We start from the raw sequence: 144,179 nt of genomic DNA, 5'->3' as shown, positions 1-144,179 counted from the left end.
TTAAAATGCACTACACATGCGCTATGAAAAAGCAACCTTTGTGCAATAACATTCTCCTATGAGTTGTAAAGAGACTAGTTAACCATAAAATTTACAGTGATTACTTGTTTACTTTTCCAAATGACAGGATTATTCTGTGATTGTGTACATCAGTGTTGTGTAGATGCATGCAAGTGCCGTCAGGGTTGTGCCTTGGCTGTGTGTCTGCAAGGCACTTCCAGAGGTTACGTTGTGCTAAGCTAATTAAGAGCTTGCCTTGCCGCTAGCCCAGAGCTAGCATAACGCCCGGATCAAGCGTGTGCTTGCCAGCGACTTCAAGTGATGAGTGTACAGGCCACGGCCGAAGTTATGTAGAGCTTTTCAGAGTTGGATTGAGATGTCAACCGTCAGACAATGAAAATAACAGACGCACAGTTGAACCACATTCTCTCCATTGATCCATTTTCTACAAGAGTAAACAAATCACCAAAGCGAAGATCCGTGCCACAAGGTGGGTGGTGTAGCCGTGGCAGATTTGCGCACGTCTGAGATTTAAAGTGTAACAGGCCAATGTGGATGTTTGTATCCATGCATTTGTGTGTTTCCCTGTGCGGACCTGTGTGTGTGACAGCAAGCGCGTCTTCGCCGTATAAGGGGGAGGGCGGCATTCTGCACCCTTTCTCACACTATCCCCAGTGGTGCGTGGCTCTGTGAGGCTGCGCTTAGTCAAGCAAGCCGCCCATGCTCACTGGCATTTCCTAAATGCGGCCCAGCTGGAGGCCGACTCTCTCGCCCGCCTGAGTGGCACACACACACTCTCTTAGCAGGAGAGGGAGGGACGGCAGAGAAGGAGGGAGACGTGTGGCGGCTGATGGAGTTCTGCCCCTCGTTCGCCATCACCGGTACCGCTACGGCTATTAGCCACTGCAGCGACGCATTTGATGCGCATTTCCTGTCACAGTGGTCTAGCTCCATTTCGAATGCGCACGAGGCGCTTAATTTTCATCATCCGACTGCGTGATGCCCTTTCTTTTAAGTAATGTCAGTGTCTTTTTTTTAATGGTATTTCTGTCAAAAGTCTCTTAAGGTAATAAATGAAGCTTACGGGGGTGGATAGCTAGTGGGCGGGAGGGGCAGAGAGAGATAATTGACTTTCCAGAAAGCTTCTGAAATTATCTCCCGACTTCAATCATTAACATGAACGAGCATCTGTCAGGGAGGGGTTGCACATGCATATTATGCACACAAAATGCAGCCAAACATCAAACGATCTGGGATTTTTTGGGCCACATATCCTGAATTTGTTACAGTGACCACAACAGGTTCATTCAATAACGATAAGCTTTACTTCGTTGCAAGTTCAATTTCATTCTCCGCAGATCATATTTTAAGATAGTTTACTATGGCTTTATTTGTAGCTTTATTTTTCGCATTTGCACCTTCATACAGGATCTCAAATTTGCGCTTTCGTATCTCACAATTATGACTTAATTTATCATAATTGCGACTTGATATCTCACAGTTGTGACCATGCAGTATATCAGGTTTCTCACATTTGTGATTTTAATTCATGCGATAGTGACTTTATATCTCACAATTGCAACTTCATATCTCGTATCACAGTTATAACTTTTGAAATCTCAATTACAACTATCTCAAATTTGTGATTTCATTGCTCACAATTACTACTCCATATTTCTCAGTTGAGACTTAAAAAAAGTAACATTTGTATGTCTAATTTCTCACATTTGCGACTAGTTCTCGTAATTGTGACTTTATATCTCACAAATTTGACTTCATATCTCACAATTGTGACTATATCTCAAATTAGCATTTTCATACAGTTTTTTATTATATGCACAACAATATACCTGTCTGAAATGCATTACCGAAACTGTTAATTGATCAAGCCTATTTATGACCTCAAAATAGTCATTCTTATGACTTTTCCAAGTGATTCACTTATTCAGGCGTTAATAGCAACAGCAACACTGCCTCGGTTCTGCATAATATTCATATACGCTATTGGTTATAATAGAGCTGTCTAGATAATTATTAGTCATCATTAAACTGTCTCTCAAAGGTTTATTCTCAGCTCATATTCATTTCATTCTTGAAGGCATAATCACGGCTCAAAGAATAAAGCGGTTTAACAATTCTGTGTAAATACTTAAAGACACAGGTTTTTTTTTACTGCAATAATACAGCCGTACGCTAGTTAAGAACACAAAAACTTCTGTGAAACAGGCTTTGTTATCTAAATTGTGAAATTATGTTTTGTCATCTACTTTAATCACTCATTGTTCTCCTTCTAACAATGGAACCGCAAACGGAATCACATAAATTGGTGGGAAATTACAGTCGACTCAAAACATTCCATTCGATTTAAATCCATTGTTGTGCCAGCCGAAACAAAAGAAAAGAAAAATGTTGAACCCCCCCAACACGCATTCCGCATTTTGCATAAACTCTTTTAGTAATTCTCCCGGTGGACTGCATTGTCTCCGACGTGCGTTTGAATTATCCAGCTCTAATGTGTTTTTCATTAACACGGCTCTTAAAGACCCTGCGCACTGGTGGGTGTTGTGTTGACCATGTCAGATCCAAGTAGGGAAAGAGAGAGACGAGCAACTAAAAAAAAACTTTCTAGTGCCATTTTGTTTTGTGTGCACTGTAATTAACTTGCCAGCAGTAGCACATTAGCATTGCATTAAGCTCTCAAGAGCGGAGCTCAGCCGCTAGGTAAACAACAGGAGATTGTGTTGGCCATGACTTATGTTGCTTCGGAGACTCGGTGACCCCCATTAGAGCGCTGCCCTCCTCCTGGTGCCCACAAAAGCGGGCACGGCTTTAACTGTCACCCTAGCACCAGCGTGTAATGCCCACCATTCTGGCTTGGTTAATTATTACTCATCTCTGATGAGATTGCTTACCGATGTGGCTCATTATATTGGACTTTTGAAACTCTGTCACATTCTGTATAATGCATTAACATTTTGAAATGTTCCCCTTTTAAATCTTCGCCTTTTTACTGTACATGATGATTACTTATGATTTATGATTGATTAGATGTTATTGGCCTCAGATTCAAAAGGATTGGATGTTGATTTAAGTCCATTGAAAGGAAAATTGTCTCAAGTGTTGTAAGTCATACCAATTTTTGCACAAATATGTTTCAGCAGTGCTTTTTTTCTCCAACACTTCAAAACAAAGTTGTTGCATGTTTTATACAAATTTTGTATAGAATTTATAGGTTAGCCAAAACAATGTTTTGCTATTTTAACTAGCTAATAAATGATTTTGTGTTTGGTAATTGGTTTTTGTTTTCATGTTCCCTGTGGTTTTGTATGTCGATTTCAAACATTTTGTTCAGCGCATTTTGGGAAAAGTTGTCACGCAACCCCCTTTAATTTACATTTTAAACAATGTTTTGCTGTTGTTTTCTTTTAGAATGAACATTTTAGCTAGTTCGTTAATAATTTTGTGTTTCTTAATTGTTTTAATTTGTTTTCAGTGGTTTTGTATGTTGATTCTAAACACTTTGTTCAGCTCTTTGTGAGTTTTTATCGGGGCAAGTTGTCACATTTTTGTACATGATTTCTGTTAGCCAAAACATTTATGTTGGCCTTTTCATTTTAGCTTGTTCGTTAATTGTTTTATGTTTCATAACAGTGTGGGGGAATAAGCCTGTAATAGGCTCCTTCCATTGTGACTTCTATTTTTTTAAGTTGAATTTTGATCAAACACTGATTTGCGGACTCAATTAAGTCTCAAAGAGCAACATTTGAGCAATTTGTTTTAAAGTAGCTTTTAAAATGTAGGTTGATAAAGCCTTTAGCTATTGGAATGGAATAGTATAATAATGCAATAACTGTTTCATACATGTCTATTGAAATTTCATATTTTTACACAATTTCCGATAGCCAATTTCTGTCACACATTCCATTTTAGCTTGTTACTGAGTTTCTTAATTGTTTTTATTGTTTCAATTTAGTTGAAAAACTCTTTAAAGGAGAACTCCGGTCAATTTTAACATTGAGCTCATTTTTTTGTACATTTGGAGTGCTGTCAGTACAGAGAACAACGACAAAAATCGGTGTTTCCTACACCGAGTTATCCTCTTTTTAAAATTTGCACCCTGTTGACTTCAATGGGGCAATGTTTAAACCTGCTTTTAGCCTCTTAACATCCTTGATGTGTCATTACAAGTGCACAGGTCATGATGTGAGTGATTCCTTCAGAGTGAACACGAGTGAATCTGACTGCAGTAGATGTGAAAGAAATATATAAAAAATGATGTTTATTCAGCCAGCGCACATACCTGTATTTACATCCTGTTTTCGGTCGAAGTCCACAGTAATCGATTGTCGAGTTCACGCGCATAGGTTTAATACCTATGATCACGCGCGTGAACTCGACAATCGACTACTGTGGACTTCGACCGAAAACAGGATGTAAATACAGGTATGTGCGCTGGCTGAATAAACATCATTTTTTATATATTACACATCAAGGATGTTAAGAGCCCAAAAGCAGGTTTAAAACTTGCCCCATTGAAGTCAACAGGGTGCACATTTTAAAAAGAGGATAACTCGGTGTAGGCAACACCGATTTTTGTCGTTGTTCTCTGTACTGACAGCACTCCAAATGTACAAAAAAATGAGCTCAATGTTAAAATTGACCGGTGTTCTCCTTTAATAGGTAGAGTGTTTGAGTGTGAATGTGAATGCGTCCCAGTGCTCTCAGTGCTGGGTTGTGACAGGAAGAGCATCCGACGTAAAACCTGTGCCAAATCATGTGTGTGTGTGAAGCGGACCATGCAAATGAGCGGGAATAACGCAGAGAAAGAGCGAGAAAAACTCTTTATAGACTTTTCCATAGTGACATCTTGCCCCACATAATGCATTAACCTTTTTCGTACATTTAGATGTTGAATATTGTTCAAATTGATAACTTTTTTTTTTTTGTAAAAAATTAAGAACTACAACTTCTAAGACCACCTTCTATGGCATTGTAGTGATTTTAGCGAGGTTTGGTGAACATTTCTGCAGCTGTGACATTTCAAACCTCTGAAAATCGCCTTGAAGCATTTGGACACCTTCCATTCGTCCATTTTTCTCAATATGCACTCATCCATCCATTCTTTGTGTCCATTGCGTGCGGTGGCTCCTTGAGCGAAGCTCTCGTTCGCACCACACTTGTCACCCCTGATGCGCAGTGGTTACAGGAACCCAGCAGCCCCGGCTCTGCGTGTCCTGTCAGGTTGCCGTATGACTTGTGTCAGGAACAATCTGTTGCCGATTTGTCCGTCTCTGGTGGTGTCCAGCCATGCGGCAGGTCCGCGGCCTCTCTGACCTCAGGTGATGGGACACTGCCCTGTCACATGATATTTGCAGATAGACTTGCGCACCGTGTACGTGTTCGCGAAAGTGTGTGTTTGTGTGTGAGTGTTTAAACCCTGTTGGCTGTTTGTACAGTAATTAGCTACAGTAGGGAGGAGGTGGCAAAAGTAATTCGAACAGACAAGAGTTTTTACACTTGAAAGAGAGATCACACACACACACAGATTTTGAAGTGTGTGTATGTGGGAGAGACTGAGAAACCGACTTACACCTCAAAGAAATGGATTTTTTGTCGATTTTTTAGGATTGTAATTCCAGTTATGTCCACAATATGCAAGGCCTATAAACTTTTAGTCATGTGGCTTATTATCCTAAATCTTTGCTCAGAATTATGGATAGAAATAAAATACAGTGTATAATGTGCAACTCACACTTTGTGCATTCAAGTTGAACATTTTAAAAGGTTGTGAAACAGAATTCATTTAATTGTTTTTAATAAATAATTAAGTATTTTGTGTTTTATTTAAATAATGTATTTTATTAAATGTTTTATGCAAATTAAAAATGTAAAATATAAATATTTAAATTAAAATTGAAATGATTGATTTAAAATATTTACTTTATATATATATATGTATATATAAATAATAAATATTTATATATATATATAATACAATATAAATAATAAATAAGTATATATATATATATATATATATATATATATATACACACACAATATAAATAATATTGTATTTAAAATAAAAATATTAAATATATACATTTTGAAGTATTTAATAAATATAAAGTATTTAAGTATATAGATATAAAAAAATTAATTTAAATAAAATATTTGTTTAAATAAAATATATGAAGTTAAAAAATTTCACTGAAAAAGGAAAATTTATATTTCTGCGTAGCGTGAGAACATAAGATAAAAAAAATATATGGCCTCTTAAATTGAAAAAGCTTGCTTTAATACTAATACTTTTTTTTTTTTTTTTTTTTTACTTTACTTTAAAGTTGAAATTGACAGAAACAAAATTTAGAGAATGTGTCTTAAAATCTACAGAACTGCAACTCTGTAGACAAGGCTAGCTCACAAGTTTGTAACATTAAAATGTAGCAAAAGAGAACATAAACTAAAAACATTAAATCATGCATTTTCATGATGTATTTGCGGGTCACGTTAGGCCTTTGTTCTCGACTGAACACAGACACGAGACAGATCTCCTCAGTCTATCTCAAAGCATCGTATAGGATACGTCACCATGTCCCAACAGGAAAGGCAGGCGTGCCCGCAGTGACACGACCTTGTGTTTCTGCATGTGTGTGTGTGTGTGTGGACATGGTCACTGTGGGGCATCGACAGCAGCTGGGACCGTCCACTCAGGGGTGTGTGTCCTGGGGTGTGATGGCCACTGACGGTCAGCAGAAGGTGGTTTGGCCACAGCCTGGCAAAGTCGTCTGTTTGCTGAGGAGGTGACCAGGAACCCTGGGGGAAATGAAGAGGACACATACACACTTACACAAACACACGTGCATGCCTCATTTGAAGAGTCAAGCCGAGACACAATACTGGACATAACTGGCAAAAAACACCACGTGATGTTTGCAGTATCTTCCACTCCAATAGTTGAAAACTACATCCACTTTAAAACTACTCAGTTTTATTGCTCAAATGTTGCTCTTTGAGTCGCAAGTTGTATTTATTTGAGGTATCAACTTTGGCTTTTTGCTTTTTAAGTTGTACAGTATATAAAGCAGACATTAAATGAGATATTTGTTTACATTGAATGAGATATGAAAGCTATAAAATGTCAATTTTATTTATCAAAGCTCAGATCATTTATTTTTGGAATAATTTGATGAGAAATGTGTTGTTATATTTTAAAAATCTGAAAAGTTTAAGACTTCAGGGCCATTTTTAAGATTTTTTTATTTTTATTTTTAAACACTTTAATCATGCAATCAAAAAATCTTTTTGTTATTCACATTTTAATTAAAAATTAAAGTTTTCATGCTAATTTTTTCCCCATTATAAATACATTTTCTTAATTCTCTTAAATGTTCATAGGACAATTTGTGAAAAATATTACTTTGACATATTCTGTTGACATATCTTCTTCAGGGCATTTTTATTATTTTATTTTTTAAGATTTTATCTCTGAAAAATGTTTTTAAAAAAACGTTTAAAACTTTAAAAATGTATTTTAATCATTAAAAAAACAATAAAAATCATAAAATGCAATATTAAATGTTTTATTAAGTCTTAACATTTATGTTTTTTTTATTTTAAATAAATTTTAAATAATATCACAATGCTAGTAGTAATAAAGATAATAAATATTCTGTTTATTCTGAATATTTCAGCTAGGGGTGTGTAAACTTATGAGCACAACTGTTCATATACGTGTGTGTGTGTGTGTGTTTACATCCAGACCGACCGTGTCTTTGATGCTGCAGGTGAGCCGGCCCCAGAATCAGTCTCCTCCTTTGCATAAGCACTAATGACAGCAGCCAGCGCATGTAAATGAAGACGCTTCGCTCTGATTGAGAGAAAGCAATGTGTCTGAGTAGCCACACACTAATCATCCCAGCGGGAGCTCCATCTGATTCAGTCCCATCATTCCGCATGTGTTCAACATCGGCCCATTTAAATGTCAGGCCTTGATGGGCCACCCCAACTGCAGACGGGGGAGGGGGGTGCGGGGGGTGCGGTTGTGATCTGATGAGACGAAATTACCTTTTAATTAGTCCAATCTTTAGACTTTCATAATTGTTTTGGTCTTACAACAAATGTGAGGCCTGTAATTTTAAAAGCTATTTTCCAGGCAGTATGAGAGAGTTTGAGAGGTTGAAAATTAAAGCGACAACAGTGTTTGTGTTTATGTGACTGGTTTATGTTCACGACTGGTTTGAATCATACTTTTTAATGTTCAAAGAAGGGTCCTTTAATAGTGAGCCTGATCCCAGGCTAGGTTCTGTGACAGGGACCTTTAACCTCAGCTCTGCTTGTCATGTCATGTCGGCTTTATGGGCGTCCACTTTACTTTCAGCTCTCTGAATTATTGATTCTCTTTTGAATGAAATATTAAGATCTTCCATGTGCATCTACCTTATTGTGATTTACTCCTGTGTATCTTTTGTTGCAACATAAACAGAGCACTATTGATATTATAAAGAAAGCTTAAGAGACAATGAGTTTATGTGGTTGTTTTTATGGCACTAGAATGTAAAGGCACGTTACCCTCAGGACACACACTCACACACTAACACTCATATTTGCCGGAAGACACAAATGACATTTATATTTCAATGGTCTGATTCTCTGTTCTGAATGTGTATGTGTGGAGGGTAAATTGATGTGGGGTTTTTTATTTATGGAAATGTAAAAATGCAGAAAGTTGTCTATATGAGGGTTGTGTTTAGGCTTGGAGGATAGAATATAATGTTTGTACAGTATATAAATCATTATTTCTATGGAAAATCCCCATAAAACATGGAAACCCAACGTGTGTGTGTAATACAATTAAGTATTGTCATGTGATGTTTTTTTTTTTAAATATGAAAATTAAATAAATATACATATATTGCATATGTATGTATAAAATGAAAAAGAAAGAAAGAAATGGTCTTGATAGTTTTTATATTGAATGTAACATTGTGTAGATCATGGAGTTCTGTTTCCCCCTAGTGGTCAAAATAAATACAACTGCATCTTAAATGATTTCTGTACTTTTTAAACACATACTTTCTACATTGAACAGTGGAAACCCATTATACATGGATGTCCTATTTTTTCATAATTTTAAAGAAAAAAATGGATAATTGTTGAAAGAATGGGTTTAACATATTTTATATTTGTATTATTATTAGAAATGTGTTATCTTTTGTGTTCCAGTTTTTTAAGGCTCTACGTTTGTCACTTGCAGGATTTGTGCGCAATGACCTCCATGGTCAACAGGGGGTGTCAGAATCCTAAAAATCCCCAGTTTACCAGTGTGATATGATTCTTCATATCATACAGCCATGTAAGCACAAAATTCATGTTTTATCCTACCGTACTAATACTAATAAATTATTTCATTAATTATTAAGAAATTATATCTAGTAATGATGTACTTCTGAAATATTCCTAGTATTGGTGCATGCACTTACTATTTTTTAAATATCATTTTGCATGTATTGGATTAGCATTTTTTTCCCAGAGGATGCATAAATAAATTAAATGTTGTTTGTTTGTGTTTGTTTGATCTTGGAAAATGCATTGGCCTACATGGGCGTTCAAGTTGGAATTCGTTCTCGACTAATGAGTGCCGACTTCTGAACTACTTGAAATAATAGAGGCACAATGTTTTTTTTCTGTTAACAGAAGCAAAGAGTGAAACATATTCATCCCAACTCCTGGTAGGTTGAATATGAACTGTGAATACAAGCAGACTGATAACATTACTCCACTCAAATAGAAACCACTCACATATAAATGTCAAAGACATACAATTAAACATACAATCAATAAAATGATTACGTCAGAAACGTAGTAGAGAAAACACAAGAGATGATTCTTAATATATGAAGAATATATTCATAGAATCATTTAATAATCGTAAAAGTTTCAGCCTCAGGCCAAATTCATTTCTAACCACAGTTTTCTTTGGCCACAAGATGGAGCCAAAACCCTGAAGACTGAGATTTGTCAAGAACATACACATCATGTGGTGTGGTCTATCAAAACTATATTATTAATAATTTCACATATATTTAAACAGAGGAAAGTATGGAAGCTTGTTACTATGGAAGCTTGTTTCCGCCAATGAATAATAAATAAATAATAATAATTACTTTTTATTTCACAATTCTGACTTTTTTTCTCACAATTGCGATATATCAAGTCAGAATGGTGAAAAATAAAGTCGCAATTCTGAGAAATAAAGTCAGAATTGCGTGTTATAAAGTCGCAATTCTGGGAAATAAAGTCGCAATTGCGTGATATAAAGCCACAATTCTGAGAAATAAAGTCGAAATTGGGAGATATAGGCCTAAAGTCAGAATTGCACGATATAAACAATTCTGAGGTAAAAAAAAAAGTCCGTCTCACAATTCTGAGAAAAGATGTCAGAATTGCGAGATATAAAGTCGCAATTGCGTGTTATAAAGTCAGAATTGCGTGATATAAAGTCGCAATTGCGAGAAAAAAAGTCAGAATTCTGACTTTATAACACGCAATTCTGACTTTATATCTCGCAATTCTGACTTTATAACACGCAATTGCGACTTTATTTCACGCAATTCTGACTTTATATCTCGCAATTCTGAGAAATAAAGTCAGAATTGCGAGATGTAAACTCGCAATTGTGAGATAAAAAGTCGCAATTATCTTTTAAAATGTTTTATTTTGTGGCGGAAACAAGCTTCCATGGCCAGAGAGGCCGTTACGTCAAATATAGTAGTAAACAGCAAATTTAAACAATACAGTAAGTCTCTGTATGTGGTGTTAGACATCACAGAAAATTCCCATGATGCAATGGGAATCACAGTTATTTACTGTAAAGAGAAATAGCAGTATAATACTGGGGGATTTAAAGTAAATAACTGTAGAAATTACAGAAAAGTCTAACAGTGTATACCTAAATAATGTAATATAGCTACATCTCAAGCATATTATAATGAATTGAGCAGCAATAATTGGTTTCTAAGATTAGAGAAGGATAGGATTAGGATTTGTTTCAGGGTCAAGTACAGGTTAAGCATAGGATTAGTATATATATTAAGATTAAGAAAGGACACAAAGGAATTGGGGACATCTTGAAGCACAAGGTGAGATAGGACTGACTGACTAGTGTTGACGTGTGATGTTAACTACTCATCATCCCTAACATTGGCATTGACTGTACATTATCCCATTTATTACACGCCTTCTCACCAAATAAATAAATATGTGGAAAATATTTTATATCTGTATATTATCTTAAAGGGATGGTTCACCCAAAAGTGAACATTCTGACATTAATTACTCACCCTCATGTCGTTCCAAACCTCTAAGACTTTTGTTCATCTTCGGAAAACAAATGAAGATATTTTAATGAAATGTGAGAGCTTTCTGTTCCTCCATTGGCAGCTTACGCAACTACCACTTTGACGCTTCAAAAAGTTCATAAAGAGATGTTTAATGGAGTGATGTGACCATAAGAGAAACTTTTTGGACCCATGGATCAGCGGTATGTCTAGAGCAAAAAAAGGCAAAGCTTATGAGCAGAAGAACACCATCTCCATGGTCAAACATGAAAGTGGTCCAGTATGGTGGTGCTTTGCTGTTGCAAGAAGTGGACATTTTGACTGAAGGACATCATGAATTCTTTGAAGTATTAAGCCATTTTGGTAAAGATGGTGATGTTTTCGGTGCAGAGACTGAAGCTTGATGATCAATGGACTTTCCTGCATGACAGCCATCCCAAAGTAAAGCTTAGTTCAGGGAAACTATGGTAATACAAACAGTAATCAATCACAAAACCATGGTTAATTTTCCCAAGGGGAGGTGAACAGTCTTACAAAAGCAAGAGCTTAACAAAAGCTACAGTAAACACTATATCAACACTAATGTTGGCTAGCAGGTGAGTGGGCGCTAACAGCTTTTCCCTTTGTTTACATCGTAGCAACAACATACAACTTATAATTGGAACTGTTAATAGAAAACACAACTACAAATAATAAGACATACTTACAAGTTGTGATCCACAAACAACAGATTGTCCTGACAAAGTGGGAACTGCTCCATTTCAGGAGAAGCTTTTGTGCGTAGTAGCCTGCATTGTGGTTCTGGAAGCAGTTCTCCGCAAAATGTGCAGCACACAGATAAACGCTGAACAGTGTTTAAAATAAATTTTAACTCTTAAGTTCATTAGCCTTAGGAAGGTCAAACAAATGAGTTTTGTAAACGGGGTGGACAAAAGAGTGTCACATAGCAGCAGCTCAACCAGACCATGCACCTTTTTCATATATTCCGTGGGCGGGTATTATTTAAATGAGTAACATTGTGACTTCGTAAAGCCCGGAAAAAAACGTGTTGTAGAGCCGTTCTTTGTAGTTCTTGGAAAGTGTATTCTGTTAAATAAATGTTGGTTGAAACTGTAAAGCGTCGTTTTATTTAAAATCTTTGTGGCTGCTATCAGTGGGAGCACACGCGGGGTCAGAGTTGGCATCAGCCCTGACATCCATCAGACGAGCTCGCCAAGGCTGCGCTGACAAATATGCACGATCAATAGCATCTGACAGGACAACATGAGGTTATGGCCATCCCTGTCGACGCTATCTATTCTCTTTCAAGTCTGACAGATGTGGGGTAATTAATGGACTTCATTAATCAATCAAAGCCGTTGCTAAACTCCGAATTGAATGTGCGAACACATCGTTATTTAGGCTACTCTGTGGGAAAGAAATAAAGCTCTTAAAGGGATAGTTCACCCAAAAATTAAAACGTTGTCCTCTTTTATCCACTCTCACCTGTATGACTTTATTTCTTCAGCAATATAAAAAGGAGATATTTGTACAGGTCGAACAAGCTGCACTTTTCCACATAGTGAGCGAATGGTGACAATTAAGCCATGTTTTCAGTGGATATTATTTCAGTTTGTCAAAGGGGTGGTTGATTATGATTTCACTTTTTTAACTTTAGTTAGTGTGTAATGTTGCTGTTAGAGCATAAACACCATCTGCAAAGTTACAACGCTCAAAGTTCAAAGCAAAGGAAGATAATTGCTTTTAAAGAAATCGCTTTTTCACTACATCAAAGGGCTAGTAGGGACAACACGACATTACTCCAGGGTTAGTGACATCACCAACCCTAAAATTTACATAAACCCCGCCCCCGGAACATTTATAGATTATCAAGACAGAATATGCTAATCAATGACTAGAAGATAACTACACATAAGCTACATAAATTCATCAACTAACCATTCAGAAATGTCCTGCTGCATTCTACACGTTGTCACCTCTTCTTGAGTCTCTCCATCATTGTCTGACTACGGTTTGAACATAAAAGGCTAAAAGTTTTTGAAATTTTCAGTGCATGTCTGTGTGAGTGCAAGCTGTTGAAGCTCCACCCCCTGTACCGGGAGCAGCAGCTCATTTGCATTTTAAGGAACAGACACAAAACAGTGCGTTTTTGCTCACCCTCAAAAATTGACAATTTTAACATGCTATATAAAAATATCTGTGGGGTATTTTCACCTAAAACTTCACATACACACTCTGGGGACAACAGAGACTTATTTTACATCTTGTGAAAGGGCATTATACCACCCCTTTAAACACAAAGCTTTCAATTGGCTTCATTTGACCCATATACATGTCTTTGCTATTATTTAATTTATTGGTATTGGTTTTTGGCATTTGACAGTCCCACTTTCACTCTGTGGGAAAAAAAAAGCAGCTCAGGCATTCTTTTGTGCGCCACAGAAAAACTCAAGTCAAGTTAGGCTTGGAATGACATATGGGTCAATGGGTGTATAAATAATAACATTTCTTTTGATAGAGTTTAAAAAGAAAAATGACAGACATCCGTTAAAAACCTTGTTTTATTTGCATATAAACTTGGCTAAAAGTCACAATGGATAAAAAAAGTCACAAAACATAAAGTAAGCATTTACAATATCAGAAATGACATAAATTCCGTTTTTGTGTGTGTGTGTGTGTGTGTGTTCACAAGATTGCAGATCCACAGTGAAATATACAACGCATATATTACAACTAATAATGGAGATGGAAATGAAATGGCTTAATGTTACGTCGTATACAGTTTTGAAACAAATGCGATGGTATTGCAAATCTATACGATAAACAATTGTTTGAAACTTTACAGACATTTACCGAATGTATCTTTGTATATCTCCTGAGGCAGTCACATAGTAAACTCTCATCCACTTTTAAAACATGGTATCTTTATGATCTCGAAAATTTGCAACATCAGTCTAGTCTAAACTGTAATTGTAGGACAAAACACCACAGCGATAATGCAACGAATTAAATTCACAACACCCCGTTTAAAAACGCTTTCATCTTTTGACACATACTGTGCCACTCTTTATGTTGAGAGTACAAAATGCTCAGTTTAATGAGTTTAATGACCTGGTAGATAAAGATGTCTTCTTGATTAGAAAAGAGCAAAGTCTGATTGCAGCAATAAATATCAGACCCAATGGACCCTTTGACATGAGTGAAGTATGAACTTACCCATTTAATCCAAAATTGATATACAACACACAATAAGTTCATGACTTTAAATAACTTTATAATAATTTTACAAAGCACAATTAAATCAGACATGGTCAAGTATTGCTGACGCTTTTAGGAGTACCTTTATAATGCACTTTTTAAGATCCTGACCAATAAAAAAAGGGAAAACAGAAGACAACTGATGCAAACAAATTACAAATATGAATTCACAAGTTCATCTTCGCCGACAATAGTCATTTAAATGGTGTCGGATTCAATCCGACTTTAAAAAATATTTCATTTCCATGCATTTTTAAATACAAGCAGTACAAAAAGACCATTAATTTTAAGTAAGGAAGAGTTATGTAGAAAAAAGGAGGTGGGGCTTTAATGAGTCTCAGGAATTTCCTGGGTTGGGGAGATCAAATATGATTGGTGGATTGGTGGGCTGGAAGCTGACTGTACATGTGGAGGAGTTGATAAATGTTGTGTAGCCATCTGTCATTGTTCCATACCCTGAGAACGAGAAAACATTTTTATGAATTTATGTTATGTGCATTTTATTTAAAATGTTTAAATACTTGTTTACCCATTTAAACAATATTTTAATAAATTTAGATTCATATTTTCAATGTTTTTAAATATGTATTTAAATAGTAAAATAATAAAAAAGATTCATATATATAAACATACATGCACAAACACACAAATATATATAAAATATATATTTAAAGAGAGTTAAGCCCTTACCTTCATGGATTCCTCCATATGCGTGGAGTTTGGGTCGGACCCTCTTTTGTACAGTGTTGAGTAGTTCCACACAGCCGACTCTCTGAAGTTCTTTGGGGACCCAATCTCTGAACCCTGGACAAAGTCCAACATCACATCCTTAGTTGCGTATCGTCACATTTATGATGACTTTAAAATACAACAATCCATCAGCAGACACAAACTGATGTAAACATGCTCTACAGTTACATTCACATTTCCTCAATGCTTACCTAGAGGAGGCCCATGTGTCATAAGAATATCTACGTCTTCAGGGATCTGGTTCCACTTATCGAGGAGAGACTGGCCACGAGGTAAGTTAAAACCCCATCCATTAAACCACGGGGTCCTGTGGGAGCAGACAAACGCATTTTACACACTTCATAAATGTCAAAATCATCATACACATGCCTGCATGCTGTTCTCACACACATACGCCAAAAGTCGACAGTATTTCAAAATAGACTAGTGGTTAGGTAGCATGAATCTGCAGCCATTAAAAAAAAAAAAAAAAATCTATCTGTCTATCTATCTATCTATCTATCTATCTATCTATCTATCTATCTATCTATCTATCTATCTATCTATCTATCTATCTATCTATACAGGGATAAAAAACAAAAACATGTGTAAAATGAAATACTCTGCTGTATCTTTAATGTTGTGGGCCTAATTTTCTGCCAGAGGTCCTGGACATCTTGTTCAGATACATGGCATCATGGATTTGATCAAATACCAACAGATAAAAAAAAAAATCAAAACCTGACAGCCTGTGCTAGAAATCTTATAACGGGCCACGTTTGTATCTTCCAACAGGACAGTGATCCGAAAACAAACATCAAAATCAAAACAAAAATGGGTAACTGAGCACAAAGCCAAGCATCTGAAATGGCCATCCCAGTCCCTGACCTGAACCCTATAGAAAATGAGTGGGCTGAACTGAAGAGAAGAAGCGCCAACATGGATCTGGGAATCTGAAGGATCTGGAGAGATTCTGTATGGAGGAATGGTCTCTGATCTCTTGTCAGGTGTTCTCCAAACTCATCAGGCATTATAGGAGAAAACTCAGAGATGTTATCTTGGCAAAAGGAGGTTGCAAAATCTAATAAAAGGGGGCAAATATTTGTTCCCAATGTGTTTTGGAGAAAAACATTTATTACATATTGTGATTTTCCCCCCACTTTCAATTCTTTTACTTCAATAAAAGGTTAGATTTTTGCATAAAAAAAATATAAAATATATAAAAAGGATAAACAATGCAGATTTAATTTTTACAGCCATATTTGATCATATTTACCAAAGGGGCAAATAATTCTGACCAGCTATAAATATATAGTATTTATTTATTTATTGTGTGTGTGATAAGTTTACATTTAAATTTAGACTAAATTACCTCACTCATTGTGAGACAACTGATGGGCAACTAGATGACACATTTTTGACCATCACAATCTAACCCAAACAGTATACGGATGACTTTTTCTTTAAAAGAAAAAACAAACATGAAAAATGGCTCAAGAGTATTGCAGCATTAGATTTGAGGCCATGGCACAACTCAAGCTATTCATTTGAGCCTCCATCAGGGCGTCCAGCGGTTCGGAGCGGAGCAGAGGTCATCTGCAGAGGAGGCAGATTGATCAAGCTGTCAGCACCAATGAGCAGAAGCATGTTAATAAGAGTTTTATTTCCCCTCTGGGATGGGCCTGCTGACAGCCTGCGGTAACCCGGGCCAGACCTTTATTTACCACTCTCAGACCCAGTCTGATAAGGGCCAAGTGTCTGGGCCCAGCTAGACAAGGCTGTGCAAGGCCAGGGCTAAATGTAGGCCTTGGTAGAGAGGGCAGGAACTGACCCCGTGCTGATAAGCAGAGCTGGGTGATGGATGGAGACTGAGCAGACAAATGAGAGTTGGAAGCACTGCGGAGAGCAACGTCTGCAACTGCTCAACGCCACTTCAGAAGCTGCACTACAGTGCAGGATTTCAACATTTCTTGAGAATGTTCTTAGATTTTTTTTTTTCTTAAGACTGTGCTTTAAAAAAAACTAATTTTAAGAAGAATTTGAAATCCTAAAATAATTTACTTTTAAATAATCTTAGCCTATTACACGGCTCTGTGGAATACTTGTTTCTGATTGGTCAATAGCGCCATCCAACGATAAGTTATTCCCAGATAACAACCGCTCAAAACAGAACATTTTTTCTTCGTGGAAGTTTTGCATTTGGTGAGCTAAAAGGATATTAAAACTTAGTCAAATCAATATTTTGTATACAGTTATTTAATCATACCATCCAGTAGGCTAGTTATCATGGACTCGCTCTCTCCTTTCATTTAAACACAGCTGCCGCCATTTTGTGACTTTTGTACACTGCTGGATTATAAGATACAAACAGGTACGATTTTAATCGTACGATTTTAAACATTTAATCTATTAGCAAACACCATCGCACACCTGCAGGTGATAGATGCGTGGGGAAAAAAAGACCAAATAAGAACTCCCGCACTCTAAATAAGTATCAAAATTTTATTAGCAACGTTTCGGTCTCACAACCTTCATCATGCAAAAACAAAAACAGTTTAATTTGAAATCAATATTTATTATCTCCATAATTATTTATGTGGCGAAACGCTGTGTAATAAGTGGTATGACTGTATACCGTATCTCTTGAATATCCGTCTAGTTTGAACTTGCCGCGCTGCAACGGCTCTCTCCGCGGAAGCTTTGCGTTTTAAGAGCTGAAAAAATATTTTAACTCAGATCAATATTCCGTGACTAATTATTTACTTAAATATGTGTTGGGAACTTTTACGGCCTCACGCAAAAATTCCGATCGTACAGATGTCTATTGGAATGACTGGATTTCCCCCATGAAATTTCGCTGAGCAGCAGTAAATGTAAAAACACCTTAACAATAGATAGCCTACATATAATATATAGGCCTACTACTATTACTAGGGATGTGCACTAGTACTCTGAAGTGACACCAAGTCAGATAGGGACTGATTACTAATTAATTTCTAATTATATAATTATACAAGGCTCTTTTTAACACACTACGCATTTAAAAATGTCATGTAAAAATGTGCTGAACTCAAAAATAGTGTGTGCGCGTTTATTATGATCATTACGATAATCTGCAAAAAGTGCAAAGAGCGTCTTTGGCAAGAGCATGACTTATGAACTTTATCTTAAGAAATTTCTTAACTTCTTTCATAAGTTTAGTAAATCCGGCTATGATATGACCTGATTGATGAATCTGATGATTATAAAAACAGAAACATTAGGAAGGATGAGATTACAAATATTAAAGTCCCTGTAAAGTCAAAATTAAGTATGTGTTCTGAGTTTGTCATACCACCGAAAAATGTGTTATTAGCCACCCAGCCCAATTTCAATGATTAAAAAAGCCGCCAAGTAAATAAAATAAGCTATCAAAATCTCGAAAAAATGAGCAGTAGTCTCAGCTCTCAAACGCTGGGGGCGTGTCCGCTGGCTGCGCTGAAACCACGCCCACTCGCGGGAAATATGACTCGCGCACAGCTCGTGCATGTCGGCGCGACGGGAGGATGAAGGCCGAAGCGGACAGCGGGAGATAGTCGGTTCGGCCCCATAATTCACCAGTAACAGCGGATTATCAGTGAATTCCAGTTGTCTCCAACGAAAGTAAACTATCCTGATCTCTACAGAGGCGGGTGTGGTGGTGATCATCAGCTCTCCATCAAGGTAACGTTAGCTCTTCACAAGATAAATCCACCTCTTCTTGATATGATCATTTTTCGGAAATTTAAATAAGGACACCGATCTGTTTTCTAAGTGATTGCATCCAGGGAATACGCATTTACATGACGAAGGCATAGCCAGAGCCGTGGGCATAGTAGCTAGCAAACTGTAGGCTGTCTGATAGTAACTCGCGATTGAGCGATAGGCTTAGTGACTCCGTGCGTCATCAAGTAGGGGCCCAATCAAGCTCAGGGGGTCGCAGTGCGTCATCGAGCCCCCGTTTTAGCCCCGCCCAAAAAATCCGGCTCACAGCAAGGGTGAAAAACTGTTAAACGGTCTAACTCCACAATTTAGTACTTCACAGTTCTCAGTCTTTGTAACATGTTTTAGCAATACATTTCTAGCACTTATAATGTGTTTAGAATTTTTTTGTAGAATTGCCTTTACAGGGACTTTAAGTAGCTAAGTTGTAGCAGCTAATAGCATTAATGAGTCTTAAAGAGCTTGATACTGCCTTACTCACAGGCATGCATATATGTATGAGCACACATGCCCAGTTGTCCAGAGGTCATTTTACAACGAGCACTTGACAAAGTCGGAGCCTCTGAGAGGCAGGAGGTTAAGACTAGAGGGGGAAAAAGGTTTTCACAGCATGTTCCCTGAGACCTGGATCTTTTTTCATTCACTGAATAATGTTGAAATAGACGAGGAACTAGGGCCCAGTCCTTTGTACCACCTCAAAATAACAAGAGAGAGAGAGAGAGAGAGCCCTGGAGCAGTGTATTGAAAACCAATTACAGAGAGAACGAAAAAGGATTTAGAGGAAAAAAATTGAAACGCATGGAGTCTGTCGCTTTAAAATAACTGCCAATTAAACTTTGAGACCCAGTTAAACCTTGCAAGGGAACAGGGTCTGTCAAATAACAAAGTTTTCCTTACCAGATGCATGTTCCAGCATCTACTCCACAAAAAAAAAACACACACACACAATTATGAAATGTATAAGTGCCGAAATTACAATAATTTAAAATGTTTTACAAATTAAATATTTGGTTATATATATATAAATTATTACACAATGTGGCAATTAATTAATCTAAGAAAATTGCTGAGAAATTACCCCCAAAAGATCATTTAAAGTATTTATTGTGTTAAATGAGAAAAGCATAAAATACATATTACAAAAATTATTTCTATTGGATTGAAGAATTATATAAATTATATTTAATTCAGCATAGAATTTATTACACAAATTTTTATTAGAGTGAGTAAATGTTGATGACAGAATATAAATTTTTCCCAGTATACTTTTAATGGGTTTTTTATTATAATTTGTATTAGGCCTACACAAAGTAATGCTATAGAAATAGAATCCAAGTCAGCAATCAACAAAATGTCAATCATTGCTGTTGGTCAGGACAAAAAATGTTCATGAAACAAATATAGCTTGTATTGCTTATTTTATTGTGTTATTTTGATATTATTTATATGCCACTATATTATTTATTAGCTTTTATTTTTTATTTTCATTAAAGTTTAACTTATGTGCTTTTGCCATAGGCCTAGTCTTTGATTTGCACAGTTAACAGTGATTATCCATTCTTTTGTGTTTTAAGACAAAGATGTAAGCAAATATTCAAATACAAGCTCTCACTTTACTACTATTCCCCTTAACCAAACTTAAGAGCGCAGTCATTTATGGATTTGACACTACACGTCCATCATCACAGGCTGGGCTCATAGACTCGGCAGTATCCACTGTTTGTCTATCCATTAACGCTTCTTCATAGATTGGAGAGAATGGAGTTGATAGTGGATGAAATAGAGGCTGAACACAGGAAATGGCTGCTGAGGTCTCAGTGTAAGTGTGTGTATGTAGACTTGTCCATGGATGATTGATGGAGAGGCAAATAAAGGCGAGTGGTTGCTTTCGAACCAGGCCTGTATACCCTTGGGTACAATCTCTCAAACCTGTAAGTTTTCCTGCAAACATACTCAGGCTCGTCTGCTTTAACTCGCACATCAACGTCAGAGTCCGAGTCGAGCTTTCATCCGCACATCAAGCTAGTCATAAATGTGATGTCATTACATCCCCACATAAATCAAACAAATAAAGGAAGGCAGGATAAAAGAAATGTATTATTACAGCCAGGGCTCTCTGGAATACTCGATTGCTAGTTTCATGCCTCTCATATCAATTTTGCAGTCTCTTTTTTTCTTAGTATAAATATCTCAATCAATATTTCATGTCCTTTCATTATTAAGTAGCTGTGTAATAAGTGAGATAATGTTCAGTCTGCTGGTAATTATCACAAAATAAATCACCTCTGCTTAACATTAATATAATACATTTAAAGATCATAAAATAAATGTTTAAATTTTTTACTAAATGTTAATGTAAAATTAACCCATATATATATATATATATATATATATTATTAGAATTAAACATTATTATATTTTTTTTAACTCCAATAATCTTGAATATAAATACCAAGAAAAGGGAGAGAGAAAACAGAGAGAGAGAAAGAAAGTTTTCACTGTCAGAAACTGTTCAGTACTGGGACACAAGTGTATATTTGTGTCTGCGGGTGTGTGTTTGTTTTGGCTGCGTCAGCACTTTGTTTTGATGAACTCTCAGTGACCTGGACACACTCACACTGGCACACAAGAGCAGCCGGCTGAGCCTCAGTAACTAACACACACACACACACACACACACACACACGCACACGCACACACACACGCACACACACACGCACACACACACACACGCACACACACACACACACGCGCACGCGCACACACACACACACGCACACACGCGCACACACACACGCACACGCACACACAGTGCTTGCTTTGGAATCAGTGTGCCACTCTAATGCACAGGCCAGTCTTTCAAACACCTCACATGCAGAAAGGATTACTGAAATATTTATCTGCCCCTGACAGCAGGACAGCGAAATAAGAGGGGGATCAGAGAAAGATGTGTGATTGCCAAAGTAATGTTGGAGATGGTTACCAATGGTCAGGAGAGAAAAAGCAGAGGTGAACACGGGACAAAAGAGAAACTAGAGAGTTAGAGAGGAAATGAGACGGGATTTCCTGTCTAGTGTGATTTTGTGATGGTACCAAACAGCACACATCCCAAAGCAAGATTGGCAGCAAATATATTAAAACTTTTTGTAACGAAAAAAACAAGTGGCCCACTACAATCTTGAAGCATGTGAAGAGATTTGTTTTGAGAAACTTATATGTGGTCAACATATTTCCATACAGCCTGCTTACTATAACAGCATCAGACTCCTATTCTAGTTGGTCCATCTATTCCTCTCTCTCTCTTTTCACTGTGCCCACACTATGCCCTCCCATCCGCCACCAGCAGGCCCAGCAGAGGAGATGTCAGCTGTTTATTATCACTGGCAAATGACCAGGGGTCAGCTTACAACCAGTGACGTGAGCAGGTAGCCAGAGAAAACTGTTACTTCTATAGAGGCTTCTGTTGATAGCTGAGAGGACCGGATGGACGAGGTAATTTACGAACAGCATGCAAGTTCTGCGTTTCCTCCATCAAGGTCAATAACGAATTAAAAAAAATGTGCAAGCTAAAGTATAACAAGCATAATATGCTTCTGTAACTCAATGGGAAGAGTGTGGCACTAGCAAGTAGCAACATTAAGGCCATGGGATTGATTCACAGGGAACATGTGGAAGCCATCATACTGTGGATAGATGAATGTGAAAATCAGAAGAGAGATGAGACGCATCAGACTGTTATAGATTCTTTTCAACATCTCAATTCAGTCAATTCAATTCAGATGAGTCAATTAATATTCATTAGCAGGCCTTCAAGAGTCTAACACTACCCAGGTGCAGCACGTTAACGCGCATTAAGCTCTCAAGATGTTATTAACAAGCCTGTCAAATCTTACATCTTTACTAAAGCCAGTGTATTACATGATTTAACGCTTCATAAAATGTTTATATTTCTCATCCTTGCCAGTGTGGAAATGGAATCTTTTAGAAAGGAGGCCAATTTACATGAGAAACCCAGTATGGTGCCTTGACAGTTTAGAGCAAAGCAACCAACACAGCCATTTGTAAAACATACCTGCTTAATCCCAAATTCAGTTCTCTTTCATGTCTTATTGTGCTTGAATGGTCGAATACACACACAATTATGTCAAAATGCCCATCGTGTGGAGTACTCATGTAAACAGTTGGGTGTATTAGTATAATGAATCCATGCATTCGGCCTAAAATGCATGCTGCTCTCTGTGACATTAATGTTAATCAAACAAAAGAGAAAATAACTTACTGCTCTTGAATGAATAACTTTTGTATCTTTAATAACAATACATTTATAATTAATTCATACAGTGAATACTATGCAGTATTTTATTTTTTCATATGATTATTCAATTTCTGTACTATTTTAGTAACTAGATGATAAATAAATCTATTGTACCTGAAAAACATAATTAAACGCATACCTCGGGTCTTTGGTGATCCAGGACGTCATTCACTACCCTCCTTATTAACTTTTTAAAGTTAGACACTAACCTTCTTATTATTCCTCAATCAATTCATTATAAACAATATAACAAGAAAAGCCTGTTTTCCCATTCATTTTTTTTTTTATAAAAAATGTAAAGGCATCCCAAGGTGTGTGTGTAACAGTGTAAGCATATTTGAATTTTTGATAACTGAATAAGTGCAATTCACCTTTACTCCACAAGGTGGCAATGTCTGATACGCAATGATGAAGTGACGTTTCACTCATAGTTACCGCAGGTAGAAAACAAAAGAATAGTAAGTATCATCAGCAAAACTTGAAAAGGTTCAGCGATTTACTGCAGAGAAAGTACTGAACGCAATAAAATATTAATGTAACTTAGGGGATCCAGTAAAGAAACTGTTAGTGATCAAAATATTGATTTTGAAGATGTTGAAAATGATAGTTTGAATGTACTGGGAAATGAGCTCTAACGAGGTCAGTGATGATAGTATAAAACAACTGAACCCTTTCAAGCTCCAAAAGGTAACAAAATATGCCTCATTTTATTCTTCTATAAATAATTGTTACTCTAATTTCAGGAGTGTTTTATTTTATCGCAAAAGGTAGAGATACATAGATATAGATGGTAGATATAGATCTGGTCGCTAAAGAGCATTTGTGGATCAAAAGTATATATGTTTTGTTTGTTTTTTTGAAAATGACCGATCGTTTGGCTAGATAAGTCCCTTATTCCTCGGCTGGGATCGTGAAGAGCCCTTTGAAGCTGCATTGAAACTGCTTTTTGGACTTTCAACATGTTGATAACCGTTGAAGTCCACTATATGGAGAAAAATCCTGCAATGTTTTCCTCAAAAACCTTAACTTCTTTTTGACTGAAGAAAGACAGACATGAATATCTTGAATGACAAATTATCAGGAAATTTTAATTCTGAAGTGAACTAATCCATAACAAAAAGAACTATACCGTGGTATATATATCATTATCATGTAAAATTTCTTATATCCTGAAATAAGATTTTGGTCATATCGCCCACCCCTACTTTATGTTATTCACATGTAAATTGTACATACGTTCGATTTTAATATTAAATGTCCAACAGTTTTCACATAATTTACAGCTAACACAACAATTTGTTATGCTTCTGAGAAAGATTTGCATACATGATCAAAATTGAAACATTTCCATGTTTTATATGTAAAACTAAATCTTAAATAAATCCTATTCAGTCTGACTGAAAAGGGAAAAATAAATGATTTAATACAAAGGTTTGGGGTTGACATTAAAATGTCCAAACATTAAAAATAAATTCCAGCACTCATTGTAACAGAATGAAAACTCTATACCAATGCTTCCTCTGCATTACACATATCACAAGCCATTTCATAAAATGGTGGGGACACAATCAGCCTAAGCAAAAATTGGTGGGGACACTTCCCAACCGTCCTCACCTTAAATGACACCTATGCTACTAATACTTCCTACCAAGTAATTAGCGCTATCAGTTTCACAATGATCTGACCGCACACAGGGGGAGGAAACCTCACACTTCATATCTAGTATCCGTACAAATGCAGATAAACAGCTTTGCTGTGTTTACCCTAAAAAAAACCACAAATTACTATTATATCATCCCTGATCATTCATTCACAAGCACACCATAATCAAAACACATTAGCACCAAGGATGAAGCCGTGATACGGTTTCTATGGCAGCAGGAAAGACGCACCCCCACGATCTATCGTAGCCTAGCCTTGCAAACACTCACCCAAGATGAACTCAGGTCACATGACTTACGTCTGCCTTTCCTAAGAGGATTAGAGAGCCTTTGATTTTCAAAAGCCAAACCACCATCTAGCACAACAAGCTTACTTGTAATCAAACCAATCAAAGCTGCAAGCTGGAATATATGCGACACATATCGGAGTGGATATCAGGCGTAACGTAAGTAGGATTACCAAACGCGCCGTTATCAGGATAGCGGTTGCCAAGCTATGCAAGATAGCCCTGCCTCTATTGGATGATCTGGTTAGGCATACGAAGGTAATATCGGATATTTGTCTGGTACGACACAGAGAGTAATCAAGCCAAGGTCAATGTAGCGACGGGAACACTGCCATGAAAGGGAATACTGATAAATAAACTGACATAAAACAGGCTCGTCTTCTACCTTGGGCCAGACGGGAGTCAAGCCTGAGCGAGCACTTTGTAGGGAAGAAGAATGAAGCCGTGTAAATGACCTCCTTGATGGCTGAGGCCCGGGGTCAGGCAGGTCAGAGCGGCTCACTGTGAGCATGCACTTGGAGGGGCGCACCGGGGTCGGCCTCACGTTTTGATCCTGGCTCCCAACAAAGCACCAGGATGTGTTGGAACAAAAAGCACTTCCTGCAGGAGAGGCTGGGAAAAGTATGACCAAAGAGCACCCCCACCAAGACCACCCATCACAGATGTCTGGTTTCCCCACTTCTAACCAAAATTAGCATTCTAATTCTGCCTGGCTGAAGACGGCAAGATATTTTGGATAGACATACTAAATATAGTTTTATGTTTGGTGTTTATGCTCTACGAGAGACTTAAATCACCACGTGGTGGTTTAAATAGTGGGTTTGATTCACTAATGGTCTATGTATTTTTGTATAACGTTTGTGAAACCACACACACAAAAAAAAAATGGTTAAGCCAATAAAAAAAAAACAATATGTATATTAACTGGAATATATGCGGCGTGCACACAGACAGACAGACTTGTGTGTGTGTGTGTGTGTGTATGTATATATATATATATATATATATAAAAAAAAAACAATCACACACAATAACATCATAATATGCTAATGAGGTTTAGAATATTTATAATATTGATTCCAAATTATCAGGGTTCATTAATTAAAAAATAATTTAAAATCATCAAACAAAATAACTAAATGACTACAAAAGTACTAACTAAACTTTTAATGTTAAAACAATAAATACAGTATTATATAGAATATATTCATATAATAAAATAAAAATATAATATATAAAACAATGCAGCCTGCATTGATTAAGCAAATGAGATTTCTAATAATATTTACTCAAAATAATATTCATTAACATTAGAATGAGGGGAAATTAGATTTTTTTTTGCATGTGAACTTTTTCTAAGCACTTCTTCCACAAACAGATCTGCAGAACCAGATACCAAGGACATATAGTGACCAAAAAATTTATGATTAAAAAATCCTCATTATATTAATACATATATTTTTAACAACAACAAAAAAAGAAGCGAGACAACCGTCATTCAATTTCAACTGACGCGTCAGCATCGTCTCCAGGTGATAAACTGCTTCTAGTAGCTGTCGACTATTGTGTCACACTGCCACAAAGCTCTCCATGCCAAACACTGCTAGGCATCCATTCACACCTGAAATCTAACACAGCCTTGTTGGTCTCCCGTCGGAGAGGGGGGCAGCCCACTGGGTGAGGGGTAAACTGAGATAATGGTCTGCTTATCAGACGCTGAGGTCTTTGCATTAAAGATGCCAATGTGTGATGACGGCTGTCTGTGTGTGGGTTAAGAGTAACAGAGGAAGAAAGATACAGTAGATGGAATGAAAGAGAGAGAGTGAATGTGCGTATGTGTGTAACACTATCTGTAGCGAGTGAGGACATGTCTCGTGTCCAGCGGAGCAGAGAATACAACGGTGTCTAGCATGACCCAGGTCTACAGAGGTCTCTCTGTAGACTATCAGTTGATCTTAAGGTATAAGCCATGAGAAATCATACAAGAGACATAAACATTATTTGATTCCAATGAATCAGACACAAACTTAATGTGGGTCAATCAGTCATCTGTTACTTAACTAACGGACTTCACATATGTTGCATATGTTTTGTACATACAGAGCACTGATTCTGATTTATGGAGCTTTATCAAAAAACTTAAAAGCAGCAACATTCTACATTAGCCTTAAAAAAAGAAAGAAACTGTCATCTTGGAAATATGTTTTACCAAAAATGATTTTCTAAATATTTTAGAAGTGGTTATTAATATTTTCAGACTGAATACCATATCTGATCAAATCAAAGTATCATTATTATTTAATATATACATTATTTAAAAAAATTGTTACATTAAAAATAGAAAAAAATTCCAGTCCCATGATGTACCATCTAGGAGTAACAGTTCAAGATCTACAGTCAACATGAAATAACATTTGAATCCCATTTTACTTCCATAACATTATGTTTTGATGAGTGAAACAGGATATTCAACAAGATATGTAGGTGTAACTTAAGTGGCCTTTGTGACATTAGCCAAATTATTAAATTTTGATGAACAAATAAAAAGACAAATCTTTTTTTCTTGGAATTTGTGTACAAATGAAGTGTTAAGAAAGGAAAAATCGTTGTACACAGTTATGGCTGAGAGAATTTAGAAGTCACTTTACATAAACTAAAGCCTGATTATGCTTTTGCTGAGGATATCTGATTCAAATGTTTGATACTTCACTAAATATTCTGCTCGACAGATGTAGCGAACAAAAAGTAACAAACAATTTGATGACAGTGATTTAGAAATGCTTACCACGGAGTCCCGTATATCCTGAATCCTTTAATGGTGACCTCAGAGTCCTGCAAGTACACACAGTTTGTAAGGAGGGACTGAACGTCGTCAAAATCCTCAGGCCTCAGCTTGGACACTGAGGGGAAACGGTAGTAATCCTGCTTTACGAGTTCCGCCATAAAGTCTTTATCGAAGGTAAGTTCGTGATTTCCCGCGATGACAACTTTGTATTCATAGGGAAGACTGCCTGTAAGAGGAGAGAGATAATGAGAATGACAGATTTTGGCAGAAAATGGACAACAATGTTTTGCAATATTGTGGCCATATGCTAAGTGACATGTTAGACCAGATTCTTTAGTGACAATCTTTTAAAAAAAAGAAAAAAGATTATCAAAAGGCTTTGACCAACCCGAAGTGAATTTACAGCTTACTGTGGCTGCCATTCGTAGGCGAAAGCATGACTTTGATTTCAACAAATAAACAATGGTTTTGACCTCTGTAACCCTAAAGAACCTTGATTTCATCTAAGTGAATTGCTGAACGAGACCAGACCGAAGGGCACCTATTAAAGCCAACAGATGGGCATTTTTCAATTTCCAATTTGACCTTCTTCACCTCCAGTAACAGCAAATGCCTTCCTACTCGTTAGAAATGCTGTGCACATAGCAACTTATTAAATTCAGTCAAAACTATGTAACAATACAAAATAATCAACACTTACGTGCATCAATCTTAAAACAGGGCACTGGCCAGATTTGCAATTTGCAGGGAGTTTTTTGCAGTTAAAACAAATCCTTAAAACAGCACAGCTTTTAAGTTCATAAATGAACCGTTTTTGTTTTAAATTCTGCCATTTCTGGTAGAAGTGACTTAAACGGTATCATTAATATTGACCTTTTGTTTGGGAGTTCGTGTTGTGACAGCAGGGGAAGTGCTTGTCAGCAAAGGTGGCAGGACTGGATTTGCGCACTTACCTAACCAGTCATTAAACTTCTTCACTTCAGACGGCAGGCCAAGCTCTGTAAAGTCACCCGTGTGAAGCAACACGTCACCAAAGGGCATCTGGATTCCATCGGTCCTCGAGTGCGTGTCTGAGACACAGACAAAACGCGTATGACCCACGGGCTTCGGCGCATCGTAGGGAAGTGGCTCTACCCTGTGGAAATTAAGAGTGTGTTTGTTTCTGAAAGAATGTTTATTTGTTATATGTACAGATAACTTATTAGCGAATTAAGAACAGATTAAAGATACCAAAGAAAATTCAACTTTTCCAAAAAAAAAAAAAAAAAAAAACACATTTTAAATGTCTATACATTGAAAGTCAATGGGGTCCAAAACAACTTTGGTCCCGACTGCCTTTCATTGTAAAGGCGAAAAAACATTTGTGTCAAAAATTCTTAAAAAGACATCCAGGTTTGCTTTTAAATTCAAGTGAGAATTGAAAGTGTAAGGAGGAACATCACATTTTTGAGATTCTTTTTTGTGAATCATGTCATAGTCTACTTGTTTTCCCAGCATTATTGCCATTTATTGCGCTGATAAATTGCTCTGTCCTGCACATCTGTACAAAAGTACATTGCATCGGGTTACATAATAGAATTTAACGACAAATGGATGTTTCTTCCACACTTAAGCTAAAAGCAATTCAATGGCACATGCATCCTGGTCGATCCCTTTTGCTTGCGCTGATCTGCCTTAATTGCATGGTACCATTAAAGCAGCAAAGGCTCGGCTAATCAGGCTGCTCCATTCTTTAGGATCTGCACCGGGTCTCATTATGCCATCATCAGCATCAGTCAATAATCAGGTTTTTTAGAGGTGAGCTCTGACCCTGAGGTCAAAGAGCTATTGTTAAAGAGCTAATCAACTCAACTAACCTTTGACCTTTCTCTGGTTAATAACAGTCTTACACTGTTTTAGCCCTAAGATCTCTATTACAATTACAAGAAATTTAGGTACAAATGCTAAAAAAAAAAAGTAAATGTATTGGTTTGATATATACACAACCTAAAATGTTTATATGTCTTGCGTTCAGTCTGAAAAAGACACGAATAATTAACAAATATCCAATTTGAAACTGGACTGGATTTATACAGTGCCATTATCTTGTTATGGACCCCTCAAAAATATCATTAAAACGCCTAATCTGCAACACTATTAAGTTAAAAAGGTCAATTTAATTCATTACAACAGAAGTGAAGCCACAGGAGCCTCTGATCACCTGGCGGGGTGAGATGAGACAAAAGCGGCCAGATGTCCTCTCTGTCAGCATTCTGTTCTGTCTTCAATCAATCAATTAAATAAATGTTTCAGTTACAGGAACACTGTACACAGACACTCACATGTGGACGTGAGGGGGCTGGAAGCGGCTCTGGTTGATGTTGTAGTGGGTGAAGGCCTGGGTCGGGTTGGAGCTGTACTCATCCACAGAGATGGTGACCTTCCCCTGCGAGGATATTCTGCGAGCCATGGCACTTCTGGTTGGGGCATGAGCAGGTCACAGTGGTACACTACAGATCCGGTGAGCAAGCATCCTTTAGTCCCAAGGCTTGGATCTGAGTCACCACATACAGGGACACCAAGATGCAAAACGTTAATGATGCAAATCCAAATCCAAATTAAACAAGAAGGTACGGAGTATCAACAAAATATTCAGTAATCTGTCCTCAATGCAAGTTTAATATATTACTTATATTACTTATCTGCTGCTACTGATATATTCTATGTTATATTGAAAAATAAAAATGTTATACTCAACAAAAAAAAAACAGAAAGCTCAGCAATACATTTTTCAAAGCCCTATAAGTGGACATGGTGATGAAAAAAAAAGTTTAATGAATCTGCATTCCACAAGAAATTTGTATTTGTGCGAGAACGCAAAATTTTTGTTGCACCGAGAAACTGATGATTGAAATAATGAGCTGGAAGGAAAAAAACAAAGTTTCACGAAGGAACGCAATACTTTTGCTGGAAAAGAAAAAAGATTCAAGTTTTGAAATCAAAACACAAGAACACTGACATATAATTTCCCTCCTATCTTATTTCTCTCCTTTTTTTCCATCATCTTATCCCTTTAGGGGCGTTGTATATTAAAAGTTCAGGAGTCCCAAAATTTACTTGGAATAATAAAGAACCAGTAAGAAATAAAGAGCTGAATAACAGACAACTTGAAATAGAGCAAAATCTTTTAAATTGTGCTAAATATGATCAATAGAAGAAGAAACATTGATTGCTGTGAGATTGCTGAAAACATTTTAAAATCTGTTGCGCTTGGCTTTGGGGTCCTAAACATCCTGTCAGGGTGTATTTTGTAATAATTCCCATCTAAATGTGTTTTATCCATTACATAACTTATTCTTCATCATTTTCCCTTGGTTGAGAACCTCAGCTCTGCTTCCTGTTGTTCTTGCAACATGGATTTCAAACTGTCAAATGCACCTTTCCCACAATGCTTTACTGCCTTCTCCCGATGACAACAAAGACAAAAGCTCAATTCATTGTTTAAAAATTTATAATTTTATCTATTTATCATTTTTAAGTCATGTTAATATGTTTTGTAGGTAATTAAAAGACATACACAAGATTGTTTTAGGGGGGTGGGAAACCTCCCTCATTGTTACCTGCATCCATTTATTTTGTTCAGCTGCACCGCCTCACTCACACACGGTCTCAGGCGGGCTAACCTTTTGCCATAAACTTGAACTTTGCTCACCCTCCCTGGAAGACTTGAGACCGGTCACATTAATAACACTTATGACCAACAGCTCGCGGTGAGCTGGAAGCCTCTGACTCCATAATTATCAGTCAACAAAAGCCAAGCTTCTAAACTGGCGTCAGACTGCACGAGGAAAGTCTATATTTCATTGTACTGTTAATGCAAAATCTGTTCTTCTTACTATGAGGCAACTGAATCAAAAACGTTCATTCAGATAGCATAAATAACCCGTATATAACATATAATTTGTGCGCAAAGCAAGGCACGAGTAATCCTGAGCACATAATAAATCAATAAACATAACCGTTTTCCACATAATTCCTCTATTCAGATGCAGAGCAATGAACGTGAAAGAAACTTGACGGCGCGAAAATGTTACAATGTATCACTGCGAAAATGTTATAATGTGTCCGCTGCGCTGGTTTAAAAATGTTCCAATGTATTTCGAGATAATTCTAAACGATTTCCCTCGAATATGACAACCAGCCACCTCTAACCCATTACCGCTTTGTGCCTCGCTATTTTTTCCCCTAGCGATCTTCTTCAAAAGCGACTTGTGTGTACCTTCTCTTTTGGCCCAGAACCGCTCGGGGGTTGTCCGCTGATGTGTCAAAGACGACGGTCATCGGGTATTTCGGAAGCCGTGAGGGGTTGAGGTCGCGGCGGGCAGGGCAGAACCTTCGACCCCCGGGGTCTCTCTCCACTAGCACTCTCACTGAAATGCGACAGACGAGGAAGGAGGGAGACAGACAGACGAGAGAGAACAGCCTCGACGTGGGAAGAGGGGGAGCCCGAGAGAGACGAGTGCAATGAACGACGCTGCCACTGGGGTCAGAGAGCATAGCAGAGGAGTCGAGAGGTAAAAAGACGGACAGCCATTGGGTTGCACCTTTCACCGGAAGCGCACGCGATAGGTCAGACAGCCAATGAATTTGGCAGCGTTATTTGCATAGATTTTATAATAAATGTGGACTGTCATTAAGGTAAAATCTTTATATTTTTATAAGTAAGAGTTGGTCCATATATCAGTTTGGCTGTATGGTCTAGCACAGATGTTTCCAAATATGTATATATTATAATAAAAAAGTTCAAATGTATTTGTAGAATTTTCTTTTTATAATTCTTACAACACCCGGTACATAAAAAATCATTAGTAACAGCCTTAAAGTCATCATGATATCAATATTCATTTTTATTTTATTTTTTTATGAAATATTGCAGCTTTCGTTATAAATGATTTATCCATGCACATCATTATTATTTTTTAATTTCTGTGCCCTCATAGTAAAAACAAAATCTTGCAAGGAAATCTCTTCTCTGATGATGTGTTTACAGGCGCAAGGGCAGGACAACCTGTCACTCACATGACATCACAGCAACAGCAAAACACAACCATCCAATCAAATTCCAGATGGATCAAATCAAGCCCATAGTCCTACATTTTTTCTTGTTCGAGAAGCCGTTTAAAGGGGTGGTTGATTATGATTTCACTTTTTTAACTTTAGTTAGTGTGTAATGTTGCTGTTAGAGCATAAACACCATCTGCAAAGTTACAACGCTCAAAGTTCAAAGCAAAGGAGATATTTGCTTTTAAAGAAATCGCTTTTTAAGGACTACAACAAATGGCTGGTAGGGACTACACGACATTCCTCCAGGGTTAGTGACATCACCAACCCTAAAATTTACATAAACCCCGCCCCCGGAACGTTTATAGATTATCAAGACAGAATATGCTAATCAATGACTAGAAGATAACTACACATAAGCTACATAAATTCATCAACTAACCATTCAGAAATGTCCTGTTGCATTCTACATGTTGTCACCTCTTCTTGAGTCTCTCCATCATTGTCTGACTACGGTTTGAACATAAAAGGCTAAAAGTTTTTGAAATTTTCAGTGCATGTCTGTTTGAGTGCAAGCTGTTGAAGCTCCGACCCCTGTGCCGGGAGCAGCAGCTCATTTGCATTTAAAGGAACAGACACAAAACGGTTTTAACATGCTATATAAAAATATCTGTTGGGAATTTTGAGCTAAAACTTCTCATACACACTCTGGGGACAACAGAGACTTATTTTACATCTTGTGAAAAGGGCATTATACCACCCCTTTAACTCAGGTATACGTCACAATAGGAAAGAAAAGACTATCGCAACTTCTGTTTCATGCCGATTTTAAAAATGGAAAACTTTTTTCATCTTTGCAGCTAATTGTTATCACTAATAAATCTGTATCAGTTTACAGAGTTCAGAAAAGCAGGGCTGACATCTGGTTGATAAGGACAGCGGCTGTGTCAATATTATAAAGCTTTAGGCAACTCATTTTTCATTACCAGCAGGGTGGACTTCTGCAACAGACTCCTTCCTGGAGTACCCTCTTATGAACCAGTTATTTTATTTCATTTTTATGTTGTCAATTTCCTTTTTATGTTGTTAAAAAATGTATAAACTTGACTTGACTATGATACAGATGAGATGCTCTTTGAAATACTATACTATAGAAATAACTCTACAGATTGAATACTGTTTATTTAATTGTTTAATTAATGCAGTGACACTGCTGAGTAAAAGAGATCCAACCTACATGCTCGCATGCACATCCTAAAACCTTTATTTTGTTCTTGCATGGGCACGGTTGTCATTATTGTGTATGCATGTGTGTGAGAGAAGAGACATTCTTTGAAGAACAGTGGGTGAGGGAGGCAGGGAAAGCAAGCTGAAAGAGAATTTCAATTCCATGGCAACCAGGCTGTTCAGGCTTCCATGCCTTCTGTCATCCAGCTCTATACTGACAGAGCCTGGCATCACCAGCACTGCTCTCTTGTCTGTTCAGCACAGGAGAGCGAGCGTCAGATCATTACTGCTGTTTTCCATTCAGAGCAGAGTTGTATTGGTGTATGTGGGATGGTGGATGTGCTGGTGGGTGAGTGGGTGTTTTGGTTGGTTCTGTAGCAATGTTAGGTGCCTTTGTTGTGCATATTCATTGCTAAGCCTTTTTTTGGTGATAAAATATAATGAATGCTCTCAAAGGATGGATCAAGATCAAATCCTCTCATGTCAGAATGATTCTCCCTCGGGAGATGTACATATACCGCATACAGTGTTTGTGATGTTGTGCTGCTCAGATTCTCTGTTGTATGTTCAAAAGAGCTTCAAAGAGAATGTAAAATATAGCCTATATATGATATATAGTATATATATTTACTACATGTGTGTATGTATATATATATATACTGTATAAATAAAGATATTTCAATTGGCCTTGAAACTAATATCAAAATATTTATATATTTAATATATTTGTTATTTAATAAATAATATAATATATGGCCACAGCAAAAATCCCCAATTTTCTTCTTCTTTTTTTTTTGTTGCAATTTTTATTTGCTCTTGATAATCAAAAAAAGAAATGTTAACACCTTTCACAATCCAATTATTTCCAGATGGATAAAAGAAAAGTTAAATAAATATACTTTATCACTCGGAAATGCGTCACTATATGGAGGTAAAATGGATTGCATATTGACTTTAAAGAAGTATTGATTAAAGTCTATATTTAAATACATTTTTCTAGCAGTCCAAACCACACACAAAGTACAGTACAGTAAAACTAATCCCTTTTTAAAAAGATGACCGTTAGCTGACCTCCAAAAGTAATGAATAAGGGAACAAATCCATAATCTAGAAAGGATGAATCAATACACACTAATTCCACATAATGCAGTGGGGTTTGGGGCCTTGGTAGTGGTCACTGGGCATTTGTTGTCCCCTGCAGAGTTCTCACAATTGCAGCAGCTTGCCAGGAATCATTATGAAATGAATTGACTCTAGGGAGGCTGGGGTAATTAGTGAAGGGGGCGCAGGTCCACACTTCTTTGGACCTTCTTCTCTGACAGTGACACATTCATTTCCATTATAAGACAGCAGCTGATTCAAACCATTCATTGTGAATATTTGGAATTTTGGGGGTTAAAACTACAAAAATAAAATAAAATCATTTATACAGGCTTTATAGATGTTGTAATATGAGAAAGAGTGATATATGTATGGTTAAATCACATTCAAAGCTTGTCTGTATTATTTGACCTCATACCACACTATCCTAATGCTGAATATGTTTGTCTGTCATTGACTGATGTAGAGTTTGATATTGATCGCGCCAGCTAACCCAGTTTATGCGTCTTTCATGAACATGAATATTTGTCAATATGTCAAAGGTGACATGGCACTGTCACTTCCTGGATCTTTGGAACTCCAGCACACAAACCCCCTTGGAGGAGGAAGGCCTGGTGCCCTTTGACCTTTTCAATAATTACAGGAGGACTGAGGAGTATAATAATGGGTTACTCAGCTATTCCAGTGAATAAGGAAAGAGGGGTTTTTCCTCCAGCGCAGCTGTCAGTCATTGCAAAAGACATATAGTCAATAGTAAATGTGCATTTTCAGCAAATATGTCAAAAAAACAGGATGTATACTGTATTATCAAGGGGTTATAAGAACTACAATGATCAAACTGTGGTGTACAGTTATTGATCAAGGACATACACGAATCACTGATCGAACTGGCTTGTACAGTGGGTGCTGTTTACATCGGCTGTGTAGCAAAGTAGGATTGCAAATTGATTTTTAAGTTAACTAATCATTAGAAGAGATTCCCTCAAGCTTTTCTCACATTACTGCATGTATTGATGCTGCTTTCAGATACAAGACACATCCCTTGTGCCACTTGCTTTGCAAAATGTTGACTATTATTGCTCATACTAAGGATTAGAAGTCCTCAAACTTACTACTGAATCGGAATGATACCCGAACACTACCCGAATAACATTGCACTGCCTTAGTAACCACCCAAAACATCATAGCAATGCCCTAGCAACCACTCATAACACCCTAGCAACCTCCATGCAACCTGCACTAAAACATTCTACAAACTTCTCATAACACCTAGCGCTGGCTTTTGCTATGACAGGATTCACTCACAATTTCTTTAAAAAAGTGTACTGCAACCACATAACAACACCCTAACAACTACTCAGAACACCCTAGCATCTGCATAACAACACATTAGCAACCACGCACAACAACCTAGCATAGTGTCGGCTTTTGCACTGATCAGCACCACTTACCCTTTCTTCAGAAAGTGTACAGCAACCACCTACAGTAGCAATGCCCTGGCAACAACCCAAAACATTCAAGCATCCACCTAGAAACACCCTAGCAACCGCTCTCAACAACCTTGCATAGTGTAGGCTTTTGCACTGACAAGCACCATTAACAATTTCTTCAAAAAGTGTAAAGCAACCACCTAGCAACACCCTAAGAACTACCCAGAACACCCATGTAACCTCTTAGAAACGCCCTAGCAATCAACCAGAACATATTAGCAACCACTCACAACAACCTAGCATAGTGTCGGTTTTTGCACTGATAAGCACTGTCACCGTCCCACTAGCGGGACGCCTATGTTTACTTCACTATGTTACAATTAAATCCTAATCTAATCATGACAAACTATTTATCGTTGGAAAGGTCTAAAACTCCTGAATAGATATTTTAGCACTTTTTTTTGTTACAAATTATGTAGGAACAGTAATAGATGAATTTATGACAAGAGTGCACCTTAAAAAATCTACATCATAACAGGAGTTCTGACCTATGTCACAAAAAGTCAACGCACACACTTTTAATAATTTAAACTTTGGTTTTCATGCTAAAAGTTCATAATAAAACATATGATCTAGTATTCGTCAATAAAAAATTATAAAATAATATTATCCTCTAAAAAGCATAATAAATATATTATCCTCTAAAATATAATATTATCTTTTTTTATCGCCTTTTTATTACATCACATATTTTAGTAGTTATCATAAAATAGGTATCATTTGAAAGCTTACGAACTTAGAATTCATCTTGTGAAAACCGTTTTAAAATTGGACGTTGCGTTACCATAGAAAAGGTACTCTAAATAATTTTTTTGGGCATCATCATGTTTCATAATTTATGATCAAAACCTTTTCTAATCTTGACAAAACATATTGTCAAAAAGGTCTGAGTCTCAAGGTTCCATATTTTGTGTCAGAAGTGATATTTGGACAGAAATTTATTAATTTGTTACGGCAGAATGCATACAATTAAATTCAATGGAATGTATGTCACCCGGTGGCAATTTTTGGTATTACGCCTCATGGGAACTAACAATTTTGTGATATCAACTTCAAATTTGGAACACAACTTGGTTAGATATATGGTTTTGATTTTATAGTAATTTAGAGTAAAACATATTTTGTAATATATATATTTTATATAAAAGAAAAATATATATTTTTATATATATATACTGTATATTTTTATTTACTGTAAATTTAAACTTCCATAACTTTTTCATACTTTAAATTTTTGAAGTGCTTTCAGCAATAATCTGCTGAGTGTTTTCTTTAAAACAAGACCAAACTTAGGTCTATATTCCAAAGCATTCTTGAATTACAACCATTTAAGTTTGAATAGAGCATTTTACTGTCCATTCTCAAAAAGGGGGTGACAGTTAAGGGGTTAAAAAAGTGTAAAGCAACCAAGTAACATCCTAGCAACAAACTAGAACACCCAAGACACCACATAGAAACTCTCTATAGCAGCCAAAGATCCACAGCTGCCATAAAGCAACACCCTAGCAACCAGCTAGAACCCCTTAGCAAACGCATAGCAACACCCTAGCATAGTGCTGGCTTTGCACTGACAAGAAGAACGTGTAAAGCAACACTCTAGCAACCATTACGTCCTGGCAACCACCTGAAAATTACCACTCACATTTTCTTCAGCAAAAAATAAATAAATAAATAAAATAAACAAACACATCCGCCTTAAACTCTGTAGCTACCGCAGTTCAGAAAAATCGTCTCCTGAGGATGAGACTAATGGGTTACATTAAGCAGGATACTTATCAGAGGCTTGTTTTGGCTCTTTTCCCCTTTCTCAATTAAATCAAGTAATTAGCGAAACAACTTTTATGTGAATTGCATTAAATGTTCTTTCTCAAAAAAGATAGTGTTCGCAGAGATGTAAAAACAGAGTTTAAGCTTATGCAGGGCCTGACCTCACAAATGTGCCTTGACTTATAATGGGCCTGTGCCCTCTCTGACATTTATCAGGTCTTGGGAAAATTAAAAGGAGTTTTTCACCAATTCCGATTTGCACCTTTTTTTCACAACAACTGATATGGCAACGGAAAGTAAATCTTGCCCAGCAAATGAAGTATTGATTTGTGTCTCTCTGGCCTTGCTATCACCTTGTCCTCAACGCTGTTATACACTGACTTGTTTCTATGGGCTAGAGAGAGAGGGCAAAAAAGCTACAGAAAGAATGTCATGTGTCTCGGCTTATTTAGACCTCAACCTCGTTCCTACCCTTCCTGTCATCTCAGGACCTCTGTCTCTCTCAATCTCTGATTCAATTAATTCTCCTGCTGTCAGTCACTGATGTTGCCAAAGCAGGTTTATCAAAGGTTACAGTTCTTGCAGTCTTCCACAAAGGACAGCTGTACTTATTACTTGTTCAGATTAAAGAATTGAATTCTATTAAACACCATCAGTCTATCACATCCCATGTCACACGTACCTCCAGATCACATGGGTTTAGGACCACCGAGAACCTTCATGAATTTTAATGCCTCACTTCTAATATGTGTTTCAAGTAGGGGAGCTTGCAAAGCAGCAGAGATTACTGCAATGATATGCATCTTTTTGTGTCATAAATTTCCGGGCGCCGCTGACAACTGTCGGGTTATTATGTGCTTGCATTGGCGAAGCAGCGAATGAACTGCCTCGTCGAGACTCGCTGACAGCACAGACAGGAGCTTTGTTTGAGGAATTATGGTATTCAATTTCACATCAGTGACAAACTCTCTTCCTGTGTCAAAAAAACAACGATAACAGGACAGATTTTATGGCCGGCCTCCTTCGCTCAAAGTGGCCTTGTGAATTTCAATGGAATGAAACAAAAGAAATGGCGCATTTGTGTTCCAGCTGCGAAATAAGAAGTTTGGTGGCGGTCATTTAGAGTTTTTCCTCAAGCAATAACAGACAATCTATAGCTTCTATTCCACATTTATATGACAAATCCAGTTCTTGAATCTCCAATAGCGCTAATGTGTATTCCAGCAGCACTGTACCTATCGCTGCGCTTGTCTGTGTTTGCGTGTTACATCGGTATGCCAGGTGGCACCATGTGACTGTCATTAATTTGTTCATTCAAACAATTATCATGTGACCAGCATCAGTTCTGTCACTTCACTGGCATTCCCAATGGCCTCATGGGATAGTGAATATAGTTAAACACTATCAAACGCAGCCAATGATTCATTCAAGAATGAAATGACGTCAGAACCCGAGCGACTGTCTGGGTGAGTGAGTCATTGAATCATTCGCTCAACCAATTCGTTCAAAACAAAGATTAATTTGGGAACTAAACATGTATGAATGCAAAATTTGAGATCTTAAAGCTACACTGTGTAGGATTTTCTCCCATCTAGCGGTGAAATTGTTTATGACTACCAACTGAATATTACTTTCTAGCCCCTCCCATTCCGAGGGCGTTTTAACTCCTACGGTGGCCGTATTATTTCAAATCTACCGGCAGTCGCGAGTAATCTCCCTTTCGCATTCGTCACGGTGCCACTAAGTGTAAAAACGCGAAAGGCGAAGCTTGAATGTCCAGGTATGTCCCTCTTTGGCTAATGTATTTTCAAGATGGAGGCGCAACATGGCTGCCGCCATTCGAGCGACTCACTCGTATGTATTCTAAATGGCAGATTCTACGCTTACGGAGTACTTGATTAGTTGGTACAAGTAATTACACATTAATGAGCACATATCATTTTGAAAGAACAAAGTGTTTTTTGCTAAGAATCAGCTTAAAAGAATTACACAGTGTAGCTTTAATGATTCACTCAAATCGTTTATTATAATCATAAAATCATTTATTGTCTTTTTTTATAATCATTTATTTACTGAAATAGCTTATCATTCAGACAAATGACTCTGGAGGAACAAAACACTGTTGGACGCAACGGTTTATTTTGCTTTGTTTACAAATTTTTGCTTTGGCAGAGCAAAAATTGAAAAAGTAACTGCAATATTGTAACTTATATCTGTAAATTCTTTGTTTATTCAACGGTTCCATAGAAGCAATATCACATCACTGGGCAAATCAGTATAAATTAACATAAAATAGATTCAAACGATAACATCTGGTCAAGGTTATGCACGTACAGTAGCCTATACATTTACTTTAGATGCTTGGTGTTGGGCACAAATGCCATAACCTATCTCTTTCAATCCCTGATATTGTTTTCCTCAACATTTCCATAATTCTACAGTATTAGACTGCAGGTGGGAAATCGAGTCGGATGGGCAGTCCATCAGAGACTAACTGAACTGTCATGTCTTGTGAGTGAGCATGTAGATTTGCATACAAATTAGTATATATATTTTTTTCTTGGTGCTTTACTTTTGGCTAAAGGGAGTGAATCAGTCTCATATCCTGCTGTCTCAAACTGTTAACAGCAATGCAGCTAGCAAAACACACCATAAAATTCTGATGCCAAATATAACTTTTGAATTCTGCATTTTCACTATAGAGTTTGAATGTTTATAGGTGTTTTAGGGGTGTTTTAAGTATTACTTTTATACAGGGCTTAAGATGGGAGTATATTTATAACATATAATGTTGGAATAAAACAGACAAACTGAGTCAAAAACAGCAATGAAACCTTTAGAGCCTCATGCTCTTTTCATGTATTTCTGAATAAAATAATTTAATTGAATAATTCAATTAAATAAATGATCTGTATGTGGTCTGAAAACATACATAATTATGAATATTTATTGTTAAATAAAGTTAAGGATGATGATGATTTAAGGTTTCAAAATTCATAACCCCATTATCATAAAATCCTTTAGGCTTGGAAGTTATTATGAGGGATTTTAGGCCATCTGATCACACAGTCAGACTAATTCTGTAGAATTCAGGCAGATTTGAATAGAGGAGTCATGTTCAAGATCACAGATGATGGATCTTCAGAAAGCCACAAGTAAACATGACACCTCCTCTCTGTCTTCATACGGTAATCCACAAATTAAACCCTTAATCAGAGTGACGATGACCCAAATCCCATTACCAGCCCTCAAAGCGGCTGTTGCTGAGCTTAATTAAAAAAAATAAAGTTTACTCTTATTTGTGGCTTTAAATGAGATAACAGTAGGCTATGTGATCACGTTAGATAGATTTGTGTCAAGTAACAAAATTAATTTATCTTTAATTTTTCATGATTTTTTTATTTTTATTATTTATATAAGTTATTGTTTTGTTCCATACATTTTGTCGACTCGAGTCAACTTTGTGTGTGTGTGTGTGTGTGTGTGTGTCTGTTTTCTCCGACGTAGGCGTTCTAGATTGCATTATGTCTATTTTAGCTCTCTGGCGCCTCTTGCTGTTATATCATGAATACAACACAATAATACCAGAAAATATATAGGCTATTCTTAATGGAGATATAGGCATATCAGGGCGTTGAGTCAAATTAAAATGTTGAGTTCAAACTAATAAAGAAAAACATATTTATTTAGTTGGGTAAAAAGTTAAATTTTATAGAAGAATTCTATGATGAAGGTAACTAAGCCAAAAGTGTTCTCAGTCAGGTCAATGTTATATTATTTCAGATCAGGTGTTCACCTGCATTTTAAATATAGGCTAGCTAAATTTAACAGTTTACTCTCATCAAAATGTCTGTCGGACAAAATAATAGTTTTATATTTTTGTATGTTTTATTTTTTTTTTTTTTTTTTTTTGCTGGAATGTTTTGTTTCACAGTTGTGTGTGAGAGAGCAAAAACGGTGGGAAAGTTTGAAAAAAAATTTTTTTCTAGTCAGTACAAAATCTCCCCTGAGAAATATTCACTGAAATAAAAAGTGTGAGTAAAACCAGCCTCGATCTCCTTGTGTGTCAATCTGGATTGGCTCCTCTAGATGGCGTACAAATTCTTCACTAACAAAGTTCCCATGGCAACGATAAACGCTGCTGATAGACGGGGTGGGGTGGGGTTGGTGAGTGTGTGTGCGCGCGTGTGTGTGTGTGTGTGTGTGTGTTCTTTTGGTCTGACCATGACGTCATAACCAACACCGCTACTTTTCCAGCCGGTTCCGCGTTCAGTAGCCTACCCAAAAGAAGAGTTGCACCGTTTTTGTAAACCAAATGGACTATCATACTGCGGTAATTTACTTTCCACATCTACTTTTTCTAGTTTTCTGTTATAAAATTGCTGCCTGAGTTAAGATATTGCAAAGGAATGTAAAATCTAAAACTGAGACAGTGTTGCAAAGTGTATTTAGGTGCAAACGATTTGTTCGAAGTTATTTAGTGAATTACTGCACTCAGTGAATTTAATGCAAATGAACTAGTGTATTTCTACTCAACTGCACTGAAATTCTAAATGTAAATGTTTCTTTAAAGTGTGTCAAAAATCATCCTTCATGTTCAAAAGTTGTTGCCATCAGAGATGTTAATTTGTACAGACCAGTTTCTGACACTTTTACCTTTACTTTTCTCTCTCTTTTCCTTACTCAAGACACACACACACACACACACACACACACACACACACACACACACACACACACATCTCAATCCATGCGTGACTCTAGGTGGCAGAGGATCTCCAATATGACAGCTCTATGGCTAATATGAAATGTGACTTGAGATGCTCACTCGTGCATTGCTGGAGAAAAACGAACCTTCTAGGACTGAGCCACTCTCAGTCCCCCAGCAAGTTACATTACTCCTCATTTGGGATCATGAACCAAAGATCAGTGTCTGCAGATCCTCCAACTCTTGTTGTGCTGGATCAATCCATTGAGCAGCGGAGCAGCCAAATGAAGGTTAGCAAAGCCCCTCGTTTGATTGTAGCTTTAATGACTAAATTTAATGTCTGATAAGGGGGATCAAGGAACATCTTGATCGAGGAAGGATCTCGGAATATCTCGCACGTTTCGGAGCGTAGATTTGGTTGGGAGCCCCGGGGTTTCCGATATAATGGAGGTAGGTTCAGAGACATGCCAACACCTCTGTCCACATCACCAGCAACAGCAGCTTCAACAGAAGAGGAAGACTGTCACCCATGCTCTCGAAGACCAGAAAAAAGTAAGTTGAGCATATTTAATTCAAATTATCGAAAAATTCATAGCTTGTATTTGCTGTAAAAACCTCTCTGAAATCTCCTTGCCTATTTTGCTCGCAAGGTGAACGTTTGGTAAAGTAGGTTGTTTCTTTTAGACCAAGCGTTCTCTCTCCCACGTTTGTCTCATTCAAGAATGCTTGAAGATAGAACAAGAACTTTTTAAATTAAGACATTTTAAAGTGAAATAAAAATTCTGCCTTATTTTACCCAATCCCATGACTTTTCCTCTCTTTCTTCAGTAGAACACAAAAGTAAAACTATTCCATCCATATAATTAAAGTAAATGGTGTCCAAAGCACATTTTTCCACAGATTCGTTTTTTTTTTTTTTTGAACAACATGAGGGTAATGAGTAAATGATGACAGAACTGTTATTTTTTGGGTGAACTATACATTTCATAAACAAATACATCAAATACTTAGTAGTTTCCACATGGATGGCAATTCCCGAGCCTTCATTCACTAAATATTCCAAAACATGTGCTTAGAATAATTTAAAGTGAATGCTCAAGCAGCACGAGATCCATATGGTCTATGGAGGGTTTCTATTGACACTGGTACCCCAGATGCCTATATTCGAACAGCTGGGGCACCATCCCTGCTCGTGCTTTGAAGAAGCCACATTCCATGTTCACTGTCAAATCCATTAGTTAATTTGCCATGATAAGTGAGGGTGATTAGATCTAATGATTTGCTGGGTGTTAGACGAACCTAGAGGCCCTCGTAGGAACTTAAACATCATAAAGAATCAGACTCAAATCTCTCCTGACGTATGCCAGGCTAATTGTCTGGATGAACTAGGTTTATGATAAGTCAAAGTATGTGTTACTTCACACACACACACACACACACAAACATATATATATATATATGTATATGTGGACAAAAAATTACCTTGAGACCATTTAATTAAAAATCATGCTCAAACGTGATGTCAAATTCTAATATTATTAAGCATAGCTTACATGTCAGAATACTTTTTAGGGTCACCTCATACTGGCATGTTCTATTGCTTGTAGAATGGATGAAACATTCATCTTCAGATTTTCCCCTCCTTCTGTGGTCAATAAAGAATGAGTGTTTGCTCAGTTCACCTGCAGTGCAGCTGCACATTCATTATGACGATAAGGGTGTCACGGCTTGACAGTTCAACAAAGAACAGGTTGTTCTCACCAACCCTTGGCATACCCCATTTCTCTGAATTAAAAAGAGATGTTGATTTTATAGCAACCATTTATATCTGTGTGGTTTTCCAGCAAAATTTCCACTGAGGTCTGCAACATAAATCCAGATTAAATTGTTGAAGCCCTCCCAATCACCCCCCTCTGAATGCTTTTCTTTCACGACTGAGCTTAGCTCGGCCTGTGGACTTGTGTGTTAATTCACTGTTAGCCCTGTCATCGCCATTAACTGGTTCCACTGACACGGAATCTAATCACTTTATAGGGGCCATGAGGAACGAAGAATTGTCCAAAGTCCTCCTTCTCAATGAAGACGAGCTTGCCAGTAGACATTAGGCTCTACTGGCCTGACTGACTAGCAAAGCTAAAGTTCTTTTTGCTAAACTTTGTTAGATGCACATGTGAGCTGTTCTGATTTAGCTTTCTATTCCAGGCACTCGCCCAATCAGGTTACACTGGGCTGAAGGTCAACATTTTGAAGTTTGTGGTTTGCTTTTATTTCTTTTAAGTTTTTCAATGCACAATTTTTCAGTTGTTCGAGTTGTTGGTTCACCTGTACTTAGAAAAAGACAAGGTGGTCCAGTGTATATATTCATATTAAACTCTGACATACAGTATTTTCACTATTATTCCATGCACTTTTATTCACATATAAACATTCATCAACTCACACATCAGTTGTGGTGAACGGAAGCTTAAGCAAGCATGTTTGCTTGATGTGCTAGAACCAATGAGGGTTATTCTCGTGTTAACCAGCACGTTTGAGCTTCTACAAGAACCAATGAGGTTCATTCTTGTGTTACGCACCACGTTTGAGCTTCCGCAGGAACCAATGAGGTTAATTCTCGTGTTACGTAGCGCGTTTGAGCTTCCGCAAGATCCATTGAGGTTCATTCTCATGTTACGCAGCGCGTTTGAGCTTCCACAAGAACCAATGAGGTTCATTCTCATGTTACGCAGCACGTTTAAGCTTCTGCAAGAACCAATGAGGTTCATTCTTGTGTTACGCACCACGTTTGAGCTTCCGCAAGAACCAATGAGGTTCATTCTCATGTTACACAGCACGTTTGAGCTTCCGCAAGAACCAATGAGGTTCATTCTCGTGTTACACAGCACGTTTGAGCTTCTGCAAGAACCAATGAGGTTCATTCTCATGTTACGCAGCACGTTTGAGCTTCCGCAAGAACCAATGAGATTCATTCTTGTTACGCAGCACGTTTGAGCTTCCGCAAGAACCAATGAGGTTCATTCTCATGTTACACAGCACGTTTGAGCTTCCGCAAGAACCAATGAGGTTCATTCTCATGTTACGCAGCACGTTTGAGCTTCCGCAAGAACCAATGAGGTTCATTCTTGTGTTACGCACCACGTTTGAGCTTCCGCAAGAACCAATGAGGTTCATTCTCATGTTACACTGCACGTTTGAGCTTCCGCAAGAACCAATGAGGTTCATTCTCATGTTACGCAGCACGTTTGAGCTTCCGCAAGAACCAATGAGGTTCATTCTTGTGTTACGCACCACGTTTGAGCTTCCGCAAGAACCAATGAGGTTCATTCTCGTGTTACGCAGCACGTTTGAGCTTCTGCAAGAACCACTGAGGTTCATTCTCATGTTACGCAGCACGTTTGAGCTTCCGCAAGAACCACTGAGGTTCATTCTCATGTTACGCAGCACGTTTGAGCTTCCGCAAGAACCAATGAGGTTCATTCTCATGTTACACAGCACGTTAGAGCTTCCGCAAGAAGTTTGTTCTTATGTATCAAGCAGGTTTGGTTAAGCTTCTGTTTATGTTCGTTGATCAATGTTTATATGTGAATAAAATAATCTGTTCATCATATAAAGCGATCATGTCTCTTCTGAAAGAGCTTCTGCAAGAGACACGATCTAAATTCATATGGATTAGTTTTACAATCTCTTTATGAACTTTTTGAAGCATCAAAGTGGTAGTTGTGTAAACTGTCAGTTATGGGTTTGGAATGACATGAGGGTGAGTAATTAATGAAAGAATTGAAAATTCTGTTGTCATAATGTTCGTAATTCTGTCATCGTAATACTCACTCTAATGTTGTTTCGTATTTACTGCGAACAAAAGACACTAGTTCCTTTTTCTATGCATTTACAATTTAAGAGACACTGGAGCTTCAAATGCTTCAATGCAAGGATGCATTAATACCATAAAAGTGACAATGTTCATTTTTGGCTGAACTGTTTCTTTATGCTTAAACATCGTCTTCTCTTGCTGTGCCATTGGATAACATTCTCTATAGGACACTTTTGTGATCTCTTCATTTATCTTTTGTAATGCTAATTCACTTTTTTTTCTTTAGAGTACCATCAGATGCAGTTTGGGTTAAATTAGGTGAATGACTATCCACTATTGCATTGTGGAAATCTTTTGTTCATTTCATCTCAACAGTGTTTGAATTCAAATTGGTTTCACATCAGATGCAAAATATTACATTTTGGTTTTAAATTGAATTGCACTGATTGTACTCTTCACAATAATACAAAAAAATTCCCTGGAGTTTAAAAAAGCAGAATGAGATGCATACTACGCTATACTTATCAGTGCATCATTGCATCTTTACTTTTTTTTTTTTTTTTTTTTTTTGCATTATAATTTTTATGATAGACATGTTATGTCTGTCTGGAATCCATTGGAATTTAAGAGTCGTGAACATTTTATGATAAGGAAATTCCAAGTCTTTCTTAGCAGATCCTGTTCCCCTGCCTTTTTCTGTTCTATTTCTTTTTGTCCTTCCTTTGAGCTGTAAGCTCAGTGGCACAATGTACTGTAAATGGCCCCAGTGATGTGATGGGAGATGACTGGTGTTCTGATAGACTCAGGCAGCTGAGTTTTCTTTCCTTTTAACTCTGCCTTTGGCTTTGCTATTGTCTCTTAGCCCACTTATCTTTTATGCAATTGAAGCACACTGGATAAGATCAGATGCATGCAGATAAGTATAGGGTGAATTCAGGTGAATGTGGGTACTTTGGTTATATCAAAAGTGGCCTGATTTACCTGAATTCACCCTATGTAATAAAGAAATAAAGTAAGAATAAGTTTTCAAACTACCCAACTAATATAGACTACTGTTCAAACGTATCTATTTTAACCCTCTTTCATCCATTCGTCCTCCATCTTTCCTTGTCTAGAAACGAGAATGTGGCTTTTTAATAAGTAAGTGACTGGGACTGAGGGTGTGAAGACCACCTCATGACAGTGGTGTGTTTTCAAAGGGCAAACCTCCCCCATCCGTGCTTTGCTTCGCTAAATAATAGATGCAGTCTCAGAAACGCCTCACAATCAGAGTAAGGGGCTGCTGAACACAAGCCTCTCAAAGACCCCCAGATGGAATTCAATTGAATAGTTTCACTGTGAGTGATTAGTTCACTTACACCAATGCCTGATCACTGTGTAACATTTTACATTTTTTATTTTATATTTGCACCCTTTCATTTGAAGTGAAACAAAGCACTTGCAGTTCAAATCCAAAGTATATTCCCTTGCAAAAGTGACATTGATGTCTTTGTGAGAGCAGAAGAAAGTTGTGCTGTCTCATATGGTATTTGAACACTGTTTTTATAAGTATTTAAACAAAAGCATGTTACTGCCCTTTGCTGTGATGGGGTCAGTCTAACAGTAGGTGGCAGCACTGCTACAAATTGCACATTTACTGCCAAGGTAATGATTATTCTCTATGACTGGTTTTAAATACCACTTGACTCAAACTGAAAATGCCTTTAAGCTTACACTTAGGGTTTGGGTTCATATATTTAAAAAAAGTCAGGCTAACTTATTAGAATTAGACCATTGAAAATGACCACTTGATTGCGTTTCAAGAGAAGATAATATTTATAGCTTTCCAAAATTAAGTGTGCTTAGTAAGGTGGGTTTTGATTGATTTATTTTCTGATATTAAATGTGAATGACTTAATATTCTACAATTTCTAAATCTACAATTTCTGCCTGAATTTTAAAATGTTTAAATTTAAAAAAATATCCAGATGTTGAAGGAGGGACCCAGTCTATACCTATATTTATTGAATTATTATTATTATTATTATTATTATTATTATTTTCAAATATTAACTTTTTTTTTTTTTTTGCAATGTAAAAATCAAGTTACAGTTTTTACTTCTTGCTGAATATTCTGGAATCATTGCCACATTTATGCGATAATCCCACCGCTAACTCACTAAAAGTCTTGAAAAAGTACTTCCTAAAGTAGTTCCTGACTTAATTTGTCCCAGTGGTTGCATGTAGGCTGGTATATTCTGGTTCATTTTGCCATGAGCTCAGAAGTTTTTGGGGATGAGTGACATCACACAGGTTGATGTGTTTTTGGGTTTTTTGTGTGTTTCCTGCTATTAGCGTTAAGTTGGACTGCGGAGTCTAGAAGCGGGTGTGTGTTTAACCAGATATCAAAGCCATGAGGATCTGGCAGCAAAGAAGTCTACAATTGAACAGCCCCAAATATGACATTAATCGGATGGTTTGTTTTTATTTCTATCTGGCTCTGTAGGCAATTGATTTAACATGTGTTCTTCCTTTCCTCTAATTCAAACCTTTTCAAACCACCTAAATGAGACAATTTGGAGATTTTCTAAGTGGTGTATTCATTTCTAGAAGTTTCTGAGAATGCTTAAGCTTTCAGCATTGTTTCTTAAAGAAAGCAACTATTTATCTCAATGGGAGTGAGAAGAGCACAATCTCGGGTCCCTCAGACACCTCGTCTTATCAGAGGCATTGTTCCGTGTGTGTTCCTGTTTCACACGTTTGCTTCCTTCAGGCCAACTGTGTCTCATGTCGTGTGCCACTGTGATTCTCTTCTCTATCTCCTTCTATTTATACCTCCTTGCTTGTTCTCTCAGTTCAAGCAGCACTGCTCAAGGCTTTGACCTCCTAGCTTAGAAAGGAAGGCCATTCAGGGAGTGTAGAAGTGCCGTAAACCATAAAGATTGATTTCAGTTGAGTAACTGAAGTCTCTTTTAAGTGGCACAGTGTACATGTATTGATGAGTAATGTATACTGTATGTGAGTGGAACACACCCGGTTTGACCCCAATGTTTTCACAGATTCAACCTCTGCTAGCGTGGCTCGGGTGTACATGCTAACAGTCATTAGGCTAAGATGCTAATCTTGTGTGATATGTCACTAATGCCCTTATGCTATTAGCAGTTTGTGAGTGTTGCTTATCTCTGCTGACTGAAGACTGAGCTGGAGATGTGTGATTTTGGTAAGAGGATTCAGAAGCAGGTGGTGTTTGGTGTGACGACGTGACCTTCTGTGTTTGATTCTGAGTAAAACAACACATTCATTTACTTTGGAAATACCATGTTAAAGCTCAGATTCCTCCTTTGTCCCTTTTCTTCATCTCCGTTTGAACTGTTTTGTGGAAAAGAACATTTACGAAATTATAGTCAAATCATTTTGAGAGGCTCTTGCTGAATGTCAACCCAAAGTTAAAAATGTAATTTAAAAAGAGTAAATATAAAACATAAAAGGTAATTTACTCATTACTTGAAATATACCTTTAAATCGTATTTATTGCTTGAAAGGTTATTTACATGAACATTGTATGACCACTGTTGACGTTTGACATGAAGGGCAATGTATTTAGCTGTGATCCCCCAGAAGGTGTGATCTTCCTGTCTCTGAACCCAGCATATAAGCCAGTAACAAGATTGTTTGCTGACTGGGCATGCAAACTGTAATCTGATCATTGGCTTGGGAAAAGTGGAATAAACTGCCGTTCCAAGAGTCCGTCTGCTGCTTCTCACCAAGCTTGTGAAAGGAAATGCATGGGGTGGAATAGATCTCCATAATGACCCTGAATTTACTAGGTCAAAATCTATGTTTAACCCTCTTTTGCTGGTGAGCACTACATTGGGTAGTGGACACATCTTTAAAATTCATTATCAAGGCTGATTGATTGATTGATTGATGAAGAGCCAACAACCTTTAAAATATCTACTTCAGTAGAATAAAATATTCTTTTCAGTGGAATAAGATCTAAGGAACACTTTCAAAGTACACTACACTAAATATAGAATTTATAATATAACAACATTATTAGAGCATGTTGTTTTGTGAGTTCATAACAATTGTGTGCAGTTGCTAAAATATTATTTTTTAATAGTTTAAAAAGAGTATGCTCTTTGGTTCTCTACAAATTGGCAAGCATAGCAAAATGTGGCAAAACTATTAACGCTGGTAATTATTGTAATCTTTTCAAATAAAAGAAACATTATGTCTCTGAATAGGTTTTAAAAAGCAGTAGGGACCGCTTTTGGCATCAGCCATTCTCTGATAGTGTATCACTATCTCTGGGTCTGCATCCTGTTCAGCAGAAGCTTGCCACTGTCAATGTGCGGCTGACATTTGGCCATGCACTCGTTTAAAGTTGGACATATTGCAGAATATGCCTGAATACTGTTTTGTGTTGATCAGTTGTGGACAGCATATATACTGCATAGTGCAAAAATGTTGGAGAATTTGATATTTTTGTTCTGAATTATTAACAGGAATGGGAGTGTGTGTGTGTCCACGTGTGCATGAAGATATACCTCAAAGTGCCTGCATAGTTTTGGATCCGGACGTGATTGTGTTTCTGTCAGCAAGAGTGTAGCTGATAGTCCTGTGACTGTCCAGCACTGTGGAGATTTGCTGAAGTGGTGTGTCTGTTTCACATCCTGCACACACTTTTGTCTGATACGGTCCATTGATGTCCTCTGGTTCAAATTGGTCCAAAAGTGAGTCTTCACGAGTGATGCCGTAGAAGAACCAGTTTTGGTCGCCCAAAGAACCTTTTAGTGATCAGTTCTTAAAAGAACCATTTTGTCTTTTTAAATAATCTAAAGAACCTTTTTTCACTATAAGCAACCTTTTGTGCAATGGAAAGTTTTCATGGATGCTAAAGGTTGTTCATGAAACCATCGATGCTTGGGGTTAAACGGATCGTAGATGATTCGTGATCCGTGCAGTCCAGGCCCCATGGTTCGGCACGCATGTGATTCGCGGATTAATTGCAAAGTTTAACCATCATAGAGTGAAATTTTCTCATTAGCACGTGTTTTGTCTTGCCAGTTTACAAATTCAAGTGATTTTAAACCATTCCAGTGCAAGAAGAGAACTCAATTTGGTACTCTTGCGCTGTTATGTTCACACAGCCACAAAATTATGTTAAAATACCAATCTCAGCAAGTATTCTCGTAAGTTGGTTATGTCTTAAGTGATGGTAAACATAAATTGGATATGTATCATTATAATGGATCGGTGTATTAAGTCTTAAAGGGATACTCCACTTTTTTCGGAAATAAGCTCATTTTACATCTCCCCCAGAGTTAAACAGTTGAGTTTTACCGTTTTAGAATCCATTCAGCCGAACTCCGGGTCTGACGGTACAACTTTTAGCATAGCTTAGCACAGATCATTGATTCTGATGAGTCCAGTAGCATTTCTTTCAAAATGACCAAAGAGTTTCAATATTTTGCCTATTTAAAACTTGACTCTTCTGTAGTTAAACCGTGTACTAAGATCGACGGAAAATGAAAAGTTGCGATTTTCTAAGCCTATATGGCTAGGAACTACTCTCATTCCAGCGTAATAATCAAGGAACTATGTGGCTGTACCATGAGTGCAGCAGGCGTAATGATATGACGCAGCGCCTGAAAATAGTCCCCAGCTCGGTAACTTCTTCCAACGTGACCGGGACTAAGTTTGTCTAACCTATTAGACCTATTTTCAGGCGCTGCGTCATATCATTACGCCTGCTGCACTCATGGTACAGCCGCACAGTTCCTTGATTATTACGCTGGAATGAGAGTAGTTCCTAGCCATATAGGCTTAGAAAATCGCAACTTTTCATTTTCCGTCGATCTTAGTACACGGTTTAACTACAGAAGAGTCAAGTTTTAAATAGGAAAAATATTGAAACTCTTTGGTCATTTTGAAAGAAATGCTACTGGACTCATCAGAATCAATGATCTGTGCTAAGCTATGCTAAAAGTGGTACCGTCAGACCCGGAGTTCGGCTGAATGGATTCTAAAACGGTAAAACTCAACTGTTTAACTCTGGGGGAGATGTAAAATGAGCATATTTCCGAAAAAAGTGGAGTATCCCTTTAAAGTGACAGCAGCCTATAAATACCTGCTGCTGTCTATGTCATTAATCAAACAACAAAACACAGCTTTAGCAAAGATTTATCTATATTTAATTTATACAGTGAACACTATAGTGGTATTTTACATTTAAGCCTAATTATTACAGTTCTGTACCTGAATACTAACGTTAGACCTTACTTTATTTGTAACTGTTATATTGTGTTTATCTGTGCTTGTAGTTTGTGCGTTTGTCCTTATATTTTTCAAAAAATTATCCGACCCTTTACTCAAAAAGCGTAATATGATCCGAACCGTGAGTTTTGTGATCTGTTGAACCACTAATCGATGCCATTTAAATAACTTTTATTTTTAAGAGTGTAGCACGGTGATAGCTTACTACTTTCATAAAGTTGTACACTGTTACACTTTTAACAGGCTAGTACTAAACACAATAGGTTCAGCAGGTTCATCCCGAGACCAGCGTGATGTCAACCTGTCCTTACAGTTTAAGGTTACTGTGACCTAAGAAGTAACCTGGCACGCTCTGTCCGCAGAAACGTATTGAGTGTGAAGTGGGCAGATGTCCACTCACAACATGTGACCATATGGAATAAGCTGCTTCTCTTGGGCTCTGTTTAAAGGCTAACTTTAGTGAAGAGTTTGACAGTCAGCGTCAGATGACCACCCTGTGGTGTGCACGGACATTCTCTAGTCTTAAAGAGAAAATATGATAATTTGCTGTTCCACAACCTGCCCACAGAAGCAGCATTTTAAGTTATCGTAGCTGTCCAGAAGGTTTTATGATACCTAATTTTGGCCAGATTTTAAGCCAGTGTGTATATATCTTTCATAGAGATTGCATTGTGACGAGTAAAAAATCACACCAAGATAGTGGATAAAGTAAAAGAAATTTGATTACAATCAGTCTTGTTACTGCATTGTTTTGAATTTAGTTTAAATTGTATTATTTTTTAGCTTGTCCTTTCCATTTAGTTTCATTTTAGTTTTGTTTTTTCAGTGTTTTTTAATTAGTTTTAGTTTTTAATTTGAGTATTTATGTGCTGTGTACTGATATTTAAATAACATCATTAAATTTCCCAGGGCTGGTGCATCTAGTGGCATTTTTAATGAACATCCATCCATCCATTCATCCATCCACGTGTGCTCCCGAGAGTCTCTCTTCTGTTCAATGGCAGATGAAACGAATGTTTATATAGCCTACACCGTTCAATATAATGCCGAAAGAGCTATTCTGTACTGTAATGTCAATGTGTCATAATAAAAGAGGATTCATTCAAACTAGTCTCACATAGCCAGAGGCGTACTTCATAATCAAACTATCAACAGTGTAATTTTAATCTGTCGACATGATGCCAGTGAATCGCAGTGCTGTCGCGAATGATCAGATGCTTTCTTAACTGCTGCTTTCTCACTGCTGTCATTTTTGTTGTTCGTTTATTTTGTTGTTGAGAGGAAAAGCGCGCAGCACATATTTTCATCTAAGCGTCACTCTCAGCAGCGTGGACAGCATCGGGATGTTCGTTAAAATATATAGCTGCAAAGGTATTTCCAACTTTGTTTTACTTCTAAGCAAAATACTAAAGAGAACTTCACTGTGTGAGTATCTCACGGCATTGAATCATGTTCAGTCTCGAGCACAATAATTTGCTGGCTGCAGTTCACTTAACGGCCACCAGTGGTGCTAATAACACAGGTTTCTGAATTTTAAAAATGAAATGTGGGTGAAATAGATTGGGCATGTACTACTGCTGTAGATGTTGCCGTCCAAAAGCAGTTTGCCTTCAAGGAGTATTCTTGTTGCATGGGTCTGTAAAACTGATCCCATGCTGTGTGTTGTGATTGCACATGTGTGTTTACCAAAGCCTCAACCTAGCAACCTGCAACCTACCACCCACCATTCCTGCGGTAGGTTTATTACTGTGTCCTCTGCTTGATTCCCAGTGCTGTTTTAATGATCTGAAATTAGTATAATGAGAATCCAAGTCCAGCACGTCAACATTTGTGCAAAAAATATCTTTGCACAAATGGTTTGTTTAACCAATGGAAAATGAAGGGAGGGTTTGGTGGTGCAGTACTCATAAAATGTGGCTCTTTTGCACCTGTTGAGATTTGACATTGAGAATTGAAAATGGGTGACATCTCAAATTCATAAGAAAACATTGGCTGACACGTATCTGTTCGGTAGTAGTTGATATTTCAGTTTTCCAGATCCGTGCTGGACTGGCATCATCTTCAGTTTTGCACATTCAACATAGTTTTGTAGTCAGTGGACAGTGATTCTCTGAGGAAACAATGCATCAGTGCCAGGCTTCAGAGAGGCAGTGGGTTTCACTCGTCCCCACAGGGATTATTGGGTTCAATCTGTAGACACTCAAAACTGCTGCTCCAACAGAATTTCATCCTCCCAAAGCCTCGGCTCGGGCTGCGTGAATAACCAAACACTCCCTCTCTCAGCATGCTGTTAGAAACGCAACCGGGCATGGGAATTCAGCGACTGCCGAAAAACAGGGCGAATGAGACTTAACATTTCAATCATGGTAAAACCGCATACAAAATTTTAACTGCAAGTAAAAATACTAGGCTTTGAGGCAGTTTTGGTCATTTGCTGATTTTAATCATGCCTAATAGATGTTTTTGGCAGTGGGTAAATTGCTTTGTTGAGATGACAACAAGAACAAACAATTCTCCTTACCATTTTGCCTCAATTAGTTGTACTTGTAGTTGGTTATGATCAACCAGCCAGATTGTTAAAAAGTATTCATTTTGGATTTTCTTGGAACAGAATTAGACTGAGAGGGGTTTTCAAATTGGGGTTGCAAGAAAAGTTCAGAGAAAATGTATATAATAATAATTTGAATGATTAATCTATTAATAATTTATATATATACATACATACATACATATATATATATATATATATATATATATATATATATATATATATTTACACATACATTTTAAATATATAAACATTTTAATTATATATATATAGTAATAATTCAAAATTTTTTATATCATTTTTATTAATTATTTTATAATAGTTATAATTATTTTTAAAAATTACATTTTATTTAAATATTAGAAGAAAATAAATATGTATATAATATAATTATTATTTAATAATATAATAATGTTTTTTACACTTTAAAAATTATGTTTTGGAAATCATGACATTAATCACGATTATTTTAATGTGTTGATAGCCCTAGCTTTATTTCTCTTCAAGTTTATACATATAACAGTACTTTAATTGTGGGTAGAAAAAGATACATTGTCAAATCAATATTTTTCCAGATAATATTTTTTGTATTTTCCAAATTTATAATATTTTTTATTTCCCCACAGTACAAATGGGTCTTTATACTACTGTCTTTAATATTTTAGGGTTTGTGGCATCAAAAAGTTTTAAAAGCTATAAACCAAAGCAAGACTTTTCTTCTTTGCTTGCTAGTTGTACATTTCTCAGGTGCATTGGTGAGAAGGGAGATATTATGGCTGATTAGGCTGTCACCCAGGGGTGTTAACGTTGAGTTTTCCCATAAGACACATCTGCTGTCTTGCTAATGGCTTGTTAATCCTTCTCAAGCTTGAGACTCATGCCTTGCTGCCACTGCATCTGGGGGCTGGTTACATTTCCATGTACAAACTGTAGGTTTCTTCTGCTCTGACAACAAATTGCATCCTGCCTGCTTCCCACTTATCTGTGATTTCTGCCTGCCAGAGAGCTATATTGGGAGACTTCTCGCTGCTGTGGGACTAGTAGCAGGTGGCGGGCGGAGTCCAGATCCCAAGTCGAATATGGAGTAGAGCTTCATTGGACAAGAAGAACACTGAAGATACTGATGACGGGGAAGGATTTGGCTGATTGTCATGGGAAAATCACATTATTAGAAGGTTTAGCAAGACGTCTGTGTGCTGCCAAGCTTTCCAGTGCTGCATGAATGTGAGTTTGTGGACACACTTCCCACTGCATTGCTCCAGCTGTTAAGTCAGCGTGTGCGGTTGCTCCGAGCCTTGTGCCTCTGCAACCAGACAACTTTGTGCCAGCGTGTGCGTGGTTGAATGTAAAAGGATAAGAAGATGCCTGCTATTCTAGTCGCGTCCAAGATGAAGTCGGGATTGCCCAAACCTGTGCATGGTACCGCGCTACCCATTCCAGCTAGGGTAGCAACCCAACAGAATGGACCACTGAAGCCCACCCAGCCCAGCCTCATCCCCTTGAAGTCTCCCATCTACAGACAGCAAAGTCAAGGCACTGCAACTTCACAGAAAAAGTACCAGAATGCCAAAGAAACATCAGGAGACCCTCAGGTTGGAACACTGATGCTTAATTTGTATGTGGCTTTGTGGTTGCATTGATTCTTCCTTGTATGGATAGTTTGATTCAACACAGACAGTTTTATACTTTGATTAAATAAATACAAATTAATTAATAATTTGTGCATTGACCACTTGGTCAGTTATCTTTATAGTACTATTCATTGTCTTGCACCCTTTAAAAGACCTTCAAAAATATCAGGCTACAACAGGTTTTTATTTTGTAATTGTGCAAATTATTACTTTGTTTCTTGCAATGCAACTTGATATATCACAATTACGACTTTGTTTCTCGTAATGGAAACTTTATATCTCACAATTGCAACTTTGTGTTTCATATACAGTTGCGACTATATCTTGCAATGTGAAGTTAAGTAATTGCGACTATTTTTACAATATGACGTTATATCACAGTAACGACTTTGTAATGGCTACTTTATATGTTAAAAGTACAAATTTCTTGTAGCTTTTTATCTAACATTTGTTTTTTACACTTGCGACTATATCTTGCAGTGTGACTCTGCAAAGTCGTAATTGCAACTTTATATCTCACAATTAAAACGTTGTTTCTTGTAATTGTTACTGTATATCTCAAAACTACAACTTTCTAGTAACTTTTTATCTCATAATTGGGACTGTTTCTTACATTTGCAACTTTATATCTTGCAATGTGACTATATCTCACAATTGACACTATATCTCGCAACTACGACTTTGTTTCTCATAATTGAAACTTTATATCTCGCAATGTGACTTTATATCCCACAATTACAACTTGGTTTCTTGTCATTGCTCCTTTATATCTCAAAACTACAAATTTCTTGTAACTGTTTATCGCATAATGGGGACTGTTTCTCATATTTGCAACTTGACTTTGTCTCACAATTACGTCTTTGTTTCTTGTAATTGCTACTTCAGATCTGAATTTTGCGACTGTTTCTCATACTTGCGATTTTTATATCTAGTTATGACTTTATATCTCGCAACAAAATAAGTTTCTCATAATTGCAACTTTATGTCTTACAATTGTGACTTTAAAGGTCCCATATTGTACACCTTTCTGAAGTTTTATTTTAGGTTTTGATGAAATCAAATGTTTTGTATGTTGATTTAGGTTTTGATGAAATATATATTTGCGGAAGAAGTACCAAAAACCATCCCAATATATTTTTCTGCTAAGAACAGGTCGATTTTGTCCTTTCCAATGAATATTCATGAGCCTCTCTTCTGATTGGCCTGTTGTTTTCTGAGTGACGCACGACCAGGCCAACCACAGGTAACTAGGGTCATGTATGCTGTAGCCTGCTGTGGCTTGGTGATGCTCACAAGTAAGGTAAATAAAACACCTTTAATGATGGACATTGCTGAGGGAAATGTTATCCGGCCTTATATGTTCGAGCCGGACGACAATGTTCGAGGAGACAAACACCTCGTTATTGTTAGAGTATTATAATTACCATTACATCAATGCTGCACGCAGATTTAATGCTAATTTAAACTGTCTGTAAACAAACTCAGACTTTTTTTTTTGTCAAATTCGATTTAAATCTCCAAAATATGTACGTTAATAGCTAGTTATACACTGATTTTGTAACACTTAACTGCTTTATAATGTAACGTTAGCAAACAGACACCGAATACAGTAAGCTATGTAACTACTGCTTTCCTACTGATACAATAAGTTGACGTGTTACAATTTCTTTTACAATGTTACTTTTTCTGTAAAAGGTGTACTTGTGGTAAATGTGCAAAGATGCTCACAGAACGCGAGAACATATGCTGCAATTGACGCCCAAGGTAAACTTGTTTAACTATGAACTGTAGGGACTGCAGCATCTTTGAGGAGTAGCTTCTTTAAAAAAACGCCATTGAACTGTGCCTGATTGACGAAGCAGTCACTTGTGAAATATGCAGAACAGACGGTTAAGGTCGAACTAAATTGCTGTAGCGTTTCTGAATAAATAAACATTAGCCACTGTTCTCTTATATTAATGTTGTTCGGAAGCCTGTGCAATGATGTAGTTTCCTGACGGTGGGCAGTGCTCGGTGTGGTGACTGAAGGCGGTGACTGAGTACTTCTGACATCACATTTATACGGAAGTCACAATGGCTTGTGAAAAGGCACAGCTACTTTATGCAGGCTATGTGCATTTGTCTGTGGATTGACTGCTTTGAAACTTATATGGTAGTTTCATAGCCCCTAGACCCTTGCTAACATGAAAAAAGCCAGGACATTTTAGTTTTGATAATATGGGACCTTTAAATCTCCTCTCTCACAGTGTGACTATATCTCACAATGACAGGTTTTGTTTCTTGTAATTGTAACTTTATATCTCACAATATAAATGTAGAAAAAAATTACTCTATGATGGAAACAGGCTTGCTTGCAATATGTTAATTGTGTTTTGGGATTATTAATGAATAGAAAAAAAAAACACATTTATTTGTAACTGCAAAATGCTTTTGTTTGTCATGTTGAAGTTCAAACTTTGCAGAGTAAAGCCCATATTCCACCATGACTTGACCTACAACAGCTGTGTACATTGTATTCATGTCTTCGAAACAGTTTCTCTTTGGCCACATTACCACCATTGTAACTACTGTTTGTAGAGCTTCCCGCTGAAAGCTCATGTGTTTATACATTTACATGTTAAAAATATTATGCTTTGTAAGAATAGATCCTGCTGACCTGGTCAAAGCAAATTGCCTATGAAAAGTCGCAATGTTCTTCTTTTGGTCCACGGCAGCGGTGTGTACGTTTATGTCTATGTGTGTATCCGTACATGTGTTTATATAGCTTCATACGTTCAGTCGAGCTTTGAAGGCAGCGAAGAGCCAAGTTCTTCATGTGGCGGGGTAGAATGAAAAGCTCAGCCAGTTGGCCTGTAATTACAGCGCACACGCACACATAGACACGGTCATGGAGGTTTTACTACAGTGCTCCATTAGTGGCGGTGAGCCGCACTGCAGGTGGGCATTTGGCCATATGGATGGGATGCCACACACACCAATCCCAGAGGCCAATAGTGGGCACCCTTTAGCAGACACTGGTACTAATATGCTACTATGCCCTCACACTGCACTGCTGTCCCTCTTTGTTTTGGCCAGGAAGCTGGAAAATGCTACACATTAATGAAAATGGCACTAAATGTGTTTTGGGACAGCATTGGTGTGAGGATTAGTCATGGTTGGTTGCCTTGTAAAACAATGTGATGATTGCAGTTAGTTTGTTAAATATCTGCTTTTAGTCTTGTGTTTGGAAATGATGGAATTACCAAAAAAGACAAGGAATGGAAAGTCCATTACAAGTTTAGGGACCACTTTTTGCTCTCTAAATTGTCCTGCACAAATTGAATTGCTTGGGTTTTATTGAGCAGATCTTTAAAAACTCGATCTTGAACCTTAAATGGAGAAATACAATGTGGCATGTTTGCTCTGTTTTACAAAAAGTGCTTTGGCGGTACCATAGTTTGGTGATTTTGTCCAAATACCATAGTTTACCATACTTTGATTCGGTATTCATATTTAAATTCGGTACTCTAAGTCTGTGATACTTCAAATGGTATTAGCATGGTAAAAGTCCAACAAAACCATAGTAATAACATGGTGCTCCTTTTTTTTGGAGGTATCTTGTTTTTAGCAGCACTGTAAAAAAAAATTTTTATATTTTGTCAAATCAACTTTTTAGATAACATAATATTTTGAGTTCACTTTGTTTCTTGCAATGTAACTTTATATATCAAAATTACAACTTTGTTTCTCGTAATGGCAACTTTATATCTCACAATTGCACCTTTGTTTCTCATACTTCTGAGTTGCGAATATATCTTGCAATGTGAATTTTCAAGTAATTGCGACTATATTTTTACAATATGACATTATATCACAGTTATGACTTTGTAATGGCTACTTTATTACAAATTTCTTGTAACTTTTTACCTAACATTTGTTTTTTATACTTGCGACTATATCTTGCAGTGTGACTTGTTTCTCATAATTGCAACTTCATATCTCGCAATATGACTATGTCTCACAGTTACAACTTTGTTTCTTGTCATTGCTCCTTTATATCTCAAAACTACAATTTTCTTGTAACTGTTTATCTCATAATAGGGACTGTTTCTTATATTTGCAAGTTTAAGGCAACCAGGTAACTTACTTTTTTAAGTTAAACCAACTTTTTCTTTTTTACAGTGAGTGTTGTTATTGTAAACTATTAAAATTCAGTAATTGAAATAAAACTTAAATAATAAAATATAAATATTAGATGAAAATCTTCAACTTAAATGAAAATTGAAAATTAAAAATGTTGCCTTGGCTGAACTGATATAAGTTTCCTAAAACAAATACAATATATATTATATTTTAAATAAAATATTTAAAAAAAAAACTATAAAAAAATATTAAAACATCAATGTCGATTGACCATCAAAACACTATACCAGTTGATTAATCTTGAATCTCAACCCTCATTTTTTTGTTGAGATTGACTTGAGATTGATTCATGTAATGACGTTTTTTAACAGTTCTCAGAAAAATCATTAACCAATATGTTTGTTATTAAAATGAATCTGGGGTCTTTTAGACCCCAAACAGAACATGATGGCTAAACGCTGATGTGTTCAAATGTAATTGCGTACGTAATGCATCTTCATGTTAACATGGAACCTGGTTACTCATACCTCTTCCCCTATGTTTTTATTATTCAAGATTATTATTCCCACATGCTGTCCACCGCAGCCTAGAGGTTTTGTTTACAGTGAAGGGGTGGAACGGTTCTCCAGGCTCTGTGGGCAGAAATACAAACAACCCCCTGCAGAACTCACAAGGAGTCTCTGTATTAAAACCAGCAGTGGCTCCAGTTTTAAATGGTCCATGCTTAGCTCTGATCTGCATGATGGGCAGTCACACCAGTTCTTATGTCCCATTTAGACCCATTTAGACATGGCTAGACCAGCAACAAAACACCTGCAGCCCTTCATTTCTGACCTCTAGGGGCCTATTGAGACTCTGCTGCCTCCCAATGCTCACTTTTTGTAGTTGCGTGATGATTTTATAGAAGATAGAAAGGCATCAGGTATGTTTGGAATTGCATAGATAGTACCATAATACACATGCTAATTTTGCATTGTATAGCATACACAGTATTCAAATATAGCCTACTGTATGCATAAAATGTCAAATTCATTCTGTATTATATAACCAGAACACATGACATACTCTATCACACAATGCAATGTGCCTAAGTTGATCTACCATTTTTGAGAACGGTGAATGGTCTGGAAGCCATAACAACCAAACTTTTTTCAGACTGCTACTTTTTTCCATTTATAATTTTGTGTTTTTATTTAAATTATTTCCTTAAATATTTATTCACAAAACAACAACAAATATTATAATATTTGATCAGACTGACTTCATTTATAATTTGTGCAATATATTTAAAAGTATGTATTTTTTATATATTTTTTAAATATTTAACAATACAAATTTTCATCAGACCTCCATTGTTTATATAAAATGTTTTAAAACATTTAAAAATATTTATTCAAATAAATACATTATATTTTTATATTATTTACACATTTTTGCTATTTTTAATCCAAAAAATGAATTGATCATAAAATAATCAAATATGTTTCTAAAGATAGCATACTGTTTTTCTAAAGATAGCATACTACTTTTTTGTGTTAATGTTTCAAGTATAATTTTTTTTTTTTTTTTTAATTAGATGTACGACCTGATATTCCAGACCCTTTTGACAGCTTGCTTTTATTTATTTTCTTGGAAATTTCCCTGTCTACACTCTGATATTTAAATGGCAGCTGATCGGCCACAATGTGGCATTTGTCTTTCATCCATGTAAGCTTTAAACCCAGAGTTAGATGTTAAGTGCCTTTTCCTCATTCTGTCTCTCTCTATTTTTCTTTGGATGAATAGATTTATACAGATTGGGCCAACCACTACCTAGCCAAGTCCGGACACACACGCCTGATTAAAGACCTCCAACAGGATGTTGCCGATGGCGTTTTGTTGGCAGAAATCATTCAGGTTGTAGGTAAGATTAAAGATATAAAAAATCATTTTCCATACTTCAACAAACCCCTCTTCTTCCTTCAGAAAAAGTTAATACATAAAACCTACAATTTTGCTCCACCGTACCAGTAAATCTAACCATAATGAGTGGTTCGAGGAGGAGGGCTGGGAAAGAAATGGACACACATAAGTATCAAGAAAACTCACCACCTTTGTTATTTTTAATGTGTTCTGAAGCTGTTTTATGAGATCAGTTTCTGAAAAGGGCCAATTTGTGAAGGTTTATGAGGCTACAAAACTGAGTTGTGAACATTTTATTAAGCCAAAACGTAATAAACGTATGCAAGAGGAGGATACGCATTCCTATTCTCATTCCTATTACAAATACAAAAGCCTGAAGACCACTCCAAGTGGATGATGTGTTCATAAAACCAACTAGCAGGTATAAAATGGTGTTACTTTAATTCAGTGCCTCTGTTTTCTTTTTTCCATTCAGCAAATGAGAAGATTGCCGATATCAACGGATTCCCAGAGAGTCGCTCTCAAATGGTAAGACTCAAAATTTGTTTATGGTAATTTCTGACCGGCGTGATAGGGAAAGAAACAAACCACACACAATATGTCAAACTCTCAAACGAATGTCACTGTCACTTGGTGGTGGATCTGGTGAAGAAGTGATCAAAATATTGATTTTGAAGATATTGAAAATGATAGCTTTGAGAATATGGTAGACAGGCCTCGACATTTAAGCCTTGTCATGTGCTTGTCCTTCATACCGCTCATTCACTTTTTTGGTGGTGTAAATATAATTTATTCTAAAGCAATTTTCTCATCAGCTTTTACATACTTAAATCTGCATATTTTTTACATTTACCCCAGGGCGTTATTTACTTTTTTGAGGCCAAATTTTTTTTTTTACCTTATTAAATGTATGCATCATCTTTCATGTCAAATTCTTACAGTTGATCAGTAAATTCAGTTAGACACTACAGGGCTGTTACCAATCAAACTAAATAATTTACATAGCAAAATTACAACCGCAATAAATTATGTTATGAGATTAATAATGTACAGTAAATAAATGTTTGAATATACATATAAGAAAAAATGCAAGGATACTTTTAAACATGAAACTAAACCGCCAAAAGGTGGCGGCAAGTGACCGTCTTAATGAGCGAGTCATTGAGTCATTCATTCAAACGATTCGTTCGAAACACTGAATCATTTAGTAACAAAACAACGCGCTGAGTGTTGCTTTCCTTTGGAACCATTTTCGTCGTTGAAATAGAACAAAACAGTCTTTGTGTCTAAAATGTAAGTAGCTAAACTAATTTTAACTACTTATTGAACTATAAAATCAATGTAACATTTTCAATCGTGATAATATTCAGCAAAACAGCTCCCTTGGTCGTGTTATGTTACTTAACTATATCATATAAGTTATATAACTCAAAAATTTTACCTCAGTAACGTTATGTTTCTTCTGTGTGCTTTTATGCTCATTTGTTTTGATTTCTCCACGAAAGTCACAAGGCAGCGCGAGCCACTACAGCAGCGCGCCTTTTGTTATCAGAAATAACTTAACGTTACACTATTATCAATCGCTGTTTAAACTGAATGTAATAAAATCAGAATCATTCGATGCTTATTTTTTTGTCACTAAAATTTTAAGCTACCTAACTGGTCGGGCAAGTAAAATTCTCTTTCACTTGCCCTGGCTTCAATAAATCCAATTGACCCTTAAATTAATCCGGACGTTAAGGTTAGTTCATCCAAAAAGAAAATTATCCCATAATTCGTAGTATTTTCCTATTCGCTGAACATCTTCCATTTAAGTCAAATATACATGACTGCAAATGAGAGTGAGTAAGCCTATATCATGACAGAAAATCCATTTTTGGTTAAACTGTCCCTTTAAGAAACAACCTCAGGGATGACAATGGCAGGTCTTGTTGACCTTAAAATCCTGGTGTTAACCAGCATGCTGTAGTCCGTCTCTCGTCAGTGGTCAGGATATACATTGTAATGTCACAGGAACACCGCAGGATGGACCCACATGGTTGTAAACCACAAATCTTCCCTATTGAGCACCATCTGTTTGGTTATGTTTCCTGTACACCTGAGTAAGTGTGCAAACCGGCCGTGGTGAGGTCACATTTAACGTTACCGAGGGGGAAATTATTAGGCTTGATTTCCGACAGCAAGCTCTTGATGGATGTCCGTGTTTCTCTCTCAAACAGATTGAGAACATTGATGCCTGTCTGTGCTTCCTGGCTGCTAAAGGAGTGAACATTAAGGGACTTTGTGCCGAAGGTGAGCGGACTCTTAACTAATGCTCAATAATATTTGAAATAAGATGTCAACACCATTCTTTTCTTTTTCTGCCAAACCACAGAGATCCGCAACGGCAATCTGAAAGCCATTTTAGGCCTTTTCTTCATTCTGTCGCGCTTCAGGCAGCAGCAGCAGACTTTGAAACAGGCCTCCAGCAATGTTCAGATGCTCCAGAACAACCAGGCCCACCGATGCGCCAGTCCTGCCCTTCCTCCTCGCACTTCTCCCCGGAGCTCTCCCTGTCCTTCTCCTATCCAGCAACACTACACCTCCTCCCCATGTGCACAGAAAACACAGACAGACCTGCAGTCCAGGTATTGTTTTCAATTCATCTACTGGATAGCTTCTTCATAGACAGACAACATATCAGCTGGATTGAAAGATCAGAAATAAATTTTTAATCTTTAAATAATTTGGTTGGAGGAAATTGTATTATATATATATATACACATACACACACACACACATATATGTAAAAACTATATATACAATTTGTAGAATAAGATTCTTGTCGCATTGGACTTGCTGTGACCATGATGCCAGCATATTACATTTTCAGATGCTCTCATACTGCTCTTCTTTTTCTTCCTCCTTTCTTCTTCTTTATGTCCTTAACATTTCCAATGATTAACCTTTCATTTCCATTTCTAATTTACAAGTTCTCTGTTATTTCCAGTGTTATGTTAGTATTATTTATTTATATACTATAATAGTATTCATAATTTGAGTGAACTTTGATTTTTATTTGAGTTTTTTTTTTCATTTTAGTTTAAATAATTAAATAATTTAGTTTAAATAATAATATGTGCTATTGTCATTTTTATTATATTTTAATATTTCTGTTTAGCTTACATTTATTTTAGTTTCATTTTAATGTTAGTATGTTATTTTTTTTATTGTAGTAACTCATCTTAAACTTATTTTATTTTAGTTAGTTGCCAAGGCAACATTTCTTATTTAAGATTTGTAAGTAAAAATTGTTAATCTAATATGAAACATGGAAAAATATGTACTTAATACTTAAAAACACATTTTTAATCATTTTAGTTTTAGTTAACAATAACAACACTGGTTACACACAGTTCTCTAACTCTTCTATTCATCCCTTTTTCTTTCTCTTTTGTTTTTCTCTTGATCTTGAAGTCATCCATCAAAAGGCTCTGATCAGGAAAAAGCTGTGAGACTCTCAGTTGCTCAGAAAAAGAACTCTAGGTCAGCTTTCCAGATTTCTCTGTCCACTCTTGAAAACATCACAATGTGCCTGATCTACTTCTCCTCCTAGTAAATTACTTTAAATTATTTCACAACAGCACCATCTACTGGTGATACAAGCCTGTCTTGTTTCCTCAGGGCCAAAAAACATGTGAATCCCCTTCAATAGTCATTTTGTTCTCGATCATATGATCAGATGTGGACTTGAATATAAAAAGGTCACTGAGGTTTATTTATATAATTTGCACTCCAGTCTTGGGTCTTTGCAGCATAAATAGTTATTGTTTAAAGAGAAAGGTTGGGTTTGTTCTGACTGAACTCTTTGTCAGGCTTCAGAGCCCCTCTGTGAGGGCGGCTGGAACGGGCGGAGAGAGTAAACCTCGAACCTCAAACACCAACAGACGCAGCCAAAGCTTCAACCAATGTGACCGATTAAAGCCGTCAATCTCTGCCTGCGCTCATGAAAGAGGTGAGTTAATCACATTCATTTACACAATCTTGAGAATTTTCCATGTGTGTTATGTAAGCAGTCATTTAGTAAAAACTGTTATTGTTAAATCATCCTGAAAAAAACCCCAAGGTGTCTTGCTCAGTGCATAATGAATAACTCTTTGAGGTATTCGAACCTATAACCTTTCACCCAGATCTTTAACCACAAGGTCACACCACCCATGGAATCGGCAGGCTTTATTTCAGTATTATTTTTACTAGAATTACCTGTGAATTTTTTTTACAGCTTTATCTTACTTTTCCCTGCTCAAATTGGTATTGGTATTATTGGTCAAAAATCTTTTTTTTTTTTTTTCAAGAAAATAAAACTGTTATTTTTTTATTATATAAATATTTTATTAAAACACTATATTATTATTATTTTCAGAAACTAAATCTGGTATTTTTAATATGTAAATATATTTCTCAAAAGGTCTTTTTCCCCCCAGAAATTAAAATATAACCAAAAAAAGAAGCTACTTAGAAGAATGTACAAGCTGCTCTTTTCTTTTCAACAAATAGAAAAATTTTAATTCATTTTTGTCATCATTTACTCACCCTCATGTCGTTCCAAACCTGTAGGACTTCCGTTCATCTTCGAAACACAAATAAAGATATTTTTAATGAAATCTGAGTGATGTCTGTCCCTCCATTGACAGCCCACGCAACTACCACTTTGACGCTTCAAAAAAATCATAAAGAGATCGTAAAACTAATCCATATGAATTGAGCGGTTTAGTCCAAATTTTCTGAGGAGACTCGATCGCTTTATATGATGAACAGATTTCATTTGATGAATTAAATGTCCCGTTCTCCGTGATCCCATGTTTCAAACTTTAGTTAGTGTGTAATGTTGTTGTTAGAGTATAAATAATATCTGTAAAATTATAAAGCTCAAAGTTCAATGCCAAGCGAGATATTTTATTTAACAGAAGTCGCCTACATCGAACGGCTTGTTTGGACTACATCCCTCTACTTCCTTCTTTAATGACGTCACTAGAACAGTTTTTTGACTAACCTCCGCCCACAGGAATACACAAAAAAAGGGGGCGTGGTCTTGTTGCGCTCCCACGGAGAAGAGGAAGAGTTGCGTTTGTAGAGTGTGTTTGTCGCCATGTCGTCGAGACGCTGTTATTTTCATCCCGAGTCAAATCACCTTTGTTTGGCCTTCCCTGAGCGCATGCATCTTCAAGTTATGGTAAGAGGCGGGACCTTTCCGGGCAACGTGCGCTAAGCTGCTGTCGAATCACAACACAGGAACCGCTGGCACAATCAGAACTCGTTACGTATTTCTGAAGGAGGGACTTCATAGAACAAGGAAGTCATCAGCCCGTTCTTAGGACAGTGAAAACAGCGGTATACAGATAAGTAAATTGTGTGAAAAATACTTTTTTTTTACACGCGAAACATGAACACATGTTATATTGCACACTGTAAACACAATCAAAGCTTCAAAAACACAGGAAAAACGGGACCTTTAACATTCATCAGCGAACATAAACAGAAGCTCGACCGAACGTGCCTGACACGTGAGAACAAACCTCATTGGTTCTTGCGTAAGCTCAAACGTGCTGCGTAACACAAGAATGAATTAATTAATTAATTTGATCATCATATAAAGCGATTGTGTCTCTTCAATAAATTTGGACTAAACCGCTCAATTCATATGGATTAGTTTATGAAATTTTTGAAGCGACAAAGTGGAAGTTGCGTGGACTGTCAATGGAGGGACAGAAATAACTCTTTTAATTTCATTAAAAATAACTTCATTTGTGTTTTGAAGATGAATGAAAGTCTTACAGGTTTGTAACGACATAAGGGTGAATAAATGATGACAGAATTTCAATTGTATATGAACTAGCCTTTAAGCTCTGAACAAAATAATAATAATTAAGTGGATAATGAAGAGAATTTGGGTCTGTTCCTCATGCTAAGTTATCGTAATGCTTAAAAAGGCTGGGAAAAAAGCGCACAAGTGAATGGTACTTCATGGTACTTTTATGGTAATTTATGGGTCTTTTGACCATAAAGACAACTTTATAGTTGTATTAATTTTTTGAACCAGCTTTGAACCAAATTTTTCTTCAGTTTCATTTGAACATTTTTCTTCCTCACAATGAGTGATCCAAACCATCCTCCCGTGATTTGTTTAAACTCTGAGTTAGGTTGATTCATTTTTATGATTCTTTAATTGCATGTTGTTGACACATTTTTGGCACGCTGTTGTTACATTATGGCGGGCTTGGTTTACACACTTCAGCATTTAGTTATTTAGCGTGGATGTTTCCCCACTAACATGTCACATAGTTGAATATGTGGAATTTTTGTCTTTGACATATTCATAAAACCGTATAAAAAGTATTTTTTCCCATTTGCACATGCATGATGTACATGTCTGTGTGCATGCATGCATCTGTGTGTGTGTGTGTGTGTGGTCTGGTGGACTCTCAGCTGCACACTGCTGGATCTGGTGTGTTGATGATGAGGCGTTTGCTGCTCACTGATTCAGCTCTAATTAGTGTACTTGTGGCAAAACCAGCGCAAGAAGAGAGAGAAAACTCAATGATAATGACAGAGCTTTATATACAGTGAGATCAAACGGCTAGGAAGACATGCGAGGAATATGACTGTTATGTGAATTTTGCTCAGATTGCCTGTAAGGTAAGCACCGCTAAACTGAGTTTTTATGCAACAGGCTAGTAAATAATTGAATAATTAAATAATGCATACAAGGGCAAGCACCAGTTTAGCAGTGCAGGAAAATGAAATCAGGGAAATAGGGAAAGACGGTGACTGATCAGAACAGGTCAAATTAAACGTTTAATATTTTTACTTAGACTTTGCAAGAGTTTGGTTTCATTACATACTGAATTATATATGCTATTAAATATTATATTATGTATTGTATGTAATAATAATAATAAACAATATTCTGTCCGTTTTTATTTGTTTTTTACATTAGGATTATGACTGAAAGCACATAAAAAATGTGCCTTGGAAATGGTTTGTTTTTATATTTAACCAAATAATCAGTTTCTTCACTCATATCTCAAATGTCATGAAATGCTCCACAGTCACTCTCCTTTACTAACCGTCATAGAAAAACCCTGGATCTCAAAAATAAATATTAATACATTACTTCACATACTTTAAATATTTATCTTCATAGTTCATGCTTCGTTTTCTCAGCACTTCATCCAATACGCTCTCATATTTTCAAACTCCCACGGGTGTCACTCTTGCTAATGTCTGTGTGCTACAGCTTGACTGCACTTGCTAGTGTTTGAAAGATTTGACCCACTTTCTCTGTGCCAGATTGACCATTTGTCCTCCGTACTTGTCCAATTGCCTGTTACAGTAGTTGAGTGTACAAAAAGTGCAAATGGGTAAATATATATTTGTTTATTAATTTATAGTCTTAAAAAGTTTACTAAAGCAATTTTACTTTTTTACAATTTAATTATAAATTATATTATATTTTTTATATATTTTTGCAAACCTTAAAAAAAATGTTTAACGAATATCACATTACATACAAATATTCTTTATTCAGATTAAATTTAAATCTCACGAAATTAAAGAAATGGAAATTAGACAACCTTGCTTTTCACCATTGTGATATTTCAAAATATGGATGTGTACTTGAGCAAAAGTTTTGCGGTTGTGATGAAGAGCTTATATGTTATATTTCCTCGTGAATTTACAGAGAAAACAACCTCATCACCAATAATGGTTGATCATGGACCAATCAGCTCTTCCATTCCTCCACCCAGCTGCACCAGCACCACAACTTCCACCTCTAAACCCTGGAGAAGCAAGTCGCTCAGCGCTAAACACACTGCTACATCCTCCATGGTCACGGTTAAACAACCAGCTCCAGATTCTCTTGAGGTTCCTCCTAATGTGATTGCCCAGAAGTCCATGCTGGAAAAGCTCAAGCTCTTCAACAGCAAAACGGGTTCCAGAGCCTCCAAGGTTGTCAGTACAGACGATGTGAATGATGTTGAACCAGAAGGCGGCCAGATTTGCCCCATCCACCCTGGAAACCAACGGCCTGTCACCCCCAGCAGTTCTGGCAGCTCAAGTCCCAAGCTAGCGCTGAAAGGCTTTGCACAGTTGACGCTTGGAAAATCTTTGGCGCCGAAAACAACCTCGGCAAAAGCGTCTGAAAAACTTAAAGAGAAGTCAAAGCCTAAAGAGAAAGAAAAGCTCAAACAGCTTCCTGTTACAGAACCCGAACACCTTAAAGGAGACACAAAAACTGATGGACTTGTACTAGAGTCTAAGAAGGCTGTTCCCAAAGGAAACAAAGCAAAGAAAGACAATGCAAAATCAGCCATGAGTGGCATTCCCAAACCAAGCCAAGGAGGAAAGGGTTCATCGGCAAATAAGACTGTAGCGTCGCCCCCTTGTGGTGCGGAGGGAGAACGGTTACGGAGCACAAAGATAGGAGGTCTGTCTGTGCATAAAGGGCAGAAAGATAACAGAAACTACAGCTTTACCTCTAGCTTAGCATTTTCAGATGGGAAAAGTTGCCAAGATCTCACCCTTGGTGCGCAGACCCACTCAACAACCAGCAATATGGTCAGTGTGCAACTTCCACAGCTCCAGCAACAATACAGCCATCCCAACATGGCCACTGTCGCCCCATTCATGTACAGGTAACGGAACAACTTTGTGGTGCTGTAATGCGTTATCATACATACTCCATGAGAGACTATTTGGCTCTAAACTAGTATGTTGTCCTGTCACTATGTAGGTCTCAAACTGAAATTGATAAGACTGGGCTAGTGGCAGGAGTGGAGGAAAGGAGGGAACGAACAGGCCTGTGCAGCAAATCCATCCATACTTCTCTTGAGAACCTGACAGGTAAGCATTATGAGCATAATGAGAGTGAGTACAGAAAAATAAACTTGAGTTGCAAATAGCAGTGTTGGGGAAGCTACTTTGAAACTGTAATTGAAAATAATATACCTAGTCACAGCCACAAGTGAGTTGTTTAATCATTGTAGTGATTCACAGTGAATCATTTCAGTGATTCATGAATCGTTTTAGTGAATTGCACCATTATGCATTTTGCAGAATTATAGCAAATCATTTTAGTTACTTGTAGCATATCTTTTCAAATCATTTTAATGTTTCATAGTGAGTCATTTTAGTGTTTCATAGTGAATAATTTAACAATTCACTTAAATGAATCAGACATGGCAATTTAGACTAGCATGTTTGTTCAGCTTGCTCAGGAAACCATGTGAGGTAAAAACAATTCTGTTGTTTTACCATGTTACAAGGCTGAATGTTGGACATATTGCTTGTTACTGGGAAAAACTGTTTCAAAATAGTCTAATATCACTCTACTAAACATTTTAATAGTGTTGCCACTTTTGGATATTTACTCCCCAACTCTAATGCCTAGTTAGGACAAGGTCATTTACTGTGTCTTTGTATAAAACAACACTGATTATTTAAGAATAAGTGAGCAGTGTTTTCCGAACTTTGAGGCCAATGTCAGGCCAGTCTGAGAGTGAACAAGAAAACAAAACAGCACTCATCTGCATGTAAAAGGCTATGAATGTCAAGGAGTTGCCAAGGCCTACCAGCATGTGTGTGTGTGTGTGTCCTTTCTCAGTCTGTCAGAACTTTGTGTAGAGAGAAAAACTCTTCTCCACAGGGGAAGTTCCCTGGGCTGGTGTGGACATGAGAGCTGTATTCTAATTTCCCCTCTCTTTTCCATGGAGGAAAGGAAAAGGCAGGACCGCCGTCACAAGAGTTTCTTTCACAAATCAATCGGGACATTCTCTGGGAAAACAACTCCGAATGTGTCAGACAGACCTTTTATCCATCTTAATAGAAGCGTAGGAGAGTCAGGGACACGTTGCCACCAGAAAAAGCACAGGACATTAGTAGCTCTGTGAAGTCTTTTTCTGCAACCGAGACAAAGATCTGTACCACTGCAAGAAGACCTAAACGAATCTTCTTCTCAATGGACCAAGCAGAATGTCATTGTCCGTTGGCTTCTCCTCTCCGAACTGGAGGAACAAGAGATGGTTCTTATGAGGACATCTTAGACTTAGACGACTGCTTCAGTCTCAGGAGAAAGGACAGGTTCTGGGGTGTAGACAGTTCTGGTGGACCTCCAACATCATCTAAATGTTTGGCTGAACACACTCAACCATGTGTTTTGAATGAAAGGGAGCTCAACACGTTCAGCTCTGTATATCAGCTGCATTTGAGCCAACACTCTTGTGTGTGGGATGGAATTGCTCGGGTTAATGAGGAGATCCTTCTGACCATGTTGGGCATGTTTGAGAAGCATGAAAGTGAGTAGATGAGTGTTGGACGACTTGATCTGTTTTAAAAAGCTACCTAGGAGGCATTTAACACACCTGAAGTCTTTATTATCCATTTTTGTGGGCTTTTTCGTCACTTTTTATTGATAAAGACAGAAACGAGAGGAGAAATGGACCTGCGACTTTTATATTAGCATGTGGACTAACTGTTAAGACACATCTCTTTTTCTCTTGGAAGTCTGCCATTGTTGGCTTGAAAGAGAAAACTGACTGTACAAGAGGATGTTTTCGCATAGTGCCCCTTTTGGCAATTATAGTCATGTGCGTTAACTGCTTGGCTACAGCAAACCTGTTAAAATGCTTTTTTAGTTTTAGATAATGACCCTGCTTAGCAGAAATCTGCCATGACAGCAGGTGACTTGAAAAACTGAATATAGACGTTTACGCTAATGCACGCTAGCACCCCTTGCATTGAAAATCCAATTCATAGCCTACTTGCGTTGCGTTATAAACTTTCATCCCATCAGATATCTTTGCAAATAAAGCCAAACTAAATGCTGTTTTAAAATAAAATGTTCTATATTTGATGTAATTCGAGAGTAAGCTAGTTTTGTTTTACCCAAAAGGCGGGTAGAGAACAAAGATTAGCATTAGCCTCAGCGAGCAGTTCTGAAAGAGGTTGTTTGTGGTTTTTACAGCCTCTAGGAATGTACTTTTCCACGGCACTCATTCTTTTACACGTTTTACATCATGTGTGAGTGTTTGTGTGTGTGTGTGTGTGTGTGAGTCTACTCTGTACCTTCTGAGCCCCTTATGGACCTCTTATGATCAGTAAACAGCCGTTAATCCAAGCAGCCAAATCCCCTCTCACCTACGGCATACACTGCGTGTTTATTTTTAAGCAGCGGTTGGCTAACGTTTCGTACGTTAACATTGGTGCAAGAAAACAAAAAGCTCTTTTACGGAACGCTCTGCAGATTTAACTTCACGAGCAAAAGGGGCAGAGTTAGTGCTGTGACGCTAATACAGAGTTCGGGGTTGCTTCATTTACACTATTCCATGATTCTCCGGGTTTTAGCTGCATTTCTGAAGCATTTTAGGTGTGTGAATGTGTGTGTTCAGACATGCTTTAGAGTTATGGTAGCAGCTGTTTGCAGACTGTGGTGATGGTGATGAGTCTGGTTTCCTCAGGTGAGGACTCCGAAACCAAGAGGCTACGTACTGCGAAAAACATTGCTGATCTGAGGCAAAACCTTGAGGAAACCATGTCCAGTTTGAGGGGGACGACACATATCAGTCACAGGTAAAACCAGTGTGACGTGTTTTATTTTTTCTCATATTTTGTGTGTTTCAGCCTGATAGAAGTGACTAAAGTTAGTTTTATTCATCTAAAATATTACTTATCTTAAAGGAATGTTCTGGGACTTGTTCCTCATTTTCCTTAAAAAAAGCAAAGGATTACAGTGAAGCACTTACAATTGAAGCGAACGGGGCCAAGCCGTAAACGTTAAAATTTACTGAAGTTTTAACAGGAGATTTATTGTAAGTGCTTTTATAGCATTATAAGCTTCAAATGTTTGCTTTAAATCATTAATTTAAAAATAGGCCCCATTCACTTCAATTGTCTAAAAGTGTCGAAATTATTTTGATCAACCCAACGATGATCCGGCGAACTGGTGATCAGGGCTCCCGTTAGTGGTAGTTGCTTCTTACTGCACTTTCTCTGGTGTCAGTTCATGTTCAGACTCTAAATGACTTCTATTCATTAGGGTTGAAGTACAACATGACATTAATAATGACTGGGCACAGACATCACAGCACAGTTCAGAAAGCACCCCATTGTTCCCGGGTGTGTGAACCCTTTTATCTCTGGGGGTTTGCGAACGGTTAAACTCTAAATGGCTTTGAGGAAGACATTTTGATTGGCATTAGGAGCTCATTTGGGGGGTGCCGGGTTTTTGTCTTTGACGTGATCAGTTTGATACGCGTCTCGGCCTTCCAGGGTACAAAAGCTGGCCGTGAAATCGTCTGGAGGCCACATACTGCCTGCTAATACTAGATAAAAAGCTTTTAATATCCCAATGAAACCCTGTCCCGACAGGATGCATAATTTTGCCAGAAATTTGCTTGCTCCTTGCGCTCTTTCTTTCAAAAAGGTATATTTACCCAAAATAAACTTTCATAATTTCCTCACCTTCATGTCATTCCAAACCCATATTATTTACTTTTCTTTTGTAAAACAAAAAAGGATTATTCTTTTTATTTTTTGGAAGATATTTTGCAGAATGTCTATGCTGAAATATATTGTCAGATGTGGCTTGCATTGTTGTTAGTTAACTAAAACTACATGAATTAGTTGAAATCAAGCTGGAAAAAATTTAAGTAAAGAATATTTAAAAAAAAAAAATTGGCACTTACTAACTAAAATCAATATAAATTAAAGCTAAATGGATATATAAAAAACAACAAGAGTGACAAAAGCACATAACAAAATTACTAAAATGAAAACTGAAAACAGAAATAAAAGCCTATTTAAAATATATATATTTTTTATTTATGAAAAACAGTGGTGATGTAATACTTTATCCAATAATACATGGTTTGACTCTATTTTGTTTGAACATACAAAAACCTGCATTTGTCAGGTGCCTGAAAACCCTTTTTATCATGTAAACCTCTTCTTTGACACTTAAGATTAGATTTTTTAGGTTAAGAATAGGTGTTAAGCATTATGTACTAGGTCTAACAAGTGTGCAAACAAAATCAATAAATAATATAAATATACGTAATCATTTATTGATTATTCGCTGATCATTGGTGTGTGTTTTGAACATCTTAAATTCATTTGTCACATGGTGTTGTCAGTGATGTTACAACCCTTTTTTCAATATTGAAATCAAATCAAATAAAGAACAAAGTCAAGATGTTAACAAACCTATAGTTTATGGTTATGTCAGTAACTTCTCATGTTTTTTTTTTCTGTCTCACTGCCTGCCAGCACTCTTGAGACGACCTTTGACAGCACAGTAACCACAGAGGTCAATGAGAGGGCCTTGCTTACCCTCAGTTCCCGCCCTGCTTCTGCACTGCCCTGGCGGCTGGGCTCATCCAGCCCTCGTCTACAAGCTGGTGATGCCCCCTCTTCAGGAAACGCGTTCGTACACCACGGCAGTGGCTGTGAGCGGCACACACACAGACATCAGACCTGCACACACAACGGAGTCGTCTGCGGCCTTGAGCTCTCAGAGAAGGTGGAGGAGCTGGAGGGCGTCGCCATGGAAACGCCAGGGTACATGAGTGATGGAGACGTCCTGGGCAAGAGCATGAAGGTGGATGGTGTTTCCAGTGGGTGAGTTGATAGTGTGTTTGCAAAAGTTTTCAAATGTTTCATCTGCATAACTATTGATAGATCAGCTTTAAAGGTAGGGTAGGCAATTATTTAATAAAAATGTATATACTAAATGAATATAAAAAATGAATACTAAAACATGTACATATATCTTCTGTGGAAGTCTCAGGACCAAATTCATGCAAATCATTGCATTCGGTCCAATACGATGTCCTACCTGCCTGTCAATGTTTACATGTATATGTCTATATACACATAAACAAAATTAAGACATTTTACAGGTAACATACAGGTAAGAATGCATCTCTTTGCATCTGCCTCTGGGTGGCGCTCTTTAGTTAGTCTTTTTTGACTAGTTTATTTTGAGTGAGTTACTTTCAAACAAGAATATTATAATCAATCAATTTTCAATCAATCAATCTTTTTTGAATATGCAAAATTTTGATGACGGCTACAAAAATGTGCAATTCATCCTTTTAACAAGTTAAAATGTCCATTTAACGCTATATATCAAAAGATGCAGTGTTAGTGCAAGTGCGCAGTGGCTCGACGCGCCCTGCACTGAATTCTTACTGTGTCCCATGAGCGGTTAGCCACAGCTTTTTAGCATGTAATCATGTAACGCCGATCCAGCTTTCTTTATTCACTTCACTCTTTCATTGTGCCGTTCCCTAGGAGCTCTGCCAGTTTTTGCCTGCGTGCTCAAAGTCCCCGGTGCACTGGTGTGGTTTGTGGCAACATGCAAATTACAGTATGTTTAGATGGCGTTGTTTCTTGGCTCTTGGCTTTGGTTTGGATCATGCGATCACATCCCAAGCCCGCCTGCTTCTTTATGCAGCTTTAAGTAGCTACTGACATAAATGTGCATTACTGTACGATAACATTTTAGAAGCCTCAATAGCTCTCTCACGTTAGCAGTTATTTTGTTCATGTGTCTGTTATCAGCTGTTAATTTCGCAGTCCGTCAGTAGGACATGAAAACGCAACATGTAGCCTGTGGTAAGAGAACGGGAGTCAAGGGTCATGGGAAATATTCATGGTTGAATCCTGAGAGAGGATGACTGAATATATTAATATTTGGGGCACAAAGAGAAAGAGAGTACTTGAATTTACCTCACAGAGATGCATTTAGCTGACTTTTCATGGAAAAATGTGCAACCTTTTGACCCCATGGAAGAGATATGAGGTTGGATCCAAATTTGGAAATGCGACTAAATGCACAAGCGCACGCAGCAGATTCAGAAATGTCGTGCATAATCTTTCCCTAGTCCTGTTCAAACAGGAATCAGACAGACACCTTTTATTGGATTCTCATATTCCTTCTGCTCAGTGCTGAATTCCAGTAGAGTGATTCTGTCACCACAAGAAAATCTTTGTGAGACATTTGATCATAGTTGGAAAGCTTTTAAGCCCAATTACTGAGACCATATATGGATGGATTTTGAAACGCAGTCAACATTGGGTACTTACAGCAAATTCTGTTTCTAAAACCTGATGCTTTGGTTTGGATTAGTGTCTTTTTACTAGCTTATCTTAGTACCATCTTAGTTACATGTTCGAATAATCGGATAAGGATAACATAAAAGGCATTTAAACAATGTTTTGTGGGAGATTATGTAGGGAGAGTCTTGATTATATCCACTGAGATTTGACTGAATTGTGGATGCTGTGATTTATATATTTGTATTAAACTTTTATTTTAACATTTACAGAATATTTTGTTTGAATTTGTAGGACAAGTGCTGATTTTATCCATTGAGGTGTTTTTAATAACTTTTAACTGAGTAAAACTGAATATTTTTTAGAAAAACATAAAGGACTGATTTTATCAATTGGGATTTGATTGAAATGTAGATGCTATATTTTTTTACAAGTTTTTCTTGCCGATTTTTATTTGTCTTATTCAGCCTTGGTTATGTCAACAGACACTATAGAGAGAAAGTTATTACATAGATGAAAGATAATAGAAACAAACATTTTTGTTCTTTACAATGGGGGTTTTCAACCATAGCACCAGGCTATTATCTGATTATACATTGTCTATCTATCTACCTGTCAGTCTGTCGAGACTGCCGTTGAATGACTTGTAGCAGGTCACCAGGTCAGGGCAAATGAATAACTCCATGGGACGGAGTGTTTAACTAGTTTAAATAATCTTAACAAGCCTCTGTTGCTCAGTAACCAAAGTTAAACAGAAGCCGTTGATCCCAAATGTGCCCAGTATTGCACCTGTCAATGAGGTATATAATAGGAAATACTGTCCAGTTATAACATTTAAACAGACACCATTCACAATCATAGATAACCTCTTCAAAAAGTAGAATGCTAGTACAGTTCAGGGATGGTATCATATCGTGGTTCTTGTGATGTATACCATAGTAATGTTTATTTACCAAATTCATGTACCATGCCAACACAATTGCCGCAGGCTACGGAGTAGACATACTAAAATAAAATTACTTTTAATCAGTTTAATCAATGTTAAATGGTCACATAAATCTACTAAACTGGTTTCGTCACTGTTTTGCTGTTTAATACAAACAAGCCAATTTAATATTTTTGCTGTTTTAGTCGCTAAAATCTTTGCTAGATGCTTTGAAAATTATGATTGATCAACCACAGGATTGTGAAATTTATATTTGCTTCTGATCTGAATCACACCTGATGATTCATGTATTCTTTAATTGCCTGTCTGAACTGAAAAGCAAATCATTAGTGCGGCGCATGCTGTTTGGAAACGTCCCACCTGTCCAGCAGGTTAGTCAGCCGCCCAGATGATGAAACCATCACCTGACTCAGAGTGTGATTGCTTCACAGCAGGAAATGAGAGATCAAGCTAAAGGATGTGTGTCTTTTAGATGCTGTGCCATCTCCATCTGCAAACCTAGCAACCAAAACTAACTCACTCCCATTATAATAAGCAATCTGATAGTACCGTAAAAATGCTTATTTTTATATTATAAATCTGCATAGTTATCTATTATGTGTTAATGTTACTGTATGTAAACATTTATTAGATTATATGATAAAACCTTTACAGTAAGGTTCCGTTTTTTTTAACATTAGTTGCTTGTAATCGTTAACAAGAACTAACAATGAAAAATACCAATGCATTTTGTGAGCTTATATGTTAAATTCAACCTTTAATACATTATTAATATTATTTAATGAATCTGTGCCAACATGAACTAAAAATAAATATGTATTGCTCATTGTGAAATTAATCTTCGCATTAATGTTATTGTAATGTGAATTACTAATTATCAGGATGAAACATATAATTGTTCTGTTAAATCTAATAACAAATATTGTGAAATAGTTTATATACCACCACATAATTCACGGGTAAAATCTATATTATTTTTTTACCAGGAGAATTTATTTACTTTCAATAAAATAATGAATATTGAAGAATAACATTCATGATGGATAATATTTAATTATATATTAGTTAAATATTTATGTAATTACTGTAGTTATTGCATTTGTTCATGATTCATTACATGTGTGTGTCTATATATATATATATATAGTGTTGTAGTAGTTCTGTCATGCATGAGATGTACCTGTTTTACTGTGAAAATCATATTAACCTGAAACATTAAGCTTATCGGATCAGCCTGTTATCAGCGGTGCTCTCCCCCTGCTGTAGTTTTAAGTGTTTGGTTCATATTGCTTGTCGCCAGAGGGCAAATGACTGTCCTTTGAGAACCTGTAGAACATCCACTTAAATGGCTCAACAGAGTAAACACTCATCCACCTTGTGCCTCAGGTTAAAACACACTGTCCCACACAGCTCACCTGTCCACTTCTGTCTGCAGTCCAACCCACAGTCTGTCTTATTTTCTCTCTCTCTCTCTCTCTCCTCACTTCTTAATGAAGTGTGTCCTTAGGGATACTAAGAACACAGATAGGTGCTTACAGTAAGAACATAAACACATAAGCACACACCTTAACAGTCAACAGACATGGTCATGGGAAACCAACGGCTTTCTTGATTGTCGCAGTCCTAGTTTGTGACTTTAGTGAGGTGAGTTCATATTTTGAGTTGCATGTTGGTTATGGTTATGGTTTTGTTTGAGTTAAACTGAAATGGGCACTAGGTCTAGTTTATAGCTGCTTTGGGCTAATATGAACTGTTTTTGAATTGAGATTCATTTTAACTAGCTAAAGAAAATTGTAAAGTTTATATTGAGAGTTATACTATGTGAGGTTTCATCTGGAACTTATTCAAAATAAATATTTGGGCATAATTGGTTTGTTGTTGTTTTTTAAAATACGTTTGTATGTGTTTGTAAAATGTAATATATATTATATTAATTTTTTACGCATATAAACCCTTTATATTTCAAAATATCAATATATAACATAAAAAATATCAATTATTATAACAAAATATCTTGGCTTTGAGGAATTCACTATGGTTTGTTATAAAATGACTAAAAACGGTATCTTCCATAGCAATTGCTAGACCATATTTATTGAAACCTCAATCATCTCAGTCATGGTTATTATTAACTAAAACCAAAACCGTAAAAAATAAAACATTAACTGAAATGAAATAAATATATTTCAGCGAGTTATTTTAAGTTGAAGTACCTAAACCTAAATAAACTATAAAAAAAAAAAGAGATTTGAAAAAAAATATTTGATAATATGGCTATTATCAAAAACCATGCTAGTATACCAATACTAAACAACGCAGATTTCACCCCTCTGAAAATCTATATAAAATAAGTATATAAAAATACATAGTAAATGTGTCCTTTCGGTACAATCCCTGACAAGATCTTCTAACATTATAGCACGTCTCTACCTATGCGTTTCCACTACATGTAGTAAAACAGGTTTTTCCTGTGGCTGATTTCTCTTGACTTTGACAACCGTTTGTATTCATGCTGTTTGTAGAGATAATTGAATTAATTTGTTATGAAAGCGAACGTCCAGACACAACATGCTGTCAAAGGAGCTGGATAAGTATAGATCAAAGATCATCAGACGGCGGGCAACATCATGTAAAATATCTTTTTGTTAATGCGTCTCGCTACATATTTAACTCCAGAGTTTCACAAGTAAGCCTGTCCATGATCCATTAACAGATAAGACGCTACATTAGACCTGTAATTGCGTCTTGTTTATATCTTGTGTGTTAAACTAGCATTTGTGTGTCTGCAGCTACATGACTGACGGAGGTCTCAACCTATACTCCCGGAGGGTTAACCGGGTCTCGGATGGCATGAACTCCGTGAGAGGGACCGTTCACCACTTTAATCCCAAGAGTCAAGAAGACACTGATAGGTAGGACTTAACCTTTCACCTTTGCATTGCATGCACTAACTCACCCTGTAGACTCTAATTTTTCATGTATTCTGTTTCTTATGATCAGTATTCCTGAGTGGAGATCGCCACAGGATGTATGGTAGTCAAACCGGAGCATTTCAGATGGGCAACAGAGTTGCTTTTGTTTCCTCACAATGGAAGAGAGTAGTCATTGTCTTTGTGAGCGCCAAAGGCAACAGCTAATGCATCAGTTTAGACATATATCCACTTCTTTTTGCGTGTGTGTGTGTGCTCTCACATTCGGTGTGCTTTTGTGCCGTCCTGCAAGCCCTGCGGCTGTTTAACATCCCACATCCCTCACCATTTGCGCTGTGTCTCCTCAAGCGCAACAATACTGTCTGTGAACATGGAAAACCGTCTGTGTTTTTACTAAACACATTCTGAACTGACAGTGGATGGCATATTTATTATTAAATGCGTCTGGTGACTCATTAGTTCAGAATAGAAAGATGTTTGATTTGTCTGCCTTAAAAGGGAAAATGAAAAATGTAGAGATAGAAAACAAATACATAAGAGAGGATTTGGAAGAAATGAAAGTGAAAAGCGGTAAGTAAGAATGATTGATTGATTGGAGGATTGGATCTGAAAGAAGCCTCAGAAAAGACTGAATTTTCCTTATTTCTTCTCAAAGAATTTTTATTAGTGATCGTCATAAGCTGCTCATTGATCATTCATGCATCTCGTGTTGTCCAAACATGCATATATTCTGTGGAACACAAAAAGAAGATATTTTGAAAAATGCCTGTTTCTTTTCTTGCTGTTTTGGACCCCATAGAGTTCAACAGTCAGGTTCCGCAAGTAAAAATCCCATAGGGAAGTGATTTTTAATAAGTTAAAAACCTTTAAAGACAGACCTAATGTGAGCTACAATGTTGTTAAACAATGGTATAACTATTTGTTGAAGCCATCAGTCCACGTTATTTCAACTTATTTTTTTAAATAATCATGTTTAACAGCAAAATTCTTGGTGAAAAACTACTTTACCCATGATTCAGCAGAGAATCTCCTCCAATCAGAGAATCGAGAAAAGTAAATTGCCGCAAAACAACACTTTAGTGTCCACCGACTCCCATGAAGCACTGCGAATGATGTACAAATCACTCTCTCTACCCTCTCAAACTACTTAAATAATTGTATATGCATATTTTGCGACATTTGCAACAATTTTAAATCAATACTTTTATATTTCACTGTAACGAAGTTCGTTGTTATGGGAAGGAGGCGGGAACGGGCGAACATTCAACAACTTTTAATAAAATAAATAAACAAATACAAAAACAGAAACGAAAACGAAAGTAAAGACGGCAACCCCTCATGGACGACTGCCGCACACATAATAAAACATCTATCTCATCCTTCACTGTCGTTGCTCCTCCTTTTATGCTTCCACTCCTCCATGAGATATACAAGACCGGTGCGTCGCACAGGTGTCGGTCATTATGAGTCACGCCACCGGCCTCGCACCGTTCTCTCACGGCCCTCTGCCTCGCCATATTCACCATTTTTAATTTGATTGTCATTTGCAATGCTTCATGGGATTGTAGTTATGTCCCTAATTGAAGTAGTTAAGTACAGTCTTGTAATTTTTGTCAATTTTTTTTTTGCTTCTAATCAAATTTGTAAATTTGCGATTTACCTCGTAGCTCGTACCTAGTTGGTTGGTTATGGCTTAGAACTCTTTAACAAAGACTTTTATTAAAACCATTTGAAAAAAATGTATGCAAAAAATATTTCTGTAACCAAGACGGCTTAAAGGCACTGTTGCACTTTATTGACTTTCAAATATCTTTTTTTGTGTTTTCGTAGAAGAAAGTTCGCATAGACATGAGGGTGAGTAAATGTTGACAGAATTGTCATGTTGGGTGGACTCTGATTGGTCATTGACATTTTGGTTTGACAGTCCAGTCCTGCAAAGTGGACAAGACATTGTCTGCAATGAAAAGTCTGGCTCTTCAAGACTAAACTTCTCTTGCCCTTGATGAAGTCAGTGCAGAACATCTCGCAGATAAAGTGGCATTCGATCAAAATCTTGGCAGAAAATGAGTCAAGAGTCAGATTGATGACGTACAGACCAGCTTTGCAATCCATGGTTTTCCAAATAAGGTCATTTTCTTGAGCCCATCCAGGTGTGTTCCCAGGATTCTGTGCCCAGTACCTGTCAAGATATCGTCTTAGTGCCCAGATTGATACAGGTGAAAGAGGGATGATCTAAAACCTTGTGAAATGTAGCTGGAGGGCAGGGATGGTGAGAATCCAATGGGAATTCCTTTTCTGTCCTCTTTCTTACTGGAAATGCTTGATGTCATGTATAATTTTGGAATTCTTTCTCTAACAGCAGCTGGTGTAAAAAAAGCATTAAATCATTTTGCTCACGTTATTTTGACTTGCTTTGTCATCAAATCTTCCAAAACAAACTCCCGGGTCAGTGAAGAAAGATGAGGTGGTGCGAACTTCAGTGATGCATCCCTCTGAGAGCTCCTTAAAATCCATCATGAAGGGAGCCATGTTGGTTTTGGAGTTGGATGATGTGGATACTGTAGAAAATTATTTAGATTAATTTGCGCTGTTCTGTAAATTCAGTCAACACTCCTGTGATCAGATCAGAACTCTCGCTTTGATGGTTTGGTGATCCTTTGCAGCTGATGTGATTCTTCTTGTTTTGCTTTGACAATATTTGCCTTGCAGATGATGAATTATATTTCATTGATATTTTGCTATGATTACTATAACCAGGGCATATTCGCGTAAGCACGCTAGTGTTGTCATGATACTGGAGTTTCTAATTTCGATACAATACCTTGAAACGCATCGATACTCGATACCATTTTCGATACCACGGGGAAAAACTGCCGCATAGATATTTTTAATATCATCTCATATTTTTGGTCTATCCATTGAAAGTCTAGATATTCAATATTGTCAAGCTTCAAAAAGTACATGACACAAGTAACAGTAATCAGTATGAATAAAGCGGGTTTAACCCAAGTCTTCTGAAGAGACATGATATATTTAAATTTATATATATTATGCATGTCGCACCTGTGTTTTTTGTGATAAAGGAAATAGACCCTGTACTTTTACATAGGCGTACAGACACACCCTCAGAAATGACAGTCGTCTCAAGCATGTGGTGTCTGAATCTCAGTGTAGTTTCCTGCCGGTGGAGGGATGTCCGTTTTTCAGGTCCGCGATGACTGCTACATTGTGTGTGACTGTGTAATTTGGCCGTGGCAGTTCAAACACGGCTCTGAAACGTGATCGGGGCGTCTCGCCCTGGAGAAAGGGGCTTGGGGACCACGTCTGGACTGAAAGGAGAGACCTGGTCAAATCCACACCCACACACAGAGGAAATGTGCCATATTGCACACACATTTGTGGGTCAGTGGGTTTCTGTTCTTCGTTTCATTGCATGTGAATGCCTTTGGTATGCTGCATGCTCTAAACCAGATCAGGCTTTCAGTCAGAACAGATTTCGCTACTGTACCTTTAAGACTTCTGTATGTAAATGAACTTTATGTAATGATTTTCTTACCTCGGTCTACCAGTGTACTTGACACTTTCGTTCATCAGGGTTGGCTAATTTGCTGAATACAGAATAGACATTAATATGTAAACAGGGTCATGTGTTAATCATGTCATGGTTGTGACCTCAAACTAGGGCTGGATAATATAGATGATGTATATAGCTTGAATATGCATTTAAGATACTATATAATAAATATATCTTGATATTTATGTATTTGAAATCTGAAATCTTATATTTGTATAATATAATAGAAAAAGCCATCGTTTAATTTGTATATAATTTTTTTGTGCATTTTGTTTAATTTTGTGTTTTGTTTTTATTTTTTTCCTTAATTTTTTGTCAGATTTGTATTACTTTATATTGTTTGTGATAATATTTGTATTAGTTTATAAAAAGATTTAGAATATATTTAAATAGTATATTTTTTATTTAATAAACGTTCATATATTTTTCAGCCTTTTGATTAGACATTTATCTTGATATTTATGTATTTGATCTGAAACCTCTTTTTCCTTTAAGAAACCATTATTACAGAGTAAATTTAAAACATTTAATATAGTCAATGCAAGATGTAAAAGTAAAACAGTAAACAAAATCCGGTTTAAATAAAAAACAAAACTAAATGAAGACAAGGAAGAATCATTTTCATTTCTACAGATAATAAACATCAGTGTTTACCTGGATGTATTTTTACAAAAACATTTTAATAAAAAAAAAGGCATCACTTTTTTGAGTGATGGTGCAAACAGTTTGAACAGATTCACAGAAATGTATTTTGTTACTTGCAAAACTAATCATCGCAAATATATTGTGCATATCCAGTATGTTGCCCATTAAAAATCATTGCAGCTATATTGTGAATATTCAGTATATCACCCAGAAGGAAGCTTTGCGTGTGAGTATGTCTACATTAGAGCAGTAAAATGATATGCCCCCTTTAAGCAATATTTGATTTATGACTTGCGTTGCAACCTTAGATTATTTTTCCAAAGGCATTTACATGGAATTGAATGTGCTTCTTTCTTTTTCCCCTCATTGTTTTTAGGTGTCAAAATAATTGTCTTGCTGATATTTCTCTATAATGCAGTTTTGTATTTTGTCAGTGTCTCTCCGCCAGTGTTGTTTGGCTGTTGATAAATGAATGTTTCTGCCTATTTGATTTGACCAGAAGACTTTGGGTCTACAAGACCTTCCTCCTACACAAACGTGCTCTCCAAAAGAGATGCAAAAAGAGAGATGAGCTGGCAACTTGCCTTCTCGCCAACAAGCAAGCCCAGCAGGGACAGTCATTAAGTTCATGGGAGGGCTGAAAAAAAAATCTCTCTCCGCTTTCACGCTTCTCTCGCACCCTCTGGCCCTCACCGCACACCCAGACTCTGCTGTAAAAGCGCAGTGGCGATAGTGTTATGGCTGAGGTGTGCATTGGTGTGTCTGGTTCTCAGAGATCTGATAATGTGTCCCTGTGATCTGCTGTACCTGTAGAGTGCCAGATAGAAATGGACTGAGAGAACTGAACGCATTGGACTTGACAGACTGGGCTAAAGCTTGTGTATGAGGCTGTGAAGTAAGTGTGCTATTGAGGGTGACAGCTGAAGTCTCTTTGTATTTGTGTGTGAGTTTGTATGCATTGATAGATGTGTGTGTCCAGTAACTATACCTGCAATTTATTTTGGCTGGTCTCGAACACTTCTGATTAAGTGTTAACGCTTTACATAACCTGAATATAGCTGTTTTTTTAGGTCAGATGTTTTCTTTGTTGGTTTGTTTTTGTTGTTCTGAGCTTGTTTTATTTTGTTTTGCAGGGATTTTTTTTATCTTGTTTTGAAGGGTTTTGTTTTGTTTTTGTATTTCATTTTATTTGCTTAATTCTCGTTTTTTATTTTGTGTAATTATTATTTATTTTTAATATTTTACGTTTTTGTATTTCATTTTATTTGCTTATTCTCATTTTTTATTTTGTATAATTATTATTTGTTATTTTTAATATTTTACGTTTTTGTATTTCATTTTATTTGCTTTATTCTCTTTTTTATTTTGTGTAATTATTATTTGTTATTTTTTATATTTTATGTTTTTGTATTTCATTTTATTTGCTTTATTCTCATTTTTTATTTTGTATAATTATTATTTATTATATATTTTTTAATTAATTTTTTTAATTTATTTATTTTTCCTTTTTTTTTTATTTACTTCATTTTGTACCAAATAAATATATTCATCAATAAATTGATGATAGGTTTTTGAGATGTTTATTGCTCTTTTCATATGAAACCAGAGCAAAGTCTTTTATATTATTATAAATATTATACATTTTTGTATTATATATTTCATATTTTATATTTTATCAATATTATACATTTTATATATTATATATTTGGTAATATTATTATAAATATTATACATTTTGATTAAACATTAAAAAGTAGAAGAAAGTAAACATTTATAAAAAAAGATTATCGCATGTTTTAACACTTTTATTATATTTCACATTTACATTTACATTGGCAAATAGCTATTGAAACGGGCTGGTCTATTATTGGTAAATTAGTAACATGAGTGAAACCCAGAAAGTAATTTAAGTTTGCCTTGCCTGCAGAATTCCTGCACAAAGGGAGACTATCTCTGTCTATTGTCATCTGTTACGCTTAAGTCATCAACCTCATCCATCGCCAAAACTGCGATGAGTGTAAGTCTGGTTCTTTCACCTTAAGCCCTCAGGACAAGCTCAATGACAGCATGTGAAGCATTCTTCACTCTTAAGCTGCTTAAGTCGCCACCCGTGCAATTATTTTTTATTGGCGTGTTGAGGCAGAACATTTGGGAACTCTATCTTTTGGATGTTTTAAATGTAAGACGTTGATTGATTTGTCGCTTCGGGTTGAATCAAGGATGCAAAAGAACATCCGTCCATTTGCCCTTGACACGTCTGGTATTGATGGAGAAAGCGATATGTAGAGAGAACTGTTTCCTCTGAGGTTTAGGACGGGTGAACATGGGCTCTGAGGGGGGCTTAGCAATCACATCAGAGCGGGACCCCTCTCCAAACAGTTAAATGGATGGGACGAGAGAGAGAGAGCTCTTATCTGACATCTGAGGAAACAGCTACTTCCTTTACCACAGTCTATACATACAACACACGACTGGCAGCCAATGCTCTGTGGTTTCTCATCTGATGGAGATGTAATGTACGTTGCTGGATAGGACTATTCAGGAATTATGGTATTGGAGCTGTTGACCAAGTATTATTGTTTGACTTTTTGTTTAGAGGAAAGCGGAAGTTGCTCATTCTTAACTGAGAACACTTCTAAAGGTCTGTTCACACCAAGAACTATAAATATATAACGATAACTATATTAGCGTCCACACCAGCACACAATATCGTTCTGTTTATTCTAAGCGTGCAACAGTTTTGTTGTCTGCTGCTTTAAATGCTTGTAAAAGCAGGATGGATTCTGATTGGTTGTCAATGTTTATCGTCCATCAACTGAAAAACAAAATCGTTCCAAAAGTGCTTCCAACTGTATTATTTCTCTTTTGAATGATTTTTAGAACTTGCATTCCATTCTTTGTTTTCAGCAACATGAAGTGCAGTAAATAACACATACATATTACAGAATGAGAGACGTTTCGCAGCTTGGTAGATTCCGAAGCCCTCGTGTAAAATTGTTGACGTGGACAATGCGATTTGTTTTTATGGGGAGGAATCGCACCTTTAACCGTGCTAACTGGATGCTTGAGACAATGATCTTAATCACTCAGCACAGCCATCACACCCAGCAGCCCATTCACATGCAAATGTGGCCGGAGAACAGGAAGTTGGAGATGGAGGGACAGAGAAAAGAAAAGAACAGACTAAAAGACAGAGGGAGGAGGATATCCATCAACACATGGGACCCCCATCCCCCCACAGTGTGTGCGAGAGAGAGAAAGAGAAGGAGAATTAGTCAGTGAGTGTCAGTAATACTTCATTAACTACATTGTTCGGGAGCAGGACAGTAGCCAGTAGTTGTTTTCAAAACAGTTTTTCCTGAAAAAGCTTTTTCCAGTAACAAACTACTTTTTCCACCAAGTAGCGGCTTCATGTAATAAACCATGAACCTTGTCAACCACAACTTTACAGCAATAGAAAATAATAATGTCTGCTGTGTCATGTAAAGCATTGAGAGGATTCATTAGGGAATCTGTTCTGAATCTATCTATCTATCTATCTATCTATCTATCTATCTATCTATCTATCTATCTGTCTATCTATCTGTCTATCTATCTGTCTGTCTATCTGTCTGTCTGTCTGTCTGTCTGTCTGTCTATTAACATATAACTTAAGCTATAGTATGAGCGATCGATATTGTGATGATCTCATTTTGTACATGTATTTCATATGAGAATTTATATTTTAGGGGAAAAAAACAATGCAAAATGTGCAGCTTTTGTCTGCCATCATGTGCTGTCGCTGTGTGTATTCTGTAAGTGAGAGACAGAGAACAAGAACAAGAGAATATTTGTGTTTCAGTGTGGCTTGTGTATTTGCAACAAAAGAACACATAGAAGTGACATAGAGGGATGGAAACACAGGAAGGAAAGAGAACAACAATAGAGAAATAGTCATGAGCTTAGTGTCCTCTTGGCCCCTACAGAGTCAGACACATTGGCTACAATAGAGCTCTTCTCTATCTATATTTATTTGTATCTTGTGTAAATTATGTTTTGCAGCATACTGTATGTTGGGTGAGAACTGTTCTACTACCTTTTCTAATTGTACACTTTTTGCAGTTAATTTTAAATTAAAATGTAACTTGGCAAAGCATATTTTCACTAAATACCCACCTTTGCTCATGCAATTTACCCTTTATACAAATAGCATATTATTTCTATTTCAACTCAGTGTACCAAAAGCTATTTAAAATGTTACAAAATATTTCTATTTCAGATAAATGTTCTTGAGCTTTCAATTCATCAAAGAATCCTAAAAACAATTATCCACAGTTTCCCAAAAATATTAAGCAGCACATCATCATGTGACACTGAAGACTGAAGTAATGATGCTGAAAATTCAGCTTTGCCGTCACAGGAACAAATTACGTTTTAAAATAGAAAACTGTACTCTACTGTACTTCACAATATGACTATATTTTCAAATATAGACTTCTATCTTGTTTGGTCATTGCTTTGTCACAGTTGCATATTTGCAATGAAGGCGTTGTTAGATACTGAATTGTGATTTGTTTTTTATGACGCATATCTTATCACACATATTATGCAAATCTACTAGTATGTTGTTGTTGCAAGCTGCTTTGCCTTTGCATGTTTAACAATTTTTTCCATATTCAAAACGATTCAAATCGTGCTCTGCGGTTCCCTAGAAATCAGCCCAGAGTCACAACAACCGACGTTTGAGGGCTAAAAAAGTTGTTGTCTTGTTATATTTAATGTTATGTTTAATCCATGTTGAATAGAAGAGAGAGAATGCGAGCAGGATTGAGAAAGGAACTACTCCGAATTCCTCATGCTCACTAGCAGCTCTGTCATTACAAACGTCTGGCGGCAAAGGTTTGGGCACGAGGGCTGGAATCTCTCTCTCTCTCTCTCTCTCTCTCTCTCTCTCTCTCTCTCTCTCTCTCTCTCTCTCTCTCTCTCTCTCTCTCTCTCTCTCTCTCTCTCTCTCTCTCTCTCTCTCTCTCTCTCTCTCTCTCTCTCTCTCTCTCTCTCTCTCTCTCTCTCTCTCTCTCTCTCTCTCTCTCTCTCTCTCTTTTTCTGTCTGCCTCTGTGTTATTATACAAAGTCACACACTCAAAACTGCTCTATGAAGACAGAAACCTCTTGTCACAGTCACACTATATATATATACACATTCCCAATGATGTTTAAACGTTTATTTGCACTTATAATGGTTTTAACGCTAGCAAGATTAGCAGCTACTTGTGTTTTTATGTATTTGTGTATATAAAAACAGCTCAGATGCTACATATATATGGTCTCGTTTGGCCACAAAGTTTTGTGCCAATGTTAAAGGTCAAAAATGTTGTTTGCTGTTTTGGTAAACGCAACAAAATTGCATCTTTGTCTGTTAGCAGGATCTTTCCGCTAAGGATTAAGGCAGCTTGACCTTTAACTATGGGATGTGACCCTTAAAAACTTTCGTGAACAACAGGGCATGAGAACGTGAAGCATTGCGGAATGAACTAATTGGCCGGGTTTGGTGAAGTCTGTAGGTTAGTCACTTATTGACTTTGTGCCTTTTAGCCACAAGCTAGCCACACGCTAAACCCCAGACAGACACAGAACTGTAAACCGAAAATGGATTCCCACACTCGTATCACGGTGGACTATGCTTCCAAGCTGTAAAAACACACTTAAGCCGTAACTTATCACAAAAGATGGCGTGCTTTAGAAGATTAGCCTACTCCTTCACACACCTACACACACTTTTAACGTACACACACAAACACATTTCGTGTAGGAACCTGCCTTGCCTCAAACCTGTAAGGTCACCTGGGATTTACGACGCAACGCAGATGTCCAGATCTAACTCGTGTGAAGACGGTGACTGTCAAACCTCTCCTACTGAGATGAAAGACAAACTTTTGAAAACACATTTGCTTGCCACCATTTGATTTATGAAATAAAATATATACATAAATATAAGATGAAAATGTTTAACTTGAAATATTGCCTTAGCAACTAACTGAAAAAAGCTGAAAGTACTACAATTACTTAAATAAATAAATTAAAGCTATATAGAATTATAGTTTTAAAAGGAATTATTACAAATGCACAAAACAAAATTACTAAAAAAAAAGAAATATACAAGTAAAAGCTAAAATAAAATTGTTCTCATCTTGGATCTCCCAAAAATTTTAAAGTGATAGTTCACCCCAAAATTAAAATTGTCATAATTTTTCACACTCATGTTGTTCCAAGCCTATATGACTTTCTTCTTCTGTGGAACATAAAAGACAATATTTTGAAGAACTGTTTTTGTCTCTACAATGGATGTCAATGGGGTCCAAAACAACATTGCATGGACATTTTTCTAAATATCTTCCTTTTTGCTCCATATTTTTACATATATTATATGGTCTCTTCTAGATATTAGCATCAGCATTGGCCATTAAGATGCATTAGTTACTGCATCTATACTGAGATATACTATATCTCCTACTGTTTGCCATTAATTGTCCCTCTCTCCATCTGAGAGAACTTTAGGTTGATTTGTGAGTATTCACAAAAAAAAGTTGATAATTGCAGGTTTTTCGTCCACTTGAAAACACAATTTGATTTAAAGCTTTAGCTCATTACACATGAATAATTCACCTTAATTAACATCTTGACATTCTTTCTAATCCAGCTCTGTTCTGAGACCAGTTTATAGAGTCAACAGCCATCTCCTTTTGAAGTCCTGCCGGGCTTAAAGACTGCTTTGTGATCAGATTACCATTCCTTCAGTTGGTAAAGCCACTCCCCTCAGCTTGTGGTTGGCTGCTGGGTTTGTGTGTGTGTGTGTGTGTGTGTGTGTGTGTGTGTGTGTGTTTGCGGGGAGAATCGGTCTCTCTCTCTCAGAGCAGTGAGAGGCAGAGTGAGGGAAGGAGTGCAGTGGAGCTTTACTCATGAAGCTGCCTGCCACTCAGCCAAACTTTAGCGGCCTCTCGCCGGTTGTCCCGGGATCAGGCTCTTGCCAGGGAATTCTGCAGCCTGGCTCCGACACTCTGAGGTAGAGAGGAGGAATTTTCTTTGTTTGAGGATTTATGAGGTGGAAAGTTGCTTTGCCACGTGGGACTGTTTTTGTGTGAGTGTCTGAGTGTGAAAGAGAAAGGTGTGTGGTTACACCGCTTTACTGATCTTAGATTGTATTAGAATAAAATGAAATATACATTTAATATATTTTTAATATGTGCTAAATATTGCTGTTATAAAATAAAAATAAAATGTTTAAAACAATTGAAAATTAGTAATATTAATATCTTGATGCTATTTTGTTTCTCAGGTGCATTTTTAAAGATTTTTTTGTTTGTTGAAAAAAAAAGAGAATATACTGATTAAGAATTGGATTTTTACAGTAAATGTGTATGAAAATGATTGTCATCATGTTTAATTTTATACAGTATACTCAGAAATCACAATTTAAGCCAGAATTTCCAGTATGATTTATGTACTTTATGTATTTTGTAACAGTATGAAAGGTGAGGACTGTGATTGTGTTCAGGTTTGGTACGTGTGTCAAGAAACGTCTTTCTTGCTTTTTGTCAGGTATTGACAATCTCAAAATTTAGGACACTGTCACAGCTTTGTCTGTTTTACTTTATTTAAACACATTATCAATCAATGGTTTGGGGTCCATCAAATTTTTATTTTTAAAGAAATTAATACTTTTATTCAGCAAAGATGCATCAACTTGATCAAAAATGCCAGTAAATACATTTATAAGGTCACAAAAGATTTCTATTTGATCTAAATTCTGTTCTTTTCACATTTCTATTCATCAAAGAATCTTGAAAAAAAAAAAAATCCAACAAATTATTAAGCAGCACAACTGTTTTCAACATTGATAATAATAATAAGAGATGACACTAAAGACCGAAGTAATGGCTGCTGAATATTCAGTACATCGTCAGGAATACATTTTATTTTACAATGTATTAAACAATGTATTTTCAACAATTAACATGAACATTTTTCTCAAAGCAACAAGCTTGTCAATGACCCATACACTTTTTGTCTTGCTGTTCCTGGTTAAAGTACCTTTCCTGATCTCCCACAATGCCTGGCAACAGGGCTGGGGTTGCTGTAGAGATGGGTATCCTTGCAGAACTAATTGATAGGCCACCCAAAGCAAACAGGACAAGGGTGGTGTGTGCAGTCAAGCTGTAGCTCACAACTCCACGCTGCTCTTCTAATAACAGGTCTTTAGAAAAAAAACCAATTTCCTGCCCTGTGGATCAACCCCCACTATATGCTTTTACTTCTTTGGGGCTTGACACTAATCTAATGTCCCAGACGGGGGAAGGGACGGGTGCCGGTGTTTCTGCATGCACGCGCGTGTTTGACTATGGTGGGATAGATGACAGGTTGTTTTGTGGCGGTTTGCGCTCGGCCGTGTCACACCTGTGTGTCCTCTGTCACTGCTAATTAATTAAATTTGCCATTTCATAATATTAGTTTAAGATTATTGGTGAATGTTGTCGGTGTTGGTGGTGAGGGATTGTGTGTGAAAAAACAAAGCAGGTCAGACAGAGAGAAGTTTTCTGCCGTTTTTATTCAAAGCAGGTTTGACTGTATGATTTGCTTCGTTGCCTCTTAGACTGCAATTGGGATTAAAGGGGTCATATAATGCCATTTTTGTACAAGCTAATATGATTCTTTAGGGTCTAAATTAAAAGTTTGTAATATACTTTAATTAAAAATTCTCATTAGTATTGTAAGAAAACAGTTTACCTGGTCAAAAACAGCTCTGTTTTCAGCACGCCGTTTAAGTGCATGTGTCTTTAAATGATAATGAGCTTTGCTCACCCCGCCCCTCTGTTCTGTGCGTACACAGTTTGTAACACAATAACCATAACGCGTTGTTCATTATAAACGTGGGATTATGAATTATATTGAGAACGTCGTACATAGAAAACATGCCGTAATGTACCCTGAGTGTAAACCTTAGCCGCATTCGTCGTGAAGCGTGCTAGCGATTTGCAAAGATTAATATAAAGGTCAATAAAACGTTACACTCACTTCAGTTCTTCTGGAGGTGCAGCAGGAACACGAATAGTTGGTACCGATCCTTTTTTCAGGAGCTGCTTCTTATACTGACCCTCGTTTGTAAAGCAGTCTGGTGTGTGAAATGATTCGCGCAAACATGAAAGCATTGCTGTTGATCGTGGGGAATATTCCCTTCGAAAACAAAACTCAGCCACTGCGTCTTCAGCGGTTCGGATTTAGGAACATCAAAATGACTGCAGTGTTCGTTATTACACCCAAGAACAGAAGACCACAATCACTTAGACGCCATTCTGCTCATAGACAGTGCTCCAGCGTATCAACAATGACGCGCGGACTATGACTGACAGCTCGCTCACGAGCGAGGGCGGGTCTGTGTTGAAACGCTGCTGTCAATCAACAATTGTGGGAGGGGCGTCTTGATTTGAGATGGGGGGAAAACATATAAGAAGATTTAAAAAAAAACACTGGATGGATTTTTATCATTTTATGATGGTTGTGTACAGGCACCGCCAACACACATTTCAGTACAATCAACTTGTAAAAGTGCATGTACCATTATATGACCCCTTTAAATAAAGGACATTTTGTCATTGTTTAATCACCCTTGTGTCATTCCAAACCCAAATTACTTTTTGTCTGTGGAACATAAGATTAGAAATTAGCACTTTTAAATGCTCACTAAAGATAACAAGCCTAAAAAAGGGCACAATCACCCATTTCCACACAACCCATTTGCTATATTTAAAGTACTCCGAGGCCATTTAATAACTTGAGGTAAGAAACAGACCAAATTTAAGTCGTTATTCATATCTAATCTTCATCTCCGGTAAGATGTGATCACACAAGTCTGAGTCATTTGTGAACAAATCATTCAGAATGGTTTGTTCATTGGCTCTAGAAGACCTGGTAAATAGTGCATGAGATGTATGGACTACTTGTATCAAATGTTCGTGGTCATTTTGCATTCTTTTTGAGGCTTGATGTTGCAATTTCACTTATGTCTCACAAATCTCACATGTATCGTTCTAAAATCGACCTCAACCATTGTGCTCAATACCAACGATACCAGATTTTGCAATAAAAAGTCATATTTCAACATGAAAAAATTGTCATCAAATTCTTCCAATACCAAATTATCTGTGATATGTTATTCACATCAGTGTCTCTGTACTTTTATTGTATGTCAATAATTGTCTTATTAATTGAGAATATGACAGATGAGCCATAATATTTTCCTCTGAGTGGTTGTAGTCGCTCTTTACCAATAGTTCTTAAGTTTTTAACTCTGTTTTGTGCTTTTAATTTATTCAAAATGTTTATTTTCTCTCTGACATTTCAGAAAATTCCTTTGTTTGAATTCCATGCCTCTTTCTAAAGAGTTCAGAGGCAATATTTTGCACACTCCCCTTCTATTTTGGGCTGGTTTGCACTTGGGCAAAGCAAGGGGAGGAATGTCTTTGGATTATATTGGAAAGAAAGAAAGAGAGGAATAAATTCTTTGAACATGTATAAAAGTACCACTTTCTGACCCACCTCTACCCTCTATCCTGCCACCCACACCCTCTCTTTCTCTCGCTTTCATGTGAGGAAGTATTGTGTGGAACTTTTGCAGGACTTTGTTTTGTTGTTGTAAAGATCAGAGAGGTTGACTTGCTGGTCAACAAGGAAATTGTATGTTGACCTATTCTGTTGTGTAACTTAAAAAATGGGACAATATTGCATAGGAGTTGGTCGGGCTGACCTAATTTATTCACTACAACATATTTAAAGCATTAATTCATAGAGTTTTACTTGTAGTATAACTTTATATGTACACTGCAATAAAATACTACTTACTATTTACAATAAATACTGACCTACTTACTTTCGTATTTACTTTTTTAATATAGTTTTCCCCCTTTTTTACTTTTACGAGCCAGTTTCAGGTGGCAGGTTCATTATTCTCATGCTAAAATGATCTAATATTATTATTATTAGTAGTAGTAGTAAATTAATATTTAATGAATATTAAAAATAAACATTTAATATTTATATAGGCGTTCTTATTCCATTTAATAATCTATTAATGTTATTTAAAATATTCTCAAAAATCTCTTTAAAAATATGATTTTTTAATCATTTTAATAGTTTCAATAATAAACTAATATTTCATGTATATTCAAATTTAATATAATAATTTAATTGTAATATTTTTGCTGCATTTTCTTAGAAGACAAAGACTTTTACTAAAACTTTTAGTTGGGCACTACTGTGTAAATGGCTTCAGATAAACCAAATGCACTAAAATCCACAAAACAATGATTTGGATTTCATGGCGTCTTTAAAAAGGAAGAAATGACTCATTCGTGTCTGTTTTCTTTCTATTTTGGGGGGCTTTTTTGGTGTTTGTTTGCATTCGCCATCTATAGCATCTGACAGCATATGGCAAATGATGAATGAAGCAGATCATTTAAGCAGAGACGTGCAAGCAGACAAACACATTAGCACAGTGTGTGTGTGAGAGCTATTAGTGACAAATAGCTCCAATGGGACCAACTTTCTCACAGCTCATTAAAACAGGAACCACAGACGTCCTTTCACGCCAGTTATGTCGAGTCAGTTATGACAGACTTGAGCTATGGGGACTTTGCTCATATCAAAACAAGTATTTATTCAGGTCTTTCGCAGGACTGTGGTGGATGTTTGAACACACGCCTCTCTTGATTCATGACTGTCTGTGAATGAGCTTATGGGCTGGTTTGTTTGCCTGAATGATCATGAGAAATGAGGAGGATTAGGTGGTATCTTAGGTGTTGATAAGATGTTTTGTTGCCACACACTGTTGATAAAGCTAGTTCTTTTAGCATCGCTCAAGGCTGGAGTAGCCATAACTGGTGGCTTGTGGGAGTTTGGGCAGTCTGTGTTTGGATTTAGCAAATAGCATGGAGGGACTTCCTGTTTACACACCCCCACGATACATTCATATCAGCAAGTGTCATTTTCTCTGTCTCTCAAGTCTTGAGAATAGTGTGATATTAGCTTTACCAACATGGATAAAATTGTTTTCAAAGTAAATTATCCAATAATTATTCTGTTATTGTTAGACTTCGTCAAATAAATAAATAAACCTTTTATTTATTTGAGATAACGTGTGTTTTATATATGTACTTATATATGACTATGAGCAATATCACACTCGTAGTTGTGCCATATTGCTCTATATCACTATATACTCATGTGATATTGCTCATATATGAATAAGAACCTTTTTTTGTGATTTGAGATAAAGTAGCAAAATGTTGCTTCTGGTATCTCTTTTTTTTTTAGCCTGATTCTAAATAAATTTTCAAAATTGCTAATTCTATTGTCAAATTTTATATAAAAAAAAAACAGTAAAATGTTGTCATATTTAAGCTAAAATAGCTGATTTTGTCAGGTTTTTAAAAATTTGGACACTTTTTTAGCCTGATTTAAGCTAAAAGCACAATTGTTAATTCTATTGCTGTCAGTTTTTATGATTTGACAATAAAATGTACAATCCAAATCCTCTCACAACTAGGTTTTCCCTTTATCTAGTAGTGCCTTTGGTCCATATGATTTTGGTTGAGTCCTGCTGAGCATCCTAATGGATTTCGTGGGGGGATAGCAAAGCAGAGCGCACTGAGAATTTGAGGCGCAGAGCTAATTAAAACAAGTTTTGAGGAGCAGAGAGACGCGCCTAATGTCTGAAGCATGATGGGAATGCAGGTTTTTATGCCCTCACTGTCCCGGTTCAGACTTCATGACTCTCCACAGATGTCGTTTTTGCTTACCCTCCTTCCATTCCTACATTTTCCATATTATGCTGAACATTCTAAATCCATGTTTTCTGTTTTATTTCTCGCAGTCTTCCTTTCACTATATTGATATCATGAAATGTAGAGAATAAACTGTTCCTGTCTCTTTCCTTTTTGTTCTCAGTTGGGACGACAGCAGCTCAGTCAGCAGCGGGATCAGTGACACCTTGGACACAGATGACCTCAACACCAGCTCGTCCCTTAGCTCCTACGTCAACACCCCATCTGTCCCACACAGAGACGTAGATGAACAGGTCAGTCATTGATACCAAAGGCAACTTCAGAGCCTCGTGGTCTACAGAATCAGAAACATCTGTAGAACTTCTCATGGGAAAAAACAGAGCACTTAAAAAACATTAACATTATAAAGTCTACATCTATCGTTCTATATATATACTGTATATAGATAGATAGAAAGAGAAATTATATTATATGTATATATTTAAAAATGTATAGAATGTTTTATATATATATATATAATGATGCATTTTCATATATCAAGATATATATTATTAATATATTAAATATATTAAGAAAGTCTGAGTCTGGAACTATAGTAAATTAAAATCAATTTAATATTATTTTAATATAAATCTATTGAGTAATCTATACAGTATAACTGATAAAGGCACTGTAAAAAGTTTTAATGTAACTTTTAATATATATATGTTTTATTATTATTTTTATTTTGTTCCAATTTAGCAGACTTTAAGTATACCAATTTAGTATACTAAAAAAAAGTATACTTAAAATTAATTGCAGGGTATTTATATTAAGTACATAAATATGTAATTTTGTTTGTATGTTTTTGTAGTACACTCAGCATAAAATAAATGTATTTCAAATACATTTTGGTATTCTTTTTTTTTTTTTTATTAGGATTGATAGTTAATATCAATAATAAATGCATCATAAACCTTTATATAAAACTTTGAAATCTGTTTTAATAAAAATCAACCCCTAGGGCATAAAAGTGCCTGACTTTGAAGACACCCATATATAGAGCCATAATACAGAGACATCTTGCAGTCTTACAAATATCATGTTGAACTGTTAAAAAGTCCTTTAATTGTATTCACCATCTCTGTTTATCATTACATGCAATCAAAAACAGGCCTGCACATTTATAGCAGTGCTTTGGGAGCGGTACTGTTGCTTCATTGTCCCTTTTGATTCAATGAAACATTGGTGGGCCCTTATCAAAATTGGCCTGAACCCGATGTGTGCAGTCTTTGTGAGTGTGAGTCAGCAGACCGACTCAACTCTGCCCCGGTGATTGATCATCTTTACAAGCTCAAAGCAGGTTAACATATGCTGAACAAATGGACCAGTACAGTGAAGCTAAGCCACTGTGTCTATCTAGCCTGTTCTAACAAGATGAGCTCTGTAAATCCAGACGTGGCACCCTGGGTTCTGTGCCAATAAGTTTGTTCACACCTGTGGCTTCTCGGTTTGTGTATTTGTGTTGGTCTTTAAATGTTAAATCCAGGACCTTATTTATCTACAGTCTTCCATATTCATCTCCTTAGATGAAAACACTCATGTTTCTCCATTTGTTTTTGATCTTGGTACTGCAACAAAAACAAAAACAAAAAAAAGACCCAGATGTGGTTTTCAGTACCCAGTGTTATTTTAGTATTATTGAGATACTATTTTTGTTTTTGTTTTATTTATTATTAGTTCGAATTAGTTTTTATTTTAGTTTTTTTTATTGTAATTTAATTAATTAAATTTTTAGGAATTTTGTTGTGTATTTTTTCACTTTAATGTTCTTATTCAGTTATTGTTTAAAATATTTCTATATAGATTTTTTTAGTACATCAATTTAAACTAAGGCTACGTTCACACTGAAATTTTTTCAATTCACACAGTCTTTGGGAATGACAACCGCATTTACTTACAGGTGTGAGTCTCGAAATATCCCGTTCAAACAGCAACTTACAGTAGCGTCTCGAATATTGTCTGAACGTGCAACAGGAGTCAAGCCCGTATTCTCTTAACGACAGTGACCAAAGTTATATAAAAGATGGCGACGTCCATACAACTGAAAAGTCTTATTTCTTTGGACACGACAAGAGTCCAATTGAGTCCCAAATTCATCCATCAAATCATCAACCGAGCGGAGCATTTGAGTCACTATGGGAGCCGCTCCGGCTGAGAACAGTGACTGGATCTAAAACCTTCAGATGACACAGAGCTCATATCTCTGTCGCTGTAAGTTACCAAAAGCAAAACCACACACGAAAACCTACAACACACTCGATTGTGCAGCGCAGAGCGGCTCTCACGCACTGTATGACGTGACAGATAACTAGTTGTCCAGTCCTGTTCGCTCAGCAATGTGGTTTTGAGTTCTAAAAATGTACAGGTGTGAGTTCAGTTATAGAATGCGGTTTTCACACAGTAAATAACTGAAATGTGTGTGAACGTAATCGTATTAAGGACTCAATTACTAGGACTGACAACCGTATTCTGCTGCTGTGTGACCGTGGCCTAGATGAAAACTAAAAAAAATGTGCTTTGGTGACTAGCTAAAAAAAAAAAAATTTGTTTATTGTTGATGTTTATTTTATTTCAAGTAATGAAAATGTTTTTTAGGGTTTTAGTTAACTACAATAAACCTGCTAGTAGCCTGATTTAAAATTTAAAGAGTTTAGAACCATGACTCAGAAAAGTGCGTCTGAAGCCAAATATCTGCCACCTTTCACTTCCACACCCTTGTACTTTTTCCCTATATAGTCTTCCCTCATTCTTCAGGCTGGAGTGGAGGAAGGATTTATTGTATCGGCGTTGAGATAACAATGTTTTGGAATTGGCCTGATAACAACTGGAGACTATTAACATTCTTTCCCTGGCAATAATTTTTTATGAGGATTTTCAGTAGCAGCTGAACAACGGACTTTCTAAAAGGCGGTGATATCATCTTGGCTACGTTGTGGAAGGTCATGTAATGAACGAGTTGGCCCTTATGTCTCACATAATCAGATTTTATGATGACTGTTGATGGTGTTGCTGAATAAATAAGACGCAAATTAGCTGTCTGTGATATTGCATCTCAGTCATTACAGACATTTTTTTTTAGTCCAGAGACTTTTTATTTACTTTTTCATGCAAAGGTCTCTCAAATATGATGATCCCGTTGGCAGAGATCCGCTTCTGAAAATGAGAAAACAGTTATATGATTTTATATATAATCAGTAATTTATACCATGTGTGTGAGAAATATCAAGTCTGATATTATAAAATTAAACAGTTGTTTCCCATATTAAATATATATTGACATTGTACTAAAGAAAAATGTTTCACAAAACTATATGCATTATGTACACTCACTGGCCACTTTATTAGATACACCTTGCTAGTAGCCTTCGGAACTGCCTTAATTCTTCTTGGCATAGATTCAACAAGATGCTGGAAACATTCCTCATAGATTTTGGTCCATATTGACATGAACCAGTTTGAGATGATTTGAGTTTTTTGACATGGCGCGTTATCCTGCTGGAAGTATCCATCAGACTATGGGTACTACACTGTGGTCATAAAGGGATGGACATTGTCAGGCTCAATTGGTACTAAGGGGCCAAAACAAGTGTGCCAAGAAAATATCCTCCACATCATTACACCACCAGTAGCCTGAACTGTTGATACAAGGCAGGATGGATCCATGCTTTCATGTTGTTTACACCAAATTCTGACCCTACCATCAAAATGTCTCGGCAGAAATCGAGACTCCTCATACCAGGCAAACGTTTTCCCAGTCTTTTATTGTCCAATTTTGTTGAGCCCGTTAGAATTGTATCTTCAGTTTCCTGTTCTTATATGACAGGATTGACACTGGTGTATCTTCTGCTGCTGTTCATCTGCTTCAAGGTTCGATGTGTTGTGCATTTAGAGATGCTCTTCTGCAGACCTCAGTTGTAATAAGTGGATATTTGAGTTACTGTTGCCTTTTTATCAGCTCAAACCAGTCTAGCCATTCTCCTCTGACCTCTGGCTTCAACAAGGCATTTTCGCCAACAGAACTGCTGCTCACTCTTTTACAGACCATTCTCTGTAAACCCTAGAGATGGTTGTGCGTGAAAATCCCAGTAGATCAGCAGTGTCTGAAATACTCAGACCAGCCCATCTGGCACCAATACCACGTTCAAAGTCACTTAAATCACCTTTCCCCATTCTGATGCTCAATTTCAGCAGATCGTCTTGACCATGTCTACATGCCTAAATGCATTGAGTTTGAAGACCAGAACAGTTCTTTGCGGCTAATGATTTAGTTTTTTCTCCCACAGTTCCAGACAGATGCGGAGAAGCACTCTGCAGTGAAACACAACCCCAACTGGTCCAACAACGACCTTAAACGTTCAGAAGGCTGCTCTAACGGTGGCATCAAAATGGAGACCACAACCAAATGGAACCACAGGTCTTCAGATTTCTCAGATGAATCAGAACGGAGCTTGATGGGTCGCAAGACTCCTACCATCTCCCAGACGGGCTCTTGGAGGCGGGGAATGACCGCTCAGGTGGGCGTCACCTCCCCACGGACGAAGGCAACAACACCTACAAACTGCAGCTCACTCAAGGCACATGGTAATAGTTTAGATGTGATGTTGCATGGATGTCACAATTAGCATAACCTTGTGTCTTTCAAACCTGTATGTCGTCGTCCTCTGTGGAACACAGAAGTTATTTTGAAGAACACTTCATCCAAAATCAGTGGGGTCCAAAAACATGTTTTGTTTATGTATGGACAAAAAACAATGAGGCATTTTTCAATGAATCTCCTTTTGTGCTTCACAGAAGAATGTAAGTCATACAGGTTTGGAGTGACATGAGGGTGAATAAATGATGTCAGAATTTTCATTTTAGGTTGATTTGTTCCTTTAAAAATAACTGAAATTTAAACAGTTTACTTTGCTCACAAGCTAAATACATTCTAGTCCAGTGTTATTTATAGAGTATTATAGTATTTATTTAGATTTTTATATTGTGATTTTTTTTTATTTTTTTATTTTTTATTATGAAGTTTGTTTTAATCTAATATTTCAATTAACATTTTTTTAATAGTTTTAGTTAAAGATAACAACACTGACTGAGCCATATCTCTGTTTTCATGTGGTTTCTTGAGTGATGACAGTCAAAGAAATCTTATCACAGATCACCTTTGCTAAGGCTTATGTTCAGATGAGTCACGACATGGACTGTGCTACTGTATTCAAAACTGTTGAAAACATGATGTCATTTTGTGCTCGACAGTCCGTGTCGTTGATCATCCCACAAGCAAGACCGACGATGCTAAGGTGTCAGAGAAAGGCCGCTCCAACGGCACCCATTCCTCAAGTGTTGATGACACCAAGAAACCTCCCCTCAATTCAAACGTACGCACCCCGACCAGTACTTTTGGCTTCAAGAAAGCTCCGGGCGCAATGGCGACAATAACCACGAGTGGTGCTGTGGTAACTAGCGGGTCCGCTACAGTGGGCAAGATACCAAAATCGGTCGGATTTTCTGGGAGTCGAATTGTGTGTCGGCAGACGGCTCTTGATGATGGATACCTTCCTCCAAGTGCTCGGACAACTCTTCAGTATCGCAGTTTACCGAGACCTAGCCGTACCGGCACTGCTCGCTGTTCTAACCGCACTAACATCTCGAGTCTTGATGCTAATTTTTGCAATAAGGGTACTGCCACACTTCCCAACCCTAAGAGTCGCAACTTAGTCAAGTCCCCAATGGGAACTACTAACCAGACGGACCGAGAGAAGGGTATATTTTCCGATGTGGAGAGCCAGGTACTTAAGACTAGCGCAACTACCCAGACGGGGATGCCAACTCAGTGCCAAGCTGGAAGGCAAACAGGAGGAAAGTATTCAGAAATGTCCTCGCCAACCCTTCGTAGGTAAGTTCTCCACATTCACAGAGTTTAGCTTATGAAGACTTGAAAGACTGTTGATGAAAAATGTATTTTGCAAAAGCATGATTTCTACTTGATGTGGATGAAAGCACCATTTTAGGTCCCTCAAATATTTACACAGCAGTTCTCAGCTGTGTTGTGTGAGTTCCAGAATATTCTCCTCCTTGGGTGCTGGAAGGCGTTCACAGAACTCATTGTTTATCTGAGCGATTTGATGTTGGTTGAGATTCTGAGGCTTGAAAGGCGTCTTCTGGCCACCACAAGTGCATTTTCTTAGGGCTTCTTGATGTTTCTCTAAGACATGGCACAGACCAAGAAGCTAGTGTTTGTTCTAGCTGATTAGCTTGCTAGCTGTGACTGATTGCTCTCCTAGTTAGTAGAACCAGACTACAGATAGACTGATGTTATCTGACCAGTCAGTCCATGAAGTAATGAGAAAAATCAGAGATGCCAGACTTTCCTTATCTCATATTTTCTTTTGTGAAGAGCAGGGGTGTCCAATCTTGCTCCTGGAGGGCCAATGTCCTGCAGAGTTTAGATCCAACCTGCCCCAACACACTTGCTTGGACATTTTTACTGATCCTGAAGACCTTTATTAGATGGTTCAGGTGTGTTTAATTAGGCTAAACTTTGTAACAAATTGGCCCTCCAGGAGCAGGATTGGACACCCAACAACAAAAGACTAATAAAATGTATGTATAGCCTAACTTTTAATATTTTTTGTAGAATATTTCTTCTTTTTTTTATTACCATTTATTACAACAGATCTCTGTTTTGAAAATGTATCTTTTAATTACGTGTTTTCATATTAATAACCAGTCTGTGAGATGATCAGAATGATTCCTACAAACCTAAAATATACATCACAGTAACAGTTCCAAGTTCACTTTGAATCTGCCATAACCAAAAACTGACTCATGATTCAGTGAGGGAGTCAATTGTGAACTCACTAATAGCTCTGAATCTAATTTAAACCACTAACTCACAAGCAAGTTTGTAAATCTTAGACTGACGCATAAAAAAAAAATCATAACAGTCATTGGTTTGCAAATCAGTCATTGCGGCCTAAGCTATGAACGATTCTCTTACTGATTGAGTATGATTCAAACTACTAATTTGCATGTGATTTTGAGACCGTTTCAAGAATCTTTTTGACTGACGCATTAAAAAGAAATGGTACACAATAGTCGTTTTTTGGAAAATCACTCATCGCATTCCTGCTCTATGAACGATTCTCTAACTGATTAAATCTGATTCAAACTGCTAACTTACAAGTGAGTTTGAGACCGTTTCATACTGACTCACTAAAAAGAACATCACGGCTGTGGTCATTGCTGCGTGCAAGTGACACTGGCAACTGACAAAACCTAGATTTTCAATTATTGTCACAAAATGTTTACTTTTGGTCGCGTTTACGACCATTTTAGTCACTTTTTTTATTCAGTCTCATTGTTAAATCCCTCTCCCCCTTTGCAACCAGACTCTTTGGTAGCAAATCTTGCAGTAAGCAAGCTCTGGTCACCACCATGGATAACATGAAGAACTCCACCATCATCTCCAATCCCCATGCCAAGTCCATCCAGCAGAATGGTTGTTTGGAGACGCCATCTGTCACCAGCGGAGGCAGCGGTCCAGGTTACAGTGACACTCTGACGGTGCCCTCTGGAGGTCATGGAGAGCAGACACTTTCCTCTGTGGCCTCCAGCCCAGGATCGGCTTTCTTTCCTTGGGGAGGCAGGGATGGATTGGGCTTCCCTTGTCAAAGCTCCAACCACACCAGTATTGACTCTATAAATGTTTCCTTGGGAAAGGAAGGTTTATGTCTTAATCGGACCAACAGTGCTAGAACTGGCCTCTCAGACAGGTAAGAAATTAATTGTTCAACCATGCTAACTTTACATCATCACAAATGATGCTTCCAGCTGTTTGTGAAATGTAAATAGCATTGCTATCTCTACTTACGATCTACCTTCCTTTACATGTATTCCTCTTTAATCATTTCTTTATCTCCTCTCCTTTTTCTGTCACTTTTATCTGCTTCTTTTTGTTTTGTCTGCCCCTGTACCCTTCTCTAGCCCTCAGTCCTCCCCCTCTGCTAGCCCTAAATTTACCCACAACACTCTGCCACGGAAACAGGACAGGTAATGCTATATGTGTGGTCAAATGATCACTTGTGCTTCGTGTTTTTGTCTTGCTTGTGTGCATTGTGATAAGGGCTTGTGATTTAAAATCTACCTGTAAGGTGGAGTTAATTACTTCAGTTTCCTACATGCAACGAACACAGTTTCACCAATTCACAAGCAAATTACTCTTTTGAACTGGTTCTTTTAATGAGTCAGTCAAAAAGAATGACAAAACGGTCTCAATCTCGCATCTGAGTTAGGGGTTTGGATCAGACTCGGTCTGTCAGTGAATCTTTTGTGCAAATTTTTTATGTCTGATTCAAAATGGGCAGTGGACCGTTACTTGTATTTAAAGATACACATTCACAACAGATTTATTTTTAGAATAAATATTAATATGTAAATATGTAACTTATCTCCAAAATGTTACATTTTATGAGCCAGTGGCTCCATAGACTGGAGCCCTGATTATGTCATACCATATGATAATAGTATACCAGTGTATTAATACTATGCCAGTGTAGTTTGTAAGTGAGTTTTGTTTTGTTTAGTACACAATGAAATATGGTATTTATTTCATATGTACCTGCTGGTGAAATATTGCAGTATGCAAATAAATATGGGAGTTCATAGCAGTGGACGTTTTCTGTTACCCACCATAAATTGGATAACTGTGATTTTTCCTGGCATTGTGGCGTTTTTCTTGGAACTGTTTTCATGAGAACTTTTATGCGAAAGAGAAAAACAACATTCTGTTCTACTTATGTACACTTGTTTTAAACCTGCAGGTATGCCCATGGGCCTCAGGTCAGAGGTCATGAGGAGGCCCGTGATTGGCTGTGTTCCCCCTCAGCTGTTGGCCTCTCAGATTCGACCCCCTACACCCCTGCCTCTACACTCAGCTCGCCCTCCGGCACACGCTTCAACTTTAACACACTTGGTAAAAACATGCAAACTTGCGTAACCGGTGTCTTATCGACTACTTCTGGTTTATACTATATATCAGTTATTAGTCGATATTATTATTATTATTATTATTTAAAAAAAATTATCAGTTGTAATTGGTATTGGTTTTAATTGTTATTTTAAATGGTATCAGTTGATATTTTTTATTTCATTGTGTAAATGTTATTTAAAAATGCTAATTTCCCCTGTTTTTATATTTAGAGTACCTTTGCTGTGATCTAAATCTCAAAATTACTATCTTTTTCTGATCCTGTACATTATAATGTTGTGATGCCTATTGATATTTAGTGTTTTATTTTTCATTTATTTAGTCAAAATAGTATAGAATTTTAAAAACGGCCATTTATTGGTCATCTGCCATTACGTGAAAATAATTATCGATTTATCAGAATCACACATAGTTGTTTTATTATGTAATGTTATTTTGTTGCTTAGTATCATAACTAGCAAAAAAAGCTACTGCCAGCAAGTTAACTACCAAAAAAAGAGAAAGTTTATGTTAGAATCCTCACTTATGGATTATGATTTAATTTATTGGTTTACATATGATTTAACACCTGAAATAAGTTCTAGTCTCCCCCTTACTGTGAACTTTGAATGCACATTCATGTCATTAGGGTTTAATCGTAGTGCTTATTTAACCTTGATCTCTGTGTTGACACTCCAGGCAGTCCCACCACTGCTTCACAGATGGCAACTTTGCGCGGGACCAATGGTCAGGGAAATCACGACGGCCCGTATGACCCCTACAGTGACCCACGTCTGAGGAATTCCTCAATGAACCTGGAGGAAAAGAGCCGCACTATGAGCAGCTCCGGATCGTTCCGTGAGTGCCTGGAAGAAGGTGAGACTTCAGATTGATACTTATATTGAACAGAGTTTGGTTGTAGTGGAGTTTGACCTTTTGTGTGTGTGTGTGTGTGTGTGTGTGTGTGTGTAATTTGCTGTGTGTACCAAGAACTATTATCATTTCTGTCTGCCATCAAAATTTACCATAACAACTCAATCCATAACGTCATGTTTTTGGAAAAGAGCTAAATAGACCTGCCTTGTTCTGTTACCTAATAGCTAAATGATCGGTTGTAATTAATGTTAGGGCTTTTGACAAAGTCAGGCTGTAACGTGCGTCCTTACTTGCGCCAAAGCACAAACAAACAAAGAGCGGCTTTGTTGGCCTGGCAGTCTTTACCCCACAGTTAATGTTGATTTGATGATTAACTCGCCTGCCTTGGCTCAACACCACTTGTCCCAAGGCTCTCTTTTGCTTTCTGTATTTATGATTCATGTCTTTCTAAGGTGGTGATAGTGCTGATTTCAATGTGCCAATGAGCAGTGGTGTTTAGGCTTGTAAAAAAGAACACAGTTGCTGTACACAATGATGCATGACTCAATATAATGACATTTTAGGGTTTTTTTGCCCAAAGTTTGTTTTTCATTGGCTTAAAAATGTAAAACTAAGCTCAGAGAGGATTTACCAGTAAATAAATTTGTATTTCTTGAAATTAATGTTCACTGCAGACCCCTAAAAGCACTGTGGTGGTACCATGGTATTATGGTATTTTGATATATACAAATGGGATTGACATGGAGATTTACAGAATTACATGGTAATTACAATTATGTGATTATATAATAGAATTTTATTTATATGCACTTAATAAAAAGTCATGTAAATGTATTATTTACTGATTAGATATTTGCGTTAAATGAGCAGTTAAACTGGTGTACCTAATAATGTGTCCAGTGTGTGTGTGTGTGTGTGTGTGTGTGTGTGTGTGTGTGTGTGTGTGTGTGTGTGTGTGTGTGTGTGTATAAACAAATCATTATTTTCATATATTTAGGATTCCATTTACATGTATTCGTTTAGCAGACTCCTTTACCCAAATTGACTCTTCTGACATCACAAGCAAATTGTTAGAGAGGCAACAATATTCATGTCTTTCTAAAGTAAACTAATATAATGGCTTAGTGATTAAAAAAAAAAAAAAAAACTTGAAAAAATCTAATGTTCTCAAAGTTCAGTGAGGCTTTTTTTGTCCAGAGTTAAAACGGGCCCTTAAGCTGCTTCTCATGAGCGTGAAGGAACCATTTGTTCCTTAAGATTAGTCATAAACACTGATCCCTCTTTGCAACCTCAAAGGCAGTTTAGTTTAAGTACTTGACATAGTTATTTTTTTATTTTTGAAAATTCAATGAGAGGAACACACAAACTCATAATTCTTTGCGAATATGCAGCAAAGGGGATTTATAACCTTGTATCACGACGTCACGTTTAATATCCTCTCATTCACAAATGATTTCACTGTACATTTGTTTTTTCAAGCTTGTATTGCCTTTTTGTTCTTTCTAGATTTTTTGGTTCGGAAACACATAAAGAAAAACATACACGTATACCTTATCAGAAATATACGGGCTGTGGTTTGCTGAAGTGATAAGCACTTCATGGTGTTTCAGCATGTGCTAGCTTATCCTGCTAGTGCTACTTTTTCATGCTAGTTTTGCAATGACTCACATGCCTCTGTAATTCTTGATATTATTTTGACTGTAGTTTTCTTCTCTCCATAGTTCATGGCTCCTCTTTGTCTCTGGTCTCTAGCACGTCATCAGTTTACTCTACGGTGAGTCAGAAGATTTTTAATTGATGCTAAATGCTAAAGTTTAATGGTTATTTAATGGTTAAAGAAAAAAAATATTTTGAAGAATGTCAGTAACCAAACAATTGATAGGCACCATTGACTTTCAAAGTTGGGGGAAAAAAAATACTATGGAAGTCAATGTCTGGTTACCAACATTCTTCAAAATGTCTTCTTTTGTGTTTAACAGAAGAAAGAAACTCATACAGGTTTAGAACAATGTGAGGGTGAATAAATGATGACAGAATTTTCATTTTTAAACCCATTTAAGTATCTTCTCATTATGTGGATGCTCAAAAACTTTTTTCAAACTATTAATCTTTATCTTTTCTTCCTTTTCCATCTCTAGCCTGAAGAAAAGGCTCAGACAGAGGTGAGAACAGCACCCATCATTTCTTATAATGTAAATTATTGAGTGTGTTGCACATGGGAGCCTGTGAACTGTCCAAAACACTGTTTTTCTCAGCTGGTTTGTAATTTTAAACACACTTTGATGTAACTCTTTTTTTAAACCCTTGAAAATGTCTGTGTTTGTCATGATGGTCTTCTTGGTAACTGTCCTTGATATCTACTCTTTAATCTCTGTGTTTTATGTCTGCAACCAAAGTTTCTCTTTCATGCTGATCAAGGGCCAGTCTCTCCTTAGCACATTATTATATGAGAAACCACAAACTGGTTCCACATTAGCTTCAGAAATCAGCTTCTAGCAGCATGACTTGTGTTTGAATAACTGACTTTAATGTGTGTTTAGATCCGTAAGCTTCGGAGAGAACTGGACTCATCACAGGAGAAGGTCTCGGCTCTCACAACACAGCTCAGTGCCAACGTGAGTACACTAGGCAGTCGTTTTGGCATGATTACCCACAATACACCTTCAGTACTCACAGAAACGCTTATTTCTTTCAAACAGTTTTCATTATCTGCATATCATAGATTTTGAGCATCAAGGATCATATATGTGTAAAAACATATAAGCAAGCCGAATGTGAGATAAAGTATTACAACTTTATGTAGTACGTGTGCTCCATTTATCTGGGGAAGTAATGGCACTAGGATGCACTGTGGAATGAGGATAAGCTGGTGGAGGAGTGATGTTCTGAGCAATATTCTGCTGGGAAACCCTGAGTTCAGCCATTCATTTGACACGTGCCACCTACCTAAACATTTCTGCAGACCAGGTACACCCCTTCATGACAATGGTGTTGAGGGATGGATTGAGGAATGTTGTTGGAATAGATTGAGGAACATGATGAAGAGTTCAAGGTGTTGCCCTGACCTCCAAAATTCTCAGATCTTAATCCAATTGAGCATCTGTGGGATGTGCTGGACCAACAAGTTCCACGGCGGCTCAGCCTCGCAGCCTACAGAACTTGAAGGATCTGTTGGTGACGTCTTGGTACCAGATACCACAGGACACCTTCAGGGGTCCATGCCTCGGTGGGTCGGTGCTGTTTCAGCAGCACGCGGAGGACCAACCACATATTAGGCTGGTGGTCATAATGTTTTGGCTCATCGTTGTGTATATATGCTCAGTGGAAATTTTAAATGGTTTTTGGCTTCGGGAAATTGTGGTGTTACTAAAGATGTGGTCAGTAATTACAGAACTGGTTCATTTTGGATTTTGTGCCGTAGTGTTGTTTTGACTTTTGTACACCTTTAACAGTTGGTAAAAAAAAATGATTTAACTTTTATTCTAGTGTTTTACAGTGTATTGAGTAAGATTGTTAGTAATTTGATCTGTGTGTCATGCGGAGTGGAATTATTTGCTCAATAACCACAAATATGACAGCCCGCATTTGGCTTACACAACCTAATGAATCGTCACATCCTAAAACCCCCATCCATCCGTCAGCTCTCATACAGGCTTCACAAACAAAACTGGAGGCTTTTGCACTTCTGGGTGTTTGTTAAAGTTTTACACACACAAATGCACCGACTGCTACTCTGCTTGGACGATAAAAATCCCTTTGAGGAAAATTTATTGAAGGTTATCTGATGTTTGAAACAGCACATGCCCAAACACAAACCTGCGACTCCCTCCAATGGAAGTCATCCAGATCTCCAGTCCCTTGATTATCGGCTCATGTTGCATGTTGATACGCTTGTTGTGTTGTGTACGAGTGTGGTTGCTCATTTTTGGCGGCTACAACTGAGCAGAAATAGGTGCACGTCGTCCTCTGTGTCTCAGTTCACACGCAGTTCATCACCCCAGAGATGTTGACAGGCAAAGCTAACCGCACTCGAGCAGTAATTTGGCAGCCTCTGAATTATTACCCATCCTTGAGGAGGGTCTGTGAGAGGACTAAACCAAAGCCACTCAGACACCGCAAGAGCCAAGTAAAATGGAGGAAGCGAGAACTCAGTGAGGTGGGCTAAAGATCGTGGTTTGACTGCTCTGTTTGTGTTTTTATGATGCTCTTAATGACTCATTTTCTGAGTTGTTTTATTTTTTCGTATGATGTTACCTTGAGGGAGTTTATTTCGAGGATTTTGATTGATGATTTGAGCTCTTGAGATTAATCTTTTGTTGTCGTGGAACAGGTTGTGTGACTCATTAATGAGTTATCAAGCTGTTGTGTACGTGCTTTAGTGAACGTTACTTTGTGGTTTTCCATGTACATACCACAAAAGTTTAGTTAAATTGCAGTTGTGGGTGTGTTTTGTGGGATGTATATTGTTTATTATTTCACAGCTCTGTGGAATACTTGATTCTGATTGGTCAATCGTGCCATCCAGCGGTATGTTATTCCCCAATAACAACCGGTAAAAACTGATAACACAGGCTCATCTGGCTAACTGATGTCAGTGCTATAAGCTTGCTAGGAACGTTTTTTCTTCGTGGAAGTTTTATGTTTGGTGAGCTAATAAAATATTAAAACTCAAATCAATAGTTTGTGTACAGTTATTTAATTATGTCATCCGGTATCACGGGCTCGCTCTCTTGTTTCATACAAACGCAGCTGCTGCCAAATTGCGACGATTGTTTTGTGCACTGTAATGGATTATAAAATAACAAACAGGTACGATTTTAAAAGAGTTTCATCTCAAATTAATATCTCTTATCCCCCATAATTATTTATGTGGAAAAATGTGTGTGATAAGTGGTGTGACTGGACCGTATCCCTTAAATGTCCATCTAGTTTGTACTTGCCACTTGCTAGCAACTGCTTTCTTCATGGAAGCTTTGCGTTTAAAGACCTAATAAAATATTTAAACTAAGTCAATATTTCATGTCTAATTATTTACTGATGTGGCAAGAATCCGTGTAATAAGCGGGATAATGTACATCCAGCCGGTTGTTATTCGCAGAATAAAGACTGATTACCCTGTCTGGGTTTTTCTGCGATAACATACATTATTAGTAGCATTATAATAGTATATATTATATATAATTTTATATTAAATTATATTTTATTATTGTTGTTAAAAATATATTACGTAATATATTATAAATACATTTTTATAATATGTTACCTACTATATTATATAAAAATTATGATAATTCTATTCAATACAGTTTATAAAAGTTTATTATATGTATTGTTTATTATATTTACTAGTAGTAGTTATTATTTTGTAATTTATTATTTGTTATTGAAAATATATTATCAATACAATTTTAAAAGGTATTTCTGTTTTATATTCCTAGTTTGTTTACTTTAGGTGAGGGTCTTTAAATTGGCAATGGAGATGAATGGAGCTTTTACCAGTTTCTGCAAGTTCATGCCACAGCTTGTCTTTATCACAAAGCCCAGTCCCACAGACATATTTGGCACTTTTAGATGCATTACTGACAAGCTGCAACCCACATTTTTCTAGAAATGTGATCATGCTTTAGTTGACTGCTCAACATCTGGTTTAACTCTACTACTGCTTTGAGTCTTTGTCCATTTATGGCATTTTGCTGATTGCTGAAAATAAAACTAATTTACCTTGTAAATGAAATTGTGTGTGTCCCCAGTCTCACCTTGTGGCGGCTTTTGAGCAGAGTTTAGGAAACATGACCATCCGGCTGCAGAGTCTGACGACAACAGCGGAACAGAAGGTGTGTGTGTGAGGAAGAGCTGCTTTTTTTAATTCTTGTGAGGATGAGAATATCTGAAGAAGTCCTCATGGAGATACTCTAACCTGAAAATTGTACCATGTGAAAATGTCCCTATAAGGAAAACAGCATCATAAAGAGGCTAAATAGCATCTATATTTTGTCATTTAATATTGTTTTATCTGCAGGACACAGAGCTGAATGACTTGAGGAAGAACATTGAGCTCCTTCAGAAGCAGAACTCGGCGACTCAAGCCACCATCAATGGAGTCATTAACACACCAGACCCAACATTAACAAACCGCAAGGGTGAGCTCTCAATGTCTTTGGTACAATAGAATAAACAGTATCACACATTTTTGCCTATGCTTCGTTTTTATTACTCCTTCTCTCCCTCAGTTTCTCTAGACTCTGTCAGCGGGTCTCCTCAGTCCCGGCGGGAGTTGCGGATCCACAGGCAGCCTTCCTCGGACAGCGTCTCCAGCATGACCAGCGCCACCAGCCACTCCAGCATCGGCAGCAACCTGGAGCTCGACGCTAAGAACAAGAAGAAGAAGAAGAACTGGGTAAGTGTTCCAGCCTGTCCATCCAATGCATACAGTTCTTCTAAAATATCTTCTTTTCTCCTAATAGATGCTTCTCTCCGAGACTAAAACATGCTATTTGGAGTAAGACCAATACTAGATCGGATTATTTTAACCATTTAAATGTTTCTTTTTTTTTTTTTTTCATTTGTTGATGTTTCGTAATGTGGAAATGTGAATACTTTACGAAAGAAAAAGTGTCCTAGTTTTTTAGCTGCCAAAGTCTCTTCACACCAAGGATGATAACTGTAACGATAACATTAAAGATATAGTTCAAAAAATCTTTTCTTAATATAAAAGAATAGCAGATTCCACATCACAACTATAAAGATAACAGCACAGAGAAATTATATAGTTAGAAATGCTTTCAGAATGATTTTTGATTAAAAAAAAACCATTGACAGCCAATCAGAGTCCATGTTGCTGTAAAGAGCTCGAGCTTTTAAGGTGGCAGACGACAGAACTGCAGCATGTGCTTACAAACAGAACGATATTGTGAGTTGGTGTGGATTGGCCTTTAAAATTGTGGGTTGATGCTTATTGGCTTTGTTTTTGTTGAAAGTTTAGAATGAATATCAGTTATCAATATCATACATTTGTCCTCTTGCATTCAGGCTGTATCATCTGGGGGAGGAAAAGCACCTGATAACTATGTATGTGATTCTAGCCTTGTTGTTATAGTGTTGATGGTGTTGTGTGGTTTTAGAGATGGCACCAGTGTGTTATCATTGGATTTATTCAATTTATGTCGTGTAGATGATCTCCCCTCCTTCAGAATGTCGTAAGATCCAAAACACATTTTTAGATTATATTAAACTCTACCAAAAGCGATTAACATTTTAGCTACATTTTAGTGATTAACATTTTAGCTAAGGTGTTTAAATGTTTTTGTCCGATTTCCCCTGTGCTTTCATGTCATGGTACAGGTGTTTGAGGTAAGACGAGATACATATCTCCTTCAGAATATCTTTAATATAACCTTTTATAAAGTTTTAAAAGGATCGTTCTTAAAGATAAGCATAAAAAAAGGATTGAAACCACTGGTAGATATTGTGACAAAAATGTCATAGTAACAGATTTGTTTCTTCCACAGCTGCGGAGCTCCTTTAAACAAGCGTTCGGGAAGAAAAAGTCTCCCAAATCGGCATCCTCTCACTCGGACATTGAAGAGATGACGGACTCTTCTCTGCCATCTTCACCCAAACTTCCATATAGCGGATCGACAGCCTCTTCTCCCATGATACGCAAATCCCACTCCAACTCCCTGTAAGATCCTCACAACAATAATAACAATGATCATTTATTATTGTTTTAATACATTTATTTTATTTTATTTTATTCTTTTTTACTCTTTTTTTATTATTATTAATCTTATTATTATTATTAATAATAATAATAATAATAAATCTGTTAATAAAAATAGTTGTACAATGAACCCTAAACTAAACCCATAATCCCTTATTCTATTTTTATTTAATCTCAGAGTGTGCAGGAGTTACATTAAAACAAAATTAAATATTTTATTATTAATTCTACATTAATAACAATTATTTTTATTTTGTTTTATTAGTATTATTGGTAGTTGTTATTATTATTATTATTATTATACATTTATTTATTTTAATTTTTTTAATTTAATTTATTATTTTTTATATTTCTTTTATTATTATATTATTAATTTGTTATAAATAATCAATGTATTATTATTTATTATTTTCCCATAATAATAATAATAATCTGTTAACAATTTTGGTTTGGTTATTAGCACATTTCTGGAAACTTCTTAAAGGGGATAGTTCACCAAAAAATGAAAATTCTGTCATTATTTACTCGCTCTCAATTTGTTCTCAAAACTGTTTGGTTACTGAAATTCTTCAAAATGTCTTCTTCTTTTTTTTGGTGAACTATCCCTTTAAACCCTCGTTTTGGATGGAGGAAGGATTTATATTAGACAAGCACCATTTACAATGTGATTTAGTCTAGGACCAGGTGGTGTATTTGGAAAATACCACCCATTTTATAAACTAAAAAGTTACACACACCGAGATTTTATGTTGCTACTGCGTAACTCTCAATGTGATGGCACTGTCGGATATAACAGTTTATAAATGTCCAATGCAACATGGAAAACCCTCAGAGTTTCTCTCATGGTTGATATATGTGTATGTTCATAGTCCTCAACTGTCCTCCCTGCCTGCACATGGGCCTGTCTGGGGCTGTAGCAGCAAGACCATGAGGTCTGCCTCTCTGGCACGGTAAAAGAGAATGGCACAAATCATACTAATATTTCTCAATCTCTGATGATCAGTTCCAAGAACACAATGCCAAGAACTGATGTTCAACCAATGACTCCTAGATTAGCCTTTCAGGACTTATTCATCCTGAGCAATTACCCATTTTAAAACACTGTGTGCCCTGATTCAAAAATAAAGTAGTATCGCTGCTATTTCTGAATGGAGGTATTCATTCACTACTTCCACAGTTCATTAATAGAAAATTTACTTTCACAGTTAATCATTTTCTGATGGTTTGTGATTTTTCCAAAACACAAAACAATTAACTAATCTTAAATGATTGTGTTTGTTTTTGTTTGTATTTATTTATTTGGTTTATATATTGCTTGATTTTTTTTATTTTTTTTTATATATATATATTTTGCTTAAATTATTATTATTATTTTTTTTTTTTTTACTAATGCATTTCAAAGCAATCTTGATTATTTTCTTTTTTGTATGTGATATTACGTATGTGTTTTTCGCAGGATCTCTGAGTGTACGGACAGCGAGGCTGAAACAGTCATGCAGTTGCGCAGTGATCTGCGCGATAAAGAAATGAAACTTACAGACATCAGATTGGAGGCTTTAAGCTCTGCCCACCAACTGGACCAGCTTCGAGAATCCATGAACCGCATGCAAGTGAGCATCTTCTTAACCACATTTTTGAAATGCTCTTATACATACTTAATCTTACTTAAACATTCAATATGTTTTGATGTAATGTTACTTCATTTTGTAGAGGTGTCACAAACGTAATTTTATTCTAATAGATTGAGATCGAAAGGCTAAAATTGGAAAATGACCGACTAAAGATTGAGAGCCGAGGAAGCGGTAGCAGAGCTCCTTCTCAGATGTCCATCTCCCCTTCATCTGTGGGCCTTTCCTCTCAACTCAGCCTCACAGAATCCACAAGCTTAGGTATAAAACTTTTCAAATTTAAGAATTATGGGATTTTTCAAAGAAACCTGGCATTATAAACTATTGCAATTCTTTGTTGACGCTTAGATATGTTGCTAGAAGATAGTGGAGATGGAAGTTCCTGGAAAGAGGGACAGCATGTGAAGGTTGTGGTCAGTCTGGAGAAGGATCCAGACTGGAAAGAGGTACAAGTCAAAGACATTTCAGCAAAAATAACCCAGTGATCACATCAGTGTCGCTTCAAGCAGTTCTTTGTGTTGCTTTTGGCAGGAGTGTAGACCTTCTCAGTTCCTGCTGGGCTGCATTGGTGTCAGTGGAAAAACCAAATGGGACGTACTAGATGGGGTAGTCAGACGCCTTTTTAAGGTACAAAAACTCCTTAGCTTGGAGTTTAGTGACATTTGAGTTGAAAACTACTTCACAACACAATCACACGTCATGTTTCTATCACTCCAACAGGAATATATCATCTGTGTAGATCCTGTCACACAGTTGGGTTTGACCACTGACAGTGTGATGGAGTACAGCATTGGAGACATCCATCGCGCCAGTGATGCAGATACACCAGAGCTCCTGCCCTGCGGTTATCTTGTGGGAGAAAGCGATACCATCTCTGTCAGGCTGAAAGGTATGCTTATTGCTCTTTTATAAGAAAACATGACACATTGACAAAAGAGGTCTCTGGCAGTTTCCTCATGATCCAAACACTCTCTCTCCCTCTACAGACTTCTCTGACAACAGTCTGGACAGCTTGGCGTTCGAGACGCTCATTCCAAAGCCGGTTCTGCAGCGATACATCTCTCAGCTCGAGGAGCACAGACGAATCATCTTTTCAGGGCCCTCTGGCACAGGGAAGAGCTTTCTGGCCAACAGACTAGCCGAGTACATGGTCCGAAAAGAGGGAAAACAGCTGGAGCATCAAGCAATCGCCACCTTCAATGTTGATAACAAAACTACTAAGGTCAGCGAAGCTGCTTGAATAAATAATATGGAATGCAATCATTTATTAACAGGTTTAAATGCTACTAAATGTTTATTGTCAGCAGTGGGAGATTATGGAAAGCTGATTTAAATCATTTCAGTGATTTGAAACACTTTTAGTGCTTCGAAAAAACAAAGTTTCACTTTCAGCGTGTGGTAAATTTGAAGGTTCCTGTAATAAGGTGCAATGTGTATTATACAGGAGCTGAAGCAGTACTTGTCCAACCTGGCGGACCAGTGTAAAAACAGTGAACCAGCTGTGGACATGCCTGTGGTGCTCATACTGGATAACCTTCACCATGTCAGTTCACTGGCCGAGGTTTTCAACGGGCTGCTCAACTGCAAGAACCACCAGTGGTGAGCAACACACACAACAGTTTATATCAATGAAGGATTCTGTGAAAATGCAGATATTTTCATGTTTCACAATATATTTAATTTATATTTATTTGTATTATTTTCTCACAGTCCATGCATCATTGGAACCATGAATCAAACCCCATCACCCACTCCAAATCTGCATCTTCATCATAATTTCAGGTATAATCCCATTCAGATTACATTGTGATGCTGTATTAGCATTATTTTCATTATTTATTCATTTGAATTTTTTGTTTGTTGTTTATATACATGTATAACTAAAATTATATAAATATATAGTAAAATCATTAAAATACCCTTTTTTATTTTCATATTTTATTTATATATATATGGGAGGTGATGGATGGATGGATAGATGGATGGATGGATAGATAGATAGATAGATAGATAGATAGATAGATAGATAGATAGATAGATAGATAGATAGATAGATAGATAGAAAAATAATGTGTGTGTGTGTGTGTATATATATATATATTAAATGATTAAAATAACCTTTTTTATTTTAAATTAATTAAACTTGTTTTATTATAATATAGCGTATACAACTGGAGTTAGCTGGTTGCTATACCCCAAGTCTCCACAAGAGGGCCCACAAGCATTTCTCAAAGCTTATTTAGCTTGAGCTTATTATGCATGGATAAAGGTTGAACTGGTCTTAAACTTGGTCTCTTTTTTCAGATGGGTTTTATGTGGCAATCATACTGAACCAGTGAAAGGTTTTCTGGGTCGATTCCTGCGGCGGAGGCTTCTAGAAACCGAGATCAGCAGTCGTGTGAGGAACGGCGAACTAGTTAAAATTATAGAGTGGATCCCGTGTGTTTGGCATAATCTCAACCGCTTTCTGGAAACACATAGTTCTTCTGATGTCACAATTGGTGAGTGAGACCACAGCCAGTCACACTCACCCAGATTGCCTACCTGATAGTTTCTCAGTTCCTTCTAATGATGGTTTATATAAATAAAATCACCGTAGGTCCTCGGCTCTTTCTGTCCTGCCCAATGGATGTAGAAGGCTCAAGAGTGTGGTTCACTGATCTGTGGAACTACTCCATCATTCCTTACATGCTGGAGGCTGTGAGAGAAGGGCTACAGGTAAGGGCATCTTCCATCATATGTTGTATCTGCTGCTGTAGTAGGATGCTAAAGCAAGCAAACGAACACTTCCCCTTGTGTTCTGCAGATGTATGGGCGTAGAGCAGCATGGGAAGACCCGGCGAAGTGGGTGATGGAAAGCTTCCCTTGGGTGGCAAGTCCACAGCAACACGAATGGCATTCCCTGCTGCGACTTCGGCCAGAGGACGTAGGGTTCGACGGGTACAATATATCTCAGGAGGGCAACCCAGGCAAACAACCTGCTCAGGGAAAATCAGAAGAAGACCCACTGGTAAGTTTTAAGCATAAATTGTAAATTATAGAACCCAAATATCTCTGATATATGTGGCTGTGTGTGCATCTGTAAAATTGTATACATAAACAGGGCTCGACATTAACGTTTTCCTGAATACCATAACGACTGCAAAAGTGACACTGATTTCATACGACAGTTTAAAGGCCCCCTGAAAGTTATGTTTTTTTAGCTCTTAGTATGAATATGTTAGCCTTAAGGTTATGAATAAGCTGGTGTGTTCCATCCAAAACAATGACAAAATTTGCATTTAGGAGATATAAGCATTCAAAACTTACCGTCTCTCACTTCCGCTAAATTGGATCATGGATTTGTATGACATCACCGTGGACTTCAGCTTCTCATCACATCTTCTGTCCAATCAAATGTTCTCTAGAATCTGAAACGTCCCGCTCCCTATGCTATAAATACCACCTGTTAAAATAAATGTTTAATATATTTACGGTAGTAAATGTACAAAATATCTTCATGGAGCATGATCTTTACTTAAAGGGATACTCCACTTTTTTCGGAAATAAGCTCATTTTACATCTCCCCCAGAGTTAAACAGTTGAGTTTTACCGTTTTAGAATCCATTCAGCCGAACTCCGGTTCTGACGGTACCACTTTTAGCATAGCTTAGCACAGATCATTGATTCTGATTAGTCCAGTAGCATTTCTTTCAAAATGACCAAAAAGTTTCAATATTTTTCCTATTTAAAACTTGACTCTTCTGTAGTTAAACCGTGTACTAAGATCGACGGAAAATGAAAAGTTGCGATTTTCTAGGCTGATATGGCTAGGAACTACTCTCATTCCTGCGTAATAATCAAGGAACTGTGTGTCTGTACCATGGGTGCAGCAGGCGTAATGATATGACGCAGCGCCTGAAAATAGTCCCCAGCTCGGTAACTTCTTCCAATGTGACCGGGACTAAGTTTGTCTAACCTATTAGACCTATTTTCAGGCGCTGCGTCATATCACTACGCCTGCTGCACTCATGGTACAGCCGCACAGTTCCTTGATTATTACGCCGGAATGAGAGTAGTTCCTAGTCATATAGGCTTAGAAAATCGCAACTTTTCATTTTCCGTCGATCTTAGTACACGGTTTAACTACAGAAGAGTCAAGTTTTAAATAGGAAAAATATTGAAACTCTTTGGTCATTTTGAAAGAAATGCTACTGGACTAATCAGAATCAATGATCTGTGCTAAGCTATGCTAAAAGTGGTACCGTCAGACCCGGAGTTCGGCTGAATGGATTCTAAAACGGTAAAACTCAACTGTTTAACTCTGGGGGAGATGTAAAATGAGCATATTTCCGAAAAAAGTGGAGTATCCCTTTAATATCCTAATATAATTTTACAGATGAATATGTTAATGAGGCTGAAGGAGACGGCCCACTGCACAGGAACGGAGAGCTATGATAGTGATTCCACCAGCAACAGTCTCGGAGACTCTTCACTAGAATCTACAATGTGAAAACACTTTCAAATGTTAAATTACGAAATGGAGACTTTTTAATATCAGGTCTGGCTTTTTGTGAATCTACAGGGTGCTGGAAGCCTGCAGAACAGGGTGCTGGAAACCCTGAAAAATCATCATTGCTCAGTAAGACACTAATCACATGACATACGAGGGAAAACATGCTCAAGAGCTTCAGAGAAGCATTATTTCCTCAAATGGACTGTAGATGGCGGTATAAGTCTGTTCAATAAGGAGAACAACCTAGTTCAAATTGAGTCGCACTGGTACCAAGTCACAATTTCTTTCATATTATACTTTCTAAAAGGATCTCATGTTGCCTGACTTTAATGCACTAGTGAACTTCTTTGGTGCTGAACTTGAGAACAATGCCTTACAATTTTTGTGTAATAGGTTGAGATGGTCTAGCTTATGTCTTAGATTTCTACCTTTCTACAAATACAAATAATGCAAGGACATTATAGCCTTCAAATGATGCACTATCTGTGGGACCTAACAGAGATATATAGTGTAATGTGAACTATATTGTGGTTGCTTTTTTGCACCAAAAAAAAAAAAAGAGTGTTTTGGTAACTTCTTATCATTAAGAGTCAAAAAGTGTTGAAAATATCAAAGTGATATTGTATGTTCTATCATTTTGTGCCAGGAGAATATTTTGTGCCTCTTAATGTAGTACAATAATCTCTATGCAATATTGTTACATTCAAAGAGTATTTAACATCATCATGACTGAATCTCTGGTAAAACTTTAGTCAACTGAACGTGGTTCTGATGACAAAAAGGTCTAAACAATCTGAATAAACAAAAACCATCACAGACATCCATCAAGAGACAGTGGCATTATACAATGCAACCTTGTTGATATTAGGAAGACATACAATAAAGCCAAAACGGACCTCTCTTTTATAATTCTCATTCCCAAATAATTCTGAGGAACACATGCGAGTCCTCTTTGTTCAGTGTAAGAGTATGTATTTCTAAAATACTTGTTGAAGGGAGAAAGAAACTTCATGGGGGGTAGTTAGACATACATTTGAAAAGGTCTGGCACATGGATCCGTGTGATGTGCTTTAGTGTGAATTGAGGGTTAGCGTGTCTACTGGCCCCCCAGCAGTATTAATGTGGCAAACATTAGCGTGAGATCCAAATGGATTACTGGGAGTTGCTTTATTTAAAAGATTGCATTTTGTTCACCAAGAAAATGTCGGGTTTTTTTTTTTTTATGTTTAAAATAATTTCCTGGAACAGGTTTTAATAGACCTTATGCAGTATTTCTTTTCTTGTTTGTGTTTTTCTGTGTTATATCCCGCCAAATAATCTTGTTGTGCTTCAAGTACTGCCAAGATTTTCATTTTAATTTTTTCACTTTAAACACATCTACATGTGAAAACAATTGTGTAAATATAGCCTATTGAAATGGGTTTAAATAAAAATAATAAAAGAGGCAAATAGTCAAATTTTCCATAAATTGCAGGTAACGAGTTTTGATTTTATTTGTGTATATTTTCAGTTGTACTATATTTTTGTAAATATTTGCCTCATATTTTGTTGTTGGTGTAGTCTTTAAGAGAAATGGTTTTAAAGTTGTTCATGTTTAATTATATTTTTCAGCCTACTGATTGCATGTGACCCTTTTTGCAATAAATGTGATCATTTTCCTGTTTAAATATCCGTTTCTGTCAGTTATTCAGTGGCAAGTTGTCAACAGTTGTGTTTTTCAGAAGTTGAGGAAGGAGTAAACAAGTTGTCAAATTGTTTCATTTATTTTATTGGCAGGACTGATAATATTGGGGACCACTACTGGGAAATGCCAGCCATTTCTCTAATCACTTTTTTTTTTTTTTACTTAAGTTTATTTTGTTGAAACTGTCTCCAGAGGCAGTTACAAATATTGCTTTTAAATTAAGAAAAAAAGTCAATTTTCAATCTAGGCAAAAATGTAATACAATTATATGTGTGGCCATTTAAATAACATAAAATTATCATTTCAAGGCAGACAAACACAAAAATTAAATTAAATGAAATTTTGGTATTTTGCTTTGGATTTTTAATTTGTAAAAAATATTTTTTTTTCACATGTATATACATTTTTACAAAAAACATCAGTATACAAAATAATATATGATTTTTTAAGTTAGAAATGTGCCATCTACGTATTTAAGATTATTGACAAGTATCATTAAAAAAAGATTATAATAATCTTGGTATAAAAATTCCATACAAAATATTCATACAAAACACTATACAAGCTGCCAAAAACGCAGCGGTTACAACATTCTCCCTCAACTGAAGGCTTTCCTATCAGTAAAGTTCACACAGCTACCGTGTCAAACAAGACAAAGTTTCTGAAAGTTTTTGTGCATAAACATAAATCATTGGAAATTACAAAGTCTGTTTAATGATTATGACACGGTTATTTCCTCGTCCTCCGATTCTGAGAAGTCTGAGTGCTTGCTGGAAATGGAAGGCGACTTAAAAAGTAAATCTGCGTTGAACTCGTGATCTCTGATTGGCGCGCGCGGGCTTTCTATCAGAGCCGCGTCATTTTCGAACTTTTTTCCAACGTCGCTCAGGTCAGGATTGGGGTTCATTTTCGTCGGCAAAGTTTGTTCCCTGCAACCTCCTGACGACAGAAGCTCTCTTTCTTTGGAATTGCGCCATTTCATTCTTCGGTTTTGGAACCAAATTTTTACCTGACAACAAAGAGTAAGCAAAATATGAGCGCGACCAATTTACCTCAGACATGCACAAAGGTACGATACACAAAAAAGATATGTTTGTGGACAACTTCAGCTTACCTGGGAGTCTTTGAGGCCAAGTTTCGCCGCCAATTTCTTTCTATCTGGTTTGCTGATGTACTTCTGTTTCTGAAACATCTTTTCCAATGCTTTGCGCTGCACGTCAGAGAAGACTGCCCGTCGAAGCATTCCTCTCCTCGGCTTCCCTCGAGCCGTGAGCGGCCATGCGAAAGTTCCGGGAATGGGCACTGCTGAAGATGCTATAAGAGAAAAAGAAACTAAACAAATTATTTTAAAAGTCGATATTATTAACGTTTCCCTCAAAATAAGCAACTATTGGTGTTTTCTAAGAACAGGAAGTACTCATTTGGGCTTGGAATGAAAGTTGGGCTTTAATGTTTTTTTAAACCAGTCCATTTGAGTGATACTGAACGAGGAAGCTAATTAGCACATTGCTTGGTTCCCAAAAGCATTGGTATGGTAACAAGGGCGAGCAGTCATTCAGAGCGCTCCAGTGAAAGATAGAGGTGCTAATGAAGCGTGGACGGTAATTGTGTAGTAATGAACTGACTGAAAAAGGCTTAGGACAGGCCACTAAAGCCATATATTACGGCCACAAAAGAGATTTACACTTAAAAACTAAACACAACGGCATGCCAGGGACATTTTGAGAATACTGATGGCGGGGGACTATGTTTGCCCCCAAATATTTTCATTAAATGGACACGAAAAGCCATTCATACTGCTCAAGTTGTTTTGTTGACGTATTCACACCGCGGTGAAAAGAATCAGTCTATTATCGTAGGTCTGAATGAGTGCACGATCCACAAGGCTATTTGTAGCCCGCATTCACTGGAGTGATGGACATGAAGCTTAACGCAAAGTAGACCCACTTTTATTGGTTTTCTCTGAGGTATACGTAATAGATTTAGCGTTAACCCACATACAAATACAGTTGTTGTAAACATTCAATTGTTTAGAGTAAATTTTAATTAACTATACAATCCATTTATTGCTACTTGAGACACACAGTACCCTAATTAAGACTACTACACCTTGTTACGCAATTTTCATGCTGCTACATGAGACCAAAACTTTAGCTTGGACGTCCCGTGAAGACTCCCCACACGCTATGTGGTCTTGTGAGAATATTGAAACACTGAATAGAAGCTAATAGGGGAATTAGTCCATGACTGGTAAATGCCTATCAGCAGCATGCTCAAGTCAACGACGGGTCTGTGTGTGGCTGCCCAGAGGGAGCTGACCAATTGGTCATGGTGCTGAAAGCATTGTTGCCAATCAGTAACTAAGTACACTGGCTCGGTGGGAAAAGGCAGCGATGAAGAGAAGCCAACAGTTTGCTTGTGAGAGTGGACCCGCCTTAAATTGGGACCATGACAATTCCGGCTAATTTGTGGATTAGGGGAAGCGGTGCAAAATGTCAGCAGTCACTGCGTTTGCTAAATAGGGCATCAAATTAGCGAGACTGATTCCACAATGTCCTACAAATTCCAGCATTGGAAGCACATTCTGAAAGCCCATCAGTTTGACCGAATTAAGAAGTGACACAGCGATTTTTGTATGAATAGTGTAGTTGACCCACCTGGGAAATATGATGCTCTGATGAATGGGTGGAATGAGCCGTCAAAACATGGGAACGGGAATGTTTTCGCATTCATCCCGTGCACTGAAGGTGGTGGTGAAACTATGACACAAATAAAGTGGACATTAATTAAATGAAGTCAACTTGTACAGGTTGAATGTGACAAAAAAAAAAGTAGGCAAATGCGTAACATGAGTGTCATCGCTACTTCCTTAATTAACGTATTTTAAGAAAAATGTGAAAAAAAAAACGTTTTATCAACTACATTAAGTTGCTAGTTTATAAACAAATGAGAAACCTACCGTTTCGTGTTGTTGACGCGAGAATCGCATTCACTCCAAACTTCAAGTAATTTGGATCGTTGGAAATTGAAGTTTGTGGAGAGCTTGATCTTTTTGGCAAACACGTAGACATGGCGACGTGGACAGCGGAGGAGTTGTTCAGAGTTGTGGCTCCTGTGGCCGGAGGAGATGCACTTGGGGACGGGATGCTCCTGTGCATGAAGGTGGCAGGTCTGCTGATCCGCAACAGGTCCTCCACCAGGAAGCTCGAGTGCGCGGTGAACGCCGAGTGGAAAGTGGGAGGCAAGGAAAGAGCCGCCGAGGGACGCAGAAAGTTCGGATACATAGCAGGTGGCGCAATAACACTTGGCAACATCATTGCACCGTTCTTAAAGAAAATGACAGCGAGGAATTCACGTGCTACTACTCTCACTGCAATGGCTTCCGTAGATTAGAGTCCAAGAGGGCAGAATGAAGGAGCTCTTGCCTGTCTCTCTCTCTTCCAGGGGTTTTATAGTGGACCGCTGGAGAAGCCTTTTCATGGCTGACAGCTCTAACAATGAAGTTCAGCCAAATTCTCCACGTGAGTTCCGTTTACTCTAGAGGCGACGCGCCCTGATTGGACAGAATAAATTCGGATTGGATTAGGAACCACGAGCAAACCGCGGACAACGGTCTTTTACGAATAAAAAGAAGGGACTCTATAGTTAGTCAAAGTTGCAATAAAATAAAAATACCCTTTGTCTGCTTTGCCTAAAAACGCGGTGAAATTATCTTAGGCAATCTACATCTTAATATAAATAATAAACCATAAATAAATAGATTAAAAAGGGAAACACCCAAGCTCTGGGAAAACAGTACAATAATACAAATAAAAAATAAACTTATTTTAATTGGTTTAACTTAAAACTTTACCAACAACCTGGTAAATGTATTACTTGTTTTAACCACTTTAATTTATTGTCTTTTCAAATACAATTGAAAAAATTTGAAAGCTCAAATAGGAATGATAAAAACACTTTTAAATTTAGTTTTTGACCTAATTTATACTGTCTATTGTTTGTAAAAAAGAATAAAAAATACATAATAAGTCAACCTTATATCCCAGATAGATAGATAGATAGATAGATAGATAGATAGATAGATAGATAGATAGATAGATAGATAGATAGATAGATAGATAGATAGATCCTGAATAACAAAACTAGACAACATTACTTTCACCCATAATTGAAGGTTTCATAGGTCACTCTCGCATTTTCTACCATTTAGATACCGAGAGCAAAAGAGAGATTTAATTGTGTGAGGAGCTGGGTCAGAGAACATGCTGTGCCACACGTGGATAAGGTTTAATGTGCTATGGCAAAGCACAACCTTTCAAGTTTTGCTGCTGAACCACGGGGGGAAATGGCCAACGCCTACCGATAAAATATATTATAAAACGAGAAAAAGTGCGAACAAAAGGATTGATCCTAGGAGGCTTTTATTGGGACAGACGCTCTCTTCTGTCAAGATGCAGCAAAAGAGGTGAATCCCGAGGCCTGTGGGCTAAGACCTGTGACTAATGGCGTTTGACCGCTTCTCTGTCAGGATTTGTCCCACTAACCATTCATTTTCTTGCATCTACCTTCACATTTATCTCCCCGGAGTCAACTCGTGCGCTTTGATTTGGACAGGAAAAAAGACGAGGGGAAGATATAGTCCGCGTGAGCCCTGAGCGATGACACGGCAAGTAAATCTCCATGAAATTATGCGCCAGGCGTTGCTCTTTCGCACAAACGGATTGTAATACTGGGTCTTTAGACAATATTTCAGAACTTTTTCAAACGGGATCAGCTCGACAGCCTTCTTAGTCCATCTTAAGAAGTCTTAGCAACCATCTTAGTAAAAGAAGAGAGGTCTTTGTGGGGGAGCATCGCTGTGTGTGGAGTGGCATAGCGCAAGTAATTTTGGGGCAACTGTAATTCCCCACATTACACCCCGTATCCCTGGCTTTACAAGTTTTTTTTGTGTGTGTGTTTTTTTTAGGCTGGCCAACATAAAGCCGGAACTTATTTGTAGCTTTATTATATTAATTATTATCATTTTCAATCTGTCAATCACTATCTTGATTCAGGTTACTGATGGGCCTATTTTCTTAACTAAATGCTATTTTGTTGACAGCCTTTTCTGCTGCTTAAACAAGTAGCCTATTAAAATCTATCAACACGCAAATAACAGGAACATAAGTGATTAACATGTAATTATTCCTATTTTTACCAAATAATAGCCTACTACGACCGTTAGATTTGCATCAGTTGTTTTTAGCACCGCCCGGGGCAGTCGTATTAAGACACCTCATCACCTTCAGAAAACCCAAGAGGACTTCTGCACGTTCAAAGCACTTTATTCTTTTTCTTGCACTTGAAAATCCCTCTATTGTACCTATCAAGCAGATGGTTTGCAGGAAATATAGCTTAGCCTCGGTGACCGAAACTAATTTCTGCTTGCTTTCCAAGCCATGGCACGATTGTTTTCTCTTTACCAAATAGAGGGAGTGCAGCTGGTCGGGCGCTGAATTAAACCCATTAAAGACACATTTCTAAGATATTATATCCACATAAATGTGCCTTCCCTCCTCCTGACACACACCAACGCGCGCGCTTTTGCATAATAGATTGTGCCGAGATCATACATTTCTCCTTATATGTGGTGAGCCAACCCGGTCACACTAAATGCGTCTCTATAGCACGCATTGTGTTTATCGTGCAATTTATACGCGAAAATGAATTTTTACGTGCATATGATACGCATGGGTAGGTTTAGTAGTGGTGTGGGGTATACGTTTGGTTAGGATTAGTGGTGTGGGGTGCGTGTTGGTTTCATTTTATCATCAGAGTTCTTTATTATTGGACCCTTAGCAACTTAGTGAAATGACAATGCAATGATTACAAAACTTTTAAAAACTGTTAGTAATTTTAACACAAAAAGTGTGCTAATAGTCTTCCTTTACTTTCGCAGTAAATATTGTTGAAATTGTTTTTGTTGGTGGAAATAAACGAAAATATTATAATAGCTTAAATAGTTTGGTATATTAATAATATATTAATTAAGTTAAGAACAGTATAAGTCACAAAAATCCCATCCAGTTATGCCTAGAGCTAGCCTAACGTCATTTTTACATTGTATTTCTACATTTCAAACCCCATCTACCAATTTCATTAGGCTATTTGTCGTAAATGTTTTTTTTTTTTTTACAGAGTAATGATAACCTAGTCCAAATTATGATTACTTTTTTTTATTAAATTCATCATTTTTACGTAGCCTACATGATTAACACTACATTTGCGTCTGGTTTTAACACCTTAATCCGCCACTTCGCTTCGTGCAAACCCTTTTAAGACTGCCCAGCATCTGTTTCTGTAGATCCGAGCACGGCAGAACACAGGAGATTAACCAAGAGCCAAAATACAGAAAAGCATTGACAAGCATTAAATTGATATTAACTCTGCATTAAACATAACGCTCAAGTCTCAGCACAAAGAGTTTTGATTTGCGACAGACATGCACCTGTTCTGTCGGTTAGACAGCGCAACATGTCTCTGCACCCTCACAAATCAGCAACAGGAGAAACCTTTGTCTATTCACTTGAAGGACATTGTTAGGACTTAGGCTTAATTTAGGTTTAGGTTTAAAGCGTGTTTTGGGTTAAATAATGATTCATTTTATATTTAGTGACTACTGAATTGTCCCCAGCAATAATTTTGATCAAACAATTAAAATACTGTTGTAATGTTGGCCGCATATGAATTGGGTCATAAAATTGTCATAACACTGTTAAAGTGGCCTATAAACTGCGCTCTTTCAAGGACGCGTGCATTTATTGGACGGATTAAGAACATCATATGCTAAATGTTTAAACATACCTGCACAGTTAAGTTGAATGATTACGTTTTTAACTTCAGCTTTATGTTGTTGAACTGAACATACGAAGCAAACTGTTCAAAATCCACAACATTAAAAACAACTCTGAAATAAGAGCGTGCGGTTCATGTCAATCAGATGCGCGTGAGGGTTGTGTTCGTTACTATAGCAACAGTAGACTCCCAGTAGCGTTTTCTTTCTGAATCATCTTTAGTTCAATCCATATTTTGGTATCAAATGAAAGTGATGTACCCTACAGTGTCCCTAAAAACACTGCCTAATTCGCACCCTGCCTGTAGCATACATTATGTATAGCTGGTGCTGATGCATGAGAGATGTAGACGATTGCAATATCTCTGTTGCTTCCTTGTCGTCATTACTCACGTTAAACTTAACATTATACAGAATTGATTCATTTAAGTCTAAATATATATACTAAAACCTCAATTTTTTATGGTTATGGTTGTTTAGATATATCATGAAGTACAAAAAAAAGTGATATCAAATTAATTTAAACCTTTTACACAGTTCCTTCGTTTAAAGGAAGGACATTTATTTTTAATTTCAGAACATGTTGCAAATTATTTGCATTAAATGCTTTGACACAAGCATGATGAAAATGTTTAAAATAATCGGTTCAGTTTTAAGTGATGGTTGACTAGCTTAGATAATTATGAAACAAAATGAAAAATCAATTTCCCATGGATAATATATTTCTCATCATCCTCTGTTCTCTTAAAAATAAGACTTTATTTAAGTACATTACAATACAATAACTATCAATATAATTGACCGTGCATTTAAAAGAAAACAACAAGCTTTTGAGATTAATAGAAAATCTCACAGAATCTGTTCATTAGATTTAAATTGGTCATGGGAGCTCAGGCTACATCAATGTAGCAAATGTATTTTCTTTCTTATGTTAATCGCATAAAGTTTCACAGTTACGGCAAATATCTTTAGAGTCCTCAGCACCTGGCAGGTTGTTTTGAAATAAAGCTTGTAAATGGCCCTAGTTAAATTGTGTTTCTAGTGAAGCCCAAGCGTTGCTATGCAGCCTGAAAAAAGGAACAATCCTCGTGGTTGTCAAGACCACTTTAAATTAAGGGCTTGTTGCTAACAAGCAATCAATGCTGCAATTAAAATGACCCTTGGTCATGCTAACCTGTGCCATTTATCTTGCTGAAGCATGCTCATAATGGTAAAAGCCACTAAATGAGCTTAAAATGGGACAAAAAAAATTCAGTGCTTGGAGGGAGGACTCCCTATTTAACGCTAAACGCTTGTATTGGGTGGTGTTGTGAGTTTGAGCCCATCAGCACAATCTTTAGCTTTGTTTTAGACCTGAACTCTGAGAGCAGGGGAGAGAACCTTGTCGAAAGGGTCCTATTGAGCACGCCTGATAAGTTGAACATGGGGCAAAGCAGACGTAGCCGAGGCGCTTGTGTACTGAGGAGGAGCCGGGGTTGTTCGCTGGCCACTTGAATGGGGGACGCCAGCGCCCGTTGGCTGGCTCGTATTGATGTGGTTTAGCCGAGTAATCGGATTGAAAGTGAGCCATGGTATTTGTGTCAGTTCACATTTCGTCAAATGCATAATATGCATGGCCTTGGCGTGGGGATTCTGTATTGAGACTTTGGCTTGCAATTCAGTGTTATGAAAAGGCAAAGCCTCATTTAATTCAAATATAACTCTCACTCAACCATTTACAGATTGCTATATTTGCATAACAGCAAAGAACTTTTGCCTTTTCAATGCCTGTGCGGGTGTGTGTGTGGGTCCTTTTCCTTCGCTTCTCCTTGGCCAGGCCTTAAAAGGGGGAAAGTGTACGCAAATGTGCGAAATAAACGTGTACATTGTGAAGGAGTGGGTTTTCTCACAGGGATAAGCAAACAGGGGTATGGGTGAGAAAAAGTTAGACTATGACATTTAGCTTTTTTCCCACTGCTGGAGCAATATGTTGAGTCGGACAACAAAGCAAATGTGCTACAGTGGTGTAATTCACCTGAAATGACGTGCACTCTCACACGGTGGTGATTTTGAATGGAATTTCGTTGTAGACTTTTTTTTACGTTTCAGTTTTTTTTTAAATCTCTCTTTTGTTGAGCCCTCATTTTAACTGTAATTATGTATTCGTTGGATTGTACTTGAATTAATTGTTCTAAAACATAAAATTGTAATAATCATTTAAAATACCCCCCCCCCCCCCCCCCCCCCCAGAAAGTAAAAGTCAGAAAGTAAAAGTCCTGCCATATGTTTATTCCACCCATGAACTCAGCCAGCTGATTTCACTAATTACTTCTATCTCCTGGCTGAAAAACTGTGCTAATTAGCAAATCCAGGTGATTGGAACAAAATACTGAGGAGGACTTTCGCTTTCTGAACCTGGACTTTACACCTCTGTCTATTGCCAAAGGAGAACCATTTTTTGTTCCACAAAAAAACGTTTTTATCCAAGACACCAACATGCATATGAAATACAGGTGAAACTCGAAAAATTCGAATATCATGCAAAAGTTACAATTTTGATGATTTTGGCTTACAGCTTATGAAAACCCCAAATTCAAAATCTCAGAAAATTTGAATATTACATGAAATCAGTAAAAAAAAAAGGATTTTAAATACAGAAATGTCGAGCCCGATCTCACGGGAAAACGTACAAATTCTACGAGGTGGCTTATTCGTACGAATTCATACGACCTGACTCGTACGAATTAGTAAGATTTTTTCAAAATCGTACATATTTTACGAATTGGCCAATTCGTATGAATTCATACAAATGACCTACCCCTGACCCCGCCCCTAAACCTACCCATCACGTGGGTTTAGACAAATCGTACAAATTCGTACGAATTCGTCGTGAGATAGCGTTGAAATGTCGGCCCTCTGAAAAGTATAATCATATGTATATAGTTACTAAATATATTAGTTTCACCTTTTAATTTGAATTACTGGAATACATGAACTTTTGCACAATATTCAAATTTTTTGAGTTTCACCTGTATATCTTAAGAAAGTATAAAAATGTTACATTATAACATTTGAATGTTGTAGTATAAAGTAACAATTATAATATCCAAAGAATACAGCCAAATTTAAGAACTATAGACAAACAAAACCATCTCTCGATAAGTTGCTCCAAAGAACCGCTGAATAACCTTTATTTTGTGTAGTGCCAGGTATCACAAAAAGGTAAAACATCTGGATGACCCTGAAGTAAATGCACCAATATTTCAATCCTCACAAATGTGGCAAGTAAAATAATTTCAAAGGTCTAAAGACACAGAGAAGGAAGACACATGTCGTCTTTGAGAGTAAGAAAACTTAAATTAGGTGGGACAAAAAAAGTCTTGAGGAAAACATGCAAGTTACTGGATCATAGTGCTTTAAAAAACAACCTCAAGTTTAAATATTCACCATGAACTAGACACCACCTCGGCTGGTGTAAGAATGATTCCCCATCCTAATTCCTGGAAAAATCCAGACCTTTGATCCTCTCTCTATTTTCTAGAACATGCCATAATCCAGGTCCTAGACATTCATGTGTTCACCAACCTAAACTTCCAAAAACAGATGCAACGGCATTCCTCCTTCTGACAGAGAGTGAAGGGTGGGAGAGGTGGTGTTAATATCAGCATGTCGGACCTGAGATTAATCCTAATCTCCTCTCTGTGTGCTGCAGGCCGTGGGGTTGAAAGGCATGGGGAAGTACCAGTGGGGGTGCTCTGGCCTGGGATCTCCTGCCCAGAGAAGATAATGCCAGCGGAGGAGCCTGCTGGTCCTATGGAATCCAGCCGGAATCCCCACTGCTCTGTGCTTTCAGCGCACACTTCCTGAAGAGGTGCGTGATATTGGCCTCCCACCTCTCGGGCCCAAAGAAAGCTCAGGCTAACAAACGGTTTCTGTACCCCAAAAGCTGTGTGTCTGGCACACATCAAAGATAAAGCCACTTCTTCAGAAACTGTGGAGATGTGTGCAGGATAGATGAATGGTAATCTCCACAAGTAATAATTCCTTATGGAGAGAGAATATGGCAGCAACAGGTGCATACTTGACTCAAATCATTCCCGTCGCTGGATCCTGGTTAAGTGTACAAGAGGAAATTATATTACAGAACTGGTTTCTAGAATCAAAAATCACTATATGATGACACTAATCTGAGTTGATCATTTACTTTCAGTCTTTAAAGATGTCTACAATGAGACATTCTTCCCTGATTTCAAATTCCATATATTCTCAAATTCTCTGTAATCTCTCCCTCCAAATGCACTAAATATCAAAGCCTATTTCCGCCTTAAAGAAAAAAAAAGGTACTTGCGAGTTGCGACTTATTTCTTTTGATTGAAACTTTATATCTCACAATTGCAACTTTTTGTCTTCCAATTGTAACTTTGTAACTCACATTTTGGACTTTTTGTCTTCCAGTTGTGATTTTGTAACTCTCAATTGCAACTTTGTTTGTGATAATTGTGACTTTATATCTCACAATTACAGGTTTTTTTCTTGTAATTGCAATTGTGACATCACAATTTGACTTTTTATCTACCTATTGCGACTTTACATTTTCCAATTGAGCGACTTGCAATATTATGTGTAAATTTTTATCTTGCAATTGTGATTTTTTTTTCTCATAATTGCACCTTCATATCATAAAAATGGCAAAAAATATTATTTTTGTAATTGTGGCTTTATATCTTCCAATTTTGACTTTATATTTCCCAATAACTTAGTGTCTAATGATTGCATCTTTATGTCTCATTTTGCAATTTGACTTTTTAACTCCCAAAAGCAGTTGCAATTGATCGTAACACTGACTTTATATTCTTATTTTAAACTTTATCTCACAATTACCTTTTGTAATTGAGGCGGAAACACGATTCCATAGGTGAAAGAAGACAGAAGCCAAGAGAAGCACAATGCTTTAAAAGTAGAGGTAGAGAAAGAAAAGAACAGGAAAAAAGGCCAAAGAGGGACCTCAATTCTTCTTTTCTGAGGGGACTTCATAAAGTGAACAGCCACTCTAGACTCTGTGTTATTTTCTGCTGTCCACTGATGGTCAAGACTGATGGCTGTAAGGATCTATACATTCTTGCAAGACCTTTGACCCCCTATACATTCTAAAGACCCTCTTTTAAGACTGGCACTTATTCAAGCCCCTGGCAGTGAATTGCTGAAAATGCAGATCAAATCGACCAAAAAGGCCACAAAACTGTTCAGGAAAAGTATAAAACTGTATATTGGCTACAGTGTAATGCTATGTGGAATAACTGAGCAGTAGTAATGCTCACAAGACAAATTTATTGTCTTTCTTTTCCTTAAAGAAGGAGCGCTGGAGGCCTCTCCTCAAGCTTTGCACAAAAACCCATCCATGAGTAAAAAGGCCGGCTGAACACTTGGCCTGCCCAGCTGCCTTGAAGTGAATGGGGTTTCTTTTTGAGGCCATTCAATGCTTTCTGTCTCTCTGCATACAATGTAGGTGTTACTGCTTAGAGAGAGAGTGAGAGAGAGAGTCAGGAAAATAGTCACTTGAGAACTGAGGCTGTTCTTCATTCTCAGTCAGTCATGAAATCTTTCCTTCTTCAGATGAGGAGGGGTCTCACTCACAAAGGGCCAGGGGACTCTCAATGGCCGTCCTAACATTTTTATGGGACCCTTTCTTATCCAGATAATAAATCTGATTTTGAATAAAACATAGATCCTCCTGTATATTTTTATATGCTGAGGACAGCCATTAAGCCGATAACTTGCAATTTAGGAAATGCATATTCATTAGCAAACTCAAGGATGGTAATAAGCATAAAGACCCTTTTTTGTGCCTTCTTATTAAAGGATTTGTCATTTTGTTCTTTTTTGAATTTTATTTTATTGACTATTTTTCCCCTTTTCCTTATCATTCTCAAGACTAGGGACAAAAGGGACTCTTTCAGCAGTCTATAACCCTCGCTGGGTCAAAGCGAAATCTAAAGACTATTAGGACCACAGTGAGAACAAAAGGATCGGTGGGGGAGTTGTGAAAATGGAAGCCCACCATTCTCCCGCAGTCGAACGGGATGCGGAGATCGAAAGTTTCGTTTCTGATTCTGCCGTTTTCATGGAGGTCGAGGGCTTGAATGGGAGTCTGTTGGATGTCTACCTCTGCGCAGGGGACTTTTATTCTCCGCAGCATTTCAGGCCGCAGTTTGACTTGCTCTCAAAAGAGTGGCATGCTGGAGACCTCGACCGGAGGTGGCGAATGGTGCAGGCACGCGAGCTCGTCCTCTGGCAGGGGGTTACTAATCAACACCCCAAGTTGACTGTCGGACCCGACTTCAAGAGGCTGCCTCTAAGAGGCCAGAAAGTCTCTTCCCCTCCCCACTGATGTTTTGAGTTGGTATGGAGAGACTTTTTGTGCAGCTGTCTGTGATGTCGAGCTCAGGCCGTCAGTAGAAACATGTCTATGTTAGATACACACTCTGTTAGAAGAGAATGTTATTTGCAACATCAGAGAACAGTAACACAAAGTTTGATAGTACAGTCAAGTTATATTTTTTAAAAAGCATTATAGATATACTGACATAACTTCATTCCCAGTATCATCAGTTTTTTTGTTGTTGTTTTTTTACATGTCTTGTAATGAACATGTTTTCAATTTCTGAATTAAAATGTATTTAGAGACTGTAAAAAAGAAAAAAGTCTAATTAACTAAAAGTAAAAAGTCTAATTAATTAAATAAATTTAAAAAGTAGTTAGATCAGGCCATAATTAATATTATAGTGGCAGTATGTGAAATATATTAAATTAATTTGAAATGTAAAGACAAATTTTGTCTGCCCAAATAAAAGTCAGGTTGGTCCAACCAACACACACAGTAAGCCGTTTTGTTGTTGTGACAGATTATTATTATTTTTTTTAACATTTAAACCACACATTTAAACATTCAGGTTTTAAAAAACGACAAAAAATTGCAATACTGTAAAGAAAAAAAAGGAAAGAAAAAAAAAGTACCTCAAAATACGTTCAAAACATGATTTAAAACACATATGTATTCAAAAAGAAAACATAAAATATTGGATTCTTTTACATTTTTGAAGTCATGAAATTAAATTTGTTATAGAAAATGGTATGTTTTTTATTGAAATCAACATGAATACATAGATTAAATATCTAAGAACTTCTTAGATCATATGATATAATTATATTATATATAATCATATAACTATATATTTATAATTGTAGATCTGAGACCAAAGTACAGAAAACAAATAAGACAAAAAAACAAACAAATGCATTCCTCTTCAGAAAGCAATCACTTGCATATTTGGCTCTCAGTTTGAGAGCCGTGTCATGTTCACCATACCTTCTCTAAGATTATAACACACGCTCAACCTGCCTTCCTTTCAGTCAGGGCCCCAAATCAGATTTCTCAAGGGTTGCCGTCACACACACATGCACACACAGAGAGATAAAAAGCAAAGAGGAACTTGCGGCTATTCCCAAGCAACGCCTGCTCTCCGCATATTAGCCCCTGTTGAAAAGGGGTCTCTGCAAATGAAAGCGTTCACTGGTCATTCATCTCCCATTGGCTGCTACTGGTTTGCCAAAATGTGCCATATCTGTAACACTTGAAGAAGTCCAAAGGTTAGGCGAGAGTGAAAGCAGGCACTTGATGCGCTCAGTGTCTTGGTGGTTATGGTGTTTGCTCCCTCTTTGTGGTTTCCCAGCAGGACGCCTGTTGTCCGGTCACATTCACGTGCCGTCGCCACACACTGGAGGCCTTCACCTGTTAGAGTCACCAGACTTTTAACACCACAATATCTGCCTTTGTGCTTCGCCTGCTCTGGCCCTTTCACCCGAACAGACTGTAATTTCATCCATTTTTCATGGCTTTAGTTCCCATGAATGCCTTACATTTCCATGTCTAAACATCAACAATGAGGGAATTTCATGGACCGTACAGACAAGATACTGCTGCTTGCAGCTTTAAAAATTTAGAAAAATCATAAAGGCTAATTTAAAAGTAGCCTTTGGGTTGGGGGTGTAAATGCAAATAGTGATTATTATCAGCCTTAAAGGAATATTCAGGTGTTAATACAAGTTGGGCATTTGTGGATTTGTCACTTGTCTTGTCTTTCCTTTTTTTTTTTTAGAAAAGAAAAGCAAAAATCTGGGTTACAATGAGGCACTTACAATGGAAATGAATGGAGCCAATCCGTAAACATTAAAATACTCCCTTTCTAATTACATAGCCACAAGACCTATGCAATTTAACATGATGCAAGTGTGACTTAAAAAACTTTTCTGTGTAAAGTTATTTCCAATTTTATAACTTTGTTGCCATGATAACTTGACTGTAGAAATGATTTAAACCACTCTACAGCTCAAATAATACAGATAATAATAATTTAGGTGCTTTATAAAATAAGCTTTTAATTCCACCATACATTGGCCTCATTCACTTCTATTGTAAGTGCATCAATATAACGTCCATTTTTGCCTTTTTACAAGAAAATAAGCGTCAAATCAAGATTATTTTGTGTGATGATTAATATTATGCCAATGAGGTCAATCAAGCTTAACTTGTGTTGAAACTGGAATATTTATTTGAAAAGAATATACTTTTTCGGCCTTTCCGTTGATCTAGGACATTGTAGGAAATCAGCAAAAACACATCTTTTCAATGGTTTTTTTCTCTCACTCCAAATCAAACTGTTCCATGTCATGCATTCAACTTTTCGGATTACGTTCAAGACAAAAATATGCTATCTGTTATAGTTTTCAGAAGGCTTCAGTCAAGCAGTACTTTTATCAGCTTCAAGATAATTACTTTTATCCTAAAGAGGCTGTCCGTCTTTGTTAACTACTTCTTCCCTGAGAGCAGATCTGGGCATCAAGTGGCCGAATCTGTTGGATGGGACGCCCTTCACAAAAGTGTATCGAGCGGTACAGACAGACGGCATTACCCCCTCCTAACGGTATGCTTTTGCATTTGAATGCATCTGCGAGCTCCTTCTCTAGCAGAGGGCCGCGCCACTAACATCTCTAATCCTTAAAATATTGTCAGAGCCCATGAATGCTGGCAATCCGGGCATATGTGTAATTATTCTGTAATTCCCCCACCAATGTGATTTCTCTTGCGTGCGTTACGAGTCGTTACCCCCCACTCTTTTGTCATCCAAATAATTGTTTCTCTTTTTTTAGGGATAAATCTGGGAATAGAAAGGGTGGCTCAATAGATAGAGCAACATGAGCAAGTCTCATATGAGCATGCAATTTACATACTGATGGTTTCTCCCATCTCTTGATTTGAACAAAAGGGGCAGTTTGAAAAGATGAGTGAAAATGAGGATGAATTCAGGGCCGTCGTCTCAAAGAGAACAGTATTCTTAATAGACATTGAGCCAAGTCACGTCCAAGGACTTGGCCACAAGACTATTGGACTGTTTTTAGAGAAACTGGCTTAAAATGTTCAAGTAGCACGTAATATTAAACAGATTCTGGTTGAAAGAAGTGAGCTCATATAAAAAATAATTATATATTACAAATAACTATGTAAATTAATTATACTGGTCAACATTTTTTTAAATCAGCATATTAGAATGATTTCTGGAGGATCATGTGACACTGAAGACTAGAGTAATGGCTACTGGAAATTCAGCTTTGCTATCACAGAAATAAATTCGATTTTAAAAATACTTTATATTAGGTCTCCTGTTTCTCAGGATTTTCTCCCGAGACAAATTCCCTATTCTCACATGTGACTTCTCCAGAGTTTTAATACAGATTTCATCAACATCTTAAACTGTGCTCAGATTCACCAAGATAGCAAACCTTAAACTAGTCGAAAAATTTGTATGAATTCAAACAAGATTTCCAAATGATCTAATCCAAGATATTCACAATAATTTTATAACTCTATACTCAAAAATGCCTCATTTGTATCTGTTTTTAATCTTCAGAGAAATATACTTGAATATCTTTAAAGTGTTAGTTCACCCAAAAATGTAAATTATGTCATTAATTATTCACCCTCATGTCGTTCCAAAGTCATTTGTTCCGTAAGGATCTTTTTTTTAATGAAATCTGAGAGCTTTCTGTCCCTCCATTGGGAGCTACACAACTACTACTTTTAAACCCCAGAAAGTTAAAGACATCATTAAAGTAATCCATGTGACTCCAGTGGTTTAACCTCAACTTTATGAAGCAAAACAAGTGCTGTGGTAAAAAGTGGTTGCGCTGCTGAGACAGAAAGCTCTCAGATTTCATCAAAATATCTTCATTTGAGCTCCGAAGACGAACGAAAGTCTTACAGGTTTGGAACGACATGAGGGTGAGTAATTAATGACAGAATGAATCTTTGTGTGAACTAACCCTTTAAAATATACCAAAATAAAACATAACAGATGATTTCAGATCTCATGAGCAACCTCTGAGCATATTCAGAGGCACTGTTGTCAGTCTTCCTGAGTTCTGCTCATTAATTCCACAGCAATCGTCACATTTCTAGAAAGGCTGGAAAGCTTCCTTGAGAAATGAAACAGTATTTAATTCACAGCAACTGAAATGAGAGACTCAGACACCCAGAACCTTCACTCTCGTCTCTCCATGACAAACGAAGACGATACCTATCCACACTGTTAATTACCAACAAGGGTTATTTGAAGGGGGACTTTGAAGATGCTGTATTCTTCTCCCTTTCAGCTCCTCATATTGGAAATAATGAGAGTGAATGGCATGGGCAGTGGAGGGGTCTTGCCAGTTTTAATTTGAAAACCTCTCCAAGTCATTGTATCTATTAAGACCTTATACTGGCAGCGGCAAACAAGCTGAACTTAAAGTGCAACTTCACACTTCTCCCTGGCTTCTTTCGGCATGCAAGAAAGGAATCCCAAATAAGCTGAGCCTGCTTGCAATTCTCTGCCTTAATTAAGACACTTGTGGCTGACTATAGGGCTTTCTTTCCCATAGTGCTGCTCACGAGTGTGTGTGTAAAACGACCATGAAAGGAGAGAGGAGCCACAGAAGAAGTGTTTGGAGAGAAAAACATAGAGATTAATTAATGGACAACTTCACTTGAATGAGATGGGGTTCAGGGGTGTATGTGGGGGGATCCGCTATCCATTAAGCGTCGCTCCAGATGGGACAGAAAAGAATTCCTTAAGAAACGTCTCTTTTTGCGTTTTATGCGTCACTTTGAGATTTACATTCGGCAACAACACAAAAACAATTCTGTCAAAATTCAGTCAGTGTTTCTCTCACTTAGACAACTTAAACAGGTTCCCATATGAAAGGTAACAGCTTGCTCTACATAAATCCCATTCCCAGGGGCCTACTGATTTTATGAATACATTTACTTCTTATTCTCTCTCTCTCCCTTTAATGTTTTCCTTGATCTAAGCTTATAGTTTCTCTCGACTGGGAAGACACATGGGGTCAAGGCCGGCAACAAAAGGCACGAAAAGCTGTTCTCTCATATTTCTCTGAGATTTTTTCTAATCTTCTGCATCAACCCTGAGTGACTCAGTGATAAGTCAGATTATAAACAGTGGCTTTAAAGCAGAGAGATCCTGTGATCTTGAGGGGATTTGGCCACTGCTTGGGGTGTCCAGGTTCATGATGTCACTCCTCAGGCTGTCAGTCATGTGTGTGGTGTGGCCTTCGGTGTCATTTGGCGACGAATCATGTTGGAAATGCTTTAACGAGGAGATATTTCATTAAGGTGTGAGTGTGTGTGTCCAATTAAAGCAATACACCACTTGAAGTCATTAAATTAAGCTACATTAATTCATATAAACAGGGCCTAAAATTCACACTCACCAAATTCACACTCACTTGCCAGTCGGCCGGTGACATTTTTATGAATTCTAACAATGCGTGAACGTGAACAAACGTGAACGACGCTCGTTGACCAGCCAGCAATTCATCAGCTTGAAAGTATAAGCCTTGACAATTTAAATATTCAAGTACAAGAATATTACTCGCACACTGTGTGGAAAGTTCTGCATGCGCACACATATATATATATATATATATATATATATATATATATATATATATATATATATATATATATATATGTGTGTGTGTGTGTGTGTGTGTGTGTGTGCGTGTCTGTGTGTGACATTTGTTTTTCTATCTATCTATATATAACTATCTATCTAGCTGTTTTTGTTGTATGCCAAGCAACATAAAAAATGGCCTCATATAGAACTGACGTGTGCAATAACTGGCAATTTTTCTT

At 37.1% G+C, this 144,179-nt stretch overlaps 3 protein-coding genes across 3 annotated transcripts; 1 reads left to right on the top strand and 2 right to left on the bottom strand.

The window, feature by feature from the left end:
- Nucleotides 1-14,008: 14,008 nt before the first annotated feature.
- mpped2 (metallophosphoesterase domain containing 2b) lies at nucleotides 14,009-32,713 on the bottom strand. The gene is made up of 7 exons (XM_084396291.1): nucleotides 32,371-32,713; nucleotides 30,434-30,646; nucleotides 29,066-29,247; nucleotides 28,113-28,338; nucleotides 15,536-15,651; nucleotides 15,285-15,398; nucleotides 14,009-15,050 (listed from the first exon to the last, which is right to left on the bottom strand). Exons 2-7 carry the CDS (start codon nucleotides 30,559-30,561, stop codon nucleotides 14,932-14,934), a joined length of 885 nt encoding a protein of 294 aa, XP_084252417.1. The 5' UTR covers nucleotides 30,562-30,646; nucleotides 32,371-32,713; the 3' UTR covers nucleotides 14,009-14,931.
- Nucleotides 32,714-57,076: 24,363 nt separating this feature from the next.
- nav2b (neuron navigator 2b) lies at nucleotides 57,077-125,104 on the top strand. The gene is made up of 39 exons (XM_084397842.1): nucleotides 57,077-57,654; nucleotides 63,601-63,718; nucleotides 64,193-64,245; nucleotides 65,937-66,009; nucleotides 66,092-66,344; nucleotides 67,174-67,242; nucleotides 67,572-67,711; nucleotides 71,438-72,392; nucleotides 72,491-72,600; nucleotides 75,213-75,324; nucleotides 77,020-77,370; nucleotides 82,546-82,668; nucleotides 99,881-100,010; nucleotides 104,043-104,340; nucleotides 105,007-105,646; nucleotides 107,142-107,525; nucleotides 107,737-107,802; nucleotides 108,573-108,724; nucleotides 109,418-109,594; nucleotides 111,316-111,368; nucleotides 111,733-111,756; nucleotides 112,135-112,209; nucleotides 115,345-115,428; nucleotides 115,614-115,734; nucleotides 115,825-115,991; nucleotides 117,103-117,275; nucleotides 118,184-118,264; nucleotides 118,771-118,924; nucleotides 119,056-119,203; nucleotides 119,291-119,388; nucleotides 119,474-119,569; nucleotides 119,663-119,831; nucleotides 119,929-120,164; nucleotides 120,387-120,541; nucleotides 120,653-120,724; nucleotides 121,247-121,443; nucleotides 121,542-121,660; nucleotides 121,749-121,952; nucleotides 123,321-125,104. The coding sequence occupies exons 1-39, from the start codon at nucleotides 57,424-57,426 to the stop codon at nucleotides 123,432-123,434; spliced, it is 6,975 nt and encodes a 2,324-aa protein (XP_084253968.1). The 5' UTR covers nucleotides 57,077-57,423; the 3' UTR covers nucleotides 123,435-125,104.
- Nucleotides 125,105-125,721: 617 nt separating this feature from the next.
- On the bottom strand, nucleotides 125,722-128,492 carry dbx1b (developing brain homeobox 1b). The gene is made up of 4 exons (XM_084397843.1): nucleotides 128,081-128,492; nucleotides 127,779-127,880; nucleotides 126,236-126,435; nucleotides 125,722-126,130 (listed from the first exon to the last, which is right to left on the bottom strand). Exons 1-4 carry the CDS (start codon nucleotides 128,436-128,438, stop codon nucleotides 125,840-125,842), a joined length of 951 nt encoding a protein of 316 aa, XP_084253969.1. The 5' UTR covers nucleotides 128,439-128,492; the 3' UTR covers nucleotides 125,722-125,839.
- Between the last annotated feature and the right edge of the window lie 15,687 nt (nucleotides 128,493-144,179).

The sequence above is a fragment of the Rutilus rutilus genome (assembly GCF_951802725.1).
Source record: "Rutilus rutilus genome assembly, chromosome: 23".
Lineage (NCBI taxonomy): Eukaryota > Metazoa > Chordata > Actinopteri > Cypriniformes > Leuciscidae > Rutilus > Rutilus rutilus.
The sequence above is the reverse complement of the archived record's forward strand: the minus strand, read 5'-3'. Positions and strand labels throughout refer to the sequence as shown.

Bases quoted from the DNA above. Each gene is read 5' to 3' on its own strand.
- mpped2 (XM_084396291.1), bottom strand. From the start codon at position 30,561: ATGGCTCGCAGAATATCCTCGCAGGGGAAGGTCACCATCTCTGTGGAT. The intron at 29,248-30,433 runs GTGAGTGTCTGT...TAATTTCCACAG, and splicing joins CAGCCCCCTCACGTCCACAT to GGTAGAGCCACTTCCCTACG. The intron at 28,339-29,065 runs GTAAGTGCGCAA...CTCCTCTTACAG, and splicing joins GAAGTTTAATGACTGGTTAG to GCAGTCTTCCCTATGAATAC.
- dbx1b (XM_084397843.1), bottom strand. From the start codon at position 128,438: ATGATGTTGCCAAGTGTTATTGCGCCACCTGCTATGTATCCGAACTTT. The intron at 127,881-128,080 runs GTAGGTTTCTCA...TTTGTGTCATAG, and splicing joins CGCGTCAACAACACGAAACG to TTTCACCACCACCTTCAGTG. The intron at 126,131-126,235 runs GTAAGCTGAAGT...CTTTGTTGTCAG, and splicing joins TTGGCCTCAAAGACTCCCAG to GTAAAAATTTGGTTCCAAAA.
- nav2b (XM_084397842.1), top strand. From the start codon at position 57,424: ATGCCTGCTATTCTAGTCGCGTCCAAGATGAAGTCGGGATTGCCCAAA. The intron at 115,992-117,102 runs GTAAGTGTTCCA...TTTCTTCCACAG, and splicing joins AGAAGAAGAAGAAGAACTGG to CTGCGGAGCTCCTTTAAACA. The intron at 119,832-119,928 runs GTATGCTTATTG...CTCCCTCTACAG, and splicing joins CATCTCTGTCAGGCTGAAAG to ACTTCTCTGACAACAGTCTG.